Raw genomic sequence first — 144179 nt, 5'->3', positions numbered from 1 at the left:
ATCATGGTCAACAAAAGAGTCTGAAATGCAGTAGTTGGGTGCAATCTCAAAAATGACAGAATGATCGCTGTTCATTTCCAAGGCAAATCATTCAATATCACAGTAATCCAGGTCAATGCCCCAAGCAGTAATGGTGAAGAAGCTGAAGTTGAACGGTTCTATGAAGACCTAAAAGACCTTCTAGAGCTAATGCCCCCAAAAGATGCCCTTTTCATTATGGGGACTGGAATGCAAAAGTAGGAAGTCAAGAGATACCTGGAGTAACAGGCAAATTTGGCCTTGAAGTACAAAACGAAGCAGGTCAAAGGCTAACAGAGTTTTGCCAAGAGAAGGCACTGGTCATAGCAGACACCCTCTTCCAACAACACATGGGAAGACTCTACACATGGACATCACCAGATGATCAATACCGAAATCAGATTGATTATATTCTTTGCAGTCGAAGATGGGGAAGCTGTATACAGTCAGCAAAAACAAGTCCGGGAGCTGATTGTTGCTCAGATCATGAGCTCCTTTTTGCCAAATTCAGGCTTAGATTGAAGGAAGTAGGGAAACCACTAGACCATTCAGGTATGACCTAAAATGAATCACTTAACAATTATACAGTGGAAATGACAAATGGATTCAAAGGACTAGATCTGGTAGACAGAGTGCCTGAAGAACTGTGGACAGAGGTTCGTGATACTGTACGGGAGGCAGGGATCAAGACCATCCCCAAGAAAAAGAAATGCAAAAAGGCAAAATGGTTGTCTGAGGAGGCCTTACAAATAGCTGTGAAAAGAAGAGAAGCTAAAGGCAAAGGAGAAAAGGAAAGATACACCCATTTGAATGCAGAATTCCAAAGAAGAGCAAGGAGAGAAAAGAAAGCCTTCCTCAGCGATCAATGCAAAGAAATAGAGGAAACCAATAGAATGGGAAAGACTAGAGATCTCTTCAAGAATATTAGAGATACCAAGGGAACATTTCATGCAAAGATGGGCACAATTAAGGACAGGAATGGTGTGAACGTAACAGAAGCAGAAGATATTAAGAAGAGATGGCTAGAATACACAGAAGAACTATACAAAAAGTCTCCATGACCCAGATAATCACGATGGTGTGATTACTCACTTACAACCAGACATCCTGGAATGTGAAGTCAAGTGGGTCTTAGGAAGCATCACTACAAACAAAGCTAGTGGAGGTGATGGAATTGCAATTGAGTTGTTTCAAATCCTAAAAGATGATGCTGTGAAAGTGCTGCACTCAATATACCAGCAAATTTGGAAAACTCAGCAGTGGCCACAGTGGACTGGAAAAGGTCAGTTTTCCTCCAATCCCAAAGAAAGGCAGTGCCAAAGAATGTTCAAACTACCATACAATTGCACTCATCTCACATGCTAGTAAAGTAATGCTCAAAATTCTCCAAGCCAGGCTTCAGCAGTACATGAACCAAGAACTTCCAGATGTTCAAGCTGGATTTAGAAAAGGCAGAGGAGCCAGAGATCAAATCACCAACATCTGCTGGATCATCAGAAAAGCAAGAGAGTTCCAGAAAAACATCTATTTCTGCTTTACTGACTACGCCAAAGTCTTTGACTGTGTGGATCACAGCAAACTGTGGAAAATTACTAAAGAGATGGGAATACCAGACCACCTGAACTGCCTCCTGAGATATCTGTATGCAGGTCAAGAAGCAGCAGTTAGAACTGGACATAGAAGACTGGTTCCAAATCAGGAATGGAGTACGTCAAGGATATATATTGTCATTCTGCTTATTTAATTTATATGCAGAGTGGTTGGTTGGTTGGTTTAGTTGCTACGTCGTGTCTGATTCTTGCGGCCCCACAGACCCTCAGGCAAAAATATGGGAGTGAGTTGCCATTTCCTTCTCTAGGAGATCTTCCTGACCCAGGAATTGAACCTGGGTCTCCTGCATTGCAGGCAAATTCTTTACTGACTGAGCTATGAGGGAAGCATCATGTGAAATGCTAGGCTGGATGAAGCACAAGTTGGAATCAAAATCACTAGGAGAAATATCAATAACCTCAGATATGCAGATTATACCATCCTTGTGGCAGAAAGCTAAGAACTAAAGAACCTCTTGATGAAAGTGAAAGAGGAGAGTGAAAAAGTTGGCTTAAAACTCAACATTCAGAAAATTAAGATTATGGCATCTGGTCCCATCACTTCATGGCAAATAGATGGGGAAACAGTGAAAGACTGTTTTCTTGGGCTCCAAAATCACTGCAGATGGGACTGCAGCCATGAAATTAAAAGATGCTTGCTCCTTGAAAGAAAATCTATGACCAACCTAGACAGCATATTAAAAAGCAGAGACATTACTTTGCCAACAAAGGTCCTTCTAATTAAAGCTATGATTTTTCCAGTAGTCATTTATGGATGTGAGAGTTGGGCTATAAAGAAAGCTGAGCGCCAAAGAATTGATGCTTTTGAACTGTGGTGTTGGAGAAGACTCTTGAGAGTCCCTTGGACAGCAAGGAGATCCAACCAGTCCATCCTACAGGAAATCAGTCCTGAATATTCATTGGAAGGACTGATGCTGAAGCTGAAACTCTAATACTTTGGCCACCTGTTGTGATGAACTGACTCATTTGAAAAGGCCCTGATGCTGGGAAAGATTGAAGGTGGGAGGAGAAGGGGACAACAGGATGAGGTGGTTGGATGGCATCACTGACTCAATGGACATGAATTTGGGCAAGCTCCAGGAGTTGGTAATGGACAGGGAAGTCTAGCGTGCTGTAGTCCATGGGTTCATAAAGAGTCCCACACAACTGAGTGACTGAACTGAACTGAATTGAAAATTACTTTAAGAAATTTATATTGTGCTTAATTGCAAATTATTGCTTAATGGCAAGTTACCAAAACTCTTCTCCTAAGGAGAATTAAAAAAAAAAAAAAAAAACACTTGCTTCCAACACTTCATAAAAACCATTGAAAAATGAGTAATTAGTATAATAATAGAAAAGGAAAATTATATTATTTACTTAGGAATTATTGTATACCAGTGATGAATGTTGAATAAAAGAGAATGGTTAAACAAAAATTATATTCAGAACAGTGGCTTTGGGTTAAAGATATTCTAAGGAATTGCCTAGTTACATAAACTAGGCATGTATTTTTTCTTTAAAGATATTTATAATATTAAATTATTACAGATTTCTTATGAGAATTCATTGAGACAAAAATATTTAAAGCTAAAAATGAAAGACAGTTAAAAACATTGTTCATTAAAATACTTTTTACAACAAAATTGGTTAGGTCAGTTTATCTTTTGTGAGGGACACACCCTGAAAAGGCTCTCTGTGAGTCGTGCCCTGTTAAATGCCCTCTCTGTATGGGTGGGCAAACCTGAGACTCGCTTCTGAATAATAGAATATAGCAGAAATGATTAGATGTCACCCTCTCATTATGCAACATTACTTGAGACCTCATCTTAGAAGACTTGAATGAAAAACTTTCCTACGAGCTTTCTAGAGGCAAACGGATGTAATGTGGATGCCCATATATGGTCACGCAGCGGGGAACTGCAGGTGGTGTCTAGAAGGACTTTAGCGGCAGCAAGAAAATTAATTCTACCAATAAGCTGAGGGAGCTTGGATGCATATTTTAAGATTGTCAAAAAATTTCTAAATTTACAGAAGAAACTAAATATCTTGGATATGAACCACTATACCTTAAACTGCTCTTATTTATTTAAAAAAATAATAATAATTTTATTTTGCAGGATAGTGGTGGATATATGACTTTATTTGGACAGATTCTTTTGTACAAAGCATTCTTCCATGAAGATGATAATGTGTCCTGAAACAAACTAAAGTCTTCTTATATAGTCTTGTTATTGGACATGGATTTTATCTTAACTTCTGAAATCTAATATTATTACAGTAGCAGTCTTTTTATTTCTGTATGTCCTGAATAAGGAAGTAATTACTTTTGACATTTCCGCCTTTGCCTTTTCCACTCCTGTGCTTTGAGCACTCATGTGTTAATACTCCCTTTTTCATTGTGATTCATTTTAATCCATTTCTGAAAATTCTCCATTTAAGACATTTACATTAAGTGTGAAATTTTAATTGTTATATTTTATTTTATTTATTTATTTTACTTATGTGAAGATATTCCCTTACCCTGGCCAGTTGAAAACCTGCTCAATCAGTATCGTCTGCAGGGATGGGCAATATAGTTCATGATCACTTCAGTGTAACTTGTTTTCCACTTGCAAGCATCCCAGTCTTCTTGAATCTAAACCACTGTCTTTGTCAAACTGGCAGTTTGGTTTGATGTCTTTTTTGTGTAGAGATGAGTGCTATGTCTGATGCAAAAGAAAAAGGGTGGAATATCTAGTCCCAAGAAACTGTCACACTGGAGAGATACAACAACAAATAAAAAGAAACATTTTAAACACCTACAGCAGCTCTTTTAACCATGCCCATGCTGGAGCTCCTGACTCAACCCAACCTGCTTGCATCTCTTGGTGAATTATTATATAAGAATCTTCCAGTACCTTTGAGGACTCTTAAGGACTGATCTACCCTGCTTCCTAGGGTTTCCCTGGTGGCTCAGTGGTGAAGAACACACTTGCCAATGCAGGAGACACAGGTTCAATCCCTGGGTCAAGAAGGAAATGGCAACCCACTCCGGTGTTTTTGCCTGGAAAATCCCATGGACAGAGAAGCCTGGCAGGCTATAGTCAGTGGGGTCACGAAAGAGTTGCACACGAATTAGAGACTCAACAACAACAGAAAGGAGCTTCTCTGAGAACTTTCATCTCTTTAATTGTACTTCCTCCTTGACCCCAGCTCCCCTTCCATTCTTCTTTCTCAGAGCTTATGTTTTGCTTTCTGGAGCTCCAAACTTCTGGTGAACAAATTGCTGTTTCCCTTTCCTCTGAATATTGCTTCTGCTTCCTTCGCTCTAATGAATCTGTCATGCCTTGGAGACTTTGCTGTGTTTTTGACGTTCTTAAAGGAGGTCTGCTCAGCCTTCTGAGGAAGGGAGATGGTCAGTGCCCTCCCACTTTGTGTATTTACAACCGACTCCAGATCACTCTTTCGCTGTCTTATTAAAGCCCTCATTTTGTAGAGGGTTGTAATAGCTGTAGGAACAGGGCTGCCCTCTACTCCTACGTTGTTACAGTCTGCTGACGCGAAGTAAAGGCCCCTTTTGGCACTGTGATCAGTTTTCCCCTAAACGCCATCCCAGGTAACGTGAAGGAGGGCACAGAGGATCCATTCAGGCCAGCCTCCCAGTTCCTTCCTTTCTCCCTCTGCAGTGACATTTCTAAACTCTCATCTGCCAGTCCCTTCGTAGCTCCATTGTTCTGCCTCTAGAATACAGGCACTAATGTCCCACTCTTGGATTGTTTTACCACCTTTCAGCCTGTTGAAATTGAAGAATCAGTTATTTTGGAATATTAGGAATCCTAATAGTCACCTGATAGCAAATCTTTAATCGTCCCATTTAAAGACAATATTGTTTCCAAGACTGCTTTACTTTAAGAACTAAGTTCCTTGTGAATAGGTTACACATGTCACTATCAGAGGTCCTGCTTAATCCCTCATTGTCACTGAGATGAAACATTGCCTTTTCTCTGCTTTCCTAGAAACTTTTTCTTGTCTCATATCTGAGTTCCTTAATAGTGTGGACTTCTTTTTTGTTCTTCCTGTTTACATGGTACATGTATTTTATTTTATTTATTTTTTTATTATTATTATTTTTTAATTTATTTTTTTATTAGTTGGAGGCTAATTACTTTACAATATTGTAGTGGGTTTTGTCATACATTGACATGAATCAGCCATGGATTTACATGTGTTCCCCATCCCGATCCCCCCTCCCACCTCCCTCTCCGCCCGATCCCTCTGGGTCTTCCCAGTGCACCAGACCCGAGCACTTGTCTCATGCACCCAACCTGGGCTGGTGATCTGTTTCACCCTAGATAATATACATGTTTCGATGCTGCTCTCTTGAAACATCCCACCCTCGCCTTCTCCCACAGAGTCCAAAAGTCTGTTCTATACATCTGTGTCTCTTTTTCTGTTTTGCATATAGGGTTATCGTTACCATCTTTCTAAATTCCATATATATGTGTTAGTATACTGTAATGGTCTTTATCTTTCTGGCTTACTTCACTCTGTATAATGGGCTCCAGTTTCATCCATCTCATTAGAACTGATTCAAATGAATTCTTTTTAATGGCTGAGTAATATTCCACATGGTACATGTATTTTAAAAGTGACAATAGTCTTCATAATTTCAAGAATTATTGAATTTTAGAACTTGTTTAAAGAAAACAGAATCCAGCCTCCTTGAATTACTCATGAGGAAGCTAAGGCCTAGAGAATTTAAGAAACTTATCTAGTATAAGAAGTTAGTTACAAAGCAGGGTCTGTCTCTATTCCAACACTATTCCATCCATCTATGGAATCTGTCTGTATTGTGATCTTCAGGATGGATGGGGAGATGAAGGCCTTAGTGGGATGGTAGGAGTGACAATGAGCACTAGGGAGCAGAGAGGGGAATCATTTAATAAGAAAACAGAATGTGGTTTCTAGATGTAAATATGAGAGAACAGTGTTGATCAAAGTTAGAAGTTTTCTAAAATTATTAGAATTTTAGAAGACAACAGTCTTAGAGGGATTGTTATTTGATCTATCTTGAATGGTTTTTTTCCTTTGATTGCTTAGTTTTTATCTATAGTCATGAAATTTAAAACCTAGAATTTTATTACTATATTATCAATAGTGTTGTTAGAGCTAATATTTATTGAGTCTGTACTGTGGTCCAAAGTATTGTCTGTTATATGCATAATCTCATTAAATTCTTACTACCACCTGTTGAGGAAGGCAATATATTTCCCTTCAGTTTACAGATGAGGAAGCTGAGGAGTGGAGAGATTAAACATTTCCAATTATATACACTGCTGGTAAGCGATAGACCAGGAAGCTGGATTGAAGTAGTCTGACCCCAGAGCCTCTGCTCTGTTCAGTGGGTTGTTGTGGACAGAAGGGCTGGTGCTTGTTGAGAGGGCAGGCCTGGGCATAGAAATTTGGGAGTTATCTGCCCAGAGATAAGCTGTGAGAATATATACGTTCTCTATGGGAATCTGTAAAAAGGGGAGACTTCGTGTTTAGAACTAACCCTTGGAGGCAATTCACAATTAGGAGGAAAGGGAAATATTAAACACATAAATAAGCCAACAAACCAGCAGATACTGGTTGAAGAATGAAAAAGAGTTCCTACCCCCCTGTTGGTATCCCTCAAGCTAACTGCAGAGAGTTTTGAGAAGAACCGAATGATACTCTGCATACGTGGCTATAGAAACATCAAGGCAGAGACTAGGGGAAAAGGCGTTAACCTGATTCATAGTGAAGAAGTTGGGGATGGCTGAGAGAATTTTGACAGTATAGGTGGGAAAAAGTTTCATATATGTGGGGTTGAGCTGTAACAGAGAAAGGTTTGGCAGTGACATGGGTCAAGTGAAAATAAAGACTGGGCGGTCTCTCTTAAGGAAGAGGAGCTACGTGTAAATTGGACAGTAGAGAAGAAAAGGTTGAAGATGTCGGCCAAGAAGGAGATAAGTATGAGAGGAAGGTCTCTTTTCAGTAACAGGAGATAGGTCAAAATAAAAAATGGAGAGAATGGAGAGAACGGTCAATTAGTGTTAGAAGCTGGAAATGTATAAAGGTGGTGAAAAATGTTTCTCTAGGGATTTATACCAAGTAGCCATGATCTCAGGGAATTCTAAGTTGTGGTCATGGCTGAGGGTAAAGACTGAGGAAATGATCTGAAGGAGAGAAGGAAAAACTCTGAAATCCTGTACCAATTTCCCTCTCCTTTCTGGAAGGCAATTTGCCATGTGCATTTTGCTCCTGGATAGACCGTAAGTAAGTTCTTTGAGAGCGAAGTTGGTCTTATTCTTTTATCCTTCATTGCCTAGCAAAATGTTCTGCATATAGTATGCTTTTGTTAAACTGGGCTGAATTTAAATGAACTGAGTGGCTAAAATGATTGCTTAGAGCAGCAAGAGCTCCCTTGAAGTTGGACTGGGTGAATATGCGGTGTGACCAGTTGGTAGGGCTCTGTGTTTAACTGCAGCTGCATGCTGAGTGACGTGAGTGAAAGTCATTTAGTTGCTCAGTGTCTGATGGTTTGCAACCCATCCAGTCCCATGGGCTGGACTATACAGCCCATGAAATTCTCAAGGCCAGAATACTGGAGTGGGTAGCCATTCCCTTCTCCAGGGGATCTTCCCAACCCAGGATCAAACCCAGGTCTGCTACATTGCAGGTGGATTCTTTACCATCTGAGCCACTAGGAAAGCCCTAGGACCCAGGAAAAGATGAGGGAAAGCAAAGCGGGCTAGCAGGTAACACAGAAAGTCTAGGTTGATGGTGGGATTGTGGTGGACCATGCATCCAGGTAGTGTAAGGAGGTTGCCGTTGCTGGGGATGGACTAACAACAGAAACTGTGAGGGATGTTAGTTTGATGGGTCACTTAATGGACATAAGAAATTGTCTATCTTTAACAAAGAAGTTGTCATTATAGAGCATTGACACCATGTTTTAGTTTGTTGTTTGATTTACCAAGTAAAGATTTTTATATACACATGCACGCACATATGTGTATATGTTATAGATATTGCAAGTCAATAGATCAACCTTTTGAATTTTTAATTATTTTGAAGAGATTATAAAGTATGCTATATTGCAACAAGAGATATCTCAGTTCACTTAGTCGATCCTGAAGGAAATCAGTCCTGAATATGCATTGGAAGAACTGATGCCAAAGCTGAAGCTCCAATAATTTGGCTACCTGATGTGAAGAACTGACTCATTGGAAAAGACCCTGATGTTGGGAAAGATTGAAGGCAGGAGGAGAAGGGGACAACAGAGGATGAGATTGTTGGATGGAATCACTGACTCAATGGACATGAGTTTGAGCAAGCTCCGAAAGTTGGTGATGGACAGGGAAGCCTGGCATGCTGCAGTCCATGGGGCTGCAGAGTCGGACACAACTGAGTGACTGAACTGAACTGAAGGCAGTATATGTTTTACTATTCTTAATTTCTGCATGATGGGTTCAGGGAGAATTGAATATACATCCATCCACCCATCCATCCAGATACACTAACAGCTGTTATAAAATAGTGGCAAACATATGTTCAATTCTTACTAAAGTGCGCTTCTAATGCTTAGACATATTATCTGTTCTAAATCTCAGTGAGATAGGTATTATCTTCCATTCCATTTTATAGATAGGAAACTGCACCAAGGCACAGAGAAAAATTTGCCTATGGTTACTCTGCTATTTAGAAGTAATGTGAGGTTCGAACCAAAAAAGACTGACCATAACTGTATTCTTAACTTTATTATAGCTTATCCCCTGGCTGGCCCTTAAATACTGCATTTCAGTGAAATGTAATAGGATAATAAGTTAGTTCTTTGGTTTAGGCATTCTAGATTAGCTTCTCATATTGGAAAGAAATCTAGCATTCGGTATACTGAACATAAATGGTCCAACAATTGAGAGGGATTTGTATACAATTTGATGATATAATCATTGCAGCAAATTTTGGTTCCATTTGGGCATACACACATACCCAAGTGTGTTGTTTCCCTGAAAATTTACAAGAATGGTCCTCTGATATCTCCTCATAAATAATTTAGGACAAAAATTTCTTTTGTGATAGGCAGTTGGAAATCTCCTTTTGAATTTTACCGGGAACCCCATTTCAGCATTTCCAAAACTTATCATCATACCCCACGTGAAGCTCCTTCTCTCAATGAAAAGCATCACCAGCCACCAGTTGCCCAAGCAGAAACCTACCCATCACCCGTACTATCTCCTCTCTCCCAACAATTAACTTCTAAGACACCATAAGTCCATCAACTTCTTGAAAATTTCCCTTGCCTTCAATTTTTTACCTTTCCTTCAGTTTTAGCACATTTTACACAGTGTTGTTCTTTCTAAAATACTTTTTTATCCTGTTCTTGCTCTGTTTAAAATCCTTGATGGGTATCACATTGCTTAGCCTGGGCTGTAAATATCCCATGTTCCATCCTCCTTGTCTTTCCGAATACGTGTTTTTTGGTCATTCTACACTCCACTTCTCTCATCCCCTCTGACATATTATGCTTGTTCATCCAAGTCTTGCCTGTGAAGTTTCCTTGTGTGCGTGTGTGTCCTAAGTCACTTTAGTCTTGTCCGACTCTTTGTGACCCTGTGGACTGTAGTCCACCAGGCTCCTCTGTCCATGGGGTTCTCCGGGCAAGAATACTGGAGTGGGTTGCCATGCCCTCCTCTAGGGTAACTTGCCAACCTAGGGATCGAACCTGTATCTCTTGTGTCTCTTGCATTGGCAGGTGGGTTCTTTACCACTAGTGCCACCTGGGAAGCCCATGAAATTTCCTTAAACTGGGGATCTTTTCCCCACTAACTCCTACTTATCCTTAAAGTCTTGGCTTAGATGTCAGCCATTTCCTCCTGCAAGGCTTTCCTGACTCCCCACTTTATGTTAGAGGGCTCTTCTATGTGTCTTATACACACACACACACACACACACACACACACACACACACAGGGGACGCAGTGCATAAGAAAAGTAAAGGAATAATTGAAAGATTATTATTTTTTTAAAGATTATTTAAAACAATAGAAATTGTGGCACAAGTTGAGAACCAGTTTCTTCTATTTCTCTTACTTCCTCTAAAGCGAACTTTTATCTTCTCTGCGGGAAGCATGTTCTGGGTCTTTCTGATGAGAAATGACACTTCCCTGAATATCTGTTTGGTGTCTCTCCCTCTCCTCCTTTGGGAATGACCATTGTTGTTGGTCTTTCATCCAACAGTTGGGCTCACAGCAGGTTGTATTTCGGTTCTTTTTTGACTTCTGAAAACAGCAGTTGGCTAGAACATACATATTTGATTTATTGTCTCTGTGACATGACATTTAAGCCCCCTCAATGAACCAAATGAAAAACAAAGATGTTAAAAACAAGTATATTAAAATAATTTAGCTATGCTTTGATAAGAATCATTCAAATTCACATTCATTGGCAACTAAAGAGTAAAGCATTGGCACAACTATTTCTATATTGAACAAAAATACCATTTTCCTTCCAAATGATGCTATTTGATGAGGAAATTTTATTTGTATGCCTATATCCATTAATGACTAAGAATATGTCATTAAGTGGCCTCTGAAGATAACTTGTGCCTATATGCTCTCATGAGCTTGTATTTAGAAAAGTATTTGTCCTGCCAATATTTGCTTAATAAACTATGGGAAAGTCTAATTTATCTCTTCTGCTTCTTCCTATGGAATACAGACTGCCCATAACTTTAATCTTCTATTTTGACACAACATTCACTGAACCTAGAGTACTTACACTGTAGTATGTAGGAACCAGGAAATTCATTAGAATCAAGAGGAATAGCTACTGTATCCAAATCGATGAACTGATGCTGATTCTTTAATATCTCCAAAGGGAAACCAAGCTTATAAAGTCTTGCTAACCACCTTGCATTGAACTGTCACCTCCAATGTACCTCTCAGGCACTCGCTTTTTGTTAAAGGGGAAGATGGGAAACAGAAAGTGTATCATTTCATTCACACGGACTTTGTCTGGAAGTGCGGCTGTGATATGATTTCTGTCAGAAACAATCTGCTTGATAGTCCTCTGTCTTTGCTTGGGAACACAGAGTGGCCTGTCTGTTTTCTATCCCTGGGTGCTGGGATATGCTGCCTTGTCAAACAGCATTTGTCTTCACTCACTACCTGCTTGTTGAGTGGGGCTCAGCCTCGCCGCGGTGGCAGAGAAAGCCTTAGGCTGCTCAGCATCTGTCTCCTCATGTAATTAACTGCAGCCCTGGATTGGGAGCAAAACAGAGATTTTGCTCTGTGAAAGAGTAATGTGTCTAGACAGGAGTTTCTAAGCAAGGAAAAGATTTGTTAGTGTTTCTGTTCAAACAAGAGGACGCAATCTTTTTTGCCTCAAAAATATTTTGAAGGCAAAGTGACTGTTTGCTTCTAAAACTTTGGAGAGCTTACCTGAGGTGCCATGGATGCTCTTTCAAAAACCTTCACTTGACAATTGTAGCATCAAAATAAATAATCGTATTGAATTGTGGACCTCTGAATAAAATAAGACTCGTGTGTCAAAAATGATGTAAATACATGAATAAATAAGGAAGATAGGCTTTTTCTCAGAGTAGAATGCCAATTAATAAATGTTGAGTCTTAGTCACTCAGTCATGTCTGACTCTTTGTGACCCCATGGACTATAGCCTGCCAGGCTCCTCTGTCCGTGGGGATTCTCCAGGCAAGAATACTAGGGTGGGTTGCCATTTCCTTCTCCAAAATAAATAATTGTTGAAGGAGTGACTAAGTTAGAAAAGTGACCTTTCACAACAGTCATGTAATAATTGATTGGAACAAGAATCATCAATGGATTCTACTACTAGTGGATGAAAGTTTGAGATTCTACTACTAGTGGATGAAAGTTGGATGAGGATCAAGACATATGTAAATCTCAGATTATTGCCTCACAAATTAACTATATATATTTAGGTAAAGATATATGGCAGCTTTTTGTGTAACTTTTCTGCAACTCTGAAACTATCTCCAAATAAATACCAAAAAATAGTGTTCACCTCTACTCTTTTGATTTATTTCCCAAGTAACTGGGGCACAGCTCAGCCTTGGCTCTTTTTAACATGGTATTAGGAAAAATGCATTATGTTACTCAGAAGCTTCCCTCACCAGCTGCCAACAAAGCTTCATTAATGTAACGTGTTCCATAGTCAAAACCTGCTCTCGTTTGGGAAAAGAGTGACATTCTGAATACTTGCCTCTCACAGAGACCTACTTACAGACTTGCAATCTAAAAGGCTTTCTACATGAAATGTGAATATCTGCACGTGTGGCTCACTGACATATTTTATAGTACCCTTTGACTTTACAGAAAAGGGCCCTGAAATTTAGAAAATAAAGGCCTGCGATTCTTCCTATGTCATTCTTAATAAGTTTGCTTTCAGGAACCAGAAGGCAAAGGATCCTCCTCTTCTAAGACCTCGTTGTGAGGCCATAGTAGCCCTGATAATTTCTTAAATGAGGAAAAGAGACTAAATATTATAATAATGTCTACAAGCAGTACTGAAGACAATTATATGAAACTCTTCCCTGTGTATTTTTGGTATTCGTTTGATACAGAGCACTGTGATGCTTGAATGAATGGATTAATAATTTAACTTAAAAGTTGGAATTAATCAATTGAATGCATGTCTGAAGGAGTAGTTATTACTCTCAACCAACTGATTAGGTGCCCTAACATGCTTCTTCATGCAACAATGTCCTTGGTGTGACCCTTGGAGTTGATGATGGGCTTGACAACTCCTTCACAGCCAGGGCTGACGGTACTTCTTATTTGGAGCCACTGACATTGATGTATTTTTTCTTTCTGGTTGGTGACAAATAGAGGTCAGTTGATTTCCCTCCCAAGGGGCAAGTAAGTAAAATTTCCAGCGTCAGTGCTCTTTGCAACTTCAGCTAGCTCACCAACACTGTGAGATGGTGCAGAGACCATCTGTGCTTCTAACATCTCTGATAATTATTTAATTTATTGATATTTGTATTTTTGGTATACATTTTACCTCGAAAAAATACTTTAAACTTTTATAAATTTTTTTAGAAATGTAAGTTTTCTCCCCTCCACCTTTCTCTTTTCTTTTTGGACATATGACTCCTACTGATATCTTCTATGAAGAGAAAACCTCTTCCAGAAGAAGTCTGTAGGAGTCATATTATCCAAAAATCCTTTCTTCGAGGATTAAGGATTGGATGCTGAAGATCCCCAGTTGACTGGGAATCTTGCTTGTTGGTGGGGCAGGAATTTGAATGAGAGGCTTCAGGTTCTCAGGCTACTGTTACAGTCACCTGTGGCCACTCTTGTAACAATGAAGAATCTGTTCAATTTCTTGGAAATTCTCAGAAAGGCAAAAGCATACTAATTTTTAAGTAGTGTGTCTAATGAAATGAAATTCACAGGTAGTGCTTTAAAACCATTTTGTTTTGAAATAATTTTAGATTTATAGAATAATTATAAAGTTAGTACAGAGTTTGTGTATCCCCTTCACTGAGCTTCCCCTGATGCTAACCACAGTACATTTGTCAAAACTAAGAAGTCAACACTAGTACAATAGTATTAACTAAACTAGGCTTTATTCTGGGCTTCTCAGGTGGCTCAGTGGTAAAAGAATCCACCTGCCAATGCAGAAGACGTAAGAGACACAGGTTTGACCCCTGGGTCAGGAAGACCCCTTGGAGAAGAGAATGGCAACCCACTCTAGTATTCTTCCCTGGAGAATCCTATGGACAGAGCACCCTGTTGGGCTACAGTCCATAGGGTCGCCAAGAGTCGGACATGACTGAAGTGACGGAGCAGACAAGAGGCTTTATTCACGTTTCCCTAGTTTTTCCATGAGTGTCCTTTTTCTATTACTGAATCCAATAGAGGATATCGTATTGCCTGTAGTAGTCATGTAGTGGTCAAACTTAATATAAGTTTCTCAGTGTTTCCTTGTCTTTCATAACCTTGACCTTTTGGATAGTGGTCAAGTATCTTATAGAATGTTCCTCAGTTGGAGCTTGTCTCAAGTTTTCTTTTGATTAAAGTTGCACAGTTGCATGAAAAATATCACAGAAATGATTTGTCCTCTTTATTGGTTTTTTTTATTTTTATTTTTTGGCCACACTGCATGACACATGGAATCTTAGTTCCCCAACCCAGGCTCATGGAAGTGCAGAGTCTTAACCACCGGGACTGCCAGTGAAATCCCTCCTTTTCATTGCTTTATATCAGGGTGTGCATGATATCAGTATTATGTATTACTGGTGACATTAACCTTGATAACTTAGTTAAGGTGGTGTTTGCCATATTTATCAATGGTAATGTTACTGTTTTTCCCTTCTTATACTCTATCAGAGGCAAACAATTCAGTCCACACTCAAAGGGAAAGGGGATTAAGCTCTACATCTTGGAGGGAGGGGGGCTTCCCAGGTAGTGCAGTGGTAAAGACTGTCAATTCAGGAGATGCAGGAGACATGGATTTGACCCCTGGATTGGAAAGATCCCCTGGAGGAGGAAGTGGCAACCTCCTCCAGTATTCTTTGCTGGGGAATCCCATGGACTGAGAAGCCTGGTGGGCTACAGTCCATGGGGTCACAAGAGTCAGACACTATTGAGCACATGCGCACACACACCACTTGGAGGAAGGGTTATTAAAGAATTGGTAGACATAATTAAGACACCATGATAATTAACCAGTTGATGGCAGATACCTTGAGGCTATGCAAATATCAAGTTTCTCCTAAGTTTTGCTCACTAATTTAGTGTTTATCAGTGAACATTGCCTGTTGCAATCATTACCGTAATGCTCTTTCTAATGGGGATCTTTTCTTAATCTCATTTGTCTGTGTTGTGCTATGCTTAGTTGTTCAGTTGTGTCTGATTCTTTGTGACCCTATGGAACTCAGCCCACCAGGCTCCTCTGTTCATGGGTATTCTCCGAGAAGTCAAGAATACTGGAGTGGGTTGCCATGCTCTCCTCCAGGGAATCTTCCCAACCCAGGGATCAAACTCAGGTCTCCCTCATTGCAGGAAGATTCTTTACCATCTGAGCCACCAGGGAAGCCCATGAAAACTGGATTGGGTAGCTTATCCCTTCCCCAGGGGATCTTCCTGACCCAGGGATTGAATTGGGGTCTCCTGCGTTGCAGGCAGATTCTTTACCAGCTGAGCTACCAGGGAAGACCCTCTCATTTGTCTACATTTAATTGGAATTCTTTTATTAGAATGATTAACCCATTCTTCGCCATTTGCTTACTTGTTATTCTACATCTTAATTATATTCATATGGGTCCATTCATATTTATTTTGTTCTTTGGGTAATAGTCCAACACTACCAGTTATTTATTTTTGCTCAAATTGTTCATTTTAACCTTTGTAAGCTCTTTCAGTTTGCCTCCTGTATCCTTTTGATATTTTCTATACATTTTCCCCTTCTTTTAAGCTTTTTCTTTTTTCCTTCTTTCTTTTAAACTTTCTGATAGTACAAGATGCTCCAGGATCATCTTTATGTTTGCTGCTTCAACAGTAGACTCAGTCAATGTTCATTGGAGGAAGCTGTTTAGAAACCATGGTCTGAGTGCTGTGTGTGCTTATTGCTACTGGGTTGTATTTTTTCTAAGCTCTCTCAGCAGAGAGATGAAGAAATACATGTATATATATACTCTCTCTGTAAGCAAAAGGATTTCTATTTATTACTGTATCTTCCATATATATATATACATATATGTATGTACACACACACACACACACACACACACATATATATATATAATATTAGAATAAACATGAGTGCACACAGATCTGTTTGACTCTGATCCAGCACTACAGGATTCATTCTAACATTCCCCATCTTGGTTGTTTGTAAGGTTATTTGAAACTTCTTTCTTTGACAGTGAGAAACCTTGTCCCTATCATGTATATTTCCTCATTTGTTCAACTTTAATATACATGTAAGAGTATCAGAATTTCTAAACTTTAATACTATGTAGAGTGCAGTGTTTGGAGTTCATTCTTTTTTGTCATTAGCCTTCCAATATCTAGACAGACACTTGTTTTTCCCAGTTATTTAGGTAAATTCCTTTCTTCCTCTCCCCTTCTGTGCGGTTGTGTTATATATTTATAATACAGTTAGGTTGATTTACTTTAGTCTGTATTCCATTCCCAATTCCACCCAAAACCTGGTTGGTTTTGTTTTATAGGTTTTGTTTGTTCAGTTTGCAAACATTAAAAGTCATTCTTTCTGGTGTACAGTTTCATGGGATTTGATAAATACGTAGAATCATGTACTCACCACTTGAGTACCATTAAGAAATGTGATTTTTAAAATTTAGTTACTATGGCAAGTTATGTTGACTGGTTTTCAAATGATAAACAGGTCTTGAATTCCTATAGTGAATATCACTGGGCTATGTACTGTTTCTTTTCTTTTTTTTTTAAATTTGCTGGATTTAATGTAATAGTAATTTATTGAGAGTTTTCTGTGCCTCTGTCCATGGAAAGTAATGGTCTATAGTTTCTGTTTTGAATAGATCTTTGTCTGAGTTTGGTATTGGGATTATGCTGGTCTCATAAAATGAGCTGGGAAATGTTCTTTTCTATTTTATGGAAAATATTTTATTGCACTCATGGTTTTGTTTCTTCTTTCAATGTTTGGTAGAATTTGGTATACTTTTGGAAAAATAATTTAATATAATTTCTTGACATGGAATTTCATTTTAATTTTTAATTAAATAAAGCTTGATTAGTAGTCAGAAAAGTTCAACCTACTCTGTATCTGAAAATCAAAATTAACTTTGTTGGTTTAGAATTTGTTACCAAATATGCAGCAAGTTGGTTTGAATTCACTGCAATTTTTGTATTGTACTATGGGATACAAATCAGTACTTATTTTCTTAGAATATAATATGTAAAAACTAATTTTCTTTTTAGTTCTTTATATCAAGACTAAGGTTTAATATTGACAATCAGGAAGTAGTAACTTTCCCTGAAACATTACACATTGTCATACAAAATACCTGCCTTTTGGACATGTGTTTTGCAGCCTTCTTTGTGATTAAAGCTTTTGATCTTTCTTCAGCGTTGTGTCTCAGTACTGTCATGGCTTCTCCATGCATCTTACAGTGTGAGATGAGGCCTGATGAAGGTGCTACTCAGCAAGTCACCGTGGTGTTGGGGGTAAGAGCCAGGCTGTGGGGGCTTCAGCTATTACTGGGTAATACTTCGGAGCAGTTTCTTTCTCAGAGCAGACTGTGGCCTGCTTTGGAGCCTTGTCTTGAACAGCTTGAGTCTGAAAAGTCAGGTTGGTATCCATCTTTGGTAGGCCTGCCTCAGTTGAATCCAGGTTTAAAGGATTCTTTGGAGGTCAGGTCTTCCATTCAGCTGCAGAGATATTACCCTGTTGAGCAGCTGTCTTGGTTTGTCTTCAGTCATTATTTTTTCACTGTAAAGTGTTAGTCGCTCAGTCGTGTCAGACTCTTTGCGACTCCATGGACTATAGCCTGCCAGGTTCCTCGGTCCGTGGGATTCTTCAGGCAAGAATACTGGAGCAGGTTGGCATTTCCTCCTCCAGGGGATCCTCCCAACCCAGGGATCAAACCCGGGTCTCTTGGAATGCAGGTGGATTCTTTATCACTGAGCCACCAGGGAAGCCCATGTTCACCTTTAGCCAGACTGGCACCATTTCAGGACCTTGTTCTCCTGAAAGTAGCATTTAGGGTTATATGTTTAACATATGGATAAATCTTGATTTAAAAAATAGAGCATTTCTTTTTAAATGATTTGGTGTTCCTCATTTTATAGTTAACATATTCAAATAAGATCCTATGAAATAGGCATAATTTTATTTATGTCTTTTGTATGGTAACCTTAAGAGAGAGCATTTTCTCTTACTTTATTTGGCCCTGAATGAGTAGCTCATCTAAAGCTTCCTAATCTGGGCATCCTGACCCAGCAGCCACTGAATTTCCTTCACATCACTTAAGGGGCTTACTGATTTTCACTGCAATGCTGCTCAGTCGCTTAGTCATGTCTGACTCTTTGCAACCCCATGGACTGTAGCCCGCCAGGCTCCTCTGTCCATGGGATTTTCCCAGCAAGAATACTGAAGCAGCTTGTCATTTCCTTCTTGAGGGGATCTTGAGGGGATCCCTCAACCCAGGGATCAAACCCACGTCTTCTGCATCGTAGGCAGATTCTTTTTTTTTTTTATTTTATTTATTTATTTATTTTTTTTTCTTCCATTTATTTTTATTTGTTGGAGGCTAATTACTTTACAACACTGCAGTGGTTTTCGTCATACATTGAAATGAATCAGCCATGGATTTAGATGTATTCCCCATCCCGGTCCCCCCTCCCACCTCCCTCTCCACCCCATCCCTCTGGGTCTTCCCAGTGCACCAGGCTGGAGCACTTGTCTCATGCATCCAACCTGGGCTGGTGATCTGTTTCACCCTAGATATACATGTTTCGATGCTGTTCTCTTGAAACATCCCGCCCTCGCCTTCTCCCACAGAGTCCACAAGTCTGTTCTATACATCTGAGTCTCTTTTTCTTTTTTTGCATATAAGGTTATCGTTACCATCTTTCTAAATTCCATATATATGTGTTAGTATACTGTAATGGTCTTTATCTTTCTGGCTTACTTCGCTCTGTATAATGGGTTCCAGTTTCACCCATCTCATTAGAACTGATTCAAATGAATTCTTTTTGATGGCTGAGTAATATTCCATGGTGTATATGTACCGCAGCTTCCTCTCCATTCATCTGCTGATGGGCATCTAGGTTGCTTCCATGACCTGGCTATTATAAACAGTGCTGCGATGAACATTGGGGTGCACGTGTCTCTTTCAGATCTGGTTTCCTCAGTGTGTATGCCTAGAAGTGGTATTGCTGGGTCATATGGCAGATCTATTTCCAGCTTTTTAAGGAATCTCCACACTGTTTTCCATAGTGGCTGTACTAATTTGCATTCCCACCAACAGTGTAAGAGGGTTCCCTTTTCTCCACACCCTCTCCAGCATTTATTGCTTGTAGACTTTTGGATAGCAGCCATCCTGACTGGTGTATAATGGTACCTCATTGTGGTTTTGATTTGCATTTCTCTGATAATGAGTGATGTTGAGCATCTTTTCATGTGTTTTTTTGCCATCCGTATGTCTTCCTTGGAGAAATGTCTGTTTAGTTCTTTGGCCCATTTTTTGATTGGGTCATTTATTTTTCTGGAGTTGAGCTGGAGGAGTTGCTTGTATATATTTGAGATTAATCCTTTGTCTGTTGCTTCATTTGCTATTATTTTCTCCCAATCTGAGGGCTGTCTTTTCACCTTACTTATAGTATCCTTTGTTGTGCAAAAGCTTTTAAGTTTCATTAGGTCCCATTTGTTTATTTTTGCTTTTGTTTCTAAAATTCTGGGATGTGGGTCATAGAGGATCCTGCTGTGATTTATGTCGGAGAGTGTTTTGCCTATGTTCTCCTCTAGGAGTTTGATAGTTTCTGGTCTTACATTTAGATCTTTAATCCATTTTGAGTTTATTTTTGTGTATGGTGTTAGAAAGTGTTCTAGTTTAATTCTTTTACAGGTGGTTGACCAGTTTTCCCAGCACCACTTGTTAAAGAGGTTGTCTTTTTTCCATTGTATATCCTTGCCTCCTTTGTCGAAGATAAGGTGACCATAGGTTCGTGGATTTATCTCTGGGCTTTCTATTCTGTTCCATTGATCTATATTTCTGTCTTTGTGCCAGTACCATACTGTCTTGATGACTGTGGCTTTGTAGTATAGTCTGAAGTCAGGCAGGTTGATTCCTCCAGTTCCATTCTTCTTTCTCAAGGTTACTTTGGCTATTCGAGGTTTTTTGTATTTCCATACAAACTGTGAAATTATTTGTTCTAGTTCTGTGAAAAATACCGTTGGTGGTTTGATAGGGATTGCATTGAATCTATAGATTGCTTTGGGTAGAATAGCCATTTTGACAATATTGATTCTTCCAATCCATGAACACGGTATATTTCTCCATCTATTTGTGTCCTCTTTGATTTCTTTCATCAGTGTTTTATAGTTTTCTATGTATAGGTCTTTTGTTTCTTTAGGTAGATATACTCCTAAGTATTTTATTCTTTTTGTTGCAATGGTGAATGGTATCATTTCCTTAATTTCTCTTTCTCTTTTCTCATTGTTAGTGTATAAGAATGCAAGAGATTTCTGTGTGTTAATTTTATATCCTGCAACTTTACTGTATTCATTGATTAGCTCTAGTAATTTTCTGGTGGAGTCTTTAGGGTTTTCTATGTAGAGGATCATGTCATCTGCAAACAGAGAGAGTTTCACTTCTTCTTTTCCTGTCTGGATTCCTTTCACTTCTTCTTCTGCCCTGATTGCTGTGGCCAACACTTCCAAAACTATGTTGAATAGTAGTGGTGAGAGTGGGCACCCTTGTCTTGTTCCTGATTTCAGGGGAAATGCTTTCAATTTTTCACCATTGAGGGTGATGCTTGCTGTGGGTTTGTCGTATATAGCTTTTATTATGTTGAGGTATGTTCCTTCTATTCCTGCTTTCTGGAGAGTTTTAATCATAAATGGATGTTGAATTTTGTCAAAGGCTTTTTCTGCATCTATTGAGATAATCATATGGTTTTTATCTTTCAATTTGTTAATGTGGTGTATTACATTGATTGATTTGCGGATATTAAAGAATCCTTGCATTCCTGGGATAAAGCCCACTTGGTCATGGTGTATGATTTTTTTAATATGTTGTTGGATTCTGTTTGCTAGAATTTTGTTAAGGATTTTTGCATCTATGTTCATCAGTGATATTGGCCTGTAGTTCTCTTTTTTGGTGGCATCTTTGTCTGGTTTTGGAATTAGGGTGATGGTGGCCTCATAGAATGAGTTTGGAAGTTTACCTTCTTCTGCAATTTTCTGGAAGAGTTTGAGTAAGATAGGTGTTAGCTCTTGCCTGAATTTTTGGTAGAATTCAGCTGTGAAGCCATCTGGTCCTGGGCTTTTGTTTGCTGGAAGATTTCTGATTACAGTTTCGATTTCCTTGCTTGTGATGGGTTTGTTAAGATCTTCTATTTCTTCCTGATTCAGTTTTGGAAAGTTATACTTCTCTAAGAACTTGTCCATTTCTTCCAAGTTGTCCATTTTATTGGCATAGAGCTGCTGGTAGTAGTCTCTTATGATCCTTTGTATTTCAGTGTTGTCTGTTGTGATCTCTCCATTTTCATTTCTAATTTTGTTAATTTGGTTCTTCTCCCTTTGTTTCTTAATGAGTCTTGCTAATGGTTTGTCAATTTTGTTTATTTTTTCAAAAAACCAGCTTTTAGCTTTGTTGATTTTTGCTATGGTCTCTTTTGTTTCTTTTGCATTTATTTCTGCCCTAATTTTTAAGATTTCTTTCCTTCTACTAACCCTGAGGTTTTTCATTTCTTCCTTCTCTAGTTGCTTTAGGTGTAGAGTTAGGTTATTTATTTGACTTTTTTCTTGTTTCTTGAGGTAGGCCTGTAATGCTATGAATCTTCCCCTTAGCACTGCTTTTACAGTGTCCCATAGGTTTTGGGTTGTTGTGTTTTCATTTTCATTCATTTCTATGCATGTTTTGATTTCTTTTTTGATTTCTTCTATGATTTGTTGGTTATTCAGAAGCATGTTGTTTAGCCTCCATATGTTTAGGCAGATTCTTTACCGTGGAACCACCTGGGAAGCCAAGTGATATAATTCAATCTTTAGGATCAGACATTTGGAATCTTGACCCTTCGCTTGTTGGAAGTGCCCACCAAGCCCGGTGACCTTGCACGGGCCCCCCCGTCTCTGTGTTGCTTACTTACTGCAGCACACTTACTCCCAGACGTCACGCCTCCCTCCTCCTTAACGCAGCCGTCTTGTGCTGAGCCCTCCTGTCTGCCCTGGAGGAGCTGGGCGCCCACTATAGCCAAGCACCTGCTGCTTCAGGCCGGCCTCCTCGTGGTTACCAGGGGTGTCCCTTAGCCCTGCCTCCGCAAGCCCATTTGTCAACTTCCTGGCAGCACCTGTTTTTATGCCAGCAATATTACAGCTTTCTCACATCAGCTTCTCTTCGTAACTCTCACTTAAATGTGGCTGTATTATCCTAGGAAGCTTCCCACCCCAGAATTATTTTGGAATGGCATAATTTCAAGTCTACTGGCCTGGAAAATGTCACAAGAATGGAAAGTTCTCACCCATGTTACTTTCTTGAACATAAGTTTGCTTCACTGCGCTAGTGTGATTAGCGTTAGTGAAACTGTCTATTTGTGGCATGCCTTTACTAAATAACTCTTTAAATCCAATTCCACTGTGTAAATAGTTTAATACAGTTAATAAGAAGAAAATAAACATACAGTTGTATTATAAGAACGTATGTGCTTTCTTATTGGTGGAATCCAGATGCCCTCAGACTTCATTAGCCTGAGATACAGGTAAGGTCACAGCACAAATGGCCACGTTTCCCGGTCGACAGCCCCACCTGCTACCTGGAGCACCTTAGCCCTTCTGGATCTTCTTCCCTACCTTTCCTTGGTTATTCCTGAGCATCTCCACAGTATTTCACGTATATTTCTGGGTAATCCACTTGTCTCTCATTTTCTTTGACGGTAGCTTGTTTCTTGAGGACATACATTTCCCAAAGAAGGATGTTAACGGTGCCACAGGTGTGCCCATGACCACAGGGCTTCACTGCTCCTGCGAGCCCTTCTGGTGAATCTCAACACTACAAATACCTCAAGATGTCAGAAAGTGCCGCGCCCCCTTAGTCTGCACAGTGATGACACTAGGTTATACTGCTTGGAGAGCATATATTTAAATGAAATCTCACAGGACTGAGGATGATTTTATTTTTGTTTTTCTTGAGGTACCTAAGGCATCTTACACTGCATACACATATTCAACCGTATACACAGGTTCTGTTGTAGTTGACACCCCAGTCACTAAGATTCTGAAGCAACATTCACAGTGCCCTGTATTTTTACATCTCTTGAGAAAACATCTCCTCCAGCTCAACGTTTTGTTTTCTTTTTTCCTTAGCAGACTTTGGGGCTGGCTGGAGTAAAGGTACATCATTCTTCAGTTTTATATTTCAAGGGTCCTGGGCTCAGGCTTGCACATACAGTTCCTGAACACAACTCTTCACTCAGCTCTCCAAAGATACAAGTCTTCCTCACCTCTTCTTCCCCCCATTCAAATCAACTTTTAGTAGCCCGAGAGGTTTCTAGCCCATCACTGCATTAGAGCGATCATGAATTGGTTTTATTTTTTGGCATCCCACAATGCTTGTTTAAAAAAATGGCTTCCTAGATAAGAGTATGAGAAATATCTTGCACGTGTGATATTATATGTTGTTTAAATAGGATGTTTTATCCAATGCTCTATGATACACTCTGGAATAGATTTGAGCAGAAATAATAGTAGTGCTGTCTTAGATTCAGAAAGCACAAATGTGCTTGTTTCTGATGTGTAAAGTGCAGAAGAGAGCATAAATCCACTTAAATGAGCTTTATGTACTTATTTTGACAATTTTGATGTGATGTTGGTACATTTCTGTGTGTTAGAGAGTGAGGATAAAGAGGACATCAGATTTTCAGGTTTAGAAAAATTCCCAATGTTGGTGATGGGGTTCTCGGATTGAACTTGGGAGTAAAGAGAGAAGTCTTTGTCAGTTTGGATTGTCTTGGAGTTTTGGGGAATATGAGTACTCTTGATTCTGGAACAGTGTTTCACTCACATTAAATATTCAAAAATACTGCTTTTTCCTTACTACATGCCATAGAATTCCAATAGTCATTTCCTTATTCTTATCTGATCTTTCCAAGCATTTGACATGTTTAACCTCATACTTCCTACTTGTGAAACACGTTCTTCTCTTGGTCTCTCTCCTACCACACTGGACACTCCCTTTCAGTCTCTTCACTGCCTGCTCTTTTTTGCTTTTTGGTCTAACTCTCAATATTGAGGACCCGGCTCTCTCCTTGATCTCTTCTCTTTTATCTCTATACTCCATAGATGATTTCATCTGCTCCCAAGGCTTGAAATGCCACCAGGATTCCAGTGATTCCCCAATCCATAGCTCTAGTCCCAACCTCTGCAGGCTCATAGATCCAATTTCCTTTGGAGGTGGAATCTCAAACTGAACATATCCCTGTTAGAAAGGTTATTTTAGTTTTTCAGACTTGTTCCTATTCTAGTCCTCTCCATCTATCCACGTCCTCACGCTGAACACCTGGACATTGCTTTAGTTTCTTTATCTGTCACCAGCGCTATCCTAATACTTAATCCATCCTCAAGTTCTACAAATGAATCTGTTCTCTGATTTCCATGCCTAGATCTGATTTCCACTACACTCTAGTCCTGGTCACCATCATCTGTTCCATAGCAACTGATTCCTACCTGCTCTTTCTGCTTCCATTTTTGCTCCCCTATTATCCATTTTCCATCAGCATCCAGTCTTTTATTTTTAAATTGAAATTAGATAATGACACTCTCATCCTTAGTAGTCTCTATCATGTTTAGAATAAAATCTCAGCTTCTTACTTTGGCTTGCCAAACCCTACAGGGTCTGCCTCCTGTCCATGACTGCTGTCTGCTCCAGCCTGCTCGCTCTCCTTTTGTTCCTGGAATATAGTAAGCTTTTTTCCATCTAGCCCATGCCATCTCGCTGGTTGTTCTTCTGGCCCCAATTACTCTTCACATGAGCTTCACATGGCTCTTTCTTTCTCATCATTCAAATCTCAGCTTAAATATAGCCTCCTAAGAGAAGGCTTCCCTGCTAACCCCGCATAAATTAGTTACAGAGTCACTCTGTATCATGTTAACATATTTTAATTCTCTGCATAACACGTCCTATTTTCATACCTTCTTTATTTATGTGTTGATTATAAGCTTCATAATATCAGTAAGCTTGTCTGTCCTGTTTATGGTGATATCCCAAGTACCCAGAACAGTTCCTGGCATTGTGGACACATGAGAAATATTTATTCAAATGACCCATTTTCATTTATGATTTTCTCTACACAATCACATATATTGTCTAGAGAAATATATATATATACATTATGTATATATTATGCTTTTCTAAATACAGTAGGAGTTATTTTCAGTAGTCACTTCATAAAGAATGCCTTTCTTTTTGGTAGTATTTTTCAGGACAATGAATGCTGATTATGAGCAGAACTGTTTGTATTCTTGTATATATTAGGAATTTCTTAGATTTGTGTTAGAAATAAGGACCACGACCAAGGTTAAATGTGTGGGCTGTGTAAGACCCTGCAACCTTTCCCAGGAGCTCTGGTTTCCCATTTCACTTCTTTTAGGACTAACTTTATTTCTCCCCTAAGTTTGTGAGTTGTCATCCCTAAAGATTTTCTCCGCCAGTGCCTTGTTGCAGTCTCCCCAGATGTGCTCAGTTGACACATGTGGAAGCAGCTCCCCCATCATTTGGGAGGTGCCAGTTTACTTCTGTGAGAGATGGGCTGGATTTCACATTACACTGTCAACTATTCTGAACTTTAAAAAAAAAAAACAGCTGTGTGGTTGCCAGCTGACCTGCTTTAAACCAAACAGCTGCTGCTTAAAGTCAGGGGGATTTTCTGTTGCTGTCCAGTCACTCAGTCGTGTCTGACTCTTTGCCACCTCATGGACTGCAGCACACCAGGCTTCCCTGTCCTTCATTTCCCAGAACTTGCTCAAACTCATGTCCATCAAGTTGTGATGCCATGCAGCCATCTCGTCCTCTGTTGTCCCCTTCTCTTCCTGCCTTCAGTCTCTCCCAGCATCAGGGTATTTTCTAATGAGTCAGCTCTTTGCATCAGCCAAAGTATTGGAGCTTCAGCTTCAGCATCAGTCCTTCCAATGAATATTTAGGATTGGTTTCCTTTAAGATTGACCGGTTGGATCTTCTTGCAGTCCAAGGGACTCTCAAGAGTCTTCTCCAGCACCACAGTTCAGAGTCAAGGGTAGAGTTTGTAAATCGTTGGGCATTGCAAGTTTCTCTACGCCCACCTTTGTTTGAGAATATGATATGTCCAGGTTATGAACAATGTAAGTTGCTTCCACTCCTGAGGGAACCACAGTGGAAGATGTTCTGTGCTGGCTAGTTTAAGCCAAAGGTCAGACCAGACAGATGTGTGTGTGTGTGTGTGTGTGTGTGTGCAAAAGTTGTACAAATCTAGTTATTCTCCTGTTTCTTAGCAATTGCTCACCAGGCTAAAATTATTTTTTTGTGGGTGAGAAACTCCTATCTTTCCCAGGTTATTTTTGAAGGAAGACAGTGTGAAGGTTAACAGGAATCTTTTCTGTGTGTGAAATTTGGTGTTTAGTGGCAAGTTTTTATTGGTGAGAGAGAGAAGAGGCCCACGACCACAGTTCCATACACACATGGTTACACACACACACACACACTCACACACACACACACACACCCAGAGCTATCTCACATGGGGTGACTGTAACTATGGATTTAGGTATCTTTATTTCTGTCTTTGTGAAATAAACTCTAAAAACCATGGAATAAACTCCATTTATTTTTGCTCTTTTTACCTCCTCACCTGTGTGCTGCACAGTAATTTAGCTCTCCAGGACAGCTTTTAAGATTCTAATCTTGTTCCTGTCCAGCACTTTTCTCACAGCAGTAAGGAAAGGATTGGCATTCCTCCACTATTGTATATAAAGGAGAATCCGTTCTTGGAAATAAGAGCATTGTTTATGTTGAAATTCCCTTAGCTTAGCTGAACCTTCGATTATATCGCCCATTCAGATAACCAGATTTTTACCCCCTGTGGTCTGTTTCCATTCTCTGAGAATTGTCAACAATTTATTTCTGCTCTGGTGATTATTTTTGTGAGTGAGAGAAAAAGAGACCTCTCGGAAGATTTTGATAACTGAGTCATGTATATAAAACTCTAAGCACACTTTCAAAAGATACCATGTGAGAAAATATAGCTTTTGCTAAAAAATAGTAAATTGAACTTAGTTACTGCTGAGGTGGCGTTTGTAAGCCATGACTATTTATATGAATCACACTGTTAACTTGATCCCAGATATCATGGCAAACATCTTTACTTGTAGTTCATAAATCTGGAGGATATTATTATTTGAAAAAAATCCAATATGATTTTTATAATTTTTAGTGGACCCCAAATGCAAACTAAATAATTATATTATTTTAGTAGATGTTTTGAGAAGTAGACTGTATAAATCCAAAAGTGCTATGTCAGTTTTATGCAACATAATACCAACACCATAAACCCCCATCACAAACTAAGATTTGTCATTTAGTTCTGTGAAATTTTGTTTTCCCTACATATTTACTCTGTTTATTGGACACTTTCATCCAGAAGCAATAGAAAGTTGGCAAAGACATGTAATGGTCAGCATATTTTGTTTAACGGGAAACATTTCTGATTATGCATTCAGAAATTGGGAAAATATTGCTTTATATGCTGTCGTTCCCATTGCTGACTATTTACAAAGACCAGAGAATATTCAAGGCAAAGGCAATTTTTTATTGTGTTAAGTTCCATGCTTATGGCATTGTGTACAAAATGCACAAAAAGGCATTTTCTTATCTATTCCTGTTATATTAGAGAAGTTCATGCCCCGCTCTTAGCATTTTCCAACACAGCTGTAGAGTAGTTTAAAGCCTATTTTTTAAATAAGTGATGCTCAATTTGTCTTTGATGATCCGGATGATTCAGGTGAGATGGGAGCACGGTCTGGCCCTTATTTGCATAAAAATTAATCACAGAAAAATGTAAATTGATAAAATTTTGCCTGGCTTTTTCCCCCTATTTGAGAACCCGTGGATGGCTCCCAGAAGCAATCATCTCAGTATGGGGCCGCACTGGATGCTGTACAAATGATCACATTTGTGTTGAATACTCACTCATTTAAATGTCAGCACTGATGGGGCGGTACATCAGTAGAAAAAAATGAAAAATAAATACACAGCAGCTGAAGACTATCAAATCCGTGGGCACTCTTTAGAGATATATGATCTAATGTGAAAAAATTGCAGATTAATTATCCTTTTTGCAAAATGGTAATTGTTTTACTATCACACCAGAAAAAAATCTGCAATTTATTTGGAATCAAACAAAAAACAGTAATGTTAAATACGTCATTACATCGTTCTGTTTATTAGAAGCCTGCAATTAATTCCTAAGGCTCCTCAGGTCTTTAAAGCTGCGTAAAATGAAACAAAAGAATGTTGCTATTAATTTTCAAACAAATGCTTCTCTTTCAAATCAGCCTGATTTGTGCGAAAAAAAGAGGTAATGTTATGAAGTTTGCTGGATATTGTGTATTAACTTCATTTCATTGTGCTGCTGACACTTCGGATAATATCTTCGCAGATCCTATTAAAGTTGCAATGTTAAAATGTGAAGGTTTCTTCCCCCAGTGGCGTGTAACTTCAACTTACCATGGAAGAAGTTGTGGAGTGTATTCTTAACAAAAGATGCTTTAAGAAAAACAACAGAACAACAGACAAAATACTAATAATGGGAGAAATAGAAACTATTTGTGAGATTCCCTCAAATAGAAATTCTTTGGGCCATCTTTAGTCACCATTTACATTCATGAGTTTTCACGCATATGATTTATATGTATATTTGAGATTAAGAATTTATATTTAGCTATTTAAGGAAAACAATAAAACCTTAAAATTTTCTTAAACAAAGCAGGTATACGTGGTGTCATTTTCACTCCAAGAGATGGGTAGAAGGCATTATTATTAATATTTTTTATAGTTTATACTATCCACTTAACTTTGTTTCTGGGTACTTCTTTGGTCTTTTCAGTATACAGTTTACCTGAAGCTTTCTAGCACAGATGGACATTAGGTTCTTTCTTATTATTCTATACCTTTAGCATAGATTCAAATGATTGAAACATTGACTACATCTTTATCACCCAGGGAAGACAAAGTTAAAACATAGCTTTTCTACCTGCTGACCTATAAATCTCCCATTGAATTAATATTACATTAGCCAAAGTCAACTGTGGCAACACACTAAAAATATTTTGAGATGGTTGAATCTGTTATTACTAGAGTTGCTTTGAAGTTAGCCTAGAGAATAGCCTTTAAAATTTAAATTGACCAACACTTAGAGACCATGCCTGTTTTAGAGATTAAATATATCTGTCATATACTAAGAATACCTAATACTATGGGTCACATATCATTTATGTCATTTAATAGTAACATAACATTTAACTTTGGACGTCAGCCTTTGCAGAGTTCTGGCTATGAGTTGGACACTGTTGTGTTCCTTTGCAGATAATGATGTGTTTAATTTCTATAATAACTCTCTGAAATAGGTATCTTGTTATCCCAAGAGTGACATGTCCATGGTCACCCAGCTAGTCAGAGGTGAAGCCGAGATTAATCCAAGCGGTCTGGCATCAGATAGCTTGCTCTCGCAAGCTACTCTGCTCTGCCGACAAATGCCTAGTGAGCACTTCTAGGTACTAGGTCTGCTGCCAGGTGGTCTTGGCAAGAGAAAGTGCTTTCTTTTTGTGACTTTAGAACTTTCTTTTTATAATTGAAGCTGGAATATATTTTGATATCAAAAATGTGTCAAGTGACACATTTAACATTTTTATTTGGTTGAAGAACTTTATCTTAAAAAGTTACATTTTGTGTCATCATTAGACTCAGTCTTTTCGGTTGCTAGAAGCTCATGAGATGTAAACAGTATTTTTCTGAACAACATTGTTACTGTTGAGATGAATCATTAAAAGCACTAAAAGAGATCCTTGTCCAATTTGACAGACTTGGCTTTGTCAGAATCTCTGGGAAACCTGTGCGCCTCCATTCATTTCTCTTTCCCTGGTATAGTTCATTGGTTCATGGTAGGGCATTGTTTCATTCATTTATAGATCTGTACAATTATCCATCCATCCATCCATCCATCCATCCATCCATCCACCTATTAAACACAGCCTCCTCTTAAATTTGCAGGTTTCTGGGCTAAAAACAGCCCTTTTATCCCATGATAAAATAGAGACTCCCTGCCTATGGCCTACTCATCCTCTCTTCACAGCCCCAGCTATATCTAACACTTAAAGGCACACAGAATGAATAGGTAGGCACCCCAACTCTCATGTCCAATGTCTGTTCCACCCTAAGCAGAACAGTCCCTTGGCCACCTTTCAATAATAGGGACTGCACGCCAGCAGGAGGTTTGCAATCAGGCTAGATTTGGGGTGGAGACTGTTCCAGTCCGTAGAAGCAAGTTTGGGTCTATTTGGCTAGAGAACCCCGAGGTCTCAGAGAATTGCCTGGAAGTGTAGTAGGGGGCAGCACATGGACTCCAGGTGGACACCTCCCCTTGCCCACTGAGTGAAGTAGGAGGAGGGCAAACGTGAGGGCCGGGGCAGGGCCGCTTGTTGCCCAGGTCTCCAGTTCGTGCTACATTCTGCAACTGCTTATTCAGTACAGGCTCTGTGCTAGATGCTGTTCTAGGTACTGGGGATGCTTTGTAACAAAGTAGACGAAATCCCCATGAAGTTTACAGTCTAGTAGAAATAGATAACCATTTCTTATACATTGAATTGGATGCTGCTCACAGTATCAACACTGTGACCAACATAGTATTGTTCACATGTGTGTTTATTAAGAGTTTCCTTTGTATAATGCTCTGCATTAAAAGAAAAATATAGAAGGTCGTTTTTCAAAAGGTTCACAGACTATGGGAAGTCCCTATTGCTTCTTGTCTCTCTGCAAAAACTCATTGTTTTCTTTGAAAGAACAGAAAGAGGGCCATCTTGCATCCTGATTTTAACAGTTCAGTCAAACAAATACCTTCTTTATGACAGTACCACTTGAGCTGAATTATTAGAACCATTGCGTAGACTTTCTGAACTGTCAAAGCTGTTTACATCTAAAGGTGTGTTTTCCCACATGGACTGGGTGATTCACTGAGCCATAGGGCTCTGATTTTTCTACAAACCCTTCTTATAACCAGATGGGTAAGTCTTACTGGATCTCATTTCCTTCTTTGAGAAATGATAGGTTAAATGAAGTAGCCCACAAATTCTTCTCGGATCCAGGAAAAGAATCATGTGGTGGCTGCTAGTTTTACTTGGATTGTAGCCTCATCTTTTCAGTCTCTGCTTCCCTGGTCATGTCATCTTCTCTTCTGTAGGGTTGAATTTCTCCCTGCCTCTCTTGTATAATGATGCGTGATTACAAATAGAACCTACTCAGATAATTCAGGATACTCTCCTGTGTCAAGATCCTTAACTTAATCACACCTGCAAAGTCTGTTTTTGCCTTGTATAGTAACATTCACAGGTTCCAGGGAGCAGGACATGGATATCTACTGAGGGTCCATTTTACAGCCTACTACAGGTCATATAGTTCTGACTCTTTGTTTTGCAAACCCTACAATGTTTATTTGAGCATAAAGAAATTAATTGGTAATGATGGAGTTTCAGGACCTAGGTTTGAGAAATAATTTTTAATAGGGGGCTATTCTATTATCTACCAAATTATATTATGCAGATTATCTCTTACTCTACCCACATTTAAGAGGAATCTTGAGAATTACTTATATTTTCTCATTTCAGATTTAAGAATTCAAGAATTTTGGCATCAATTGATGGGGAATTGAGAACCCAGATTCACTAGATAATTTTAAATATAGTCCAGATTAGCTCACCCATTCATTCCTGTATTCAGTAAGTGGACAGAGCATGCCCTAAGGGCCAGGAAGAATCAATGGCTCTGTTCAGTTTTCTGAAATACCTTGTATAAACCCCCATGATTGCCCCATCACCGATGTCACTGTTATTTGTTTCACTGGTCTATTTTCTCGCCAAACTAGGATTCCTCATGGACAGAAAATGTCTCAGTTCCTTGGGTCCCTGGCACCCAGCTGCACAAATGTTGAAAACATGTCAGATGGTGCTTCCCAAGACCAACTTTAGACAAAGGATCCTTATTGCTTGATTACATTTGGGGACTTCCTATGAATATTTATTATTTTCCCAGTGCTTTTAGAACTCATCACTTCTTTTTCTCAGATAACTGCTCTTTTCCTTTGCTTTTGGAGCCTCTGCTGTGTTCTTCTTTCCCTCTCAGTTGCTTGCTCTTTTTTCTCATCTGTATCCTGGGATATTTGTTTGATGCAAAACTAAAATATGGCTCACAGTTGTCAATCTGAGGACCTTAAAATCTGTTTGGGAAAATATTCCTGAAGAGGAAATGGTTACAAAAAGCTACCACTCACTTTCCCATGATTGTCGATATCTTGGGACCCTTTCTGAATAGTGATACAGTGATAACTAAAGTTCACACATAATTCCCTGGGAACCCCCACAGCACCACCTTAGATCAGGCAAGTGAGGTCTGTCTTCTCAATGTCAATATTCCTGAAGAGCTGCCTGTCACTGTCTCTAAGAGCAGTTCTTTTAGAAGTCAAAAAAGGTGACCATTGGGCAAACCAATCTGTATTGATCCACAGTTGATACAGAAGCTTTGTCACATATGAATTGGTGAAATGGCAATGAGAATTAGGCAAGAGATAAGCTATCAATAGTGATGGCAACCCATGAAAAGTTCCTCAGAGGTAAATAGCAGAGAAAGCAGTAAAAAGTTCAGAGGAAACACAGGAGAATGTAAAAGACTGGAGCCATGGAAATGACCAAGACTATATTAGAAAACGTGTAGGCTAGGCTGCTCTGACAGGCACTCCAAAACTTTTAGGCTTATACAGAAGTTCATTTTTCTCTGCATTAAATTGACTGTGCCAGCTACTGCTATCTCCCAGGCAGTGGAATGGAGCAAAGGGGCCAGGGGAGCACTGGTCCAGTTGTTTTAAAGATGAAGTCTGAGTGCTGTGCATCATGTCCATGCGCAGCCCACTTGGCTGCCACACCCGAGTTCAAGGAAACTTTGTCTTTATCTGGTAGCCATGGGTCCCTCTGGAAATCTATTATTGCTAAAGGAAGGGAGAATTGATTTGGAGGATAACTGTTCCTTCTTGATACGAATAAATAAGCAATCAAGAGCCTTAAATGGAGAAGCACTTTGCTTTAAGCAAAAGAGTTGGCTCGACCTGACTGAGACTGGGAAATGAAAAGCTGGAACATGAAGCACTCTCCTCTAACTGGAACTCTGTGTCTTTAAAAATCATATTTATTGGAGCTATCATATAACACCAAATGATTATATTCTTCTTCCATCTCTTGAAATGGCATCTTTCTTCCTCCCTCTCATTATCCCAAACTCTTTATTCTCCATGTATACAAAATTCATGAATGCTTGGCAAGGATTCTTCCTTGACCCTGACACCTTTCTTTCTGTAATGAGAAGCTCATATTATTTTCTTTCCATTAGGTCTACCTGTTATAACTCTTATTGAAAGTGCTATTTTTTTTTCCATTACATATCATATTGTTTTCAAAAACTTTCCCAGGTATGTAATTTTTGCTTCTTCCTAAAATGCTGTAATTTTCCTGAGGGCAGAAGCCCTCTCTTTTGTGTTCCCTGTAGTGCCTAGCATAGTGCAGGGGAGAGAGAGCAGGTGCTCCATAGACAGTTATTACTTAGTTTTATTTGCATGAAAGTTGATATAGTAACTTCAGGTAGTGGATACCCCAAAGATCTCAGGTACCAAAGCGAGTCTGTGAGGCCCAAATAGGTGATAAACAGGTTGAAGAACTCAAAGATCGCATAGGACTCCAGCATAGGCAAGTGTTCTGAAGGAACAATGGGTTTTTTTGTTTGTTTACAAATCATGTACTTGATGGAGATTTTACTGTACCTGCAAAGAAAGCTTTACTTTTACACAACTCTGAAACTCTCTGACTATGGGAGATAATGATAGGTTTTTAGTGCTGAATATAGATTACTTCTATGTATCCAGAATCTAAATAACCAGGAAGCTCAGCCAACTAGAAAAGCAAAACAAAAGAGAGCAGGTCAAAGACTTTATGTTGGGGAAAAAAAACTTGCAAGGAGATGTCAGGTGTGACTTTATATCCATCTGTATATCCCTTTATTTTTCTAAACTAAATATATACATATTCCTGGCAATTACCATTAATGTACTTTAGGTTTCCACTGTGTTTTAACAATTGATATTTTTAAGAACAACTTTGAAATGTGCTAAAAAGCCTAATTGTTAATTTTCAATTGAGATGAATATAATATACAATTATGGAAATTATTATGAAATATGTATTCTTTTCAGGGTAATTTCTGAAACAATTTCTTACTCTTAAAAATTCCCAGCTATGCAAGATGGATGCATTATCATTGAATTCTCCCACTTAGCCTTTATTTACCATTAAAATTCAGTCTCTGTTTTAAATACTTTTCTAGTTATCAAAATAATGTAAAGAGATGGATCAAATGGGGATATATAAAACAGAAGAACAAATTCCATGTGTATTCATTAGTTTCTACAAAATATTCCAGAAACAAAATGAGTAGAATAATGTCTAATATGCAGAAATTACTTGATCTGTGAATATTTTGGCTTGTAAATTAATGTACTATCAGTCTTCAGTGCCTTGTTTCTATTAGTGTAAAGTTATTTAAAATTTAAATCTTAAAAACAATTTGCTTAAACTATTTAGCTTTAATATTCAATGTAAATTGTAAAATAAATATCTACAATATTGATACAGTGGTACTGGTAAAAACCTAAAGACTAATAACTGATGGATTGATTTCAGTTACATATCTAATCTCTGAACCCATATACAATGTTTAAGAAGAGCTTGTGTGCGTGGTTCCTGATTTTGAATGATTTCTTCTCTGTCCATAGGACTAGAATCTTAGCAAGCTTCAAACAGTTAAAATCTATGGCAATGTATTGGGCTAGTATTAAACCCAATCAAAATACAATCAATTCTAGACTTAGTTTTTGAGAGAAGTATCTGTCAACTAAAATTCTGAGAAATAATCCTAGGTTTTTCTTATATCTTTTAGTTTATATGAATCCAGGAAAATATTTTAACTTTGGTCATACTTCTGTCCATGGAGGTAGATACTTGTGAAATATCATAAATAGAATTTTACTTTTAATGAAAAGGCAGTATACTAATAAAGATAGTATGTTGAATAAACAAACTTGCTTGTGAACCTTATTTGGTTACCTTGTAGCATGGTGTACCTGTGTGTGTGTGTGTGTGTGTGTGTGTGTGTATGTGTGACCAAGTAAGTCCTTTCAAAACATGAGATGCTTTGTTTTATATAATGTTTCAATAATAAAAGACAATTGTTTAGGAATACCCTCTTTTATACTGGAGAGAAGAATGAAAAATATTAAATAAGTTCTCAGAAAGGCAAGGAAAAGGCTGCCTGCAAACATTGCACGAATCACTGTCTCCACCTAGTGCTGACTTCCAGGAATTAAGATTCCAGAGTCCTTAATGATGCTGTAAAGTTCTAATTTATGTAATGCACATGTACAGTCATTATAGTGCGGCCAGCTAGTGCCATTACAGTTAAGGATCTGTCAGCTCTTCATTTATAAGACATAATATTAAGAGGCCTATTGCTTTTACATAAAAGCTCATACTGTGCTGGAACTCTGCAGTAGAATGGCCTTTGTTCCATGATAATGTTTATTAACAGTGTAAGCTGAACTTGACCAGCTCTTTTTAAAGGCACCCTGATAGGCGGAAGTTATATAGGCACTGCAATCAAAAGGATGAATCTTTTCACCAACAACCTGTCCTTTGTGTGTTAGTCACTCAGTTGTGTCCGACTCTTTGCGACCCCAAGGACTGTAGCCCACCAGGCTTCTCTGTCCATGGAATTCTCCAGGCAAGATTACTGGAGTGGATTGCCGTTCCCTTCTCCAGAGGATCTTCCTGACCCAGGCATTGGACCCTAGTTTCCTGCACTGCAGGCAGATTCTTTACCACTTGAGCTACAGGGGATAGTAATTGCCCTACATGCATCAGACCAATGGCATCTAAAAACTCAACTGATGCAACAGATCTTGGATTTTCATAGGCTGTATTTCCCACCCTCTGACACTCAAGAAAGTGTAAAATTATTAAAATTATTAAAAGTGAAATTATTAGTCACTCAGTCGTGTTTGACTCTTTGTGACCCCATGGACTATGGCCTGCCAGACTCCTCTGTCCATGGAATTCTCCAGAGAAGAATACTGGAGTGGGCAGTGGGTAAACCATTCCTTTCTCCAGGGGACCTTCCTAATCCAGGGATTAAACCCAGGTCTCCTGCATTGCAGGCAGATTCTTTACCATCTGAGCCACCAGGGAAGCCCTTGGCACTCAAGAGGAGACTAACACTTTTGGCTACTAATGGGAGAAAAGAAAGAGAATATGGTTTCATGAAAGTCAAATGAAGTCAGGTCAAGTCAGAAAAAGTGTCCTGAAAAAGAGGGAAGGATCATGTTGAACACTGCTCTTAGCTCACTTATGTCTTGAGAAATGATCTTGGGCTTTGGTGATGTTAAAATACTGATGGGGCATTTTCACTGGAATTTCAGAGATGAGAATCTGATTGGAATTGGCTTAAGAGGAAAAGGGAGGAGAAGAAGAGATGAGGGACTTCCCTGGTGGTCCCGTGATTAAGACTCCACACTTCCAATGCAGGGGGTGTGGGTTCAGTCCTGGTCAGGGACCTAAGATCCCACGTGCTGTGTGGCACAGACAGGAAATAAAAATAAGAATAAGAAATTTTAAAAGAAGAATAAGAGATGAACATTTTAGGGAATATGCTGTATAAGAGCCAGAGAAGGCAATGGCACCCCACGCCAGTACTCTTGCCTGGAAAATCCCATGGATGGAGGAGCCTGGTAGGCTGTGGTCCATGGGGTCGCTAAGAGTCGGACACGACTGAGCAACTTCACTTTCACTTTTTACTTTCATACATTGAAGAAGGAAATGGCAACCCACTCCAGTGTTCTTGCCTGGAGAATCCCAGGGACGGGGAAGCCTGGGGGGCTGCCCTCTATGGGATCACACGGAGTTGGACACGACTGAAGTGACTTAGCAGCAGCAGCAGCTGTATAAGAGCACAAAGAAATAAGGCAACAACTGGAAGTGTTTTTCTTTTTTTAAAGTGGTTGTTTTTTTTTAAGATATCAAGCTGTCAGACATTATGCGGATGGAATGACCAGAAAGGAAGGAAAATTAATAGTTCAGGGTGGGAACAGAGTCCTAGATGAGAGAAGATAAGGATCTGGACACAAACAGAAGTGTTAGTCTTAGAGTGGACCACACAGCTCTGCTGTAGTTGGAGGTCAGGCCCTTAGGTGGGAAAGAGGAAGCCTTTCCTGCCACCACCACTCCTCGTATCCAGGCCCCCCAAACTCCCAGCAGGCTTACTCAGGAAAGCCAGTTCCTTGGACACAGGTTTGGACACTGCAGACGCTTCTGAGGAGGCGGGGTGAGCTCAGAAAACTTTTAGGCTCAGATGACCTTCACGTGTGCTAGGAAATTATGTGTGATGGGCTGCTCCTTACTGTCCTTCATTAATCAGTGACTTATCATATGAGTAAATGTCCATCATTTCATTTCTAGGCTATTACTTAACTATAGTGATTATTCTCTTGCCATAGTGTTAAATTTTATTGGCTAATATTGAATTAGGAATTTCACATCTTTGATTTTAAGTAAGATTGTTGATTTAGTTCTTAAATTACCAGTGACTGACTTTCTTATGAAGCCTATCTCCCATTCATGGAATGAGAAAGCTGGTTTTCTACATCTTTATGATTTAGAATGTTTCACATAGCATGAAAATGATATGTTCCATCCCCTGTGAAGTTATGTGAGTAAGAACACATTTTCTATTTCAGATCTTTGAAGGTTTTAAAAAAATTGCTTCTTAAGTTTTGCATTTATTAACATATACATTCATAATATACTCCTAATCTTCTTGGTGCTGAATATTTAGCTTGATTTTTCTATGTGCTATGTATATTTTTTAAATCTAAATTTACTTGCATGAGATTTTTCTATTTTAATTTTAATTTTTTAAAAAATTTGTTTAAAATTCTACTCAGTTCAGTCACTCAGTTGTGTCCGATTCTTTGCAACCCCATGGACTGCAGCATGCCAGGCTTACTATTCTATTTTCTAATTATCTATTTATATTTAAATCTTTGCTACTTTCTTTCATCTATTTTCCATTGGATACATTTAAAGTAAATTATTGAGTGAATGCTTTTTTAATTTCTTTTCTCTATTTAGCCCTTAATACATAAGCATTTAACATTATAAATTTATCTTTGAATATAATTCTAAATGTATTCTTCAAGTCTTTGTGATTATTATTTCATTGCTTCTAAATAGGTATTGATTGTGTTATTTTTTTCCTCTATCTGGGATAATATTAATAGTATTTTGGGACAGAGAATGTGTTTTTAAAATTACCTTGTGGTTGAAATTGTAAACTTTAAACTTTCACTTCTATCTAATTTTATTCTGTCATTTGTCACAAAGTATAGCTTGTTCCGTTTTCATTTTAAAACATTATTGAAGTTTGCTTTGTTAGTGTGTGGAAATATTACAAATGTTGCAAGAATTATTGAGAAAGACACATTTCCTGTTAATAGACTAAAATGTCTATAAGTAAGTGGTCATAGTTATATTCACTAGTTTTAGCAGTCAGATACTTTATCCTTATTTGTTATTTAAAATATTTTACCTAGAAGTTCATAATCTGTTGGTGATGTAATGACATCTCCCACACTGATTACATCCATGTTGGTTTCTCTTTGAATGTCTAAAAAGTTTTGTTTGAATTTTTTCTGTTAGTATGTTATTTATGTCATTGTTATCATAAATTGACTATTATTCTACTTTGCCTTTTGCCTCAAATTTCACTGTTGATTATAACATTGCCCATTTTTCCTGATTTTTAAAAATGTATTCTTTCATTTAAAATTACTTTTATTTACGTGTCTTGTTGGGGCTTCCCAAGTGGTGCTAGTGGTCAAGAACCTGCCTGCCAGTGCAGGAGATATGGGAGATGCGCGGTTCAATCCCTGGGTTGGAAAGGGCCCTTGGAGGAGGAAATGGTGACCTGCTTCAGTATTCTTGCCTGGAAAATTCCACGGACAGAGGAGTCTGGCGGGCTGCAGTCCATGGGGCTGCAAAGAGTTGGACATGACTGAGCGACTGAGCACATGTCTCTTGTACACAGTAAATATCAGACTTTTAAAAATTCAGAGTTTTTGCCTACCTAATAAGAAATACTCAATGATTATTTTATAGTGATATTTGATCTTGCTAAATTCTTTGTCTTTTGTTTTAGGTGGGCCATAAAACATAAAGGGACGAGTAAGCCAGGCCAGTGGAAACATTCCAGAGTTGAAAATCCTCTCTGGAATAAGCTTACCTACATGTGGCCAGTCCTTCCCAGTGGTCAACTTAATGAGGTACTGTTTAGCATAAGGACATTGTTGTTGAGACTTATTTTAAGGTCCAGTATGTGATCAGTGTGTGTGAAAACATCCATGCAGTTTTTGATTTATAGTTGCTAGATGCAAGTGATCGATTGATTCTGTCATTCCATCAGTTAATTAGAAAGAAGTATTTAAGTCATCAATAATGGGATGGATATGAAATTTATTTCTTGTAGTCTGTCAAGTTTTGTTTTATACATTTTGAAATTTGGTTCTAGACACACAAGTGTTCAGAAATATTTTATCATCCAGGTGAATTAAAACTTCTGACATGTAGACCCTCTCTAGCTCTAGTAAGCTTTTGAATTATCCAACACTAATAGAAATATCTTTTGTTGTTTTAGTTGCTACTTGCCTTATATATCTTCTTTTTATCCTTTTAGTTTTCATATTTGTACATTCTTCTATTTTAGGATGGCTCTCCAGTTATCAGCATACAGTTAAGTTTAAAAAACAATTTTGACAATCTTTATGTCTAAACTAAGGGTTTTAGTATTTTCTACTTATTGTAATGACATATATTTAGATTAGTTTGTATCTTTTCTCTGTTTCATTTGTCTCCAATGTTACATCTCAGTCCTTCCAACTGGGATTACTTTCCTTTTGCCTAATATATGCTGTTGTTTTAGTCATTGGTATCAAACAGTTTTTACTTAGTTTATTTAAAATATTATTTTTATATTTTCTTTTATGAAGCAAATTTATTTTTCTTTCAAATTATTAATTTTCTTTTCATCTTTATGTAATGTGCTAAAGTTCAAGTGTGGGCCAGCCCATGTTGTGAATTCTCAATGAAGATTTTTTTCTTCCACCCAGAGAAAATGTTTGAGATGGTGTGTTTTACTTACAACCACCTGAGAGTCATTCTCTCTGGTTTGTCTTTTCAATGAAATTTATCCTTTTGTGATTCTTGTTTTCTAAGAGGAGTTCTCCTGTTAGACTTTCCAGGGCTGGGCCCTGAAATTTGTTTCCTGCACCCTTTCTCTCAAGGCCATGGAAGCAGAAATTTGCTGGGTTTGGAAAACTCCCTCATAGTAAAATTCAGTTTTAGCACTCTACCTCTCTGGGTCTCTAGTATGTCTTGCTTTATTGCTAGGTCAGTGATATGTTCTAAAAGATTTTTTTTTAATGTATCACTTTTTTAGTTGTTTTGTCACATTTTCTGGTCTCAATCTAGTTTTTTCTTTGCCTTTAAATCACAATTCCCTGTGCTTCCTCAATGATTGAAACAATGAGTCTCAGAGCTTTAAGGGAAGGACAGATGTAGGCTGAAACCAAGAAGTCATTGCCTAGGGGCCCAAATATGCCCTTATACTTAGATTGTGGTGAAGCAACATCTGGGCTTCCCTGATGGCTCAGAGGTAAAGAATACACCTGCCAGGACAGGAGCTTCAAGGGACACAGGTTCGATCCCTGGGTCAGGAAGATCCCCTGGAAGAGGACATGTCAACCCATCCCAGTATCCTTTCTGGGAAAATCACATGCAGAGAGGAGCCCGGTGGGCTACTGTCCATGGGTCACAAAGAGTCAGACACAACTGAGCACACAGAAGCAACAGTCTAGAAAGTTGAGGGGTTTTTGTTGTTCTGGTTTTGTTTAGGAGATAAAGGAGGAGTTCTTAAAAATACCAGGGGCTGTGGTTTGGGTAGCCTGAGCCAGGGGCTAGATGAATGATGTGTCTAAGATTCAGGGTACAGCGTCGTGAGGGCCATCATGGAGCCAAGGGTGGAGGGATCGCGCAGAGACAAACAAGCCCAGCATAGGCCAAGGGAAAAACTGTGAGTTATGTTAATTGTAGGCTTTTCTTCAGAGGGTCAGAAAGGGCAGAGGCTAAAACCAAGAGAAGCAGAAAGGATAACTTACTTCTCAGCTGGAGGTGGCTAGGTGTCAGCAGGTGGCCCAGTAGCCAACGAGAAGAGGCACAGGTCTTAAAAATCAAGGCCAAGTACCACATATAGACCGTGAAGGGCTTCCCGTAGCTCAGATGGTGAAGCATCTGCCTGCAATGCAGGAGACCTGGGTTTGATCCCTGGGTTGGGAAGATCCCTGAAGTAGGAAATGGCAGCCCTTCCCAATATCCTTGCCTGTAAAATTCCATGGACAGAGGTGCCTGGCAGGCTACAGTCCATGGGGATCTCAAAAAGTCGGACACGACTGAGTGACTAAATTCTCCTCTATAGACCGTGAACCCCTTTTCCCAATGGTACATGGTGTTTTGAACTTTCATCCATACCCAGAGATCACACTGAGGAAAGGGAAAGGAAGGGTATATCCTTGAAAAGAAATAAAGTTTTGATAAGAAGTTTAAATGTTTAATTTGATTAAATATGTATCAAAAAATACAGTGCTAAAAACAAGGCAACCAAAAAAAGGCTTTTCCAGCTTGGCAGAAACAGGGGACACTTCTAATTGGAATATCAAGATTCCCTCCCACCTAAGGGTGATAGGGATGCCTCATAAGGAAGTGTACTTTCTTGGAAAGAGAGAAAAAGGTAATTATGGTAGACTTCACATATACTGTGCTTATATATATTTTTCAATATAGTATACAGGTAGAGTAATTTAGTTAATTAATTAATTGACTTAAATGGTGAATGGTAGTTATATTAGGAAACCTAAGTTAATCATGTTCCTTTTAACACATACCTTTTAAAACAATAACATCGTTACTGTGTGTGTTAAGTTACTTCAGTCTTGTCTGACTCTTTGTGACCCTATTGATGGACTGTAGCCTTCTGTCCATGGGATTCTCCAGGCAAGAATAGTGGAGTGTCCTATTCACCATGTCCTCCTTCAGGTGATCTTCCTGATGCAGGGATCGAACTTGAGTCTCTTATATCTCCTGCATTGGCAGGAGGGTTCCTTACCTCTTTGCCATAGTGCCATCAATAGTCTAAAATTTGACAACTAAATGATCTTGGGAATGAAAATGGATTACCTCACAGTTCTCTAGGCATTTAAACAGGAACAGTAGATTTGGGGTGGAAGAAGTCCCTATAGTCCAACAAAACCCTGACCTTGGCTTGTAAACCAAACAGAAAGGACTAAGGCAACTAAATTAGATAAAATGATAACAAATTGACCATGCATTTCAAAATGACTCAGCCTAAGAGTCCTCTTATTTCTTGAAATGTTTGCAGAAGAGAAAAAAAAATATTTACCAAGCAGGGAACACACTTTGTTCTCAGTCAAATAAAATTCACTCTACTTGACTTCAAGTTTGAATTCATCTAATATGACGGATTTCAACATAATTGACTTTTTAAGCAAAAAGATGATTTTATTCATTTGTAATTAGGCAAGCTTAATTTTTTTTCTTGGAAAGACTACATATAAATAGACTGTAATTAGGAAATGTGACATTCATCTTGTGGGGTTCAGAACACTTTGATCACTGTAAGCGTATATGTTAATTTTATTCCAGATTTAATCTACTGGCTTTATTACTTATCTAACCACTATTTATTGTATATTTAGGCAATGGAGACAGAACAAGAAAAGAGAGACATGATACCTACCTTCATGGAGCTTACAGTTTAAGATGTATGAGGCTGTGTGTCAAAAAGAAAAGAACCAAATATATTCTTCTTTGCCAAATAAATGTATTTGTGGAATACTCCATTAAACAGAGTGGGATGAATGAGATGATAAGGTTTAAACAAATTCAGATGTTTCAGTTGTAGAATTTGGTTACTTTGCATTCATTCATTCATTCATACATTTATTTATTTATTCATGTATTATTCAAATATCCCTGGTGTCTCAGATGATAAAGAATCTGCCTGCAATGCAGGACACTTGGGTTTGATCTCTGGGTCAGGAAGATTCCCTGGAGAAGAGAATGTCAACCCACTCCAATATTCTTGCCTGGAGAATCCCATGGACAGAAAAACCTGGCTGACTCCAGTCCAAGAGTCAGACAGGACTTAACAACTCACACTTTCACTTCCAAATATATTCTTCTTTGCCAAACAGATTTAGTTTAAGATGATATTTGGGTTGTGAAACCACTTTTCATACAGTCTTCCTTTTTTCATGTTGACTAGAGATATTTTATACAGAGGCCAAAAAAAAAAAAAAAAAAAATCCAAGTTAACTCAGTTCTGTATTTCCAGAATGATGTTTCTCTGAAAGGGAAAAAATCTTGCATGTAGTAACATAACACAAGTTGTTCATGCATTTAAAAAATTGACATCTTTCCTCTTTATTAAAATAAAACATTAATTAGAATCATCTGGAACATCTTAGGTGCCCAATACATGATGATGAATGTTTGATGAATGAATAAAAGATTAAAGGTATAAACAAGTGTGCTTATTTTTAAAATATATACAGAAATGACTCTTCCTGTTCACTTATTGTCAATTTTTTTGTCATTCTTTCTGAAGGAATTTGATTGGCCAATAGAAGGACTGCTTCTTCCAAACAGTCCTCCCATGAAGAAACCCATCCATAAGGCACCAGAGCATTATGTCCCTGTGAGACTCAGAGTTTTGCGGAATGGAGACAAGAACAAAGCCAGGGCCCTTATTATAATCAGTCCAGACATCTCACCTGGGCGGAAAGTGCAGTAAGAACAACTTGTTCATATTTCTCATCAAGCATACTTTATGATTTCTACAGATTTTAGTTGTCTTGATTACAAGAGTTTTTTTTCCCCCTCCCTGGGAAAATTCTATTTGTTCTATTAAAAGGTTTCTGTATTGATATCTGAAAGTGTCAACTACCAATTGGCACTTGTCATCTGCCTCTACAAGGATTAAATCATGAGTGACTGCAGTTGCTGACTTTCAACACTCTGTGAAAGGAGTTCAGGGTGGAGAGCAGAAATGAGACACTCTGCGCTCTGGGTAAAACTGGCTGATCAGGTCTGCGGATAGACATCTTCAGAAGACGATTTTATGAGCGTAATCTTGTATCACCTCATATCTAGAAGAGCACTAAAATCGTTCATAATGACATCTGCTCCTCATGACTAGCAATAACCTTCTGCAAAAAAATATGTGCATGATTATAGGTATTCTTCCTTCACCAGAATCCCATCTAGACTGACCTGTCCCCCTACCTGTTTGGAGCAGTTTCTCAGATATCTGAGTTGCGGTCTCCTGGCCTATCATCCTCATTTTGCCCTAAATAGAACTTAGCTCACAACTCTCAGGTTGTGCTTTTTTTTTCAAGTCGACAGAGGTAAAAATAGATGCTGAGATTCATTTAGTGTCTTTTATTTATTTATTTGATTTCCTTTGGCTGTGCTGGGTCTTTGTTGCTGCCGGTGGACTTTCCCTAGCTGCGGAGCGCAGAGGCTGCTCCTCCTTGCGGTGTGCAGGCTTCTCATTGCGGTGGCTCCGCTGTTGGCAGAGCACAGACTCTAGGCATGTGGCCTTCAGTAGTTGCCGCTTTCAGGCTCTAGAGTGCGGGCTCAGTGGTTGAGGCACACAGGCTTAGTTGCTCTATGGCTAGATTCACTTAGTTCCTATATCAGGAACTGAATTTGAGTTGATTCAGGCTGGCCATGGGAGAATATAATGAGTTGCAAATAAATAGCTCTGATGAAAAAAGTTGTCTGATCAGTATCTATTTTGAATTAGCATTGTTATTTGCATTCATTAATGTATTTTGAAATAACTGAGCTCGTTAATTAATTGCTTCTTAAATATAATTTTATAATTTCTTATTTAAGTTTGTATTTAGTTATTGTTTACATTATTTATTTAAGTTATTATTACAGACAATTCTTTAGATTTACACCTTTGGAATATTTAATGAACAAGCATTTGCTAAGTTGCTAAGTCACTTCAGTCGTGTCTGACTCTGTGTGACCCCATAGACGGCAGCCCACCAGGCTCCCCCACCCCTGGGATTGTCCAGGCAAGAGCACTGGAGTGGGTTGCCATTGCCTTCTCCGATGAACAAGCATAGCTTTACATAATCTATATTCTTGCCTTGAAATAGCATTTTAAAAGTGTACCATTCTAGAAAAGCATCAATTTCCACGTTAACTTATGTTACAAGGTCGGTCTAAAATCTTCTGAAATAGCCAGTGTTTCTCCAACATTAGAGAAAAGTCACCTGCTATATTTTCATAATATTTTATGACAAAAGAAATCACAGATCAGTGCAAACTCTGATGTAAAGAATGAGTTAAACACATTGTTTCTAATATTATTAGCAGTGATATTACCTCTTGACCTTTCTTTTGATATGTTTAGAATATTTGAGGCTGCTGATAATAGTTTAATATTACTTTCTTCACATTGATTAAAGATACTTCATACATCGCTGAACAATGAGTAACATTCAGATTGGCTGTCCACTGAACTGCCTGTATAGATGATAAAGTAAAAAATTAATCTTGACTAAAGTAAAGTCAACCCTGAAATTGAAATCTTTGACGCATTCATTTCATAATTAGTTCATTCTACTAAAATGTAAAATGTGAGGGTAATGCTCCTCAAGTATATATGACTTTTTTTAATATGAAAAACTAACAAATAATTTCTGTCCTTTCCTATATTTAACTGTGTCTCAAAATTATATACAGATTTGATCTGACCAATTTATGTTTTTAAATACATGGTTCAATCTGGTGATACAGACATAATTTTAGAGATTTATTACTTTGGACAGCTATTCTAGTAAAGAGTATGTGAAACTCTCTGCTATGTTCATGGAAGAGTGTATCCTGGCTAATCAAATATTCACTTTGTTCTCTACATGAATTACTGGAGTGGGTTGCCATTTCTTTCTCCACTACATGAATTAATTATTCCTAAATGATTAAAATACGCTGGCATACACTTGACATTAAAACTCTACTGAATATCATTTAATTTTCCTTCACTGATTCAGAAAATTCTCTTCAGGATCATCAATAGCATTCCTCTAACTTCTCTCCAAGCTCTATGTAGGTGCTGGTAACAGAAGATTTAATAAGGAGTGTTTTGGCTAACATTACAGGGTGACTGTGTTGCCTGGCTCCAGAGGGCACTGTTCACATATTCTCTGTGAATAGTGTCCCAGAGTTGTGAAGGTGGAAGCCTTGCTGTGCTACTTTTAATATATCCATGCAACATGTCTCTTCTGAAAGAAATAAATGCCAATGACATGTAAGCATACATTACTTGCATTAACCTGAGACTTACTTATAAGAGAGTTGGGCTGTTTACTGTCTTCACCGGCAAAATCGGGTTAGAATGATGAAACATAGGTCCATTTTAACTGAATTCTGCTCTGAAGTGAAATGAAAGTCGCTCGGTCGTGTCTGACTCTTTGCCACCACATGGATTGTACAGTGGATGGAATTCTTCAGGCCGGAATACTGAGTGGGTAGCCATTCCTTTTTCCAGGGTATCTTCCCAACCCAGGGATCAAACCCAGGTCTCCCACAATGCAGGCAGATTCTCTACCAGCTAAGCCACCAGGGAAGCCCAAATTCTGCTCTGGTAGCATGCTATTCTTTAATTGTTTACTAATTCATTTTAGACAGCTTTGAGGGAGCTTTTGTTGTTGGTTCCTCCATCTACAAAGGAAGATCATACAGATACTGAATTGTCATGATCTTAGTAACAAGATCTTCTCCATTAGTTCTTGATAACAGTGTCAAGTTCGTATAAATTAAGAATTGTGATTTCTTATGTCTCAGGTAAACTTCATCTCTCAGAACCTTAAACAAGGAAAACTTTATAATTTTAAAATATAAATGTTTTAGTGAATTGTTAAAGAAAGGCTCAGCATAAGTTATAAACTACATATTATATAATTTCAATGTATAGAGATATTACTTATTAGTAAGTTAGTAATCTCTCAAACTCCTTAATACAGCTTTTAAGACCCTTTATGAGACCATTACAGTATACAAACACATATATATGGAATTTAGAAAGATGGTAACGATAACCCTATATGCAAAACAGAAAAAGAGACTCAGATGTATAGAACAGACTTTTGGACTCTGTGGGAGAAGGCGAGGGTGGGATGTTTCAAGAGAGCAGCATCAAAACATGTATATTATCTAGGGTGAAACAGATCACCAGCCCAGGTTGGGTGCATGAGACAAGTGCTCGGGCCTGGTGCACTGGGAAGACCCAGAGGGATCGGGTGGAGAGGGAGGTGGGAGGGGGGATCGGGATGGGGAATACATGTAAATCCATGGCTAATTCATTTCAATGTATGACAGAAACCACTACAATATTGTAAAGTAATTAGCCTCCAACTAATAAAAATAAATGGAAAAAAAAAGACCCTTTATGACCTGTTTCCATATATTTGTCTAGCTCTTTATCACCACTACCCCCAATTCTCATTCCTAAATCCTCTCAACTTCCAACACCTCTCATTTGCCTTTTTAATAAAGGTATATTGAGAATGAGCTTGGACTTCATTTCTAGTTGTTGACTCTAAACTTGACATCCCATCCCCACCCCTGAGTTACCTGTAGCTTCTCTGAACTCCGTTGCTCTGACTACTATGGGCTTTTCACCAGGGTTGCTTCTGCCATTATCTGTGCTGTGATTATCTGCTTATGTCTTCATCCATGAGAGAGAGAACAGGGCCGGTGTGTTATTCATCCATATATGTGCTGTCTGCTATGGTCATGGAACTGTGTGTCTCAGTTAATCAATTATTAAGCTGTTTTATTCACCATGATTCAAGGCTCACAAATTTAGTGCTAGTTGAATGAGTAAATGAATTCATGGTTAACTACACTTGATTGGACTTTCTTGGTGGCTCAGACAGTAAAGAATCTCCTGAAATGCAGGAGATTTGGGTTTGATCCCTGGGTCAGGAAGATACCCTGGAGAAAGGAATGGCTACCCACTCCAGTATTCTTGCATGGAGAATTCAACTGACAGAAAAGCCTGGTTGGCTATAGTCCATGTGGTACCAAAGAGTTGGACATGACTGAGTGACTAACATAACATTTTATATTTGATTAAATTTCAAATCAATGAATAAATGAATAACTATATTTAAACACCATATCTTTTGTTTAATATAATATGAAGATTCTAAAACTACAGAACACTGTCTTACCTAAAAATTTGAACAATGTGTATTCCAATTCTTTTTCTATGATCATCATTATTGATTCTTCATTAAAAACATTTTAGGTTTGGATTGATACTGAAACAGTATCTGAGTAACATATGAATAAACATATGAATATGAACAGTGTATGACTAAAACATCAAAGGAAAAATGAATGTAATCTTTGCATTTTCTTCAAAGTTGATAAATTCACATCTTGAGTGTTCAACATTATTGTAAAAGGATTCAGATATTGAAATTTTATTTTCACATATAAATTATTCATAGTATAAATGTTTGTGAAGTTTAATATTTAATTGTGATAGTATTTGAAACCCTATTTTTTAAGAAAGGCATATTTTTTAGGGTCAGTTCAGTTCAGTTGCTCAGTCGTGTTTTGACTCTGCAACCCTATGGCCTGCAGCGCATGAGGCCTCCGTGTCCATCACCAACTCCTGGAGCTTGCTCAAACTCACGTGCATCGAGTCAGTGATGCCATCCAACCATCTCATCCTTTGTCATCTCCTTTTCCTCCTGCCTTCAATCTTTCCCAGCATCAGGTCTTTTCTAAAGAATCAGTTCTTCACATCAGGTGGCCAAAGTATTGGAGCTTCAGCTTCAGCATCAGTCCTTCCAATGAATATTCAAGATTGATTTCCTTTAGGATTGGCTGGTTTGGTCTCCTTGCTGTCCAAGGGACTCTCAAGAGTCTTCTCCAACACCACAGTTCAAAAGTTTCAGTTCTTCAGAGCTCAGCTTTCTTTAGGGTCCAGCTGTCATACCCATACCTGACTACTGAAAAGACCACAGCTTTGACTAGACAGACCTTTGTCGGAAAAGTAATGTCTCTGCTTTTTAATATGCTGTCTAGGTTGGTCATAGCTTTTCTTTCGAGGAAAAAGCGTCTTTTAGCTTCAGAACTGCAGTCACCATTCACAGTGATTTTGGTGCCCAAGAAAATAAAGTCTGTCACTGTTTCCATTATTTCCCCATATATTTGCCATGAAGTGATGGGACCGGATGCCATGATCTTAGTTTTTTGAATGTTGAGTTTTTAGCCAGCTTTTTCATTCTCCTCTCTTACTTCATCAAGAGGCTCCTTAGTTCCCCTTCACTTTATGTCATAAGGGTGGTGTCATCTGCATATCTGAGGTTATTAATATTTCTCCAGCAGTCTTGATTCCAGCTTGTGCTTCATCCAGCCCAGCATTTTTCATGCTGTACTCTGCATTATAAGTTAAGTAAGCAGGGTGACAGTATACAGCCTTGATGTTCTGCTTTTCCAATTTTGAACCACTCTGTTTTTCCATGTTCCATGTCTAGTTCTAACTGTTGCTTCTTAACTGTTGGTTTTTTAGGGTAAATCATGATAAATTAAAACTTCATGATTTATTCACATACTATAACAAGCTGAATGATAATTGGCAGTGTATCCTGACATATCAGTCTAATCTTGGATTGTTTTTTCCAGATATGTTGGCCCTGAAAGGAAAGGGAAGGTGAAAAACTTTGTCACTAAATATTCTGATGCAGAAACAAACCAGACTGGATTTCACCAGCTTTTGGAGAGGTAAACAATAGCCTAAATGCAAAGGTGTACTCCATTCAAGTGCCTGGATGATTATAGCACAAAATACATATGTACCTACATCAGAAAACAATTGTTAATGTAATGATTCTGGAGTTTTTTCTGTGAAGTTTATAAGCTATTGTGAGTACATTATAATTAATATCCTCCCCCCCAGAATTCTAGGTCTTGTGATTTTCTCCTAGTTTCTGAACTACCAACTCTATAAATATAAATTTTTCCCATTAAAAATATTTCACAATTTTATAGCACTTTGGTTTGAATTTATTTGTATTGAGGACAGAGTAGTTGTCTATTTAAATCACTTTATAAGTGTTAGTAATCTATATCATGTTTCTGAAGTACATTGTAATTTTTCTTTTGATCAGTATATTTTTACCCACTCACTGAGCATCTCAGTCTGTTTCTTCCCTGTTATTCTATGATGATGCCCTCTCAGGAGGCCATATGCTGTAGTAAAAAGACCCAGAGAGTTTTAGGTTTGAATTTCAGCTTTTGAACTCACCAATTTTTTGACCTTGGGCATTAGGCTCAGTTGCATCATCCATAAAATGGGCTTCTCAGAAAAGGTGTGAGAATTCAGCAAGAGAGTATATATGAAGTGTTTGTAGTGTATGGTCTGTTTTAACAATATGTTGCTGACTTTTATGTGTCAGATGCTTTGCAGGTATCCACACATTTAATCAATATTAATTAATTAATATTAATATTAAAATCAATATTAATTAATAAATATTAATGTACAATATCCCTATAAGAGAAGTACTGCTCTGCCTACCTTTTACAAATGGGGAAAATTAGGCTCAGAGAAGCTAAGTAGCTTCTCCAAGGTTACAGAGCCTATTCATGAGAAGGCTTGAGTTTGAACCCAGTCAATTTGACTCCAAAGTCCACATTTCTTTTTTTTTTTTTTTTCCATTTATTTTTATTAGTTGGAGGCTAATTACTTTACATCATTACAGTAGTTTTTGTTATACATTGAAATGAATTAGCCATGGATTTACATGTATTCCCCATCCCAGTCCCCCCTCCCACCTCCCTCTCCACCTGATCCCTCTGGGTCTTCCCAGTGCACCAGGCCGGAGCACTTGTCTCATGTACCCAACCTGGGCTGGTTATCTGTTTCACCCTAGATAATATACATGTTTCAATGCTGTTCTCTTGAAACATCCCACCCTCGCCTTCTCCCAGAGTCCACATTTCTTATTAGGCACTTAAGAGTCAGTTCCTTTCTTTTCTCTCCATTGATGCTGGCTGGCACGTGAACTAGCTAAAGGAATTCAACACAGAGGAAGCAGCTAATCTCTAGCACAGCCACTCAGACCAATTAAATTCAGCACTATTAAACTAGGGTTTCCAAGAACAGGAGGAAGAAAAATCTGCCAACTTCCTATTCAGTCTCTTCTCCCAGCTATCCTAAAACTGGATACTGCAGTAGTCCAAAATTCTCCCAGGAAAATGTGAGTGGGAGCCGGTTATGATGATGGTAACTCTCCTTAGGTCATGCTTGGATCTGGGGTAAGTGGCAGAACCTTTGGGCAGCATCCAGAGAAAATTAAGGAAATCTTTCAATTGGGATCAATCTTATTACAGTCCCCCCTTCTCCACCCATCCCTCCACCCCGACAACTCCTATGAATGAGAAACCTGGCCCAGGCCTCACCAATCCATCAGCCTCCAGGGTTGTGACAGGAGAAGCAGAGACTGAGTTCCCACTGGCTAATTTCCTTCTAAGACCTCTCAGAAAAATGGAAGCCTAATTACTGACTTAAATGTCTTTATGCCATCTAAGGAAATAAAGTTGAGAAATGTTTTTCATACAGCTGGGTTTTCTTGATGAGCACAAAGTCACTTCTAACTCATTTACCATAGACAGTACATTTTAATAAAAAACAGCATTCTTTCGGACATGCCCCATCATTCTGTTTAGCTCTTCTTCCCTTCCCCACAATTCCACCTCCTTACCTCTGCCGTAAATGACTATATGAACTCCACCTCTCCACCTCAAGCACACCTTCCACTTTTCTGACAGTTCTCTTTCTAAAAAGCAGATCCGACTGCACCATTTCTCTGCCATAATACCCCTAATGGCTTTCTGATACTTATGGGATACAGGTCACGTTCATTAGTCTGGCATCCTAAGTGGTTCCCAATTGTTTCCTATCTTCTTTAGCAGCTTTATCTGGCTCCACCTCCTGTCCACAAACCCAGCTCCAGCCATGTAAAACTTCTCTGCATCCTAACTCTATGTGGTGAACTCCTGTTTATTCATCAAGGTCCACCCCTAAAGGTCACTTCCCTAATTGAATTGAGGCTTCCCTGGAGGAATTCGTTGTTTTTCCTCTGTGTTCTCACAACACTCTGGCCAGGTGCCTGTGACAACTCCGTTAGTTCATGTTACACTTTAGTTACCAACCAGTCTTTCCCCCTGACTAGAGAGGGAGCCCCCCAGGAAACAGGGCAACTGTATCATTCATCTCGATATCCACAAGGCTGGCTCAGTGCTTGTTTGAGGGGGGAAAAAAAATCACTATTGAATGTTTAACCTGGCGAAAAATTCCTATTCGAAAGGGACTTAAAGGGCTGTTAGGAATCACTACTGGTGGAGAGAGATGAGGACCTACTGGGTGATGGATGTAACTTTGGAGAAAGAGTAGAACTTCAACAGCAAAAGCTGAGTAAGGTGTTTTATATGGAAGCAAGAACAAGAGAAAAGACCCACAAATAGGAAAGTGTAGGGGCATGTTGGGGCTTTCCTGGAGGCTCAGATGGTAAAGAATCTGCCTGCAATGTGGGAAGAATCTGCCTGCAATGCATGAGACCTGGGTTCAATTCCTGGATTGGGAACATCCCCTGGAGAAGAGTACGGTTACCCACTCCAGTATTCTAGCCTGGAGAATTCCGTGGGCTGTATAGCTCATGGGGTCGCAAAGAGTCAGACATGACTGAGCGACTTTCATTTCACAGGAGCATGTTGAGGAGTGAAAAGTCAATAATGATATATTTTTTTTTTAATTGCTTGTCGATCATGCTTGGCACTGTGCTATTAAGCACATTTCATAATCAACCCTTAATCGTCACAACAACCTTGACAGGTAAGAAATTTAGGCTTAGAGAGTTTAAATAATTTTTCCAAGTCCTACACCTGAAGAGGGGGAATGAAATTCAAAAGGCATCTGATAGATTCCAGGACTGAGCTCTCAACTGTCCCACAGTCCTGTAGAACTAGTTATAGTTAATGACCCACCTTGATTTCTTTGATTTACTCTCTTCTCTGCTGGAAACTTTCCACATGCAAGGTCAATTTTTGTGTCTATATTACAGGTGCACTGAAATTTTAAATTTACCTTCTGCAGCTCGGAGATTATTCAATGAGAAAGGGAAGGAAATCTTCACGCTAAAAGAACTTCAAAGAGATGAACTGGTAAAAACATGACCATGAAACTAGGAATATTAATATACTGGTACCATTAAAAGAAAAATATTTTTATATGACTTCAAGCACCATCTTTTCCTGTTTTTTTTTCTCACTATTATCTTAATTCAGCAACCATCAGGAAGTAATACAAATAGCTTATTGTTGCCTGCTTTCTATGTGTCAGGCATGATTTTCAGGGCTGTATATGACAGAACTCATTTAATGCTCATCACAACCACCTTATAAATAAATGAAGGCATAAACTGGAGAGAACCAAATTATTACCCACTTGTGATTTCTGCCCTGCTCTTTTAAGGAGGTAAATTCTATATTGTTTTTGAGGTTTTCAAAATGTGGTTATTTAACAATTTCTTCCTAAATGATAATTTCACCTTTTCAAAAAAAAAAAAAATCATATCTAGCTTCTCATACACTATTTGAGTGCTTGGGTTTACCAGGTGGCTTACTGGTAAAGACTATGCATGCCATTGCAGGAGACAAGGGTTTGATCCCTGGGTCTGGAAGATTACCTGGAGAAGGAAATGACAACCCACTCCAGTATTCTTACCTGGAGAATCCCATGGATGGAGGAGCCTGGTGGGCTACAGTCCATGTGGTCACAAAAGAGTCAGACACATCTTAGTGATGAAATGTTTCATCAACAACAATTTGAGTGATTAGAGAATGCTAAGAAGTGGAAGGACTTTAGTTGCCCGGCCTTTTCTCCCACTTACAGAATTTGAAGTATCAGTTCGAAAAGAAAACCCACTTTGATAGATGCCTGGAATTCTTTGAACAGAGAACCAAGCTTGTACCAAATTGTTAGAACTTGACTCAGCTCTGAATGTCAAGACCCCTTGAAAGAAGTACCCCTTGAAATTCAAAGTACCATTGACTAATATTAGAGGCAGCATGGCAGAGCAGAGAGCCTCTGTTCTTGGAGCTTGCTAGATTGTGTTTTGAATCCTAACTCTATCCCTGCCAAGTGTCTTGTTTGTTTCCTTCTAATATTTTTGTTTTTGCTGCTGTGCTTATTCACTGTGTTATTTTGGAAAGAATTTAAGGTTGATGCAATAAAGCATACAATGCAAAAAGATAAATCTAATTTAAAGATAAGTCATTGAGGCCACCAGGGCAGAGGGAGCAGGAGTGAAAGGAGAATGGGATGGAGTCAGGAGTGATTGTTAAAAGATCCTGCACATTTGCTAGAAATGAATCTGCCCAGCTGTTCGGAGCCACCGACATGGAGATTGAAACATGAACAGTCACATAATTGAGTATGTCTGTGAGAGAAGAACCTTGTTGATCAGAAAGAAGATATTTTTCAGGAAACTTCCCCTGGGTCAACATAGAAAGTATGTGTGATTAGTGAGTGACCCCCAAAAGGCAGCATTGATTTTCTTTTTTTTTTTTTAACCAAGTCTTTCTCAATATATTACTCTGTTTTTTCTCACTTCAAACAAATATGTATTTATTTAAAGACATTTAGAAGGTACACATAAGCAAAAAGGAAAAGTATCATCTGTCATCTCAGCATCTAGAAATGTCCATTAACAGCTCAATACATATACTACAAGTTCATTCATACCAGTGGTTGTTGGAATTTTCTGTGAACTGACACTTCCTAATATTCACAGGCCACATGGAATCTATTGAAATATCAACTCTGCCACTGTAGCACAAAAGCAGTCACAGATATGCAAGTGAGTGGGCATAGCTGTGTTCCAATAAAACTTTATTTACAAGAGCAGGCTGTGAGCAAGATTTGGACCTCAGCCCTCCCTGTAGCTCAGATGGCAAAGAATCTGCCTGTAATGCTGGAGACCCAGCTTCGATCCCTGGGTCAGGAAGATTCCCTGGAGAAGGCAAAGGCAACCCACTCCAGTGTTCTTGCCTGGAGAATGCCATGAACAGTCCATGGAGTTGCAAAGAGTCGGACACAACTGAGCAACTTTCATTCATTCATTCATTCATTCCCAGGTGGTGCGAGTGGTAAAGAACCAGCCTGCCAATGCAGAAGACGTAAGAAACATGGCTTTGATCCCTGGCTTAGGAAGATCCCTTGGAGAAGGAAATGGCAAACCACTCCAGTATTCTTGCCTGGAGAATCCCATGGGTAGAGGAGCCTGGCAGTCCACGGGGTCGCAAAGAGTCGGACAAGACTGAAGTGACTTAGCCTGACATAGTTTACAAACCCCTGATTTATACCCATACGGAGAAGGCAGTGGCACCCCACTCCAGTACTCTTGCCTGGAAAATCCCATGGACGGAGGAGCCTGGTAGGCTGCAGTCCATGGGGTCGCTAAGTCGGACACGACTGAGCGACTTCACTTTCACTTTTCACTTTCTTGCATTGGAGAAGGAAATGACAACCCACTCCAGTGTTCTTGCCTGGAGAATCCCAGGGACGGGGGAGCCTGGTGGGCTGCCATCTATGGGGTCACACAGAGTCAGACACGACTGAAGCGACTTAGCATCCTTCCCCACATCCCTCCCTTCCTTCTTTCCTTTATCTCCTTTATTTTTTCTACAACTTCTTATTAGTATTTTGAATTAATTAAAGATTCATAGAGATTTGTAGTAAGTTGCAAAGATATATGGAGAAGTACTTCTTTCAGTACAAAACCATAGAGATCCATCAACTTTGTTGTGTTTATCAATAGATTGTGCCTTTTTATCAGTGAGCATTATTCCTTTTTTCATTGAGTATGGTGCCATAGTTTGTTTCACCACACACTTATTGTAGGATGTTTTGATTGTTTACAGTCTGGGGTATAATAATGCTGCTGTGAGCAATTGTATGAGATTATAGACTTATTTCTTTGGTAGGTGTACGTTTCATGTGGTGAACACTGGATCAATCCTGACCTGTCCACTGCTCAGCAAAAGAAGCAAATCTTCCTAAGGAACTTAGCATCAGATATTTCTAAAATTCAAATCTTCTGCAGTATGCATAAGATAGAGGGTAAGCATCGGAATTATTTACCTTCTCTGTCTCTACACACACACACAAACACACACACACACACACAAATATATATACACACAGACCAAAAAGAAAAAAAACCTTAATGATATGGCTTTTTAAAAAGAAATTTGCTTGTTTAAACAGGTCAAATTTCATCCCTGCATCTTACTATTTTGTGTTAGACTAATTTTTTATTTAACAGAGTTGCAATTTTAATTCACACTGTACTTTGAATGCGCAAAGAAAACATACTTTTATTTTGTCTTTAACAAATTGGACCTTCTTTGTGAACCCCAGGTATACCCCAAACAAGGAAAACTTTAAATGTACTGTCAGGTTTACATTTGTCCCATCCATTTAATTAAATAGGCCCTTTAGCAAAGGCTTTCAGTTTTCCCAGTCTCCAGACTCTCACTTTAGTTCTTCTCTAGCATGGAAGGAAGGAACTTGGGGGTGCAGATCCTCTTGCTTTCTGGGCCCTGCTGGCTGAAGTCCATGGCTGAGTGACAGTGTCCCATTCTTCTGGCCCAGACAGTGCTTTGGGTGGGGTAGTGCTTCCTACCTGCCTCCACCTCGCCTGTGCTCTCTGCAGCCTGGTTGTGTCTGGGTAGCCATCTCTGCAAACCTTGCTACAAAACCTCTTGACCCCTGGCTGGCAGCCACTTCTGCAAAGCTACCCCGCGTGGCTGTCAGTAATCCTGGGTCATGGCTGCACCTCTCAGAAGCCAGATCCAACTTCACGTAGACTGAAGGGGTGAGGACAGCTCCAGAGGTAACTCATCACTGTGTCCCGAACAATGAGCGGTGTCCTCAGCGTTTCCTCATCTAGCTAAGACACCTGTGGGAGGGAAGCATGACACCTGATGCTGGTTTTCCACCTTTGTCTGTATTCTGCCACAGATTCCCTCAGGCCCAGAAATGGTAGGGCTCCTCCAGCTCAACGCTGAGATGAAAACTTTGATGAGTTAAATGGGAGCTAAAGGCATTTAGAAAAAAAAAAAAATCCTAAGTCATGACAGTGTCATCCTGCATGGCCATAGTCTTGTGCTTGAATGTCCAAACTGTAATTGTACTTATGCTTTCCTCTTGTAATGTTGCTCATTTCCTCATGGTCTTCCGTCTTCCCTGAAGGATACCCCAGGACCAGGACAAAGATGCTATACATAGAAAGGGAAAAGAGAAAATTCATTAATATAATTTAAAATAGTATCTTATTGCATATATTGAACACTGTATATTAAGCTTTTCATGTGTCTCTTAAGGCATTGGGAACTTTCACTGAAGTGTCTGGGATCCCAGAGAATGACCTAAAGGCATATATCTAGATAATGTAACCCATTTGAATAGTTAGAATTTACAATAGCCAGCTTATTTTTGGAAAGACCTACTTTTAGCACTTTTGACTGAAAATATTTTGAGAGAAAAGAATCTACAAAAATTAAATTAAGTGAAATTCAATTTATTAGTTTAAAGAGCAGCTATCAATTACACTTAGAATGTATTCTCTTAGACACAACAGCTGGAAAGTTTCTGCATTTTTGTTTTAGCACATGTTTTCAAAATCCTCATGCTCTGAGATCATAACTATTATGTCCTTTCAATTTGTGCATTTCTGTTCAGCTCTTGTTTTAGAAGTCCAAAGTGACATTGTGTCTGGAGCCAAGCTTGCTGTGAGGAAACCAATTTTTGGAAAAGAAGAGCAAATTATAGAACCAGAGGAAAAGCAAATGCAAAAAAATGCTTTAACATTAGAAAATGCTTCCAGTGAAATTCTGTGAGTAATCAGTGTGGCCAGAAAAGCTACCTGTTCCTATTTGAACTTAGCTCATTAGCTCAGTAACAGCTCAGAGCCCATGCAGGGAACCCACGTCAAGTTTGTGAAACTAATGGCATTTAAAGAGCTAGTATTTAATTAGTTTCCTGGTAAAAGGATAGAGCTGGGGCTTCAGTGTTCAACCATCACAATGATCTACTTTCAATAATTCTGTTATGATGCTACAATTTTTTAAATTTATTTTTTTATTGAGGGATAATTACTTTACAGAATTTTGTTGTTTTCTGTCAAACCTCAACATGAATCAGCCATGGGTATACATATATCCCCTCCCTTTTGAACCTCCCTCCCATCTCCCTCTCCATCCCACCCCTCTAGGTTGATACAGAGCCCCTGTTTGAGTTTCTTAGCCATACAGCAAATTCCCTTTAGCTGTCTATTTTACAAGTTTCCATGTTACTCTTTCCATACATCTCACCCTCTCCTCCCCTCTCCCCATGTCCACAAGTCTATTCTCTCTGTCTGTTTCTCTATGTCTGAAATTCTTCAGTACCATTTTTCTAGATTCCTTATATATGCATTAGAATACAGTATTTATCTTTCTCTTTCTGGCTTACTTCATAGGTTCTAGGTTCATCCACCACCTCATTAGAACTGACTCAAAGGTGTTCCTTTTTATGGCTGAGTAATATTCCATTGTGTATATGTACCACAACTTCTTTATCCATTCATCTGTTGATGGACATCTAGGTTGCTTCCATGTTCTAGCTATTGTAAATAGTGCTGCAGTGAACAATTGGGATACATGTGTCCTTTTCAGTTTTGGTTTCCTCAGGGTATATGCCTAGGAGTGGGATTGCTGGGTCATATGGTAGTTTTATTCCTAGTATTTTAAGGAATCTCCATGCCATCTTCCATAGTGGCTGTATCACTTTTCATTCCCACCAACAGTGCAAGAACATTCCCCTTTCTCCACACCCTCTCCAGCATTTATTGTTTGCAGACTTTTTGATGATGGCCATTCTGACTGGTGTGAGGTGATATCTCATTGTAGTTTTGATTTGCATTTCTCTAGTAATGAGTAATGTTGAGCATCTTTTCATGTGTTTGTTAGCCATCTGTATGTGTTCTTTGGAGAAATGTCTGTTTAGGTCTTTCCCCACTTTTTGATTGGTTTGTTTGTTTTTCTGGCATTGAGTTGTATGAGCTGCTTGTATATTTTGGAAATTAATCCTTTGTCAGTTGTTTCATTTGCTATTATTTTCTCCCATTCTGAGAGTTGTCTTTTCACCTTGCTTTTGGTTTTCTCTGCTGTGCAAATCTTTTTAGTTTAATCAGGTCCCACTTGTTACTTTTGTTTTTATTTCCATTACTCTAGGAGGTGGGTCATAGAGGATCTTGCTTTGATTTATGTCATCGAGTGTTATGTATATGTTTTTCTCTAAGAATTTTATAGTTTCAGGTTTTACATTTAGGTCTTTAATCCATTTTGAGCTTATCTTTGTGTATAGTGTTAGGAAGTGTTCCAATTTCATTCTTTTACATGTAGCTGTCCAGTTTTCCCACACGATTTATTGAAGAGGCTGTCTTTGCCCCATTGTGTATTCTTGCCTCCTTTGTCAAATATAAGATACCCAAAGGATGCATGGGTTTATTTCTGGGCTTTCTATCTTGTTCCATTGGTCTATGTTTCTGTTTTTGTGCCAGTACCATACTGTCTTGATGACTGCAGCTCTGTAGTATAATCTGAAGTCAGAAAGGTTGATTCCTCCAGCCCCATTCTTCTTTTTCAAGACTGCTTTGGCAATTTGGGATCTTTTGTGTTTCCATATGAATTGTGATTTTTTTTTCTAGTTCTGTGAAAAATGCCATTGGTAATTTGATAGGGCTCACATTGAATCTGTAGATTGTGTTTGATAGTATAGTCATTTTCACAATATTGATTCTTCCTACCCAGGAACATGGAATATCTCTCCATCTATTTATGTCATCTTTGATTTCTATCATCAATGGCTTATAATTTTCTGTGTATAGTTCTTTTGTCTCCTTAGGTAAGTTTATTCCTAGATATTTAATTCTTTTTGTTCAATGGTGAATGGGATTGATTCCTTAATTTCTCTTTCTGATTTTTCATTGCTAGTATATAGAAATGCAGGTGATTTCTGTGTTTGATATTGTATCCTGAAACTTTGCTAAATTCACTGATTAGCTCTAGTAATTTTCTGATATTATCTTTAGGGTTTTCTATGTACAGTATCATGTCATCTGCAAACAGTGAGAGCTTTACTTCTTCTTTTCCAATCTGGATTCCTTCCATGTCTTTTTCTTCTCAGATTGCTGTAACTAGGACTTCCAGACCTATGTTGAATAATAGTGGGGAAAGTGGGCACCCTTGTTTTGTTCCTGATCTTAGGTGTAGTGCTTTTAGTTTTTCACCATTGAGAATAATGTTTGCTGTAGGCATATCATGTATGGCATTTACTATGTTGAGGTAGATTCCTTCTATGCCCATTTTTTGAAGAGTTTTAATAATTAAGGGGTGCTGAAATTATGAACAACCCAATCACAAGCACTGAAATTAAAGCTGTGATCAAATATCTCCCAAAAAACAAAAGCCCAGGACCAGATGGCTTCAGAGGAGAATTCTGTCAAACATTTAGAGAAGAGATAATGCCTATCCTTCTAAAACTCTTTCAAAAAATTGCAGAGGAAGGAACACTTCCAAACTCATTTTATTAGGCCACCATCACCCTGATACTAAAACCAGATAAAGACAACACAGAAAATGAAAACTATAGGCAATATCACTGATGAACATAGATGCAAAAATCCTCAACAAAATTTTAGCTAACAGAGTTTAGCAACATATCAAAAAGCTCATACACCATGATCAAGTTGGGTTTATTCCAGGGATGCAAGGATTCTTCAGTATACACAAATCAATCAATGTGATATACCACATTAATAAATTGAAAGATAAAAACATTAGATCATATGATAATCTCAATAGATGCAGAAAAAGTCTTTGACATTACTATTTTTTTAAAAAGACTAGAATCTTAGAACTGGTTACATTTATTTGAGGAATTCATCATGTTTTGCTTCCATCAGCATGGACTTTAAGAACAATCATGTTTCTTCCTTATTGGAGATTCCAGCTGAATGTTTGAGAATGTAAGTTACCATCCTGGATTGCTGGAATAGCTTTCTGGTTGGTTTCTATCTCCATAATCTCCTCCTTCCAATTCACCTTGAAGTTTCATCTCTGGACAATCATCTTTCTAAAGCACAATCCTTTTTATACAGTTCTTCAATGGCTACCTACTGCAGACAGAAAACATTGTGTAGTCTGCAATTCCAAGCCCTCCTGGCCCTCATCCAGGCCCGTGTTAACCCTCATTTGTGCCCACATGCCCATCTCCTCTCCATACTTCTTCTGTCTGCCATGTGAACTCCAAGCTCCAGCTCAGCAAGCTGCAAGCTGTCAGCTGAACATTGCCTACTCCACTGACGCGCTGCTGTAGGCCTGACCACATACTCGTTTCTCTCCAACTGAGGCACCTTGACTTGCCCCATCCTCATTGGTGGGAGGATTCTTTATCGTTGAAATCAATCATGACAATGTGCTAGCAATGTACTTACCCTCTCCCTCACCAACAACTACCAACTTGGGAATTCCTTGAGGGGAGAAACTGTCACATGTGTTCTGTGAAAACCAGGGAAACTGACTTTTGTCATCATTTACTGAATAAATGAAGGAATCATTGAATGAGTTTCCAAATTATGAAACCAGAAATTACCATTGTAGTAATCGAAAATTAATTTATACATCATTGTTACCCACTGTTTTAAGAGATTGTTTCTGTCCCCATGTATAAGAATATTAACTTTTATGTTAGTAATCAAATTTCCTCATTTTTGTGGGTAATTCATCTGGTCCTACATCCTGACACTAAAAAGGCCCCAGAGAGGAAAACCGTTCACAGAGAGAGTGATTTGACTTACATGATATCTTGCTCAGTTGTTAGGGAATGGGCCACAAACTTTCCTAACGTCCCCTCTTGTTGTCCTTCTAAAGAATGTGTCATTTAGCCTCTGAGTTATTATACTGTATTTTGGAAAACTAAACAGAAAATAAGAAAAGAGAAATGATATCTTTGAGAGCAAAGATTCTTGTCCTGATTCATAGATTTCATCAAGGCCTGGAATCCTTGATCTAAAAATGGTTGAGTCCATTCGACAACATAATGCAGAAGCATGGTAACTATACCTAGTAATATCGCACTGTGTATTTGAAAGTCATTAAGAGAGCAGATCTTAAAGTTATTATAAGAAAAACAATTTGTAACTATCTGCAGGGATGGATGTTAACTACATGTATTTGTGATCATTTCACAATATATACAATTATCAAATTATGTTGTACACCTGAAACTAATATAGTATTACATGTTATACCTCAGGTTAAAAAAAAATGATGTAGGAATGTCTTGTACATTCTAGGCAGGATCTTTTAATCCAGTCGCTTCTTGAATACTCCTAATTGACAGGGAGATCACTGTTTCACAAGGCAGCCCGTTTTAATGTTGAAATAGTGATTTAGAATGTCTGTCTTCTATGAGTTCACCTGTTTAAAGTATTTGGAACTCATTGTCATTAATCTTCTGGGTTGTATCTTTTCCAGGCTAACTTTCACTTGTTCTTTGAACCATTTCTGATCACTCAAACCCCTATCATCTTATATTAAGTAAAAACAAAATTTCTCTAGACTTTCTTACATATGTTTGTATGGAGATTTTCACATATTTAAAAAGAGGAGAAATAATTTAAGGAGGGACATCTGTAAAGCAAGAGGCTAGAATGCAAATCTGGAAGGAACTCTTTTGATAGTTGGGTTCAGTGAAAAGATTTCTGATGAGAAGGATAAGAAACAAAGGAAAAGAAATTCTGAGGGCATTAACCTCTGTGTTGATGCTTTGTGGAAGAAAAGACCTTCAGAGCCTGGAGTTTAAAGGGAACGTTCTCATTTCTTCAGTGCCTTGTATCCAAGCCCTGGTCATTTCTTAAGCCTTAATGTACTAACTTTCCCTTCACTAATTATATGCCTGTCACACCAGTTTCCTTCTGTTCCTCAATGAGCCATGTATGTTCTTGCTTTGGAGCCTTTCCACTTGTTCTGGAGTGTTCTCCCTTCAGGTCCTGATGTGATTGGCTCCTTCCCATTGTCCCAGTCCCAACTCTAACATCATTTCTCAGAGGTGCCTTCTCTGACTCCATTGCTAAAGTAGGTCCTACCTGACCCTGCCCAATTTCTATCACAATTTCCTGTTTTATTCCACCTGTAACATTTATATTGCTTGTTTATTCATTTATTTGTCTATTATCTCTCTTCTTCCCACTAGAATGTAAGCTCCATGAATCCTGAGAACAGTTTTGTTCATCACTGTATCCCCAATACTTAGACCTTTGTCCCTATAATGTAGTAGATGCTCAAGGAATATTAGTTAAAGGAATCTGTGACTAACTAAATACTGACTAGGTGTATGAATGAATGAATTCAGTCAGTTCAGTTTAGTCACTCAGTCATGTCCAACTCTTTGTGACGCCATGGACTGCAGCACACCAGGCTTCCCTGTTCATCACCAACTCCTGGAGCTTTTTCAAACTCATGTCCATCGAGTCAGTGATGCCATCCAACCATCTCATCCTTTATCATCCCCTTCTCCTGCCTTCAATCTTTCCCAGAGTCAAGGTTTCTCAAGTGAATCAGTTCTTCACATCAGGTGGCCAGAGTATTGGAGCTTCAGCTTCAGCAGCAGTCCTTCCAATGAATATTCAGGACCAATTTCCTTTACGACTGACTGGTTCTATCTCCTTGCAATCCAGGGGACTCTCAAGAGTCTTCTCCAACACCACAGTTCAAAAGTATCAATTCTTTGGCACTCAGCTTTCTTAATGGTCCAACTCTCACATCCATACATGACTACTGGAAAAACCATAGCTTTGACTACACAGACCTTTGTTGGCAAAGTAATGTCTCTGCTTTTAAATATGCTAAGTTGGTCATAGCTTTTCTTTCAAGGAGCAAGCGTCTTTTCATTTCATAACTGCAGTCACCATCTGCAGTGATTTTGGAGCCCAAGAAAATAAAGTCTGTCCCTGTTTCTACTGTTTCCCCATCTATTTGCCATGAAGTGATGGTATCAGATGCCATGATCTTAGTTTTCTGAATGTTGAGTTTTAAGCCAACTTTTTCCACTCTCCTCTTTCACTTTCATCAAGAGGCTCTTTAGTTCTTCACTTTCTGCCATAAGGGTGGTGTCATCTGCATATCTGAGGTTATTGATATTTCTCCCAACAATCTTGATTCCAGCTTGTGCTTCATCCAGCCCGGCATTTCACATGATGTACTCTGCATATAAGTTAAATAAGCACGGTGACAATGTACAGACTTGGCGTACTCCTTTCCCTATTTGGAACCAGTCTGTTGTTCCACGTCCAGTTCTAACTAGTGTACATAAATGAATCAATGAAGCAAGATGTTTGTTTAGGTATCTGTTTTAATGGCTGTTCTAAAATTGACTGTACTGTACTTCAGTTGCTTGGAAGCTGAAGAGAATACAGACTGCCTAAGTTAGAAGATAAAACATCTCAACGTGGAGGAAAAATCTTATTTACACCTTGCTGACTGTGTTAAAACTGACTTTATTTTTGTTGTTGGTCTCTTTTCATCAGAGATGAAGTTGGTGGGAAAGCTGCATTTTCTATTTTCAACACAAGATGGCACTGTTTCTCTTTAACTGTTAATGAGACTTTTTTTTACTTGAGAAGCTGTTCCTGCTAAAGTTCTGAATGAGGCAGTTACCCACCAATTCCATATCCACATGTAATACTTTTGCTTCATTTGAAAAGTGTATGGTCTGCTCTGCTAAAGCAGGACTTGTCCCTGGAGACTTGAGTACTTTGACACTGCTTGCAGTTACATCAAATTACCACAAGCACCCTGGCGACCACAACTTCCCCCAGAGAACTTTATTTACACTTACGCACATTTAGAGTACTGAAGTATGCTAGCTGCTTTGCCCGTATATGTATCCTGCCTTCAGCAGAGCAGTTCTCGTATTGTATCATGATCCCATGCAAGCACTGTACTCTAAACTGTGCCTGGGAACTTGATATACTCACATCTGCATGGTGGTTATGTGTCTGTTCACGATTTCATCTTAATAAGAAGCCAGGAGGGCCACTCAGTTATTCAGACTATGACTACTTAAGCGTTTTTGTATATTATTCTCTATCAAAACCTGGCATGTTTGTGCTAGTGCTATTTGAGTCTCTCTAGATTTTTCTACTGAGAGGAAAAGTTAATTAAGACTCCTTAACTTTGCCTAATGAGTAAATTTTATGAAACCTAGTAATCTAGGCTGTCTGTTTCAGACAGAATTATGCCAGATTTATGGAGTAGGCAAGAGTCTCATTACACGTTTGTTATGAATTTCCAAAATTATTGAGCAGTCCTAATCTTATTTTTGAAATAGAATACATATGGCCCCATTTTTTTCCTGAGTAAATATAACAAAGATGAATGCTGTTTATTATGTGATTGAGAAATTTTATTGGTAGCTTTGTATTAAAATTCTAAATTGTGTATTAGTAGGATGTGACTTTGCAATGTTAGGCACCATTATGGAAATGTGATTTCCAGACCCACTAACACCCTTTAGGATACAATCAGACTGCACCTCAGAGAACATCCTGTGAGTACAAATCAGAATTCTCAGACCTCTGCTTCTCAACCTTGATAGGGATTCACATGCAAGAGCCCATCTCAGAATGAAGGCTTGTCACACACTTCTCAGGTATGCCTGGCAGGGATCTTCTCATAACTTTGATGAGGATGACAATCTTCCAAAGAAAATGGAAGGAGAGCTCTTTGAAAATATGGAACCAGAGAAGAAATACAGGTAAAAAATTGTAAGGGATTCCTGTTAAATATTTCTACCTGGTCTTAGGTTCACACACTTTATTCCTAACGATTTCTATTACTGTGAGTCGCTGCCTATATCAGCACACACGTTTCTGTGCTTCTTGTGATTTTGACTGAAGCATTTACAGGTACTGGTGGGAAGCACTTCTCGCTTTAGCTGTGTGGTGTAATTTCTTGTTCACTTTTGTGTTTTCTTTTAAAAGGTAAGCCCATCCGCCTTTGCCTCCTGAGAACTTAGGACAGAGCCTGTATTTTAGTGGAATGAATATGTGAATGAACTTATGAATAAGCATGTAAAATGCCCCAATGTCTTTAAGAAATTAGTAAAATGCAATTTCTTGCCTTTTAATTTTATTTTTTTCTCTGGTCAGTGTCCAGTGAAATGACAGAAATCTATAGTACTTTTCATTATTCCATTATGTATTTACTTAACATTATAGCAATTTACATAAATTAAACAGTTTCGGTACTTCAACACTTAACATTGGTCCATGTACAAAGTAGGGACTTAATAGACATTTATAAATTAAGTGCTAATGCATTGTTATGTTTGATAGATTTATTAAGTCTGTTTAATGCCTTAAGAGATATTTAAGTAAGACATTCTTTTAACTTATTAGCGTATCATCATTTTGGCTTATGATAGTCTATGAGCTGTTAGGGAAGATGACAAAAGCTTGGAGAATAGGATTGTATTTGCCATGGGTTCTGTAGATCGTGGATAGAAATGGTCATCATTTGTACAGAACTCCTCTGTTTTTCTGTTTTGATTTCTATTTGTGCTGTTCTGCCTCCTACTTCTTTTTCTCTTTAAATGATCTAAAATGATTTTTTTTTCTTTGCTGATGAATTTCTCATATTCTCTTGGATAAACATATTTCTATTACAAAATAAACTCAGAATTCTACTTTTTACATCAGCTTGACAATGCAAAGCAAATGGCTTCGCTGCTCTCCTGATGATAATGCTTCCCCATTACAAGTGAATTTGGTTCACGGCAGGTCTCTCGCCAACAGAATTTGCAATCTCCAGCACATCAGAGCACAGGATATTTTTCTGCTGCTAATGGGGTTTTCTTTATCTCAGCCATTCTCCAAAACAGAGTAAATTGCAGAAACTTTGCCACCAGCAGTTTGAATACAGAGATGGGCAAATTATAAGCTATGCTGCTCCTCGGCTAGTCTTGGGGGTGCGAGGCCCCAACCTGCGCTCAGGTGTGGAGGTGGTTTTGGTGGAGAAAAAAGCAGATGATAGTCATCAGCGCTGGATGCACAAGGAAGACAGCAGGTAAACCCATCATATTTGGGCGTTAATATATCAAGAGGTGAATGGGAGCCAAAGAGATCCAACATGGTCCCCACAGAGCAGGCAGAGGCATATTTGAGGACTTTGGATTTTCTTTTTAATGTAGCAAGTGATTTTTGTCTTAACCTACTCAAGGAAGAAAAAGTGCAATCAAATGAAAGTGCTCAGTAGTCTACACGCAACCCATCCACTCTCGATACAGATAAGGAACGTGAATTCTGACCTATTGGGTTCATAGTTTTAATGAGCCAAGTTCAAGAGAAAACTAGGTGCTCATCTAATTGATTTTTATGATTTGAAAACATCATAAAATCAAGAATTCTAAAAAGTCCTATTTAAAAAATTGTGCGGCACTTTTCGTTAATAGAGTTTCCTGTACCTCCTCACATGCATTCTTTCCCTCCCATCCACCTCCTCCATCAGGTAACTGACCGATGTGGCTTCTACTCACACAGTGAAATTGAATTGAATTCTTGCCCTAATCAAATATATCAACCAAGTGCCATGACTGGCCCTTGTATGGATCTAGCTTGAAGCTTACCACTGTCGGAAAGGTTATTTCCTAGACAGTCAGAAGAAATTTAAAATGGTCTGGGTAGCACGTGATATTAAAGAAGGCTTTAATTTTATAGAATGTCATAATAGTTTAGTGGTTATGTTTTTTAAAAAAAAGTCATGATCATTTGGATGTACATTGTAGTATTTATAGATAAAACTGAAAACTCAGATTCGTTTTAGAATATTCTAGCAAAGCAAAACTTTTAAAAGTGGTGAGGGGTCAGTGGATGAAACAGGAATAGCAGAATGTTGATAACTGCTGAATCTGTGGTGGTTTCTTATACAGTTCTCTCTGGTTTTGTGCATACTTGAGCATTTCTTTAACAAGAGAGAGAACAACTCCTTGGTTTTTAGATGATTTGCTTCCAAGTCTATCATTCGTGTTATATCGTGGGGCTCCAGGGCCCTCTTCAGTCTCTTGAAATACTACATACAGAAAATGTGTTTGTATATCTGTGGAATACTTTTTCTTTTCCCTGGGAAACAGCTGTGATTTTTGTTGGATTCTGAAGGGTGTCTGATGCAGAAGGCTTAGGGGACCGCTGCTTCTAGAGAGACTGTATATGCTTCAGCAGGCGGCAGCAGAGGGGCCAGCATGGACAGGAAAGGAACTAGCCTTCCTCTCCTCCCTGGTCTGAGATTCAGAGCCGCCGGCAGGGAACACATGCAGCCTTGTTTTAGAGACCGCTGAAAAGCCAACATGTAGACAGACCTGGTGAGTGTGTTCTTTCGCCCCATTCATCCTAGCTAAGCTGTCTTTGTGACGGGGAAGCTAGGAAGCAGGCTTTTGTCCCTGTGAATAGTTTTCTGTATGGGACCAGAATTCATTCATTTAGCTGCAAGGGATTATCAAGGGCAGTGTTTTAGGTGCTGGCGCTTTCAGCAAAGAACTAAACAGATAAAAATTCCTGCCCAGGAAGCTAGTGCTACCCATCTCTACTTTTCTGGAATTTAGAGTTGCACCTTACTGCCTTGGCTTTCTGTATTGTAGTAGTTATCCTAGTTGAGCCTAAGAATTGGAATTTGAGCATGGCGGAAGGACTGGAGTTGTCAGGCATAGGGGATGAGAAAAGTGACCCCAAGGAGACAGCCACATTTGATGTTTCATTCAGAAACATTTGGTCATCGAAAGAGAGAACAAGTTCTGAGTCCTGCTCAGTCTTGTTCAGTGTCTGTACTGGTTTTGGTTTCCATTCTGAGTGCTGTGGGGAAATCAGGAAGAGGGGAAGGACAGGCTGTTTAAGTAAAAACAAGGAGAAGCTTGCTTATAACTCTATGCACTCCATCACTGCTTTGGAAAATCTAACCACATGTAACACAAAAGAAGATGGTGCCTTCCAATTTCCTTCCACTTTCCAGAACACTCTGCAACATTGTCATATTGAGGCCTCCCCATGTCAAACTGTAGAAGAGAGGAACAGTTGGAGGGAGATGGTGGTATTGATTGATCCCTGGTTGGAAACTGCAGAGTCTAGAGAGAAGTGGAGCTGTGATGGGGAGCGGCAGTGGGACAGGTTTGCTCATGAACACGTGGGTCACCATCTAAGCACGTGGGCAGGAGAGGTTTTGCAGAAGTCTTGCTGATTAGGTATGGGCATTATTCAGAGGAATAAATGTCCCTTGGCAAAAATGTGTCTGTATAGTGACAGTAATTCTGAGCTTTCTTCTACATTTTTGCCTTGTCATTTTGCTTTTTCTTTTTTTTCATGTAGTTAGTTATTGAAACCCATCTGTTCTGATAAGCTGGTGAGGCCTGGAGAACCCTGGGTTACACTACATAGCAAAACCTATAAAAAGTCCCATTTATGTGAACCATAGTCTTTTGATCACCCATATTTTTCCCAGGCAGTAAATTAGCACTTATTGAGGCAACTGCCTAATCAGAATTTGTACCAGTAGAGCATTGGCCTAGTAGTTTTCTGCCAGCATGATACCAAGTGCTATCACTGTGCCTAGAATTTTCTACCTTTCATTCAGTCCTTTGGGTCTTGAATTACTTTTTCATTGTGGCCTATTTAAAATAGAAAACAACTAGGAAATCTGATGTCTTAAGCAATTATCAGCAAAACCTCTTAAGGGAAATTATGACTGTGAGAACAAGGCCTAGCTGGAAGAGCAAATGGTCCAGGAGAGTCAGCAAGAAATGAGCAAAGGGGCGCCGACGGGAGGGAAGACATTGCCAGAGACACATTTGCTTGGTTTCCAGCCACACAGAAAAAATGGTCCAGGTCAACTTTAGAGATAATCTGGTATCTCTCTTCCATTTTCAACCCTGGCACAATCTGAATTAATCATGTGGTCTCTAAAGGGAAATATGAAAAAACACTCAGGGATGAAAATCCTCCTCAGCAAGTTTCAAAATTATAAAAAGGAATTTTTAGAATTCGGAGCCGAAAGAAGTGACTAGTCAGTCACTTGTTCTAAAGCTCGGGGAAGCTCAAGGGCTGAGTTGGCTTGCGCACACTTGTGCTGTGATTAGTAGAAGAGACTGTACCTCGTGCTGGATGATGCTGGGATGCAAAGTTCTCACACTGCTGTTTGGCACATAGTGGGCTTCATGTAGACATCCGTAAGCTCAGAGTTCCTGCAGAATGTAAGAACCCTGCTGTAGGCAAGTGACAGTTGATTGTCCAAAAAAAAAAAGAGAGAGAAATCAGCACTGACATGGCTGAGCATGGCCCTGAAGCACCCAAGAAGTGGCTACATCTGTTCTTGGCAGCAAAAACAGAGAAAGCTAGGTAACTCATCTAGGCACCACCTCAGTAATTAGTTGCAGGAAATATAGAATCATTCATTCATTTGACTACTACTGAATGCCAATAAAAATGCAAGATGCAAACTATGCCACATGCCGAGGCTACAGAGATGAACAATATTGAACAGCAGCACTCGCACCATGCACAGACTTGGTAAATGCTAAAAAGGTATTTGATAAAATCGAATACCCACTTTGGATTTAAAATGACACTTCATGAACAATAGAAGGAAGAAACACATTGTATGATTAATAGTGATAGTCTTGTAGGAATATAAATGATAATTCAAATTCTGTTCTTTTTTTTTAAGGTTTGGGATATTTCCTATCTCATCTGTTTTACTTATTAAAAAATATTTTCATTGGAATGTAATTGCTTTGCAAAGTTGTGCTGGTTTTTGCTGTACAAAAATGTGAGTCGGTCATGTGCTTTACAGTGAGAATGTTTTGTTTTATGCTCAGAGATTTAAATTAGATATCTAGCACCTTTTAGGTCTTGAAAGTAAAAATACTGTATTTTTACAACAGATCTCCTCCACCCCCCTTTCTCCCCCTTTCTTCCACTTCCACATCATTAAATTTTACACTCAGGACTAGCTATACTCTCCACAGCAGGAATGCCACTGCTGGTCTGTAACGCAACTATGTTGACAGACATAAAGAGCAGGCTTTTGCTATGCAGACAATATTCTTGAATGTTTGGTTTATTTTTGCTTTTAAGTGACATAAGGGAAAGAATTGGGGGAGTGGTTAGCTCTGTAATTTTGTCTGTTTTTTCAGTCAAGGAGGCTTTATTTTTAACTCCAATATAGCTTAAAAATATTCAACATAAATCTTGGACTTTCAGGAAATACTCATGTAGAAAAGAAGAATTTGAGGGAAAGCTATAAAAAAATCACAGCCATCAATAATAGTAGCTCATATTAAGTTCCACGAGCCAGACAATATTCAATGCATTCTTTATGCCTTAACCCACTATATTCCCGAGATGAGAGCCCTGTGAGGTATGCTGCGTTATCCTATTTTATAGATGAGGAAACTGAGACACAGTGTTGTTGAGCAAATCTTGAGGTATATTCAAGATTTAAATTCAGGCATTGTGGCTCCAGAATCCATGTTCTTAATCTCTCTGCCACATTACCTCTTCAACAGCAGAACAGGTGAGGAGAGTGTCTGGGTACAGTCTAGAGAGAGAAAATACACAGTCATTTAAACAGGATTCTTCAACAGAAAGAATTATTAAACTGTGATAAATGGCTATCAGATTTTTTTAAAATCCCTCTATATGGGACTCTGGGGATGAGAGAGTGAGGACAAGCTTGGAATTGGGTCCCTCCCAAGCCTGGAGTTCAGAACTCACTTAGAAAAGCATGGGAACTGTACACTGGATGGCAGAGAAATGGGCCAGTTTGCCTGGTCAGCTCTGGTCTGTGGTTGCTGGGTGAGCAGGAAGCAACCCTCTGAAACATACATGGGGGTACAGCTGTCGCTGGACACATGGAAATGCAGAGGATATGGGGCTGCTGGTGCAGCAGAAGGCCTTGAGCACGAGGTGTCCATGTTGAGAGGGCCGCAAGCAGATGAGCACCAGGCCAGGGCTGTGAGGGTTTAAGGGACCGTGTCAAACGGGCACCTGGTTTGGCAGAGCATCCCTGGATATCCCCACTCCCAAACACTGACCTCAGGCAGCAGCCAGAAAGAACAGGAGAGTCCCTTCCTCCTTCCATATTCTTCCAGCACTCTCCACCAAGAAAGCTTAATTTCGTGCTCATGGTGGGGAGAAATGCCTAGAAGATTTCACATCCATTATCACAGAGGATCTATGGAGCTAAGAAGCAGTGCCCAGATAAGTAGCACAGGGGGCGCTCTAAGTTGGTAATGCTGCTTTGTGATGTGCCTAATCCTGTTTTCCCAAGAACTTTTCACCTGGTGAGTAACCCAGATCTCGTGCTGGCAGTGTCTATGACCAAGGCTAGAGATGAAGTCTGTGGCTACCCGGTTATTGCTCAGGTAAGATATACAGAGGCTAAGAAAGTAAGTACAGCCCTTTATTTAGTTAACTTTAAGGAAAGCTCCATGGCTTCCTTGTTGGGAGAAAGATAGGTCGTAGAAACCTATCTTGAATGCCATTGTTAAAATATTCACAATAATCTGCCTAGATTTCAAATTGAACATGTTCATGTAGCCCTTAATTTAGTTTAATCCAACAGATGGTGACTGTGGGCTTGCTGAATGCCAGGAGCTATTCGAGTGATTTAAATAAAATCCAATGACAAGCATGAGAAATTATCCCAAAAGCATTCATAGTGTCTCAGAAGTGGGTGCAGTCAGGCGAATGGCTGTTGTGTGTGTGTGTTCAGTCGTGTCCAACTTTTTGTGACTCCGTACATTGTAGCCTGCCAGGCTCCTGTGTCCATGGAATTTTCCAGGAAAGAATACGGGAGTGGGTTGCCATTTCCTACTCCATGGGATCTTCCCCACCCAGAGACTGAACCTGCATTTCTTGCGACCCCTGCATTGGCAAGTGGATTCTTTACCACTGTGCAACCTGGGAAGCCTGTTAGATGCACATATTTTAAGTTCAATGATTTGGAAACATAAGCCAGTTCCCTCTCACCAGGCAACTGGCAGTAAAGACCATGGTCAGAGAAGTCTTCCTGGAGGATGTGAGCTCATCAGTGTTAATTCTACTAAGAGATCCACTTGAAATACACTTTCAACATTTTGCAAATATTTAGAGCAGCCAAGCAATTTTTGGAGTCCAGAGAAGGCTGGCTTCATTTGAATTTTGGGTAAAGACCTATGGAGTTGATTTTTTCTCCCATGTTTGTCTGTCATCCTTATTTACCAAAGACACTCCTAGATGGGTATGTAAATTTTCCTTGGTAGGCAGGCTTCCCAGGTGGTATTAATGATAAAAAATCTGCCTGCCAATGTAGGAGACATGGGAGAGGCAGGTTCAATCCCTGGGTTGGGAAGATCCCCTGGAGGAGGAAATGGCAACCCACTCCAGTATTCTTGCCTGGATAGTTCCATGGGCAGAAGAACCTGGTGGGCTACAGTCCATGGGGTTGCAAAGAATCACACACGACTGATATTCAGGAGGAGAGAAAGTTTAGGAGTGTCTCTTCTCTGCATTTACTTTCTGTGTCCTCCACAGTATTCGCCATGTTTTTGTTGAACAGACTATATTGTCTCCAAATAGAATTTGTTTTATGCCATTTTTTTTAATAGCAATGAGGCAACTTGTTTTGCAGGCCTTGAATCCAAAATTGAGATACAGCAATCTGAACAAATGTGTGTGTGTTAGTCATTCAGTCATGTCTGGCTCTTTGCGACCCCACAAACTGTTGCCTGCCAGGCTTCTCTGTCCATGGAATTCTGCAGGCAAGAATACTGAAGTGGATTGCCATTCCCTTCTCCAGAGGATCTTTCCAACCCAGGGATTGAGCCCTGGTCTCCTGCATCACAGGTAGATTCGGTCTCTGGGTTGGGAAGATCCCCTGGAGAAGGGGATCTTCTACCCACTCCAGTATTCCGGCCTGGAGAATTCCATGGACTGTATAGTCCATGGGGTCGCAGAGAGTCAAACACGGCTGAGCAACTTTCACTTTCACATTGTTAATAATAAGGACTTCCCTGTAGCTCAAGTGGTAAAGAATCTGAACAAATACGAAAGGTTAATTAAATCTTCTATCGTGATGATAGGGCTTCAGGAATCTGCCTGAAAGTGGTAAAGAATCTGCCTGTGAATGCAGGAGATGCAAGAGACATGGGTTCGATCCCTGGGTCAGGAAGATCCCCTAAAGGAGGAAATGGCAACCCACTCCAGTATTCTTGCTTGGAATATTCCATGGGCAGAGGAGCCTGGCGGGTTATAGTCTATGGGGGTCTAAAATTTTATTCTGTGAGATACTGTGTATATAACATTGCCTTTTCTCCTGGTAGGTGCCTCTTTGGCATGAATGACAGTGAGGTAAACCTCCTGCAGATGAAATTTAGTACCTTAATCAGTTTCATAAAATTATAGATATGGAGGTTTTCCCCTAAGGTTCCCATTTTTATAAGAAGTGAACTTGATCTCAAGGTAATTTGTATTACCTTTCAAGAGTTTTTTCTTTACTTGCTGTTTCATTTTTATTTCTTGAAGCAGTTTGTAAGAATATATCAATGTTCATGTAAAATAATAAAAATGAGGCCTGTTAGGTTAATGTTACTCAACCCTCTCCCTGTTCCTTGAAATATAGTCTTTGTTTTGCATACCTCTGAGGGATGCTCTATTGTCTGACCTATTAAATCAATTCTTAAGACTCATTTATTTTCCTCTTCACTATCAATCTCTCTTTGGTAGAGTAAGTATTATTTATTATGAAGTTCCTTGAAGTGTCATTATATGTTTGGTTAGAACTAATCTACTGGTTTAAATTCCCTAAAATTGAAACTACTCATTTTTTAACTTATGCTCAAACCAAGTTTTATAATTAGGATAAGTATGCTGTTTCTAATACATAAAATAGAGTGTGTGTGCCTGCTCAGTCTCATCAGTCATGTCCTACTCATTGCAACCCTGTGGACTGTAGCCCACCAGGCTTCTCTGTCAGGCACGAATACTGGAGTGGGCTTCTAGTCCCTTCTGCAGGGGATCTTCCTGACCCAAGGATTGAACCTTTGTCTCATGCCTCTCCCACACTTCAGGTGGGTTCTTTACCCACTGAGCCACCTGAAAATATAGTGTACTCATATATTTTAAAAAACCTTCTTGGTAGCCAGTGAAATGTAAATTAAAATATCGACGAGGTACTATTTTTCATTTATTAAATTTTCAGTGCTTTGGCAAGAGTGTGAAGAGACCATTTCATATAATATTGATGGAAGTGTAAGCTAGAATAACCTTCCTAGAAAATATTTTGATATGATAAAGCTTTATATTATACACCATAATTTTTTAATGATCCTGTTCCTTTATTAGCAATTCTACTTCAAGAATTTGTTCTCAAAATGTTATGGATTTACATAAAGATTTATTTTATGATTGTTGGTTGCTCTTTTGTTTATAGTAAAGAAAATTTGAGAAACAATCTACATGTTTAACTGCTAAATACTGGTAAAGTAAACTACCCTAAGATCAAATAATATATATACTTTAAAAAAAAAACTACTGCAGTTATCAAATTTTGTGTATTTTCTGATTCCATGTTTTTTATAAATCAAAGAGTGCAAGTGTATATGAAATATAATCATTAAATATCGAGTAGTTATCACTACATAGTAGAGTTTTGAGTAATTATCTGTATTTTCTGAATTTATGCAATGAAAACTAGGACTGCTATATGCAAATCATAAATTCTTCTATTTGACTCCGTATTTTTCTCTCACCTTTTTTTTTCAGAAATACAAACCACATAACAATGGGGCTTCTAATCAAAAGTGGAATTACATGAAAAGTATGAAAGCTTTTATGGCCTTTCATAGCACTGCACTGGATAAAGAGATCACAGCTGCAAACTATGCTGGTGTTTGTACATCTTCTGTGATTAGAGAAGAAAACGTTGATCAACCAGTAAGTGGTTCCTTCCTACAAAAAAGAGGAGGGAGGGATGGGTTAGTTTAATAAAGCAAGAAACTTTCCCCAGAAAACCTTAAGTTCAAACAAATTAAACACTGACTTGTGAATGAAATCGGACTCTGTGATTCTGGTCAAGAAAGAAGGAAGGAATATCGATGTTACCCTCGACTTATATTGTTTCACTGACTGCCTTCACTGTCATATCTTTGGTTCACCATCACTCACTAGAACATGCATGAAGGTCAGGATAATCACTCCACTTCACTCCACAGGTGTGCCTGCCACACTCACTACCACTCCACTCCAGAAAGTATATTAAAATGCCAAAAACGGGGAGAAGGGATGATTAGGGAGCTTGGGATGACAGGCCCACAGTGCTATATTTAAAATGGAGAGCCAAAGCGGGCCTGTTGTGTAGCACAGGGAGCTCTGCTCACTGTTATGTGGCAGCCTGGCTGGGAGGGGTTTGGGAGAGAAAGGATACATCTGTATGCGTGGCTGAGTCTCTTTGCCCTCCTCCTGAAACTATCACAACATTGCTAATCGGCTACACTCCAATACAAAACAAAAAGTTTTAAAAATGCCAATCATTGTAAGTGGCTTTATATTATATTATACAAAGCATAGGGCTAAGCATGGTGTACTCTTAAGTTTTCAATAATTTCTAAAGTTTTGTACTTTAATTTTTATTATTAAGGAATTACTTGTACCATGTTTTATAGACATCTGAGATAGTCGTCAGTCAAGGCACCTTGCTATTGTTGCTAACCATTGGCCTGCAGAATATTGAAATCTCATAATACATATTACAGGACTTTCCAAGGCCCTCTTTACTCCGCTCCTCAAAAGTCTAAACTTGTCTACTGCTTCTTCATGCATCATTCTCCGGCTGTCCTGAATGAGACATGTTAAATGTATCATTCCATTTGGCATGTCTCTGGTTTCCACTAAGCTAACCCCCTCTGACCTTTTCTCCTTTGTCTGTGATCTCATAGCTCTTAGCTAATATGCAGCCAAAGAGTGTTCAAGTCATGTTAAAAAAAAAATCGAGTCAACTTGAAAAGGTTCCAAAGATGAGACAGTGTAAGCATCAGTATGACTGAATGCATTGGGTTGACATACATTAGATATGTTCATATTTATAATAAACAACAGCAACAGCTCAGTTGGTCACAATTAGATGATGCTAAGAAATGAACCCGTTACTTTGAAAACCAGTAAATAAAGAATCAAGCTTTTTTTTTTTTCTTCCTTTATGAACCGTACCTCAGGATAGTTGACAAGGAGAATCTTCACTTCATAGAAATATCGCAGCTAATAAATGAATAAAGTATGAGGAAATCAGGATATCATTATGTTTTGAACTTTAATACATTAATGGATCTAGACAGTGACCATCATTAGCTACTAACACTACAAAAAGCGTTGTAACAGTTGCCCCTTGATAGAAATGCACTGTACCACTTACGAATTGTTCTTGCCTCCCAAAATCTAATTGGAGAAAATATGCAATGGATAATTACAATAAAAGAAAAAAGAGAAAGAGAATGAGGGTCATAAGGGTTCAAAGAAACTTAGGTATTTAAACTAATCATAATATATTGACCTTACTTTGCTTGTTTCAAATAAATTGTAAGAAAGTGAAAAAATCATAGAAATTTGAATATTACCTGAACATATAATTGTATTATGGTTTTATTATTAATTTTAGGTATATTATAGCTGTGATAGAGTTCTTATTTGTTAGATAAGGATAAAACCTTCCAATTTTCAACGTTTCTTCTAAAAGATGATAATTTTCCTTTCCTACTAGTTAAGTAATAACCTGTCTGATAGAATTAATGTGGTTAATTTAAAAAGTACAGTAATGTATCAATTCTGGGATTCTAAAAAAAAAAAATGTTTATCTCTCTTAGGTCTGGGGAAACCTCCCCTCTGCCCAAAGGCTCCAAATCAGTAGTTAGTTCTTAACCTTTTCAGAGATACAGACCTCATTGAAAGTCTTATGAAAATTATGGATGTTCTTTTCCACAAAATGCACATGTGTAAACAAACGCTTTTTGTATGAGAATTCAGGGAATTCATAGACTCCCCCTTGAATTGCAGTTTAGATTTAGAATAAGAACTTGCTCTCTAGACCATGTTTGCTTGGCCAGTTTAGAAAAAGAAAACTAACGTGAAGTAACTTCTATATACTATAAAGCTACTGTATATTACATACTGATGCAACTTTATTTTTACATAGATGATATCATTTAAATAATAAATAACATAAATAATAAATATAAATAATATCAATCAGTATCAGTTCAGTCGCTCAGTCGTATCCGACTCTTTGAGACCCCATGAACTACAGCACTCCAGGCCTCCCTGTCCATCACCAACTGCCGGAGTCTACCCAAACCCATGTCCATTGAATCAGTGATGCCATCCAACCATCTCATCCTCTGTCAGCCCCTTCTTCTCCTACCCTCAATCCTTCCCAGCATCAGGGTCTTTTCAACTGAGTCAGCTCTTCTCATCAGGTGGCCAAAGTACTGGAGTTTCAGCTTCAATATCAGTCTTTCCAATTAACACCTAGGACTGATCTCCTTTAGGATGGACTGGTTGGATCTCCTTGCAGTCCAAGGGACTCTCAAGAGTCTTCTCCAACACCACAGTTCAAAAGCATCAATTCTTCTGCGCTCTGCTTTCTTTACAGTCCAACTCTCACATCCATACATAACCACTGGAAAAGCCATAGCCTTGGCTAGATGGATCTTTGTTGACAAAGTAATGTCTCTGTTTTTTAATATACTGTCTAGGTTGGTCATAATTTTCCTTCCAAGGAGTAAGCATCTTTTAATTCCATGGCTGCAGTCACCATCTGCAGTGATCTTGGAGCCAAAAAAAAATAAATAAATAAAGTCAGCCACTGTTTCCCCATCTATTTCCCATGAAGTGATGGGACCAGATGCCATGATCTTAGTTTTCTGAATGTTGAGTTTTAAGCTAACTTTTTCACTCTTCTCTTTCACTTTCATCAAGAAGCTCTTTAGTTCTTCACTTTCTGCCATAAGGGTGGTGTCATCTGCATATCTGAGGTTATTGATATTTCTCCCAGCGATCTTGATTCCAGCTTGTGCTTCTTCCAGCCCAGTGTTTCTCATGATGTACTCTGCATAGAAGTTAAATAAGCAGGGTGACAATATACAGCCTTGACGTACTCCTTTTCCTATTTGGAACTAGTCTGTTGTTCCATGTCCAGTTTAAACTGTTGCTTCCTGACCTGCATACAAATTTCTCAAGAGGCAGGTCAGGTGGTCTGGTATTCCCATCTCCTTCAGAATTTTCCATAGTTTATTGTGATCCACAAAGTCAAAGGCTTTGGCATAATCAACAAAGCAGAAATAGATGTTTTTTTGGAACTCTCTTGCTTTTTTGATGATCCAGTGGATGTTGGCCATAATATCAATAAATTAGTTAAATAAAGATTGATAAACTGAATCATTTATTCACAGTAGCTATTATATATATATAGTCAGGGTCATTATTGACCAAACAAGCCCCATGTTGTATATCATGTTTGTATAAGGTCAAATGAACAGGTTAAATTAGTCATTTCAATAAATCAAGGAGATTTTATAGAGGAAAAATGTCAGGCAAACCAGTTGCTTGGTATTCTGTGCATACAGCCAGCTGTTGACTTGCTCAACTTTTAAATTCCATTTGCATCCTGTAGATAAGCCTAACCTTGGGAACTATCCCCACATATTTCATTTTTCCTTTCCAGCAGTAGTTTAAAGCCTGTATTAAGCTTGAATGAATTAACCAAAAATTCAGTTTACATTGTGTATATGCACCATTGCCAAAGTAAAATAATTTGGGGAACATAAAAATAGTTAGCAGCCCCACAGTCATGGGAATTGATGTCTTAATGATTGAAAATACATTTTCTGGATGCTTTCAATGGCCTTCTTTAGTGTAATAAGGAATATCATTGGCACACAATTTATCATGAAGTTCATGTTTTTCTGTACAAATTATTCTGTATGAGTATTCATCCATCTGAGAGGAAATATGTTAATTTTCTGCCCCCAAGTAAATTGTAGGAAAATGGAAATCAGATGTGCATATAGAGAAATTCATAGTGGAACTTAAGAACTGTATCTTCAAAAGTATCACTTAAATGTTGGCTTTGAATTAAGGTAATGTTCAGTATTTAAATGGAGTAGATAAAGAAATATGACAAATGCAAAAAAGCCAAAAACTTGGAATTAGAAGTCACAGTTTTATGTTTCAGCTCTGCCACATACTACTTGGGTTCCCTTGAATTAAAAACTTCCCTCTCTGAGCTTCTGTTTTCTCGTCTGTAAATTGAGAATGATGCTATTAACTCTGGCTGTACTTAACTTTTAGCCTTGTGACGTGCTTAGTCACTTAGTCATGTCCAACTCTTTGCAACCCCATGGATTGTAGCCCAGTTCCTCTGTCCATGGGGATTCTCCAGGCAAGAACACTGGAGTGGGTTGCCATGCCCTCCTCCAGGGGATCTTCCCAACCCAGGGACTGAACACAGGTCTCCTGCACTGCACGCAGATTCTTTTACAATTTGAGCCACCGGAGAAGTCCTAGCCTTGTGAGGAACAAAGCAAATTAGAGAGTGCACTTTAAAATATTCATACATATTTAAAGTAGAGAGACTAATTCAATAACTTTTCATGTACCTATCATCCAAATTCAACTATTAGCAAAGTTTTGCAATGTTTACAAATCCTAGACATGATATCATTTCACCTCATACTTGAGCCTGCACCTATAAAAATTTGAACACTTTCTTACGATTATAATCATTATGCCATTGTCACACCTAACAAAATCAAGGATAACTTTTTTTACCTCCAGGGCTTCCCTGGTGGTAAAGAATCCACCTTCAGTGTGGGAGACTTGGGTTAGATCCCTGGATTGGGAAGATCCCCTGGAGAAGGGAAAGGCTACCCACTCCAGTATTCTGGCCTGGAGAATTCCATGGAGAGAGGAGCCTGGCAGGCTACAGTCCATGGGGTTGCAAAGAGTCGGACATGACTAAGCGACTTTCACTTTCACTTTTAAAAAGTTTTTTGACCTCTTAATGCCCTGTTAATAATGAAATTTCCCAGTTTCTCCTAAACATTCTTCTTATGGTTAGTTGGAGTCAGGATTCAAACAGAATCCCTATGTGCTACTGGTTGCAGAATCCATCCTATGGAAGACCTTCTCTTATTTGGATTTGTCTGTTCACTTCCCGTGGCATCCTTTAACCTGTTCCTCTGGCTCCCATAGCTCCTATAAAAGAGATTTAACACTGCAGTTTAATTATATTTATGTTCAGCTCTTTTTTGGCCATGAATCTTCATAGGTTTTACTGCGTGTTTCATATTTATTACTTATGCACGCACATGGTGTGGATTTTCCATTTTTAATGGTAATGGTTATCCATGGGTTCAGGTGATTACAACCTAATCTCACATCAAAAAACAATTCCCAGTGACTTTTCATTTAGTGTTGCCTTTCTGTGATCATTGCCTAAATCAATAATTTCATTAGAAGTTTCAAAAGGGTCAATTTTGTTTAATTCTATTACTTTCCCCAACATGTATTAGCTGAATTTTTCATGTAAGGAAGAACTTTACCTCTTCAGCTAGGTATTTGACTGCCTAGAATTGTGGTTTATAAAGGATGGTAGGATAAATATTTGTTCTATATAACTTACCTATTAGAATAGGATAGCAAATCACCTAAAATGTTAGTGGCTTAACTACCTTATACTCTGAGTCAACAATTTGGACTGGGTTTGACTGGGCAGTTCTGCTGGTCTTTGTGCATTGTCACTAATTTGACTGTAGTTATTTGGTCGTATACCAGTAGTTTGGTGGTTCTAGGGTGTCTGAATGGTCAAATTACATGACTAGTGTTTGACAGGCTGTCAGCTGGGGGCCTTGGTTCTCCTCAATGCTTCTTTTGTTCCCCAACCAGGAATTGAACCTGGGTACTCGACAGTGAGAGGGCAGTGTCCTAACCACTGGACTGCCAGGGAATTCCCTCTTCAAGACTTCCTAAGTAAGCTAGCTAAAGTGAGCTCGCATTATGGTCTCAGGCTTCCAAATGCAGCCAAGAGAAAACAAGCTCCAGTGTGCAAGCGCTTCTTATGCATCTGCCTGCATAACATTTGCTAATGCTACATTACCCAAAGCAAGTCATGTGAACTTGCCCAGATTCAAGGAAAAGCGGAAAGGAGAAAGAAACTGTTTCTTGATTGGAGGAGCAGCAAAATGACATTTCAAAAGGACATACAAACAAGAATAGGATGGTTATATTATGGCCATCTTTGCAAATAATCTTCCGCACTTTCTAAAGGCTGATTTCAGAGTTGTAAATTGGTACATTTTCTTCCAATAGACTCCAATAAGTAGTGGTTTTGTTTTTATTTGTTTGTTGCCTTTTTTTTTTTACTTATATTTTTAACATCATTATGAACTCATGGGATTTTACACATTCAAACATGTTTGAAGTTTTTCAGTTATCATTTTATTTGCCCCACTTTGAGCCAGTGGAATGTCTATAATGGTGGCTCCTGTGTCTTTTTCGACATAATATCTTTACTTTGAGATGGCTTCTTTTTTTCTGGGTACCACAAGAAATCCTTGCTTGTCTAGTATACAGTAAGTCCCCTACATATGAGTGAGTTCTGTTACAAGAGTGCATTCATAAGCCCGATTTGTTCATAAGTCCAACAAAGTTAGCCTAGGTACCCAGCTAACACAATCAGCTATATAGTATTATACTGTAACAGATTTATAATACTTTTTACACAAATAACACATGAAAAACAAACACAAAAAATAAAGGAAACATTTTTAACCTTGCAGCTCAGTACCTTGAAAAGTACAGCAGTACGGTACAGCAGCTGGCATACGTTCACACCTTTGAAAGTTTGCAACTTGAAGGTCCACACGTAGAGGACTGCTGTATATCCTGTCCTACATGTGGAATGGGGGCCATTCCTCTAAGAAACTCTGATTCTGAATACAAGTTATACTCATCGATGTTGAACTGTCAACGCCTCCAGGCTTTTTCAATCAACAGTGTTTGGAAATAATGTGGTTTTTAAAGATATAATAATTAGGGAGTGAAATAATGTGCTCGTGTTGTGATTTCAAATTTAGCATTTGGGGATTATAACAGTGCTTTGTTTTTATGGCAAAGTATTCTACAAAATGCTATCATAATTTAGATGCATCCAAATCAAAGCATCTTTATCCTTTTCCAGGGATACTATTATCTCTTACCCAGTGGAAAGAAGAAAACGATGCTCTGTGTGGCATGTGGACGATCCGTGAGAGCAGAGAAGGGACTGAAACAGTTGCCTCCGGGGCTCCCATTCCTCTGTGCCTCGGCCTCCAAAACCCAGAAGCCCTTCTCACGTGGGCCTTTCAAGGTCATTGATGTGGCCAAGGTGTGTAATGATCTGAGCTCTGCTAATACATGTGTGGCATGAGTCTGGAAACTTTGATGCATTCATTATTTGCCTTGCACTCAAGTTCATCTCCACTCATCCAATTCATCTTTTACTGATGCACCTTTACCATTCCACCTGCATTGATTTCCTTTTCCCCGTTGTAACTTAAAATACATTGTCTGTTAATAGTTCGATACACACTTTGAAGTTAATTGGGCACTTCTGAGGCTTTAATCATCTACTGACACCTTGCACTACTCTCTGTGTTGCTTTTAGATGGGAAAGTAACTGCAAATCTTTACTTAGTGGAGGAGCTTTTTGCCTCCACGCATGGGGTAAACTCCTTTTATACTATTATGGAACATTTCAGGGCTCATCTGATGTGTTGTTATTAATGGCTCTTCAGGTTGGAGGCCTGAATTCACGCATTCATGTCTAATGCTAATTGTATCATGGAGAGAAAAGTCTTTACTGCTTTTCTGGTTTCTTAATTTAAAGCGGTACAATTCAGTTGGGAGATTGGGATTGATATATACACACTACCATGTATAAAATAGATAAGTGGTGAAAACCTACTGTATAGCACGGGACTCTATTCGGTGCTCTATGGCAACCAAAACAGGAAGGAAATACAAAACAGAGGGAGCATATGTATACGTGTGGCTGATTCACTTTGTTGTATCGCAGAAAGTAATACCACGCTGTAAACTAACAAGTAAAATTCTTTACAAAAACCTCAAAGGCAAAGCCTTAGAACATGATACTAAAAGCAACAATTTGGCATTAATAAACATTTTTTAAAAAGAATTTTAAAAAAAGCATGTTTCCCTTGTCAAGACCTATCCCTATGAAGTACTTATGAATGTGAGTTCTTTTCTAGTTCTTTTCTTTCTTCTTCATTCTGGAACCTTGTTTAAAATCTCTGTTTTCACAGTATTTTCAAAACCTCACTAGTTTACAACATTATACAGTCCTTAATCAAAATGATTCCTGTAGTAGCTTTTTAATGTGTATTTCATTCTGGTCTCCATATCAGTTTTGCATGTATGCTTTCTTCTCTTTCAATGCCATCAATCTTGTTTTTTTTTTTTTTCTTTTTAGCTAATTAAAATAAAAGGATATATCAAAAAAGATTTTTAAATGACACCTTTTAAAAAATCCTTTCTTTCAAGTTTAGAAGCAAGAAGAGCTAAAGAGAAACGTACACACACCTATATAAAAAGGAGCAATTCTTAATGGGTAGGAACCTTCCACCTGGTCTGCTCTTGAGGCTGGCCCAACTTGTTCCCAGATCGCTGTCCTCTCTGCCCTCAACCTGACACACAGTGATAATAGACACCAACTGAAACCTCAGTAACTCTGAAGGAGAAGGGGAGTCAGTCCTCCGGGAAAGCCTGCAGGCATTTGGCTTTGCTGAGGCGATAATGGGGTGGTGTAAAGGAGGTAGAGGGGTGAGCTGATTGAAAAGCATCCCCAGTGTTACACCATCTCAGACACAGCTTTTCCCTCAGGCCAGCTTCTTGACTAAGGATGAATAGGGAAAGGTGAAGTGTGGTGTTCACCACCCTCATTGCCACGTGGTTAAGGCTACGCTCATTCTCCTCCCCATACGTCAATATCTGCCACCCTAGGATGACATCATCCTAAAGGTAAAGATTCAGAGAACACCTTTAGTCCTACTGTCCATTGCTTCCACCCCAGGCTCTCTCTGGCCCTGGCATCATTCTTCTCCACCTCATGTCCAGGGGAAGGCAAAGTAGAAAACAGGAGAAGGCCAGAAACACAAGCCAGAGTCCCAAAGTCACATAGAGACTCAGTGACAGGGCTGGGAGGAGAACCAAGGAGTCTGGACCTCATGTCCTTCCCACTACAGCATCAAATACCTACAGCATATGAAGTGAGCTTTTCAAAATTTAAATGCTACACACGTACAAACACATATTAAATTAAAAGCCTGAAGTATAACAAAATAAAACTAAAAAGGAACAAAGTTTGAGTCAATCTATGTTGTTTTTCTTTAAAAAAAAATCAGACTGATTTATCTTCTCGTGAGGCTGAAAACACTTTGAGTTATTATGAAGAGCATCTATTATCTTTACGGATGAAGACCTGCACGCAAGTTGTATCTCATTGTGGCATGGCAGTTACAAACCAGAAGGCAGTGAAAATAATTGCATACAAAAATGGAGATGGATATCGAAATGGGAAGTTAATTGTGGCTGGAACATTCCCCATGGTAAGTGGCTATCACTTAAATGTTTCTCACATCCTTAGAGGCAATGATGATGGTGATTCTTCTGACAAGAAAAAAGAAGCAGCGGGATTGAGTCACAAATATCCCAGGCCAGTTTTACCCATTTAAGCTGATGAGATCAAGATCTCTTTTCTTAAAGATGTTCTTTTTGATTGTATTTCTTTGGATATAGACTTAGAAAAATGAGAAAACAGAATTTTCAGATTGGCTCCAGAGCAAAGAAGGGTAAAAAAAAAAGCAAGGGGAAGGCAAAGCTACCAGAATTTCTTCACTCTTGTGACAGACAGAAAGCCTTTTCTTCCTTCCTTCCCTTTCCCGCTTCAAGTTGTACGTCATCGGAATATTCTGAGATCCCACCTCATCTATCATTGGGAGAAGCTGAGCACTTGCTTGGTGACAGGGCTATTTTCAGATTGGAGGAGCAGGAGTTGTGCTAGGGAATATGTGGCTTCTGTCTTAGAGGCTGTTCCCCGCGGTCCTGGGGAGGAAGGAGCATTCCTGGGGTCCAAACCCACGTTTGTCCTTCAGTTGCTTGGTAATGGTCTTATGTCTGTAGGTTCTGGCCAATATCTTTACCAATGCATTTTATATGCAATGTTAAATATGATGTGGAGTTATCCTGTAGACTCCTTTGCAAGTATTCACACACACATACATACACACACACACAATTATCCGCTCACCCCTTTGATTGAGTCTGAAGAGATTTTTTTAAATTAAAATATTGTTGGTCAATGGTCTAGGACAAAAGTTAGCAGCTTCAAAATCCACCCTGGGACCCTGGCTTTTGTGGTCTTAGGCAAAAATGTTAACCTTTCAGCCGAATTTCCCATCTGCCAAATGGAAGTAATAGTGTGTCAGTTCTTGGTTTGAAAGTCAAGGACTCATTTATTTTAAAGCAGCTCATCTGAAGTGTTGGAATAATTTTATTCACTATAAAGCAACATGGTTGAAAGTCAATTTCTAGGTTAACATTTCTTAGGAAATAAATACTTCTGATGATAAAATGTATTAACAGACATCAGCTGCTGCGTTCAATTTTTGAAGCTAAGAATTTTCACAGCTGGACTGGACTAATTTTTGAGATTACATAGGACAATCTAATATCAAAAATCATCTCTAATCAAAGATCAAGTTGGTAGTTACTGCTTTCTGTTTTCTCAAATTAAAGAATTTTCTCAGAATTCTAAAATAACACACTCTGCTTGATTATCCCCAGTTCTACCACTATTTCCTCTCAGTTCCTTATAGTCTGTGTTTTTAGCTGCTTACAGAATGTACAGAACAACTTGGTCTGGCCAGAGCAGCCTCCAAAATATACACCAAAGATGGAACCACAATAAGTTCCTTGCACAATTTGGTTTTATGGGCTCTGGATGAATCTTTTATTCAGAGAGATTCTGAGGAACCAAAGGAAGAGACAGACCCTGTTGGAACCGAAGAGACACATGTTAAAAGTATGAAAGGTTGGTTACATGCTATAGGATTTAGCTGATTCTACTTATGTTTGGTCATATGAAAGTTACATGTACTTCTTTCATTCAGCCACTCCTTTGAGAATTAAAAAAATCACAGGAAGCTACTCTTCTATGAAATTCTCATATCATTTTTACCTTGCAGAATACTAAGAAAAAAAATTTTAATGCAAATTTGGTTTCAGAACCAAGACAATAAACAAATTGCCTGGTGTTTATAAAATATGTTTGACAGTTTGGCTACTTTGTGCAACATGAGCAGGTTCTGTTTTTCTTTTATTAATTTTATAATTTTTAAAAAATTTATTTTTAATTGGAGGATAATTGCTTTACAGTGTCATATTGGTTTCTGCTATACAACAACGTGAATCTGCCATAAGTGGTTCAGTTCTTAAATTCAGAATCAAAACCAGCTGGACACCACTTAAGAAAGTTGGATTAGATCAGAGCAAATCTCTTCCCACGATTAGAAGAGAAAGTGCCCTCTCTCACCTGCTGTCCTCTGACTCCTCTCGCCTGCCCCTGCCCATCTCCACTGCTCCTATAAACTCCCAGAAGCACCAGCAAATGTACCCCTCTTGCCGCTCCTCGAACATTGTGTTATACTTATCTGTTTACGTCTCTGTGCGTCTCGTTAGACTGTGTACAACTTGAAGGCAGGGCCTGTGTCCCCAACAATAATTGCCAAATGAAAAAGAGTCTTGCTAGCAGTGATTCAGCAGTTATCATCCATTGTAGTATTGAGAGGCGTGGCTTCAAGGTTAAGAATGTGGGTTTGGGACCTGGACTGTCAAGGTTCAGCTCCTACCTGTCACTTGCTAGCTGAATGATCGTAGGTACTCTGTCCCTCAGTCCTCTCATTTGTAAAATGAGAACACTAATAGCCATGTGAATATATATATGTATATACTCATTCAGTGCTCATAAATATGAATGTATATTCCTAAGAGTATGTATGAATATGAATACATATACATAGGAATATATATCACTTAGATCAATGCTTGGTTGATGCTCTGCCAATTTAATGATGTGAGTTATCATTATTGTGTGTGGGATGAAGTAGGAAAACCCACTCTCCCTCCTGTGTGTTTCTTCTTTATTCTCATACTACCATCACATTCATAGCGCTTCTGACATCAGACATGGGGAATGTTTTCCCCTCACCAACCAACTGTGAAACACTAGAGCATGTCCTACAGTTTAACTCAATTCTGACACTACCTTCCTGGAGACAAGGTCAGATCCCACAGGTTAAGGGTGCAGTCTCACAACACTGCTCCCTGCTCACGCGTTTCATGTGTCCAGACCTGTGCTTCTGACTGATTGACAATAAGTTGGAAGTTCCCATGACACCCTCCTCGGGCTCACTTAATTTGCTAGAGCAGCTCACAGAATTCAAGAAAACTGTTTACTTACTGTTTGCCCATTTATTATAAAAGGATATGATAAAGGATACAGATAAAAAATTCAGATGAAAGAGAGGCATAGGGTAAGAAAGATTCCATGTTCTCTCTGACACTCTGCTTGCCAAGCTCCTCCATGTGCTCACCAAACCAGAAGTTCTCTGAACCCTATACTTTGGGGATTTTCATGGAGACTTCAGAGAGGGACTAGAAGTGGAACTAATGATGAATCATTAGGCATGTAGGCATGCAATCATGTAGGCATGATTCATCATTAACTCCATTTCCCGTCCCTGTTTGAAGAACAGGGAATAGGGTTGAAAATTCCAAGTTTCCAAGCATGGCTTGGACTTTCTGGTGACCAGCCCCCATCTGGAGTCCACCAGGAATCATCTTATTAGAAGCAAAGACACTGCTAGCCCCCAGGAAACTCCAAAGACGTTTGGAGCTCTGTGTCAGTAATTAGAACAAAAGCTGACGCTAGTGCTCTTTACCACTTAGGAAACTGCAAGAATTTGGGGAATTCAGTGCCAGGAACTGGGGGCAGAGACCAGTATTTTTTTCTAATAATATTCTAATGATATTATTTGTTTTGTTTTCTAATGCATTTTAAAGAAATAATTGTGTGAACATTTATTGCCTAGCTGATCACTAAAGCATATAGTTCTGCCTTTATTTGGCACATAGAACATCTGATCTCCAGATTCTGGAAGATTTACAATTTCAAACATTCTTCTTTTAAATTCTTATTTAAAACCTGTTTGGAAGTAATGTGATTTCGAACAGGTCTACTGAAAGGGTATGGCCATCCCTTCCCCTCATATTCTAAACGTTATCCTTGAATCATGCAGGTGCATTAGATTAGCTGGCCATCCCTTTTACTGAATCATAACTTGGAGTTATGCCATCAGTTTGCATTGAGGAAGTTAAAAGAAACAGACATCAATCAAAGACTCAGTATCAAGCTTACTATTAACATAAAGGTGACGGTTAAGGACACTGGCTCTGGAGGTAGATGGCCTGGATTCTAATTCTGATTCTGCCCCCACCTGGCTATGTGATGAAGGCTCAGTTATTGTGCAGAAGAGAAATGAACCTACCTCAGAGTATCGTTTGTTTTTTTTTTTTTTTTTTAGGAACATTTTATTTATTTTTTTTTCCATTTATTTTTATTAGTTGGAGGCTAATTACTTTACAACATTGCAGTGGTTTTTGTCATACATTGAAATGAATTAGCCATGGACTTACATGTATTCCCCATTCCAGTCCCCCCTCCCACCTCCCTCTCCACCCGATCCCTCTGGGTCTTCCCAATGCACCAGGCCTGAGCACGTGTCTCATGCATCCAGCCTGGGCTGGTGATCTGTTTCACCCTAGATAATATACATGTTTCGATGCTGTTCTCTTGAAACATCCCACCCTCGCCTTCTCCCACAGAGTCCACAAGTCTGTTCTATACATCAGGGTCTCTTTTTCTGTTTTGCATATAGGGTTATTGTTACCATTTTTCTAAATTCCATATATATGTGTTAGTATACTGTAGTGGTCTTTATCTTTCTGGCTTACTTCGCTCTGTATAATGGACTCCAGTTTCATCCATCTCATTAGAACTGATTCAAATGAATTCTTTTTAATGGCTGAGTAATATTCCATGGTGTATATGTACCACAGTTTCCTCATCCATTCATCTGCTGATGGGCATCTAGGTTGCTTCCATGTCCTGGCTATTATAAACAGTGCTGCAATGAACATTGGGGTGCACGTGTCTCTTTCAGATCTGGTTTCCTCGGTGTGTATGCCCAGAAGTGGGATTGCTGGGTCATATGGCAGTTCTATTTCCAGCTTTTTAAGAAATCTCCACACTGTTCTCCATAGTGGCTGTACTAGTTGGCATTCCCACCAACAGTGTAAGAGGGTTCCCTTTTCTCCACACCCTCTCCAGCATTTATTGCTTGTAGACTTTTGGATAGCAGCCATCCTGACTGGCATGTAATGGTACCTCATTGTGGTTTTGATTTGCATTTCTCTGATAATGAGTGATGTTGAGCATCTTTTCATGTGTTTTTGTGCCATCTGTATGTCTTCCTTGGAGAAATGTCTGTTTAGTTCTTTGGCCCTTTTATTGATTGGGTCATTTATTTTTCTGGAGTTGAGCTGGAGGAGTTGCTTGTATATTTTTGAGATTAATCCTTTGTCTGTTGCTTCGTTTGCTATTATTTTCTCCCAATCTGAGGGCTGTCTTCTCTCCTTGCTTATAGTTTCCTTTGTTGTGCAAAAGCTTTTCAGTTTCATTAGGTCCCATTTGTTTATTTTTGCTTTTGTTTCTAAAATTCTGGGATGTGGGTCATAGAGGATCCTGCTGTGATTTATGTCGGAGAGTGTTTTGCCTATGTTCTCCTCTAGGAGTTTGATAGTTTCTGGTCTTACATTTAGATCTTTAATCCATTTTGAGTTTATTTTTGTGTATGGTGTTAGAAAGTGTTCTAGTTTCATTCTTTTACAGGTGGTTGACCAGTTTTCCCAGCACCACTTGTTAAAGAGGTTGTCTTTTTTCCCATTGTATATCCTTGCCTCCTTTGTCGAAGATAAGGTGACCATAGGTTCGTGGATTTATCTCTGGGCTTTCTATTCTGTTCCATTGATCTATATTTCTGTCTTTGTGCCAGTACCATACTGTCTTGATGACTGTGGCTTTGTAGTAGAGTCTGAAGTCAGGCAGGTTGATTCCTCCAGTTCCATTCTTCTTTCTCAAGGTTACTTTGGCTATTCGAGGTTTTTTGTATTTCCATACAAATTGTGAAATTATTTGTTCTAGTTCTGTGGAAAATACCATTGGTAGTTTGATAGGGATTGCATTGAATCTATAGATTGCTTTGGGTAGTATAGCCATTTTGACAATATTGATTCTTCCAATCCATGAACACGGTATATTTTTCCATCTGTTTGTGTCCTCTTTGATTTCTTTCATCAGTGTTTTATAGTTTTCTATGTATAGGTCTTTTGTTTCTTTAGGTAGATATACTCCTAAGTATTTTATTCTTTTTGTTGCAATGGTGAATGGTATTGTTTCCTTAATTTCTCTTTCTGTTTTTTCGTTGTTAGTGTATAGGAATGCAAGAGATTTCTGTGTGTTAACTTTATATCCTGCAACTTTACTGTATTCGTTGATTAGCTCTAGTAATTTTCTGGTGGAGTCTTTAGGGTTTTCTATGTAGAGGATCATGTCATCTGCAAACAGAGAGAGTTTCACTTCTTCTTTTCCTATCTGGATTCCTTTTACTTCTTTCCTGCCCTGATTGCTGTGGCCAACACTTCCAAAACTATGTTGAATAGTAGTGGTGAGAGTGGGCACCCTTGTCTTGTTCCTGATTTCAGGGGAAATGCTTTCAATTTTTCACCATTGAGGGGGATGCTTGCTGTGGGTTTTTCATATATAGCTTTTATTATGTTGAGGTATGTTCCTTCTATTCCTGCTTTCTGGAGAGTTTTAATCATAAATGGATGTTGAATTTTGTCAAAGGCTTTTTCTGCATCTATTGAGATAATCATATGGTTTTTATCTTTCAATTTGTTAATGTGGTGTATTACATTGATTGACTTGCAGATATTAAAGAATCCTTGCATTCCTGGGATAAAGCCCACTTGGTCATGGTGTATGATTTTTTTAATATGTTGTTGGATTCTGTTTGCTAGAATTTTGTTAAGGATTTTTGCATCTATGTTCATCAGTGATATTGGCCTGTAGTTTTCTTTTTTAGTGGCATCTTTGTCTGATTTTGGAATTAGGGTGATGGTGGCCTCATAGAATGAGTTTGGAAGTTTACCTTTTTCTGCAATTTTCTGGAAGAGTTTGAGTAAGACAGGTGTTAGCTCTTCTCTAAATTTTTGGTAGAATTCAGCTGTGAAGCCATCTGGTCCTGGGCTTTTGTTTGCTGGAAGATTTCTGATTACAGTTTCGATTTCCTTGCTTGTGATGGGTTTGTTAAGATCTTCTATTTCTTCCTGGTTCAGTTTTGAAAAGTTATACTTCTCTAAGAACTTGTCCATTTCTTCTAAGTTGTCCATTTTATTGGCATAGAGCTGCTGGTAGTAGTCTCTTATGATCCTTTGTATTTCAGTGTTGTCTGTTGTGATCTCTCCATTTTCGTTTCTCATTTTGTTAATTTGGTTCTTCTCCCTTTGTTTCTTAATGAGTCTTGCTAATGGTTTGTCAATTTTGTTTATTTTTTCAAAAAACCAGCTTTTAGCTTTGTTGATTTTTGCTATGGTCTCCTTAGTTTCTTTTGCATTTATTTCTGCCCTAATTTTTAATATTTCTTTCCTTCTACTAACCCTGGGGTTCTTCATTTCTTCCTTCTCTAGTTGCTTTAGGTATAGAGTTAGGTTATTTATTTGACTTTTTTCTTGTTTCTTGAGGTAGGCCTGTAATACTATGAATCTTCCCCTTAGCACTGCTTTTACAGTGTCCCATAGGTTTTGGGTTGTTGTGTTTTCATTTTCATTCATTTCTATGCATATTTTGATTTCTTTTTTGATTTCTTCTATGATTTGTTGGTTATTCAGAAGCGTGTTGTTTAGCCTCCATATGTTTGAATTTTTAATAATTTTTTTCCTGTAATTGAGATCTAATCTTACTGCACTGTGGTCAGAAAAGATGACTGGAATGATTTCAATCTTTTTAAATTTACCAAGACTAGATTTATGGCCCAGGATGTGATCTATTCTGGAGAAGGTTCCGTGTGCACTTGAGAAAAAGGTGAAGTTGATTGTTTTGGGGTGAAATGTCCTATAGATGTCAATTAGGTCTAGCTGGTCCATTGTGTCCTTTAAAGTTTGTGTTTCCTTGTTTATTTTCTGTTTAGTGGATCTATCCATAGTTGTGAGTGGGGTATTAAAGTCTCCTACTATTATTGTGTTACTATTAATTTCCTCTTTCATACTTGTTAGCGTTTGCCTTACATATTGTGGTGCTCCTATGTTGGGTGCATATATATTTATAATTGTTATATCTTCTTCTTGGATTGATCCTTTGATCATTATGTAGTGTCCATCTTTGTCTCTTTTCACAGCCTTTATTTGAAAGTCTATTTTATCTGATATGAGTATTGCGACTTCTGCTTTCTTTTGGTCTCCGTTTGCGTGGAATATTTTTTTCCAGTCCTTCACTTTTAGTCTGTATGTGTCCCTTGCTTTGAGGTGGGTCTCTTGTAGACAGCATATATAGGGGTCTTGCTTTTGTATCCATTCAGCCAGCCTTTGTCTTTTGGTTGGGGCATTCAACCCATTTACATTTAAGGTAATTATTGATAGGTATGGTCCCGTTGCCATTTATTTTGTTGTTTGGGGTTCACGTTTATACCACCTTTCTGTGTTTCCTGTCTAGAGAAGATCCTTTAGTATTTGTTGAAGAGCTGGTTTGGTGGTGCTGAATTCTCTCAGCTTTTGCTTGTCTGTAAAGCTTTTGAGTTCTCCTTCATATCTGAATGAGATCCTTGCTGGGTAGAGTAATCTAGGTTGTAGGTTATTCTCTTCATTACTTTAAGTATGTCCTGCCATTCCCTTCTGGCCTGAAGGGTTTCTATTGATAGATCAGCTGTTATCCTTATGGGAATCCCTTTGTGTGTTATTTGTTGTTTCTCCCTTGCTGGTTTTAATATTTGTTCTTTGTGTTTGATCTTTGTTAATTTGATTAATATGTGTCTTGGGGTGTTTCGCCTTGGGTTTATCCTGTTTGGGACTCTCTGGGTTTCTTGAACTTGGGTGGCTATTTCCTTCCCCATTTTAGGGAAGTTTTTAGCTATTATCTCCTCGAGTAACTTCTCATGGCCTTTCTTTTTGTCTTCTTCTTCTGGGACTCCTATGATTCGAATGTTGGGGCGTTTCACATTGTCCCAGAGGTTGTCCTCATTTCTTTTGATTCTTTTTTCTTTTTTCCTCTCTGCTTCATTTATTTCCACCATTTTATCTTCTAACTCACTTATCCTATCTTCTGTCTCTGTTATTCTACTCATGGTTCCCTCCAGAGTGTTTTTGATCTCATTTATTTCATTATTAATTTTTAACTGACTTTTTTTTTTTATTTCTTCTAGGTCCTTGTTAAACATTTCTTGCATCTTCTCAATCTTTGTCTCCAGGCAATTTATTTGTAACTCCATTTTGTTTTCAAGATTTTGGATCATTTTTATTATCATTATTCTAAATTCTTTTTCAGGTAGATTCCCTATCTCCTCCTCTTTTGTTTGACTTGGTGGGCTTTTTTCATGTTCCTTTACCTGTTGGGTATTTCTCTGCCTTTTCATCATGTTTAGATTGCTGTGTCTGGAGTGGGCTTTCTGTATTCTTGTGGTCTGTGGTTCCTTTTTATTGTGGAGGTTTCACCCAGTGGGTGGGGTTGGACGATTGGTTTGTCAAGGTTTCCTGGTTAGGGAAGCTTGTGTCAGCGTTCTGGTGCATGGAATTGGATTTCTTCTCTCTGGAGTGCAATGGAGTGTCCAGTAATGAGTTTTGTGATGGGTCTATGTGTTAGGTGTGACTTTGGACAGCCTGTATGTTGACACTCAGGTCTATGTTCCTGCGTTGCTAAAGAATTTGTGTGGTATGTCTTGTACTGGAGCTTATTGGCTCTTGGGTGGTGGTTGGTTTTGGTGTAGGTATGGAGGCTTTTGGATGGTCTCTTATTCCTTAATTTTCCGTGTAGTCAGGAGTTTTCTGGTTTTCTCAGGTTTGGGGCTTAAGTCTCCTGCCTCTGGATTTCAGTTTTATTCTTCCAATAGTCTCAAGACTTCTCCAACTATATAGCACTGATAATAAAACTTCTAGGTTAATGGTGAAAAGATTCTCCACCGTGAGAGACAACCAGAGAGGTTCACAGAATTACATGAAGAATAGGAGAGGGAGGAAGGAGATAGAGGTGAGCAGGAGGAGAAAAAGGGGACTCAAGAGGAGAGAGACAGATCTACGCAGTTATCTGTTCCCAAAGTGTTCTCTGTAGCCCAGCCACCCACAAAGATTCACAGAATTGGATTGGGAAGAGAAGGGGAAAGGAGGAAATAGAGGTGTTCTGAGGTAGAAAACAGAGTCAAAAGTGGGAGAGTAATCACTACACTCCTGAATAGAAATGGGAACTGAATATTGGATTCTTAAATGTCCAAAATCTATATCACATACTGAAAAACAAAGATTAAAAATCTAGTGTAGAGGTTAGACTCTTTGAAATACAATATTTAAAAACAAAAACAAAAACACAAAAAAATTAGAAATGTGTATGAAGTTTGGTGTAAAAATAGGGTTTCTCTCTCTTTTTTTTTTGGCAAGGTTATAGTGAAATGAAAATGAAAATTAAGGAATAATATAGGAGTATTAGAGGACTTTAAAAGGAAATAGGAGAGAAAAACAAGAAAAAAAAAGAAAAAAAATTTTTTTTCCCCTAATTAAAAAAATTGTAAAAATATATGAAAATGAAAGTTGAGGAGTAATGGGGGAGTAATAGGGAATTTTAAAAGAAAATAAAAGAGAAAAAATAAAAAATTTTAAAAAAAGGAAAGAAAAAAAATTTTTTTTAAATTAAAAAAATATATATACATATATATCTAGGAATTTCTCTGGAGTTGTTGTGGTCAGTGTAGGTTCAGTTCAATTTCAGATAGCTCCTCTTTCCAGCTTACACTTCTCGATATCTGTAGGCCCCTTCTGGTGTAGTCGGTGTTACCTTCAGGGATTTTAATCTGTTGCACCGGTCCTTTCTGAAGCGGTTCCCTTTGTTTATTTGGCTTCTGTTTGCCATCTCTTCGGTGTCTAATTTCCGCCCTGACACAGGCGGGCGGAGGTGATCTCTTATTTAGGTTCTCTAGTTCAGTTCAGTCCTGCTACGCAGAAGGGGAGGCGCTACAGACAGACACGGCTCTGTGTGGATAGCACTCACCGGCCACACTGAGTTTGCCCCGCTCACGGGTGTCTGTGCTTTCCCCGTCTACACTGCTCAGGCTCCCGGCTGCTGTATATGGAGCGGGCCCTGCGTTGAGTGCGGTTCCAGTTTTCGGGTACCCCACAAAAGCGCGGATTCGGTTGCGCCTGCGTTTTGTGCCTTCCCTGGCCTGAGCTGTTCAGGTAGCCAGAGGCTTGGGCGTATTCTCCCCGGATGCGGTGCGCCTTGTCCCTCCGCGGCGAGCGGCCCAGGCAGCCAGAGGCTTGGGCGCCCTCTCTCCCCGGGTACGGCGCACTTTTCCCCTCTGCGGCCCCAGCGCGCGCCGCCAGTTGGGTCTCAGGAAGTCTTTAGGTAGGAACCGGGGGCCTGTTTGCAGTGTGGGAGGGGGTGGCTTCTCAGGGGCTGAGTTTGCCCTTTTCCCCCTCCCCCCGCCTCCTACCTCCAGCGGGGACGGGCCGGCTCTTCTCTGGAGATTCTCAGTACCGTTTTGAGAACTGCATGAGATAATGTAGGTGGAGGTCTTAGTGGAATGCCCAGTACATAGTGGATTCTCAGCTTGCATTAATTTACATAGTAGGATACTATTAGCTGAATCACGAAAACCCCTTTATGAAGATCCTGAAGTGTTTCTTTCAGATGTCAGGACCTGGAAAAGTGTATCTTGAGGAATTCATCTCTCTCCATCAGCCATTCATATCTTGAAATGGTGTTCTCCTCTTTGCTTTAGCCACAAGGATGCTCAGAGCCCAAATAGTGCTTTATCTCAAGCAAAGAAAAACAATGTGATATTCATGTCTAGTATCATGATGATGATAATAAAAATATTATCTAGAATTTTTGGATGCTTGCACAATTAAATAGACTAAATAATATTTTCTAAGCACTTCCCTTTTTTAAAAGGGAACAGCAGCAGAATGAGATAGGTGCTATTAATCATTTAATTGATGAGTTCTCTGAAGCCCCTTATCTCTGGTTTCAGTCAGTTCCTATACTCCTTTCTGCCTTTCCTTGCTTTTTTATCTTTACTTTTCCCTATTTCAGAGTAGATATTTGGGTAAGCCATCTCTTATTTTTTTCATCACTAGATACAGTGTAAGAAAGGAATGAAAATGTGTATCTATGATAAAATTAGTTTATTTAGTTGCATTGAAGTTTCTGATCAAAATTTATGTATTTGTATATGATTTTGGTGTTAACCTGCTTAAATCAAGTCATTAATGAAGAATGAAATATTTTGAAAAAACAAATGATTCAGCAAGCAAATTTATTCATTATTCATTGAACAATGGTAAATGTGTCATTTGTTTCCCAGGAAACCCAAGAGTGAAAGTGAAAACCAAATCATCTGAACAGTCTGTGACATCCGATAGTTTGGATGATATAGATACGTCTCTGCTCACCCTCATCCTCAGAAATCCCATTGCCGTCTGGGTATCTTGTGGTGAACCATTTCTGTCTCCAAATGGTCAGTGTTTTGTTGTTGCTTTCTTTCAAACAAGTACATGAAGGGAGAGAGAAATCTTTTGTCACCATAAGAAAAAGGATTAAATGTGTACAATGTCAACCTAATAACATCACTTTTATGCAAAGAACAGGCGGTTCATCAATTAACATGTACACAAGGATAGCTGTACTCTTATATTTGCACAATTGCCTATTTTTTTCTTACTGGAATGGAGTATTCTGCATAGAAAATGTCTAATTTAGTTGATAAAGAGATTCTTGGTCTATAAGACTGAGAGTAATGGTATACATTAGAAAATAACAAATGAGTTTAATTCACACTGAAGACGACCTGTCTGCACATTTTCATTTTTAAGAATTGCACCCTTTAGGCAGTAGGTGGATGTTTAAAAAATGAATGGTTCCAAGCCAGGCTTTCATCACCTCCAAATAGTTTGTGGAAGTAGAAAATGAAATATGGCTATTGCATATGGTAAATCTATATAATAAAACAGCACTGTTCTTCTTTTCCCCCGTGCTTTCCATAAAAAAAAAATGCCTTAAGCCCTGTCATCTTTCAAATGAGGTTTCTTTTAATGACCCTTACCTTTTAATTACTTATTTCTAATTGAATCTATTTCTTGAAGCAGAAACTTCTTTTTATAAATCATTGGCTTTCATGATAAATTACTGTTGATAAAAAGAATGCAAAATAAAACATCATGTATTTTTATTGTTCTAGCTTTGAAGAAAGCAGAAAAAATAGAAAAACAGAACTGGCTTAAAAAGGACAAAATTTTGGCTGATCTAGATGTCATGAAACACAAAATGAGACAGTTAAAAGGTCAGTAAGAACTAAATCAAGTATCACCATGTTTTAAGTGTAGTCTCAATTTTCTGGTAGTTTTTTTTTTTCTAGCATTAGATACCAGCTGTTTAACTGAATATTTTATGTTACAAAAATCCCTTGAGCGAGTCTAAAACTTAATAATATATCTTTTCAGTACTGATTTTTATACTTGTAAATTTTATATTAATATGAATATCACATGATTTACATAGATGCATTTTTAAAATTTGGAGGATGTGTGGATCCTGTAACCAGCTTATTGATTTTGAAACAATTCCTGAACTGACATTTTGTGGACTTTGGAATTAGTCATTGACAAAGCATTCTGTTATTTCTTGAGTATTTCTTGGGAAGAAGTTTTGTTAAATAATCTGAATAAGGACTGAATCTAAGTTCTTCAAAATTAGTGTTTTTATCTCAGAAGGGCTCTCTCTTGTTATGCAGCATAAGATATGTTATTCAGAGACAGTGATAAATTGACAATAATTGTCTTCTTCTTCTATTCTTTTTGTCACAGAATCTTAAGTTTCCGATCTTATATTGTTCCCAGTACTTGAAACACTAAATCATTCTTTGAGGATGAAAGTGTATTATGGACTTAGTCTGAGAAGGAATCCCTTTCAGGCTCTGTAATTGCCATAGCAGGATTTCAGCTCCTGAGTATTTGTACTGTCTGGTGCCAGAAACATATGAACCTCAGTTCAATAAATAAGACAATTAGTTCTAAGTGCTCTAGACAGCACTCTGAGTTGAAATGGCTGTTTTTCAGTTTTTACCAAAAGAATAATTGCATCTAATTGAGAAGCATCTATTTCTATTGCTAACCTCTACTGCTCTAACTTCTAGATATCTTCATTTGAATGTACCATGGACATGTCTAAAACTAAAGTTTTCATATCCCCATGTGATGACCATGTTGTTGTTGTTGTTGTTTAGGCACTAAGTTGTGGCCAACTCTTTTGTGACCCCATGACTATAGCCTGCCAGCCTCCTCTGTCCATGGGATTTTCCAGGCAAGAATACTTGAGTGGCTTGCCTTTTCCTTCTCCCGGGGATCTTCCTGACCCAGGGATTGAACCTGAATCTCCTGCATTGGCAGGTGGATTATTTACCACTGAGCCACCTGGGAAGTTATCATATCACTGTTTTATTTCATATCGTATTATATATCACACCGATGCCTCCTTTATTTCTTCTGTATACATTGCCACAATCCACTCAGGTGTTCCAGCTCAAGGACCTGGGAGTCATCCTTGGCACTTCCCTCTCTTACTATCTTTAAGCAAATATCCTTAAGTCTTATTATTTTGAATATGTTATTTTCAAATGAATTCTAATGGCCTTAATTCCTACTATCATTATCCAAGTTCGAGCTATTGTTGCCTATTCCTTGGGTTACTGGACTAGCTTTTTAACTGGTCTCCCTGCCTCCCATCTTGATAGTAGTATCCATTCTATGCATAAAGGTGACATTCTGGACCTGGAGTGATAATGCAGAAAGGCAAAGGAGTTACAATACGCCAGGCATAAAACCTTTTAAAGTTCTCGTTATCTTTATGGCAAAAGTGAAAGTCCTTAATATTGTCCTTCATGATCTGGTTCTCTGGAAGTTTCTTCCTCCCCTTATTCATTCCACTCCACCCATGTGGAGTTTTTTTTTTTTTTGGTCCCCCAGACTTATATGCTTTCTTAACTCTGAACTTTTGACACAATTTAGTTTCCTTTTGACACAGTTTAGTTCTCTCTCCTGCTCTTTTGGATTGCTTCTCATTATTTACTTCTCAGCTTACTTTTCTAACATTCTAGGTCAGGAATAGTATGGTTTATCATACCCTGAACTTCCCTACTGATAGCCCTTATCATTTTATTATATACTGGATCATATGACTGTTTCTCCTATGTTACGTTATAAATTTTTCTATACCCTTCTTATTTGTCCTCTGAGTAATTGTAGAATTATTTAATTAAAGGATAACCGGAATTTCAACCACTTACCTCAATGAGTTTTCTAAGGTCTGTTTTAATTTTTATCAAATTAAATCATTTGAAAGTAATGTTAAAAATAGTACGTGGCAGAGCTGCTTTTATTGAATTCTGATTTTATATTATGTCTTTAACTTTTATTATAATTCAGTATTAAAAAGACATTTTAAAATTCAGTTGGCATCATCTACAATATCACTGTTGAAAAACAGTCTATTTGGTCAGATGGTGTCCATTATGGGGGAATCCCTTAATGTAGTTTCTCTTAGATAAATCTTGTCTGTTACATTTTCTGCTATTAAATGTAAATTCAGAATAGGCCTTATTAAAATACCTATTCAGAGGATGGTCTTTTCTATTAATAATTGTTGGGATTATGAGAATAAATAAGAACAAGTTTAAACTCAGTTAACTGCAGTCCCTGTTGGATTGTGAGCTTCTTGAGTATTGGATGAAAGAGGAGGTTTGGAAGATATGAATAGTGATGAAATTGATTATATCTTACTATTGTAGCCATTGGTAAATGCACCAAATGTTCATTGAGCATATACTGTACTAAGCTGATTTTACATCTCATTTGTAAGCATGATCTTTGCTAATATTAATCAAATACTAGTAATAACTTTGTATGATTTTTATGATTAAGTTATAGATGTCAAATATTTATACATGCTTAGCGCAGAATAAATATTCACTGAATATTGAAACAGGGGTTCCTGAGAAGGCTGTCTGTTTTCCCACATAGAGTCTTAGAAACTGATAAACAAAATTGAGGGATGGCAGATCAGGCCAAAGTATCACCTTTGTTACATATAAAGGCAATGCTGGGACATTTTATTTAGTGTGAGAGCTAATGGAACTGCTAACTGAAATCCCAAATGAGGTGGGCTAATCCTTTTAGGCATGTATGGTGCTGAATCAGAATGGGCTCCTGATAAAGAAGAGGCCCGAGGAGTGCTGTTCAGGTGAGATTTATAGTCAGAAAGAAGAGCAAAGTACTCATGTGCTCTAATAGTTAGGTGTTATGATTTCTCCCACTCCAGTATTCTTGCCTGGAGAATCCCATGGACAGAGGAGTCTGGTGGACTATGGTCCATGGGGTCACAAAGAGTCAGATGTGACTGAAGTGACTTAGCACACAGCACACACACATGATTACCCCCTCCCCAATCTCGTGTAAATAAAACAGAAAATATGGAAAATATAATAAGAAAATAAAAACAATTTATCCAGTGCATTTTTTTGGTTTCTATTTGATATTCTTACCTACATAAATAATATAGTTTGCTATGAAAATCTTTCCCCAAACCTACACCTTTTGTGATGACATTATGTCCTTTTAAAACATTATAAATCTCCAAAACATGCTGGCTAATGGCACTGGCAAGTGCTTTCATTTTCTTAGATCGTTAGAAACAAGTTGACAAATACCAAATAATGCATAATGTTTTTTGCTCTTCCTTATGTTCAAATCCTTGCTTTCAACAGTGTAAATGATAAGCTATCAGAGAACTGCCTTTAGTTAAGCAAAATTTTAGTGTTCAAAATGCATTACAAATAAAATATTTATTGAGATATTATCCATAAGAATTTATGTGTCCTAAATTAATGCTACCTGCACATTATGCATAGAGTCAGCTAAAAGCTATATTTAACATAAATTTGTGTTATGTATTTTTCTGGTGCCACTATGTTCTTCTCCAAAGTATGCTGGCTAAAGGCATTGTCACTACAATTCATTGGCTGTTGATTCAATTATGTTTTTTCCACATCCATAAATTGCATATGAATGATAATAAGGTATGTAGAGTTCTGATTTCCCTGAAAAGTCATTGCTGCCACCTATTTTTATTACTGGATCTATTTCCACAAACAAGCTATAAAAGCACCAACGCTTCATCCTCTACGAATACTGAGTTATTTTCAGAGGGCTGTGTTCATAGTCAGGGTATGAAAACCTGCGCGTTAAGAGTCCCCTGGCAACAAAATTAGGACTCAGCTTCATTTCAGTATTTCTATTATTTTAACCATCTAAGTGTTACTTTCTCAAAGAAGCCTTCTCTGACACAGCAGACTACGTCAGAAAGGCCTGTTACATGATTTTTAACAAACCCTGTACTTCGGGGGTGCAACACACTTAACAATCAATTATTGGTGTAATCATTTCCTTGACATTTGCCTTCCTTTCCAAAGTGTAAGCCTTTTAGGCAAGGGCTTGGTCTCCTACATGTTTGTATTGGCACCATCTAGCACAATGCCTGACTCATAGCTGGTGTTCAACATCAATTTCTAGAAGGGATATACAAGAGAAAACATGATTTGTACTTTAAGAAGTTGGGAGATCAACTTCTCTGAGTATGAGACTCATTGCTGAGAATATCTTCAACCCAGAAAAAGAAAACAATTTAATAAGTGTGACCTTTAAACCTCTTTTATGATGATTTAAAGTCATCTAGCTGAAAGAATACATAAATTCAAATCACCAGACTTATTAACTTATGCCTGTGATTCTTTAGAATACAGTATTCCAATAAATATTTTCTCTTTTACAGCTTCTTAAGAGCGCAAAGGACACAGCAGAGGTGTCAGAAACTAATCGTGCTCGCGGGGTATTATTAGATAGGAAAAAACAAGGCCTCCTGTCTCTTGGGTTAATATTATTTTAGAAATACTTAATCCCCAGGCTGCTAAGCTAATTGTGGGGGAAAGGCTTATTATTAGTGAAGAGAACAAAACATATGTTCCATGACTGGAAGAGATGATGGGCTATATAGGTCATGGATTCTATTTGACTAAATTACCACTGAACCATATCGTGGATGAGAGGCTGGGGCCAGTGTGGAAGTCAGCATGTTATCTTTCTATTCTATCTGTACAGTGAGTATGCATATCCTGGCTATTTAAAGCCTCCAGCTCCCATATGAAGAGCCATTGTTAGATCTTATTTCCTTAGGCATCTTCGCTTTTATGATATATTTAGTATTTTAGCCTCTGCTCCCAAGTGGAATGATTTATGCATAGAAAGCCAAACCAATTTATTTGAAATCTGAACGCCTATCATTAGAAACAACATTTCTAGTGACTTCTTTCCCCAGGGCGGCGGGTAGCAGCGCGTCAGTCAGCCACCGTGGTTCCCAGCAAAAGCCCTGTGCAGCTGGTGGTAGTGGAAGGAGGCTGTGCTGAGCAGACTCAAGAGGAAATTAAACTCATGGACCTCATAAGACATACAGAGGTACGCTCTTTAGGACTCCAGACATTAAAGGCTCAGCCTCTTTTATAAGCTTTTAAAACCACAGTATTGAATTTTTTACATTATGCTATTAATTTATTCTCAGCATCTGGTCAGTTATGACCACATAAGCATATGCCAAGTATTGAGTTGGCATTTGGAGAATAGTTATCTAAGAGACAGCCAGCTCCTAGGAAAGTCTGTTTTGTTTGAATGGAGACCAGAAATTATGACCTTAGCAAAGAAGAGAAAAAGGCCCAGTGGATATGTACAAAGGTAATTATAATAAGTGTAGTCAAGTTGAGCCTTATGGCTCCATTGCTCATCACTCCTAAGGGTATGTCTCAATCTGTAAAAAGAGGAAGGAGCAAAATACTAATTGCAATGGAGACATTCGGAAGTGAAGAATTCAAAAAAGCAGTTTCAGTCCAATTGATTAATCAGTCAGGATTGCCAGAAATAAAAAAAGTCAAGACAAGAAAGGTCAGCTGTTGAGAGAGGGTTGGGGATAGAGACTTGGGAAAACTTTTTGCTTTGTGAAGTTTTTCATCAAAATGATGTGTTCTTATTTAATAGGGTTTCTCAAATCATGAAATGTGTTCAATCTAAATCTTAGGCGTGTGCCGAAGTCAAGGTTACTAGAAAAAAAAGAAATTGACATTGCTAGAAATATGACTTCTTGCCAAGCTAGGAAGGATAAATCACTGACCAGGGAATGAATGCAAAGCATTGAACTAGGACATGCTTGAAGTAGGATGAAAAGCTGCCTGGCAGGGATCTGGCAGAGTATAAGGGTGGCTGCTGTATTTTAAAAGACAGAGAGTAAAGATTTAAACAACAGTCATGCACATTCCCTTAAGCATTTCTTGGTTAAAGGAAATGATGTTGTGATTCTAATAAAAAACTCATTTGTTAGATGCAGAGAAATCACTCAGTAGGAGAAACACCATGCACAAATCCAAAAACACATCTCTATTCATTTCTCCAAATTATAAATGAAAGTTAAGTACTTTGCCAAAATAAGTGCCTTATTGTTAGTACTCTAATGGCTATTATTGCCTATAGTGATTCACTGAAGCAAGGGGAATCACAGAAGAGTCAGTGATAGGAGATGGTAATGTATTTCCTAAAGTTTTTTCAACATAACGTACAATGGTGAGATATTTCTGTCTTTCATTATATCCTTCACACACACACACACACACACACACACACACACTAAACAGACAGTTCTCTAACCATGACATTCTCTGGACTTTTCTTAACAGGCACACCTTTCTGAAGTCCAAGAACTGCAATCCAAGAGAAATTCTTTCATTGCACCTAAATGTACAGCATTCAAGCAGAGCAACCTGTATAAACAGCCCAATGCAAAACGAGTATGGATTTACCTAAATGGAGGCAGACCTGAAGATGGCACTTATGTCTGGGGCAAAACTATTTCGGAGGTAAATTTAGTGTGAAAGGAGAATGTTTCATAAAGCTAGGTTCAAATGCCAACTCTGACATTTCTAGATTGTTAGATCAGGCAAATTATTTTACCTCTCTAAACCTCATTTTCTCATCTGTAAAATGGGAGAGTAATACTTTCCTCACAGGGTTGAGATGATGATTAAATGAATATATGTGTGTGAAAATCTGGAGTACAACTCTGCATGACATAATGTGTGCACCAGAATATGATACTTGGCTGGCAGAGAACAATAACAGTTAAACCCACTGCAGTCAAAGAGTAAAATCTAAACTTGAGAATAATAGTTTTCCTGTTCCATTTTAAGCCTAGTTCACAAAAGCATGATTATCCTCTAGATATGTTCTCTGTGGGGAAAACCACAGTATTCACTAGAGGAAACCTCTCATATTCTTGATGCCCAGAGTCCGAGAATTATGGCTGACTTTCCACTTTCCAAAATTAAAAGACTGACTAAGGAAAAGATGAGTAGCAGTTCATTTATTGTTTGCAATATCAGAATATAATTCCAAAATTTGATATTTTGTCTTCATCTTTAAATAAAAACTTTAGGTACCCAGGAAATGGATTTTGGTAGAATTTCAAAAATTCTTATTTGTTGCAGTGATATCTTATAATACATTGTAAAAATGTTCTTATTATTTTTTGAAATGTTTTTGTAACTTTTTCTGGGACAAGAGGAAGTCACGTAAGGATGAGATGTTGGTGGAGGATGGAGGAAAAGGCAAGACAGTGCAGCAGATGAGTCTGGAGGAGTTCGTGGAGGCTGATGGGGGCACCTAGAGTGTCAGGGGCACTGCAGAAGAGCTGTGCCCCTCATGGTTGATGATTTCAGAGTGTGATGGAGACCACCCTTCTTTGACAAGGACTTTGAATGAGAACTGTGAAAGCAATTACATCTCAGAAGTTGACAACAGGTTTGCTGTGCTTGAGAAAAGGAAAAATGCAGACAATACATTCAGAACTAGGAATATAAGCAAAGGGACTTTATATACATGAAAAAAAAGAAAGGGATTTTTAAAAAATGAATGAGAGCTTATTCAGGAGAGACTATCCTAGAACAATTTCTATAAAAAAGCTGAAACATTTCTTCAAAAATCACAGTTTATTAAATTGTACCTAACCATTGCAACAAGAACTCATATGTCAGTGAGGGAATATGAAATGATTAATAAATAAAGAGTAGAGCAGGGGCAATAAGATTAAAGATGGACTTTAAAACTCAGGAGAGCAAAAACTTACAATAATTTTTACAAAAATTACATATACCTAGTGAAGGAATGACTTTTGGATTTATGTGACTCTCAGGTAGCATATAAAAGGCACTCCACACATATTATTCCATGATAATATAATTTTTTATGAACTTTGTACATAAAGGGCACTGTGCTAGATGCTGTAAATTATTACTCTAATTTATGTGTGTGAAAAGAGTTTGAAAAGTTTATAGTGTAGTATAATTGACAGGTTAACCTCAATAGTAGTGGTAGCAATAGGAAACATAAAATAGCACATGATCTTTGTTCTCATTACATTCATATTTACAACTGGCAAAGCATTTGAAAATACATCAAGCTTTACTTAGGTTTATAAAGAAATGGGCACTCTCATGTTAATAGGAGCACAACTTTTTGCAGAACCATGTGGCTATACAAATCATAAGAAAATGCACTTCTATTATAAAATCTTATCCCAAGGATATTTTCATGAATTTATGCAAAGGTTATTTGATAATAATATTTATCATAGGTTATTTATAGCATAGAAAGATTAGAAATAAACACAAATAGGGATTTGGTTAAATGAATTATAGACTGTAGAATGGGATGTTATAAATAAAATCAACTTTAGAAAGAATAATGACAATAAAGATGTTCAAGATATACTAAATGAAAGAAGCATAATATAAAGCATATAGAGTTGAATTCTATATACATGTATGTACACACATTAAAGAAAAAGACTGGATGGATTTTATTTTTGGAAGTGTTTATTGGATGGTCTTATTACTGGTGATCTAATAGAGACAGTATTTCTTTATTATGTGTTTTTCTATGTGTTCCATATTTTGTTATGCTGAACACAGATTGTAAGAAAAATGCATTTGCTAAGGGAGCTGACACTCCTTTTAGACAAGTACTAACAGCATGTGATGAAGGTCAGATCAGTAGTACACGCAGGAAGTTCAATAGTAGTTCAGAGGAAGGAGCATTGTGCCCACCTGGGGTGAAGGAGAAAGCTCCACAGTGGACTCAATCAGGACCTCTGATGGAATTTGATAAATGGGGAAAAGTCAACATTCAGAAAAGGTATTAATAAGGATGAGGAGCAGCACACGCAGAGGTATGGGTGTTAGATTCATAAACCAAATAAGTATTAATAAATGGTACTTGAACTAAGAAATAAGGAGAGATACAGACAACTGGAGAGATTGTTTAAAAGCATGTATGGTTGACACCATATACTCTGTATAGTCTACGTCGGCTGCCATAACAAAAAACCACAAACTGGGTGGCCTAGACAACAGAAATATATTTCTCACACTTCTGGAAGCTGGAAATTCCAAGATCAAGGTACCAACAGGGTTGGTTTCTGATATGGACTCTCTGTGTGGCAGATGGCTGACTTCTCACCACTGTGTGCTCACACAACCTTTCCTCTGTGCTTATGTGGAGAGAGAGAGAGCACTCTAATGTCTCTTAACCTATTGAGTCTTGGGTAGGACACAATTCAGTCCATTACACTACCCCAGACTAAAGCACATGAGCCACTAGTTGTCTCTGAATAAGGTAATGGTATAGTAAAGCCAATGTTTGGAGGAGATTAATGTGGCCTAATTAATGAAACTAAGCCATGCCGTGTGGGGCCACCCAAGACAGACGGGTCATGGTGGAGAGGTCTGATAGAGTGTGGTCCACTGGAGAAGGGAATGGCAAACCACTTCAGTATTCTTGCCTTGAGAACCCCATGAACAGTATGAAAAGGCAAAATGATAGGACACTGAAAGATGAACTCCCCAGGTCGGTAGGTGCCCAATATGCTACTGGAGAGCAGTGGAGAAATAACTTCAGAAAGAATGAAGGGATGGAGCCAAAACAAAAACAATACCCAGTTGTGGATGTGGCTGGTGACAGAAGCAAGGTCCAATGCTATAAAGAGCAATATTGCATAGGAACCTGGAATGTTAGGTCCGAGAATCAAGGAAAATTGGAAGTGGTCAAACAGGAGATGGCAAGAGTGAACATAGACATTCTAGGAATCCGCAAACTAAAATGGACTGGAATGGGTGAACTTAACTCAGATGACCATTATATCTACTACTGTGGGCAAGAATCCCTTAGAAGAAATGGAGTAGTAGAAAAGTAGTAGTAGAAGAAATGTTGTTTCAGACTCAATAAAAGAGTCTGAAATGCAGTACTTGGATGTAATCTCAAAAATGACAGAATGATCTCTCTTCGTTTCCAAGGCAAACCATTCAATATCACGGTAATCTAAGCCTATGCCCCAACCAGTAACGCTGAAGAAGCTGAAGTTGAATGGTTCTATGAAGACCTACAAGACCTTTTAGAACTAACACCCAAAAAAGATGTCCTTTTCATCATAGGGGACTGGAATGTGAAAGTAGGAAGTCAGGAAACACCTGAAGTAACAGGCAAATTTGGCCTTGGAGTACAGAATGAAGCAGGGCAAAGGCTAATAGAGTTTTGCCAAGAGAACTCACTGGTCATAGCAAACACCCTCTTCCAACAACACAAGAGAAGACTCTACACATGGACATCACCAGATGGTCAACACCGAAATCAGATTGATTATATTCTTTGCAGCCAAGGATGGAGAAGCTCTGTACAGTCAGCAAAAACAAGACCAGAAGCTGACTGTGGCTCAGATCATGATTATTGCAAAATTCAGACTTAAATTGAAGAAAGTAAGGAAAACCACTAGACCATTCAGGTATGACTAAATCAAATCCCTTATGATTACACAGTGGAAGTGAGAAATAGATTTAAGGGACTAGATCTGATAGAGTGCCTGATGAACTATGGACGAAGGTTCGTGACACTGTACAGGAGACCCGGATTAAGACCATCCCCATGGAAAAGAAATGCAAAAAAGCAAAATGGCTGTCTGAGGAGGCCTTATAAATAGCTGTGAAAACAAGAGAAGTTAAAAGCAAAGGAGAAAAGGAAAGATATTCCCATCTGAATGCAGAGTTCCAAAGAATAGCAAGGAGAGATAAAAAAGCCTTCCTCAGCAATCAATGCAAAGAAATAGAGGCAAACAACAGAATCAGAAAGACTAGAGATCTCTTCAAGAAAATTAGAGATACCAAGGGAACATTTCATGCAAAGATGGGCTCGATAAAGGACAGAAATGGTATGGACCTAACAGAAGCAGAAGATATTAAGAAGAGGTGGCAAGAATACCCAGAACTGTACAAAAAAGATCTTCATGACCCAGATAATCACAATGGTGTGATCACTCACCGAGAAACAGACATCCTGGAATGTGAAGTCAAGTGGGCCTTAGGAAGCATCACTATGAGCAAAGCTAGTGGAGGTTATGGAATTCCAGTTGAGCTATTTCAAATCCTGAAAGATGATGCTGTGAAAGTGCTGCACTCAATATGCCAGCAAATTTGGAAGATTCAGCAGTGGCCACAGGACTGGAAAAGGTCAGTTTTCATTCTAATCCCAAAGAAAGGTAATGCCAAAGAATGCTCGAACTACTACACAATTGTACTCATCTCACATGCTAGTAAAGTAATGCTCAAAATTCTCCAAGCCAGGTTTTAGCAATATGTGAACTGTGAACTTTCAGATGTTCAAGCTGGTTTTAGAAAAGGCAGAGGAACCAGAGATCACATTGCTAACATCTGCTGGATCATGGAAAAAGCAAGAGAGTTCCAGAAAAACATCCATTTCTGCTTTATTGAATATGCCAAAGCCTTTGACTGTGTGAATCACAATAAGGTGTGGAAAATTCTTAAAGAGATGGGAATACCAGACCATCTGACCTGTCTCTTGAGAAACCTGTGTGCAGGTCAGGAAGCAATGGTTAGAACTGGGCATGGAACAACAGACTGGTTCCAAATAGGAAAAGGAGTACGTCAAGGCTGTATATTGTCACCCTGCTTATTTAACTTCTATGCAGAGTACATCATGAGAAACGCTGGGCTGGAGGAAGTACAAGCTGGAATCAAGATTGCCGGGAGAAATATCAATAACCTCATATATGCAGGCGACACCACCTTTATGGCAGAAAGTGAAGAGGAACTAAAAAGCCTCTTGATGAAAATGAAGGAAAAGAGTGAAAAAGTTGGCTTAAAGCTCAACATTCATAAAACGAAGATCATGGCATCTGGTCCCATCACTTCATGGGAAATAGATGGGGAAACAGTGGAAGCAGTGTCAGACTTTATTTTTGGGGGCTCCAAAATCACTGCAGATGGTGACTGCAGCCATGAAATTGAAAGATGCTTACTCCTTGGAAGGAAAGTTATGACCAACCTAGATAGCATATTTAAAAGCAGAGACATTACTTTGTCAACAAAGGTCTGTCTAGTCAAAGCTGTGGTTCCTCCAGTGGTCATGTATGGATGTGAGAGTTGAATGGTGAAGAAAGCTGAGTGCCAAAGAATTGATGCTTTTGAACTATGGTGTTGGAGAAGACTCTTGAGAGTCCTTTGGCCTGCAAGAGTCCACCCTAAAGGAGATCGGTCCTGGGTGTTCATTGGCAGGACTGATGTTGAAGCTGAAATTCCAATATTTTGGCCACCTGATGCGAAGAGTTGACTCATTGGAAAAGACCCTGATGCTGGGAAGGATTGCGGGCAGGAAAAGAAGGAAAAGAAGGGGACAACAGAGGATGAGATGGCTGGATGGCATCACCGACTCAATGAACATGGGTTTGGGTAGACTACGGGAGTTGGTGATGGACAGGGAGTTCTGGCGTGCTGCAATTCATAGGGTAGCAAAGAGTCGGACATGACTGAGCAACTGAACTGAACTGAATGTAGCCTCGGTGTATAGAAGGATACTTAGGCAATGTCTAGAAAGCCTGCTTCATATTACTTCTTCTTTTCTTTTATTAAAAAATGCTCTTTCTAATCTCTTTCCTTTCCTTTTCCATTCTGTTTTTGTTTTTAGGGATCTGTTTGAGATTCTTCATGATCAATTAGAAATGTTTCTTTTCAGGCTATCAGCCTGTAAAGAATACTCCAGGAAAATGCACTGTGGATGTGAAACTACTGGAAAAGTAGGGTTCAGATTTTACTGGGTGGATCTGGCTAACAATGCCAATTCCAGAGAAGCTCAGATTTTCAGTGGCTGGTACTTTTACCTGAAGAATGCGGAACAGAATGCTTTTCAGAGTGCTTCCCTCTACTTTCTACAATGAAACCCCCAGATGGTGTTTGAATCCCACTAATGCAGGTTTTACCTCAACTTCTTTCACTGCTGCTGCTATTCTGGATGATTTAACCACATTCTTCCTACCCAGTCTTTGAACGTGGCTGGAGCATCTCTTGTCTCCAACTGATGTAGGGTCATCTGTCATCAGTGCACCCCCGCCCCTGCCCCCAGGGTTAGTGGTTCTTTCTTCAGGGTCATCCTATTTCTCTGATTTATGACTGTCCAAGCCCCTCCTTCTATGGTCCTGTAGCATCTGTCTTCTCCCATCCCTGCAATATCTTTCCAATTCCACAGAATTTCAAAACCAATGTGGTGTCTCACAGCCAAGCATAGTTCTGAATGCATGAGTGGAAGCTGAATGAATGAGAAACAGATTTTTTTTTTTTTTTTTTTGTAGAGGGAAGTACCTCATGTCCTCAGGGAATATGAAATAGTTCTGTGGTGCCCATGTGCACCACCCTGAGAGTACTGGGTCTATGAAAACTCACAATATAGGTGAAGAATTACGTAAAGAACATTGTTCTTTTATTATGAGCTTTTGTTATTGCAGAATTTAAACGTGTAATTTATATTACCCACTTTAAAGGAAGAACTTGAGTATATTTACATATATTTGAAAAGCTGAGAATTAAGAACATCATTAAAGGTCAAAAGTTAACTGGACATTTTAGAACGTAATTGTACTGAAATGTCTTTTTTTCTCCCAAATTTATTTTTTTTTAAGATTTTTATAAACTCATTAACTGAGTCTAATGAAAATAGATCTTTGTGAAAATCAAGTGAAACAGCTATAGATTTAACTCCTACTTGTATTTAGTATATGTTTCTATTAGGTAACATTCATTCACTTGATTATAATGGGCTTCCTAGGTGGCGCTAGTGGTAAAGAACCTGCCTGCCGGTGCAGGAGACATGAGATGCAGGTTCGATCCCTGGGTCAGGAAGATCCTCTGTAGGAGGGCATGGCAACCCACTCTAGTATTCTTGCCTGGAGCATCCCATGAACAGAGGAGCCTGATGGGCTACAGCTCATAGGGTCGCAAACAGTAGGACATGACAGGCAATTTAGCATGAATTTAGCAATTTAGCATGAAGGCATGCACTTAATTATAAACAGGAAACACAATTTCTATAGACTAGTGACATTTTAGTGGTAAAGCAGGGGAAAATTAAAGAAAAAAAAATACACGGGCTTCCTTGGTGGCTCAGAGGTTAAAGCGTCTGCCTGCAATGCGGGAGACCTGGGTTTGATCCCTGGGTCGGGAAAATCCCCTGGAGAAGGAAATGGCAACCCACTCCAGTATTCTTGCCTGGAGAATCCCATGGACAGAGGAGCCTGGTGGGCTATAGTCCATGGGGTCGCACAGAGTCGGACACGACTGAGCGACTTCACTTCAGGGGAAAGTATAAGAGTTATCCTTATGTAGGATTTTTTTCAGGGCCTTCCTGAGTGGCACAGGCAGTAAAAAAATCTGCCTGCAATACAGGAGACCCGGGTTTGATCCCTGGTTTGGGAAAATCCCTTGGAAAAGGAAATGGCAGCCCACTCCAGTATTCTTGCCTGGAGGATTCCATGGACAGAGGAGCCTCATGGGCTGCAGTCTGTTACAAAGAGTTGGACACGAGTGAAGTGACTTAGCTGCAATGTCAGTTTTTTCAAGCTGCAGGAATTTCTTCCAGAGACCTATCTACGTGTTTCTAGGACAGCGCCCCACTTCTCCCAGTCCAGGTAGAAACTCAGTTCTCTACTCTTTGGGGGGGTGGGGTGGGGGTGGGGATAGGAAATACATAATAATAGCTGCTAGGACTGAAATGTGATTCCCCCCTCCCCCCACTTATGCTAAAATCCTAACCTCCGATGTGATTGTATTTGGAGACAGGGCCTTGAAGAGGTAATTAATGTTAAGTGACCTTAAGGGTGAAGCCTTAACCTGAAATAATGTGTGGGTTTATAAGAAGAGAAAAAGAGAGATTTCTCTCTCTTCTCCCATCATATGAGAACACTACAAGAAGGCAACTGTCTATAAGCCAGGAGGAGCTCTCACCAGAAACCGTATCAAACCACAGCTTGGTCTTGACTTAACAGCCTCCAGAATTGGTGGTATTCGTTTTGGCATCCTAAGCAGAAGAAGGCGGCTATTACTATGGAAAATTTAGAAAAACTGCAAAACTGCATGAAACCACATGAATCTGTTTCATACTCTGAAATTTTGGATTGTTAGAATAATAGATTATTGTTCTAATTGTAGAACAGCATACAGTCATTTTTGCATTAAATTTAGAAAAAGAAAAAGCACCAAGAAGGAAATGAAAATTCTGACTCCCACAAATAACCACAATTATTATAATTTTAGTAGGTCTAGTCTCATGGTTTCTATATATTTATACATTTTTTGCCATTGTCATCATGTTAGATGATACATGTGATTATTCACCGAACAAGCTCTTGTGACTTTTTGACTGCATAATTTAATATTCTTTAACAAGCATTATTTTCGGTGGCATCATCACCTTCTATCAAATGGTTGGATTATTACTTACTCATCCACTTCTCTATTGTTTGCCATTTAGATTGTTTCTAATTTTGCTATCATAAAACATAATCCAAATAACATATCTACACATAAATCCTTTCAAAATTTCTGATTATCTCTGCCAAATAAGTTCTTAGAAGAATTTCTAGGTCAAATTATGTAGATGTGTTGGAGAATTTTAACAGCTATCACCAGATTGTTTTCTAGGAATATTTCAGCAACTGATGCTCCCACAAGTTTGAATGAGAGTTCCTACTAACATGCTGTTTACATGAGTAATCAACAATGCTAATTGCAGTCACTTAGAAATATGTATTTGCAAGTTGACAGGAGAGAATGTTATATCCGTGTTTCAATTTATGTGTCTTTATTACTGGTAACAGTGATTTTTATTTGTTTTGCTCATTTATTAGTAGTCTGTGAATATTTTTCACGCTAATATAAATTTTCTTTTTCTATGGCAATAAGCCTACTATGCATAACTTTGTCAGATTTTTTATGACAAATTTCCAATTTGCCATGATGTCTGAGAGACTTTTTAATGTGTAGAAACTTATGTATGTTTTAAGTTTGTTCTTAATTTTTCAAGTTCCAATAGTATTTTACTATCTTTATATCATATAAGACTTCCCTGGTGGCTCAGATGGTAAAGAAAGTCTCCTGCAGTGTAGGAGACCTGGGTTTGATCCCTGGGTCAGGAAAATTCCCTGTAGAAGGGAATGGCTACCCACTCTAGTATCTTGCCTGGAGAATCCCATGGATAGAGGAGCCTGGTGGGCTACAGTTCGTGGTGTTGCAAAGAGTCGGACATGACTGAGTGACTTTCACTGTTTCCTGTCATTTAAAGATTCATCTGATTTTTTCTTAAGATTTTTATAATTGTCTCATTGCCTCTTACTTTTTAAACTGGGTAAAACTTTTTTCTGGTGTAAAATTTGAGTGAAGCTATCTTCTCTGCTTTATTATTATTTTTTTCATTTATTTTTATTAGTTGGAGGCTAATTACTTTACAATATAGTAGTGGTTTTTGCCATACATTGACATGAATCAGCCATGGATTTACATGTGTTCCGCATCCTTAACCCCCCTCCCACTTCCCTCCCCATCCCATCCCTCTGGGTCTTCCCAGTGCACCAGCCCCGAGCACTTGTCTCATGCATCCAACCTGGGCTGGCGATCTGTTTCACGCTTGATAATATACATGTTTCAATGCTATTCTCTCAGATCATCCCACCCTCGCCTTCTCTCAGAGTCCAAAAGTCTGTTCTATACATCTGTGTCTCTTTTTCTGTCTTGCATATAGGGTTATCGTTACCATCTTTCTAAATTCCATATATATGCATTATACTGTATTGGTGTTTATCTTTCTGGCTTACTTCACTCTGTATAATGGGCTCCACTATTTCAGCCCTACTTACGGAATAATCGTTTTTGTTCTTCCCACTGAGTTGGAATATAAACTTTATAGTTATATATACTGAATTCTTATTAGTATCTTCTTTCAAGCTATCTGATACTTGTAGAAATACTATAGCTTTAATATATTTTAATATCTGACAGGAGTTTCCTATTGTTTTTCTTTTCACTTTTTACTTAATTATCTTTGCCTGTCCATATTTTTAGAAACTTCATTTATTTATTCATTTGTTTTGGCTGTACTGGGTCTTCGTCTATTGCTGCCCAGGCTTTTCTCTGGTTGAGGCAAGTAGGGGCTGCTCTTTAGTTAAGGTGCGTGGCCTTCTCATTGAGGTGGCTTTTGTTGCAGAGCGTGGGCTCTAGTGCCTGTGGGCTTCAGTAGTTTCAGCCTGTGGGCTCAGTCGTTAGTTTCCTGGGCTCTAGAGCACAGGCTCAATACATGGGCTTAGTTGCTCCATATAATGTAGAACCTTCCCGGATTAGGGATCGAATCCACTTCTCCTGCATTGGCAGGCAGATTGAGCCACCAAGGAAGCCCTGTTGATTTTTATAGTTGAATTTTGGAATTGCACTTCAGCACCTTAAAATCGTCCTATAGAAGTTTTGACTATAGCTGTGTTAGGCTATTAATTACTTTCATAAGAATCGACTCTGGGAGATAATGAAGGATAAGGAAGTATGGTATGCTGCAGTCCAAGTAGTTTCAAGGAGGTGGGCATGACTGAATGACTGAACAACAACAAAAATAATAGTAAAAATAAATATCCTTCAGTTCAGTTCAGTTCAGTCACTCAGTCGTGTCCGACTTTTTGCAACCCCATGGACTGCAGCATTCCAGGCTTCCCTGTCCAACAACTCCCGGAGTTTACTCAAACTTATGTCCATTGAGCCGGTGATGCCATGAAACCATCTCATCCTCTGTCACCCTTCTTCTCCCACCTTCAGTATTTCCCAGAATCAGGGTCTTTTCCAGTGAGTCAGTTCTTTGAATCAGGTAGCCAAAGCATTGGAGTTTCAGCTTCAGCATTAGTCCTTCCAGTAAATATTCAGGACTGATTTCCTTTAGGATTGACTGGTTGGATCTCCTTGCAGTCCAAGGGACTCTCAAGAGTCTTCTCCAACACCACAGTTCAAAAGCATCAATTCTTCAGTGCTCAGCTTTCTTTACAGTACGACTCTCACATCCATACATGACCACTGGAAAAACCATAGCCTTGACTAGATGGACCTTTGTTGGCAAAGTAATGTCTCTGCTTTTTAATGTGCTGTCTAGGTTGGTCATAGCTTTTCTTTCAAGGAGCAAGCATCTTTTAATTTCATGGCTGCAGTCACCATCTGCAGTGATTTTGGAGCCCAAAAACATAAAGTCTCTAACTGTTTCTGTTGTTTCCCCATCTGTTTGCCATGAAGTGATGGGACCAGATACCATGATCTTAGTTTTCTGAATATTGAGTTTTAAGGCAACTTTTTCACTCTCCTCTTTCACTTTCATCAAGAGGCTCTTTAGTACTTCACTTCTGCCATAAGGGTGGTGTCATCTGCATATCTGAGGTTTTTTATATTTCTCCCAGCAATCTTGATTCCAGCTTGTACTTCATCCAGCCTGGCATTTTGCATGATGTACTCTGCATATAAGTTAAATTAGCAGGGTGACAATATACAGCCTTGACATACTCTTTTCCCAATTTTGAACCAGTCTGTTGTTCCATGTCCAGTTCTAACTGTTGCTTCTTGACATGCATACAGATTTCTGAAGAGGCAGATCAGGTGGTCTGATATTCCATCTCTGTAAGAATTTTCCACAGTTTGTTGTGATCCACACAGTCAAAGGCTTTGGCATAGTCAATGAAGCAGAAGTAGATGTTTTTCTGGAACTCTCGCTTTTTCAATGATCCATTGGATGTTGGCAATTTGGTCTCTGGTTCCTCTGCTTTTTCTAAATCCAGCTTGAACACGTGGAAGTTCATGCTTCAGGTACTGTTGAAGCCTGGCTTGGAGAATTTTGAGCATTACTTTGCTAGTGTGTGAGATGAGTGCAATTGTGTGGTAGTTTGAACATTCTTTGTCATTGCCTTTCTTTGGGATTGGAATGAAAATTGACCTTTTCCAGTCCTGTGACCACTGCTGAGTTTTCCAAATTTGCTGGTATATTGAGTGCAGCACTTTCACAGCATCATCTTTCAAGATTTGAAATAGCTCAACTGGAATTCCATTTCCTTCACTAGCTTTGTTCATAGTGATGCTTCCTAAGGCCCACTTGACTTCATATTCCAGGATGTCTGTTTCTAGGTGAGTGATCACACCATAGTGATTATGTCAGTCTTGAAGATCTTTTTTGTATAGTTCTTCTGTGTGTATTCTTGCCACCTCTTCTTAATATCTTTTGCTTCTGATGGATCCATACAGTTTCTGTCCTTTATTGTGCCCATCTTTTCCTGAAATGTTCCCTTGGTATCTCTGGTTTTCTTGAAGAGATCTCTAGTCTTTCCCATTGTATTGTTTTCCTCTATTTCTTTGCAATGATCACTGAGGAAGGCCTTCTTATCTCTCCTTGCTATTCTTTGGAACTCTGCATTCAAATGGGTGTATTTTGGCATTCAGAAAAGGTATATCTTTCCTCCTCTCCTTTGCCTTGAGCTTCTCTTCTTTTCACAGCTATTTGTAAGGCCTTCTCAGACAACCATTTCGCCTTTTTGTATTTCTTTTTCTTGGGGATGGTCTTGATCCCTTCCTCTTGTACAATATCATGAACCTCTGTCCATAGTTCTTCAGGCACTCTATCAGATCTAATCCCTTGAATCAATTTGTCACTTCCAGTGTATAATTGTAAGTGATTTGATTTAGGTCATACCCGAATGGTCTGGTGGTTTTCCCTACTTTCTTCGATTTCAGTCTCATTTTGGCAATAAGGAGTTCATGATCTGAGCCACAGTCAGCTCCCAGTCTCGTTTTTGCTGACTGTGTAGAGCTTCTCCATCTTTGACTGCAAAGAATACAATCAGTTGATTTTGGTATTTACCATCTGGTGATGTCCATGTGTAGTCTTCTCTTGTGTTGTTGGAAGAGGGTGTTTGCTATGACCAGTGCGTTCTCTTGGCAAAACTCTGTTAGCCTTTCATCTGCTTCATTTTGTACCACAAGGCCAGATTTGCCTGTTACTCCATGTGTCTCTTGACTTCCTAATTTTGCATTCCAGTCCCCTATAATGAAAAGGACATCTTTTTGGGGTGGTACTTCTAGATGGTCTTAAATATTCTTAACAATGGAAAAAAGAAGAAACAGGATCTTTTCCCTCCATAAATAGCTGGAAAGTTGGAATGCTTTTTTTTTTTTCCTTTCCCATGTTCCTTTTTAGTGATGTTTTACATTTTTACTTTCCGTATAAAGACTTATTTTAAAATTTTAAACTTATTTATTTTCTAACCATTTTTTATAACAGCTGTATCATGTTCTAGTGATCTTATTGCTTAATATTAGTCACTTTATACTATGACTTTTCCGTGGTGAAGGAATTTCATTCATTTTTTTAATAATCTGAAATGTATCTGAGTGATGGTTTCTGAGATTTTATACACATAAGAATATCTTTTGTTTCCTGTAACCAAAGTAATAATTTAGCTGGATACTGAATTCTTACACTGAAACCTTTTCTCCTAAAAGGTTCATAGATTCTCCTCCATTTTCTTTAGTAATCATTGTTGCAGAAAACAGGTCTAAACAAAACTGAATTTTCCTCTTTGTCTGAAATTCATACTTTTAACCCAGTTAAAGTTAAATGTTAGTCATTTTTTCATTAACTTTGCCTTATCTTGGGTTAACCTATTTGATATGAAGACATGTTTGAAAGAAGAGGATTTTCTTCTGGTTCTTTTTTTTTTTTTTGAGAATTCTTTAAGTTTAATATATTCTGAATTCTTCTCCACTAATACCTATATTGTATAGGTTTAATATCTGATGTCCTGATGTGACAAATGTTTAACTTTTCTCTCCTAAATTTTGTCTTACCCTTCCTCTATATACTAGGAGATTTTCTCAACTTAGTCCTCTCTAATACAATTTGATTTTCTACAATATTCAGTCTCCTTTTTTCTGCTTTTAAGACAGTTTAATTCTACTACTGAATCTTTCATTTCATTGCCTCTCATTTGGCTCTCTATTCATATCAATTTAAAACTCTGTTTCTTCTCCTACCAGCTGTGTGACCTTAGTTATGATATTTAACCTCTCTGTTCTCCATTTTTCTCACCAATAAAAAAAGGATAATAATTATTCCCACAGAATAAAATTAGATTATCCTTAGAAACTTTTAGATAAGTTTCTAGCCCATAGAAATGTGCCAGTAAATTTAAACTGCTACTATTATTATGATCATCACCATCACCATCATTATCTCTGTCTGTATCTCAGCAATGTTCCTTTCCTTTAAGCTGTTGTCATCTCACTTCTGTGTGTGTGTGTGTGTCTGTGGAAGTCATATTTTATTAAAATTTTGGGAAGCACAATACAGACACTCTAAAATGTATTTGTGCTGTAAATCTTTTTAAAAAATCTCTTCACCTTGTGTACAGATACTGTTTATGTGGTAGAATATTTTCACAATCCACTTACTGCTGAGGTTCATTTTTCTATTTATATCTCCTTGTACAAGGAGAGCTCTCTTGACTGGAGACATGAGTTCTCTTTTGTTCCCCTAAATTTTGACTTGGGAGCTGTAGGATCCTCCTGTAGATCCTGAATCAGAGTCACATTGCTGCTAACTGGCTGTTATTCAGCAAAGGGTGTAGGACCGCATTTAAGTCTGTTCTCCCACCGCTCCTGTCTGACTGCCCCCTCTGCATATGGGAATGTATTCCAGGATAATTTGTTGCTGCTCAATTCAGTGCATCCATCCCTTGCTCAAAATACCGGGTGAAAAATTCAGTCCCTGAATTGCATTATCTCATCACTCTCTTGTCTTCCTTTGTATTTCTGAACCATTTTCCAGATGAAAGATGCCATAAGTTGCCCAGTTCTACAACTCAATTGCTGTGAGTTGTAGCCCCTAATTTGATATATGAAAAGAAGTATTAGGTGACTGGGGCTCATGCAAACCTGGCTCTTTCATTTTGGGAGAGTTGCTGTCCGGCCTGGATGATAGGTAAAAGTCATACAAGCAAGTGTGTGGAAATGTCTTACTTTCTTCCTGCTTGCTTATATATTCTGTTTTAAAGTCTATTCACACTAATGAAACCACCCTTAGGGGTCTGACAACAGGTCGAGTGATCTTCTGTAAAACTGTTGACATTTTGCGTCTGTACATGTGTTTTTTTTCACTGTTTCAAGGAAAATTGAAAGAAACTGAATTAGGCTCTAACAGATAGCTTTTTAATTTACTAATTTAAAAAAAACCTTTGATGATAATAGAATCATGGAATCCAAGAGGTATTAGACCAAAACTCAGATTTTATAGTTGAAGAGACTCTTTTGTAGGCACATTGCCTGACTTGTCTGAGGTCAGACAGAGGCCAGAACCAGGTCAGTGCTTTTGTCCTTCTAGCACCTTGCTCATTGGGGAAAAATAAATTGAGCTATTCTGACAAATATAGATTCTTCAAATCAAGATCTTTCACACAGCCATTTCTTAAACAGCAAGGAGTCTCTTCTATGTGGAAAAATAGAGAACAGTGTAACTTATATGCAGAGTACATCATGAGAAACGCTGGGCTGGATGAAGCACAAGCTGGAATCAAGATTGCTGGGAGAAATATCAATAATCTTAGATATGCAGATGACACCACCCTTATGGCAGAAAGTGAAGAAGAACTAAAGAGCCTCTTGATGAAAGTGAAAGAGGAGAGTGAAAAAGTTGGCTTAAAACTCAACATTCAGAAAATTAAGATCATTGCATCCAGTCCCATCACTTCATGGCAAATAGAAACAATGGAAACAGTGGCAGAATTTATTTTTGGGGGCTCCAACATCACTGGAGATGGTGACTGTGACCATGAAATTAAATGATGCTTACTCCTTGGAAGGAAAGTTACGACCAACCTAGACAGCACGTTAAAAGAGACGTTACTTTGTCAAGAAAGGTCTGTCTAGTCAAGGGTATGGTTTTTCCAGTGGTCATGTATGGATGTGAGAGTTGGACTATTAAGTTGAACACTGAAGAACTGATGCTTTTGAACTCTGGTGTTGGAGAAGACCTTCGAGAGTCCCTTGGACTGCAAGGAGATCCAACCAGTCCATCCTAAAGGAGATCAGCCCTGGGTGTTCATTGGAAGGACTGATGTTGAAGCTGAAACTCCAATACTTTGGCCACCTGATGCAAAGAACTGACTGATTTGAAAAGACCCTGATTCTGGGAAGGATTGAAGGTGGGAGGAGAAGGGCATGACAGAGGGCGAGATAGTTGGATGGCATCACCGACTCGACGGACATGAGTTTGAGTAAGTTCCGGGAGTTGGTGATGGACAGGGAGGCCTAGCGTGCTGCGGTTCATGGGGTCACAAAGAGTCAGACACGACTGAGCGACTGAACTTAACTGAAGAGAATAACAAGGACAAATCCACTGACAAGCACTGAAGTTCCTCACTGTCTAACTGCATTAGGGAACATTTGTAAACCCTTCTCTTCTCCTTCAATACCTCTTTCTTTTCTTTTTAAATTTTTATCAGAGTATGGTTGATTTACAATGTGGTGTTAGTTTCAGGTACACAGCAAAGTGAATCAGGACATATACATATATTCACTCTTTCTGTTTTTAAGATTCTTTTCCCATATAGGTCATTACAGAGTATCGAGTAGAGTTCCCTTTGCTATAGCGCGTACCTCTTTCTAGCCATTATAAATAAAATGAACACCTATATCATGATGATAGTTCTCTTCAAGGAGTTGATTCTTTTAATACTTAAACATATTGTGACATCCCACACCCACCCAGCACGTGTCTCTTTGTGTTTCAGCTGCTGAATGCCTGCTCCTCTCGTCTCAAGCTGGCCCACCTGGCCAGGGCACTGTACACCCCCAGTGGAGAGCCAGTTCACTCGTGGGATGACATAGAGCGAGACATGGTCATCTGTGTGTCTACAGGGCGAAGCTTCAGACCTCAACAAGGTATGAGCGACGATTTCTTTTCCATCATGTTTTTGAAGAATTAAAGCATTGTTTCTTCAAAGAGCTTTTTTTTTTTTTTTACTGAATTTTATATCCCATCATGATGATTTTTAATGACTATCCTACTCCACACTTTTGTATGCCATATTACTAAAGTTAAATTCCATATTTATTTGCTGGAAGCTCACTGTTGACACTGTTTGATCTAAAGCATTCAACGAAAGTTCTGTTAGTCTTGAGTTTTACCCAAGGGGCTTTAGTTGTAGAAATTCTAAAAGGCCTCCTTTGAAGGTATTCATTTTTTAGCATTAACCCTGAGGAAAGTGAGGCATCCTTGATTTCCTACTTTGCAAGTTATTTAAAACTTAATGTTTTTTTTAAAAAACAAATATACACTTTACAGATTTATTTTGTTTACTAATAAGTAAATATATGCTTGTTTATTATCTTGTCTGTCTTTCAACAACTTTTTTTGGATAAATGTTAGAAATGGAAGAGAACATAACATTTGGTATTAAACCAACTCTTGTTTTTCATCCTACTTATCCTGAGGAATTTAAAACCCCTTTCTGGGGTAAGTCTACATTAACAAAGACAGAATTTTCAGGATATCCTGAAAAACATTGATAACATTTTTAAAGAAATCAGAAGATTCAGGGGACATCCATAACAGTCCAATGGTTAAGACTCTGTGCTTCCACTGCAGGGGGCACAGGTTCAATCCTTGGTCCAGGGAACTAGGATCTCACATGCCACGTGATATGCAAAAAAAAATTAGAAATGAATTACCTGGTATTTTAAAAATAACTAATGTTAGGTTATCTCTTTTAAGAGTCAGCATAAAATTTTTATTACTATGTCTTATATAAGGTATAGAAACCAAAAAAATTTTAAAACAGTTGTAATCCTATCTTTATACTTAGCCTACAAGGGGCAAAAATATGGGAATAAAAACTAAAATGCAGGAAGACAAGGATTTATTGGGATGCCTAACACTATTCTGAGATTCCCCCAGCACCACCTATATCAAAGAAGGGCATTAACCTTTATATTCTTTGTACTTGTCCCCATCATTCACCATTACCCCTCACCCCAGTTCTTGGTGACCCTCACTATGTAATTATTTAGAAGAATTACTTAGAATGAACCAGTGATGTCATCCTTAACAGAAGTACTAATTGATAGCTTTCTGTATTCCATAACCAATAAAAGAAATGTAAGTCAGAGTTCCTTCCCTGAAAGAGTTTTGATCTAGTTAAGTATATGAACACACTTGAAGTAATTGAATAGTAAGGAAACAAGTGGTGTGGTAGAAGGTAACTTCCCAGTCCTTTCGTTATTTATGCTTAATCTTTTGTACTCTTGGGATGGCCTTCTGTTTCCTGGACCTCGCCCTCCTGGCCCCACTGTATTCATTGGGCCTTTCAGATAAGTAACAGGCAACCTAGCCAGAGAGGTATCCAAAACACAGAGAGAAATGTAGGCTACCTTCCCAGAAGCAAGCTTGTTACCCATAAAAACTGAAAAAAGAAAAGAGAAAACTGAAAATGCAAACATTACTTTTCCTACCATTTTCTTCCTTGTTAGCTCTGTAGACCTTTGACAAGGCTATATAGACATTCATTTTTGCGTCTTCAATTCTTTAACCACATCGATTACTATGATGTGAAAGAGCTGTTTCTTCCCCTCTTAAAATGGGTCCTCATATTCCTTTAATGGTCAAAGTGTTAGTGGTTTCCCCCAATTATCTAAGATCTTTTCAGTGGGTGATATATGTTCTAGAAAATCTAATTGATAGTGGAAAGTCTAACTTAGTTGCTATTAGAAAGTTATTTTATTATATGAACTGCTATTGTATTGTTTTTCTTGAAATAATTAAATGAGAAATAATCATTTGATAGAAATCTAAACACTCAGAATGCTTTAGAAAAGAGAGAGAAATGCTACTAGCATATATATACATTCATATATATACTCTTGTGAAGGCACATTTAATGAATCATTCTGTTCATAATTTTTCTGTGACCTACTGACTTAAGTATGTAGTAGAAAAAAAGGCAGCTTGGGACTTTCAAAACTAAACACCTAATGAGAATTTATTTTATGTACTATAACATAAAAACATTCAGCATGTGAAAGCCAACAAAGAATCACATTTGGTCTTTGAAAAAATGGATTTGTTTTGGCAAAACAAATCAGACACTGTTAGAATGGTGTCTTTCACACAAACCCCTAACAAAATTAAAAGAGTGCTTTATGCCATTTGTCTTCAACTCTGAACACGGTTCTCAATGCTGTGTTTACCATCTTTTCAGTGGGTTCAATTTTTAGACTACTTCTAGGTTAGCTTCCAATTCAGGCTTTATAAAAAGCTTGGAAGGAAGCCCTCTCTAGCAACTGCCGTTCTGTAGAAATCCAAAGAATGTTAACACATATCTGATGTGATAAGCAAGTCAAGTGTGTAATGAGCGTGGGAGTCGAGGGTTTCTGAAGGATCTTCGAGTTTTTCATCATCCTGAACTTTTAATTATTTGCTATAAATACATTGACTTGTCTCTCAAAATAATTTTTTTCACAGAGTTAAAGCGACTAGTGGAGATCAGAGCAAATTATGCCCGAATCTGCAGGCAGCAGGGCCCTCAAGCCACAGACATCGTGCTGTCACCATCTGCAAAGCTGCGTTCCCTGGTACCGTCACTCACTGAATTCCTGGCGGAGCCACCCTAGGTGGTGCTGTGTTTCACTGGGGTAGGTGTGTGGACGTACTTATGTGTTTGCTGGGATGTGATATGATGATTAGTCATCATTCTTAATTTTATGCCATCTCCTTTAAACATTATACCCTCTCCATTTTACTCAGTGGCATTTAATGCCTCAAATCTGTTCTTAGAAAGACAACAGAACTCGACAAGGCAATGACAGTAAACCATCTTAGATGTATTTTCTCCTAGGAAAGGGAAAATATTAGTTATTATTGAAAAATAATTTTGTGGGATCAAATAGCATATATTATTCTATATATACTTTTTTATTCTTATATATAATTTGATAATAAAATAGACTGACAATTGTAGTATGTGTATATATATTTACATATGTGTTTAAATTTAGTAGGATCAAGAGTAGTATATGTACCATTTATATAGAAGTAATTTTATATTATTCATTTTATGTTGGGCTTCCCTGGTGGCTCAGGGGTAGAGGAACTGCCTCTCAGTGCAGGAGACATGAGTTCGATTCCTGGGTCTGGAAGATTCCCTGGAGAAGGAAATGGCAACACATTCTAATATTCCTCCCTGAGAAATCCCATGGACAGAGGAGCCTGGTAGGCTACACTCCATGGGGTCACAAAGAATCAGACATGACGTAGTGACTAAACAACAACAACAACAATTTTTTTATTCTTATATATAATTTGATAATAAAATAGACTGATAATTGTAGTGTGTGTATATATATATAGTTATATTTAGTAGGGTCAAGTAGTATATGTACTATATATAAAAATAATTTTATATATTTATCATATGTATATAAATTATATGTATATAGTATATTATAGATATAATTTGATAATAACAAAGACTCTTTGACTACCTAATGCTAAATTTGAGTCAAACTGACATTTTTCTGGCTCAGCCACTTTATTTTTCAAGGTTCCATGTTAAAATCCTACGTTTACTAGATGAAAATGAAATGGCTGGTGTGGCCACCAAACCCCACATGAATCGCTTTTTCCTCCTCCCACTTCCCCTCAGTTTGGCCTGAGGTAACAGGATTCCTCATGAGCACAGCTAGATGTTGTTCACAGAGTGAAGCTAGATCATTTCTGACGTAAACTCAGTAACCAAAAGCCATAGACTGTGTCCTGAGTACCAAAACTTAGGGAAAGGGTATTATGCACCACTTGAAGGAAAAAATCATGTGAGGATTTTTCTTAAGGGGTCAAGGGATATCCTTAGCAATCATATGTAGCAATACTACAGGAAGAGAACTTGCCTTTTAATTTCTTTCTGCTATGAAGAAAGAATTATTTTTTAAGAAAAATATCAGTGACACATCAGTTTGATTTCTGGTTCTGGTAAAAGAATTTTCCAGAGAAATGCTCTTCTTTCTTCCTCTGAAAGCCTTTGGCATCTCCATCTGAGTATAAATCGCAGCCTGACTAAAAGTGTACAGAATGGCTCAGCTGGGCTCACTCCTCAATCCACCACTGTAATGTGGTGCAGGAAGGCCGTAGATCATCTCTACTGAAAGGGGCTCTTGGTAATCGCTGCAAAAGGCCTAGCATTTACTCCCAGTCTGCAAATCAGTCAGGTTGCGTGAATAAATTCTTGCTGCCTCTGACACTACTAAAAGCAGAGCACATTGAGGCAAAATTTCAAGTTGCATACACAACAATTTGCCCTTTTGCAGACCTCTTCTCTATGTGTTGTGCAGTGTTAGAGATGTGAAGGCATTCCAGGACACCTTTGTGATACATATGAAAGAAAGATTGCATGTGCCCCCACTTCGCTTTTCCTTTTGTTGAACGAGAAGGGTTAAGGCACATGCTCCTGGTCACAAAGTGGGCCAGTAGGATTCTTACCTGCTGGGCCTCTTCTTATAAAAGCTGGATTACAATCCCCAGAGACATAGAACTAGTTTTACTTTTTTCCAGATTCCTTGAAAAGAAGGGCATTTCTCTAGGTGAAAAAGTACCTATCATTTTGCTGCTGAGGAAAAGTTGATTTGCTATGAAAATGGCGTGATTTCACCATGGATCAAATGTGCAGATTCTTGTGAAGTCTTCACTGTTGTGTGTGAACATGTCTGAAGCGAAAATTGGTAATATCACACAACACTGTATCAGTGTACCAGGAGACGTAAGGCAAAACTCTTAACTGAACTTTTCTATTACTCGTAAATGTGATTTTAGATGTAATATAACAGTCATCAACACATCACATTTTACCAGCAAGGCAGTGACACGTACTTTGTTGACGACGGCTTGCACAGGGTATCTTGGCAGTTCGTAACCATTTTTAACTTCAGAGTAAGAACAGCCCTGCTCTTTACCATTGACCTTCTTCTATGATCGCCTGGATCATGTGGACTGACACTACTAAAAGCACATTGAGGCAAAATTTCAAGTTGCATACACAAAAATTTGCTCTTTTGCCCTTCTATGATCGCCATCCATGTGGACTGGATCGCAGTTACTCCACCTTCAGCAAGGACTATAGGATAAGAGTATTTTAATTCTATTCAACCCTCCGAAGGTTTTAATAAACCCAGGAATTTCCTTTGGGGACATGCTTATCAAATTTGAATCAGCCTTGTATATATAAGTCACATTTCAATATTTTTCTATCAACTGGAAATCATTTATTATTAAATACTAAAGCAACCATCCTCAAGTCTGTGGTGTTCTCCCGAAATTTATTTCCTGCTGGTTTGCAAACACCCTTAAGTTGATCCAGATGTTAATCAACCATGTACCCGCGTTTGTGATTGTCCTTGGGAGAAAGAATTTTCTGGATGTTTCTGTCCCACCTCTAGCCTTTGTTACTTGATTAAGTGTTGGGTTGAAGTTGCATATTTTTAAGCAAACTAACTGAAAACAACATGTCTGAAATCTTGACAAACATTTTGAGATTTTGGCACCATTTATAAATAAGTGTTCTATCTGTGTACTTATGGTAGGTTTATAAAACAGGACACGTTAGCAGTGATTCAAAATCCAGATGCAGTTTTGTGGTGTGATAACCCTGAATTTCCATTTTGTTCTTGATTGTTCCTAATAACTGAATATTTTTTTGTATGGATCAAGAAAACAAAGCAACAAATAAGCAAACCACAGCAAAAAGGTAAAAATACATCTGTTCTCTTTTGCAAGAGAATCACTTAGACATTGTGGCCAGTGACAGCAGCATTTGTGAGCTAACCTTTATTAATAGCCACGTGTGCTGGTGAGTGCTATTGACACTTACAGTTCACCCAAACAGCAGGGTTTTTTCTGACATCATTTAGAAGCGAGTGATCAAACCACGTAAGTCCATGTTATTCTAGATCTTGACAAAATCAGATGCAAATGTCCTCAGTTAAATGGAATTTGGACCCAGTGGTGATCCTCAGTTGCTTTTATTAAATCAGTGGCTCTAGTTCCCTCCTGCCTCTGAGCAGATCTCAGCGCTTCCTCAAGCGAGGTTTAGCAGAAAGAAAGAGCAGCAGTTTTGTTCTCAAAATGCAATAAGCGAGAATTCTAAGTAAAAGGCGTGGTTTGGGGCTGCATGGCCAAAAGCACATGCAAAGCAGGATGAACAAAGACCACCCAGGTGAGTGCTGATGAGAGTAAAGTAATGGTGGACATTCAGTGGTTGCCTGCTGCCAGCTAGAGTCTTTCCTAGTTCTGTGAGTCTGTGATCGGAAACACTATCAATAGGCTGTCTCCCTGTGCCATGTGTGCAAATAGAAATATATGAGGAGAGAGGAAGTGCTTATGCCCAGGGTGCAACTGGGTTGGGGGAGGGAGGAAGAAAGGAGACAGGAAATTATATTTATATGGCAAGTACAGTGGTGATTCTGAATTGGATGTGCTATCATTCATTGTCTGCTGTGTTCTTGTGCTGGTTTAGGGGTAGATAGATGGTTCAGTCAACCACTGAATTCGATTAGGTCCTGACTTAGTAGTCCAAGGCTTCCCTGGTGTCTCAGACAGTAAAGAATCTGCCTGCAATGCAGGATGCCTGGGTTAGACCCCTGGGTTGGGAAGATCCCTGGGAGAAGGGAATAACTACTCACTCCAGTATTCTTGCCTGGAGAATTCCATGGACAGAGGAGCCTGGTGGGCTATAGTCCATGGGGTCACAACGAGTTGGACATGATGAGCAATGAACACTGTCTCTAGCAGCCCTAGAAGTTTTGAACTTGGGGTCTTAACCTCAGCAGAGATTGTCCAAGAATGTCAGCTCTGGGCAGACCCTAGCTAGAACAGTTGAGGGGTCAATGTCTAGATGCCACCACCCGCAGCTCTCCTTAAATTACCCTGCAGACTCTGCCAGAAAGCAATGGAGGAGAGGTGGGAGCCTTACAGAACCGCTAGGATTAGTGCCCCCAAAGCATAAGATTTGATTCTCTGTTTTCATCTCCACCACTCTTTCTCTGCTTCCTTCCAGTTCTTGTCTGTCCTTGCCTTTCGGTCTTCTCTCCTCAATCTCCCTTAATTTTTCTCTTCTGTGTGTGTCTTAGTCACTCAGTCGTGTTCAATTTTTTGCAATCCATGAATTGTAGCCTGCCAGGCTCCTCTGTCCATGGAATTCTCTGGGCAAAATACTGGAATGGGTTGTCATTTCCTACTCCAGGGGATCTTCCCAACCCAGGGATAGAACTGGGTCTCCTGCATTGCAGGCAGATTCTTTACCATCTGAGCCACCAGGGAAGCCCCTTTTCTCTTCTAAGGGCCTGTAAATCCTATCTTTCATTTTAACAACAACTCTCCCTGGAGCAATTTGTGGATCAGCAAGGGATGCTTCCTTAATATGATTCTCAGAGTTTCCTGTGCATGTGTCGCCTGGGGAGCTTGATAAAATACAGAGTCCCAGGCTCAATGGCGGAGATTTTTCTTTCGTACCCCTGAAATGGGGCAAGGAGTCTGCAGGTGGCAAGCCCCAGTCATGGAGGGTGGTAGCTGACCACACGTGTGGAAACTCGTCCAGGGTTCTGTGCTTGTCAGCTGGGCATGGCTCATGCACTAAACAGCAATTCTGAGAACACTGTGGCCCCTTTTACCTTGGTGTTCAGGGGCTTTGAAGGCAAAGAAGCAGTTACTGCCTGTGTGGGGGTTTGAGTCTAAATGCTGTCACGTTTACTCCTCACTGTTTCCTTAAGAAAGAATGGAGTTGGAAACTAACCACCCAGAGATGGTAACCAGGATGCAGTCACTGGAGGAAACACAGGGAGTTTGAGGTGCTGAAGCTCCCCATGTTAAATAAGCTGTCTTCAGTGCTGATAACATCTTGCTATTTTAAAGGTCACAGAAATAATGTCAGGGCTATGGTACGTGAATCGAGGAGCAGAGTAATTTTGAAGGTGGGGAAATAGCCAGCTTCCTGGGGTTTTCCTATGCATTTTTGTATGTACAGACTGAGAGAGCTGTGGAACAGAGACAGGGATCTTATTTACCAAAGTAACCCTTTCTCCCAGCAGGTAAAGAACTACCTGCAATGCAGGAGATGCAGGAGACATGGGTTCGATCCCCAGGTGGGGAAGATCCCCTGGAGAAGGGAATGCCAACCCACTCCAGTATTTTTTCCTAGAAAATCCCATAGACACAGGAGCCTGGTGGATTACAGTCCATAGGGTTGCAAAGAGTCCCGACATAACTAAGCAACTAAGCACATACAACCCTTTCTCCAGTGAAGGAGCTGCTTACTATGGGGCAGGCTGAGCCTCTCTGTTCTGTGTTTTCTCTAGGTTTAGTTAATACAGAAGCTTGAGCCACCCGCATCCCTGGCAGGCTCATCTAATAGTATGCAATTCCATGGGATATTATTTCAGTTCAATAACAAGGGCTCTCAGAAAAATTAATTTTTAGAGTAGTTCTCTTGTCCCATAAATGAAATCCATATAGGTTGGGCAATACTTTCCTTAAAAGACAAGAAGCTGTAAAGAAAATAAGCTTTTCAAAGACCTAACTCATGTGTTTCTACCTCCAGATACTGTTCTGGGTACTGGGCATGTAAAGGTGAATGAAGTAGGTGGGTGACTACTCGAATAGTGAATAGGCTGGGATGTTGGGGTGACAAGCATGAGTTGAGGTGGGAGGGGTGGGCACCAGCCAGATTGTGGAGGGCCTTGTAGGTCATGCTAAGGAGTCTGGGTTTTTCTGTTTTAAGTGCAGTGGTTAAAGGGAACTATTAATAACATGAAAGCTGCACTAGACATTGTATGTTAAATTAAGCTTGCTCAGGTTACACTTTAGGGACACACTCAGTTTACCTCCGGAGGTGGAGGTTCGTTAGGAGGATTAACAAAGAGAGGGGAAAGCATAGGAGAGCCCAGCATAAGGCTCCCTGGTGGTCTCTGTTCCAGATACACAGCCTGACTCTGTCCAGATGGACACCTGGTAGTCTACCATTCCTCTCCCTCACTTCTCCTTTCCTCTGAACTTTTTTTAAAGTCAGTGAAATTTTATTAAGTCAATGGAATGTATTTACTTGGGATTTTATGTGTTACAATAGCTAAAGTCGTCCTAAAGAGTGTATCTAACAGAGCAATATTTTCTTTTCCAATAATGGATTCAAAGAATTTTAACTACATCTTCAGAATGAGAGCAGTTCTACTACTACAGGCTAAGTGATATCTGTCCTTCTTGATCCATGAATTTCCTTCTTCTCCATGAGCTCTCCTGCTCTAGGCTAAGATGCTCACTTGTCTTCTCTCAGGGCTTCTGCTGCCTCATGGCTCTGTTTCCTGCCTTCCTTTTGTGTTTCTTTTGGCTCTAGGGCCACTCTACCCTCTGAATTACTTTCTTTGTGTCTCCTGATGGAAGACTGAATGGTTGGAGGCCAGCCAGTAGCTGCCTTTTACTCATTCCGTTAGATTAGGATGTCAGGGATCCCATGATACAAAGCACAGCTTGCTTGTGTAGGCACTGGTGGTGTGGGCTGGTCCTTCCTCAGGAAGCTGTGGACCTGGCTGGCATTTGCAGTATAAACCCATAATTCTGTTCTTGTTATGACTCTTTTCTCCCTTCACCAATGAGGGATGAAATTAGCATGGTATCAGCTAGGCTGACTCTATTCCTCTTCAGCCAATAAGAAGCTTGTCTAAGGGTGTAGCCTCACCTTTGACTTTGATGGTATAACAGTGGCGGTCTTTGCTATACAAGCAACATGACCTTGAAGGTGAAATCTGTGACTTTGCTTACAAGATCAGGATGAACTCTTAAGTTATACTTTTGAATACAAGCAAGTCTGTCTGAGGAAGTGGACTTTGCAGAGACATCCTGGCAAAACTTAAGACACTCTGTCATCTAGGGAATTTTCCCAGATCAATTCAGAAAGTTAAACACCTTTTTTTTTGATCAAACTTTTCCTTGCCTCTTGTTTAATGCAGTCGTTTTGATAGGCTGGATTCCATTGTGGATTTTGATTTTTGTTATCATATCTCCTTCTCTGTCCATGCTGCAAGGTCAGCCTGGCTAACAACTTTCTCAATGCTGGAATGTGAGTTCTACTCACTGGACTTGACTGTCATCAGCTGTATTTGAGTTGTCAATCCTTGTTACATTCCAGGACACCCAAGGAGTGGTATTCCCTGTTAGATATTGCCCAGTTCCCATGAAAAAGTTGATATGGGCCACCATGATGTATTGAACTAAAGCTATGTGTTTAAGAGGCGTCTAAGGGAGGCTTTCTCAGCAGCAGTGGGGCAGCGCACACAAGACAGTGTGAGCAGCCCCGTCCTCTGTCTCATTCCCGACGTGACAACAGATGTCAGTTTTCATTTCAGCGACTTGCAGCTGCTATTATGAGAAAAACGGGATGCGTCTGTGGGATTTTTAAGTGCTTCAACGTTGTTTACTTACACTTAAGCCACTGCCGTTGCTTCCATGGACAATTCTGGTGGTTTTCCTAACTAGTCGTGGTGCAACCCCAGCCTCACTCCTCTCCAATTCTTTATCCAAGTAGTAGCCAGAATGATCTTTCTGGAAGGAAAACCACATCATGTTACTGTCTTGCTTAAAAACTTCCAGTGGCCCTGGACTGTCATCTAAATGTAGAATACACTCCTTCCATGCCCTTGGGAAGACTATGCTCCCCTCACCCTGCAGTCTGTTTTGTTGCTCCTTTGTTCACAGAGATTTGTACTCCACTCATCCTAAAAGTGCCCTTGGTTCCCTCAGATCCTGTGTTACCTATATACATATTTGCCTCCTACAGCTTTCTGGGGAAAAGTCCCTGACCCCTTCCTACACCCAGTTCTGTTGGGAACTGCCTTCCATGTGCTCCCCCTTTGCTTACGTCAGCTATAGCACTTATCACTGTTGACATAGCCTTTCTTCCACTGATCGGTAAACTCCTTGAATGAAAGTCTAGCTTGTTCACATCTGTATTTCCAGTGCCTGAATATTCCATATCATATTGTTGTAGCCACGCGTTCCGGGAAACAAACTCACTCAGAAGGACAGTGCAGATAGTGGAGTGCAGTTTATTACACCAGCGGGTCCAAGGCAGAGTCTCCTCTTAGCCAAGGACCCTGACCAGTTTTTGTGAAAACCTTATATACTCTAAGTGTACGTGCCCAAACCCACCTCCCAAATTCCCTGAAACTAGTCTGAACAAAGGAAAAGAAAAAAACAGTCAAAAAGTTTGATTCATATACTTTAAGCTTAGGTAGTTAATTAACAGTGGACAATTATCAATAGGCCTGTGGTCATACCCCAATAAGTGAAAATGAAAGTGAAGTCGCTCAGTCGTGTCCGACTCTTAGTGAGCCCATGGACTGTAGCCTACCAGGCTCCTCCGTCCATGGGATTTTCCAGGCAAGAATACAGGAGTGGGTTGCCATTTCCTTCTCCAGGGGTCTTCCCCACCCAGGGATTGAAACCGGGTCTCCCGCATTGTAGGCAGATGCTTTACTGTCTGAGCCAGCAGGGAAGTCCATACTCCAATAAGCATAATAGAATTTATGATTCTATTAGGTTACACAGATAATTAAGGTATTCTTTTAGGTGACAGAGAGTCTAGGTATGAGGTCTGGGGCTCTTCCATCCAGGGCCTCTGGTTTTCCAGTTGGTATGTCATTTCCATAGATACTGGGAATATACAAAGTCCACGGTCCGGCCCAAGATGGAGTCCTGCTTTCAAGATGGAGCCTGTTCTGTCCGTTTCCTCCTTCAATATAGCAGGCATTAAGGGATGTTTGTTAAATGGATGTAAGGGTTAAGATAACCTTAAAAAAGTACCTTAAAAAAACCTTAACCTTAAAAAAAGTATCTGCTTTTTAGTAGAAGCACTGAATCAGAGTTTGATTTGCTTGTAGAACTTTCTTCTCCTCACATTGTTATGGACTGAATATTTGTGTATGTAAATTTGTATATTGAAACCCTATTCTCCAATGTGATGGTATGAGGAGGTGGGATCTTCAGGAGGTAAATAAAAATAGGTGAGATCGTAAGGATGAAGCCCTTATGCATAGAGTTAGTGCCTTTATGGGTCATGAGAGAGCTTCCTTCTTTGCTCTGCTGTCTGCCTTGTGAGGATACAATGAGAAGTCAGCACAAAGACAGCTCTCACCGTAACATGACCACACTGGCACTCTGATCTCTGACTTCCAGGGTCCAGATCTGTGAGAAATAATTTTCTGTTGTTTATGAGCCTATGGAACTTTGTTATAGGGCTTCCCTGGTGCCTCAGCCAGTAAAAATACTGCCTGCAATACAGGATACCTGGGTTCAATCCTTGGGTTGGGAAGATCCCCTGGAGAAGGAAATAGAAACCCACTCCAGTATTTTTGTCTGGGAAATCCGATGGACAGAGGAACCCCGTGGGCTACAGTCCACAGGGTTGTAAGAGTTGGGTATGACTTAGCGACTAATCACTACCACCACCACTTTGTTATGGCAATCTGAGAAAAGACACACATCACACCCACCTACAGAATGTATCACATAGCTTTCTTATAAAATGAGTCTTGTACTTGATGAGACAGTATTGGCTGATTATATCTCTTTTTTTAATGAGAGAAACCAAAGAAACATTGATCAAGTTCCCTTCTTTGCCAACTGAAACTTTCAAAACACGCCTAAGGCCCGCTACAGTGGAAAACACTCTTCTCCCATCATTGCCTAGATGGACCCTTAACTGCTTGCCTGACTCGGCTGCAGGCAGTCCAGCTTGGGAGAGAAGACATGTCACCCCCTTGCACAAGTGTGATGATTTGTGGCTGAGAAGGGAGAGCCTGCTCTCTGAACCACATGCCCCCTGGTGCAGGCAGGCTAAGGAAAGATGAATGGCATTATAAGACAGACATCTGAATGTTTCGTATTAAATTAGTCCCACAGTGCACCCAGAATTCTCATTCCATAAATCACAAGGTAAAGTAAACCCACTCCCAGGTTAGGCTGTTGTGACTTTGGCCTATGGTGTCACAGATAATCTGCGAATAGTTAAACATTTGTCTGAAATAGTAATAATTTTCAGCATACTTACTCAGTGGCAGAGAGGTGACCCAGATTGATCTCTGTTGCTGGAAACAGCATGTAAATGGGAGTCAGCCAATTCCGGAGATTTTCCAAACAAGAGTCACTACTCCCCCGCCCCTCAGCCTACTCTGCCACTGCTGAGGTGAGCTCCTCCAGGAGCTGTTAGGTGCTCAGGGCTAAGATGAGCAAGCTTCACCCCCCACCAGAGAGCAGATTGACTGCCCCTTTTTTGAATGAATGGCAGTCCCAGCTCCGTTTTGAAGTCCACTTTCACCTTGGCTTGGTCCAAGCATCATAGAGCTAGGAAGGGCCTCAATTCCACGAAAGCCACATTGCTCCTCAGGCAAAGGTTTTTTCTGAGGACATTTTACATATCTTTGGATCTATTCTGCTTCTTCCATTTCTGGGCTGACTCTGTGAGGAGGGGAAACCATAGAATGGAAGGAACATAAACTGTTGTTCATAAGACCATTCAACTTGATGCCAGCTGGGCCCATTGGAGCTGCTGCTTCCTTTTCCGTAAAATAAGGAAAGTCGACTCTTCCATCTCTAAAGTCCCACTCAATTTAAAAGTTTGATTCTGATTCAGTCGCTAGATGAGATTGGGCAACAGTGATGTGACAGACATTATTCCAGCTGACCAAGGGAGCCTATCTCTCTGCTTGGTAGTCTTTATACAGGTGTTTACTAAGACCTGCATCCAGATTCTCTTCACCCACAGAATTCCAACCCAGATTCCACCAGAGTGACAGAGGGAGGCCACAACACAACTTAGGGATGGCTAATTGATGCTCGGAGGGATTGGGGGCAGGAGGAGACGGGGACGACAGAGGATGAGATGGCTGGATGGCATCACCGACTCGATGGGCATGAGTTTGAGTAAACTCATGAGTTTGTGATAGACAGGGAGGCCTGGCGTGCTGTGATTCATGGGGTCGCAAAGAGTCGGACACGACTGAGTGACTGAACTGAACTGAACTGAAGGTGGTTCCTTCCGGGAAAAGATCGTGGTGTGAAGACCTGAGTAGAGTCTTGCCTCCTGCACTGTTGGGCAAGCCTGTTGGCATAAGCATCAGATAAGATCGATGATAAACATGGATGGAGAAGGTCACTAACGCTGTCACAGTGTATGCTCGTGGCCAGGCACCCTGTTGGACTTCCATGCTGTTGTTGCTTTCGTTCGATACTCATGACCAGCCTTGGAAATAGGTGTTTTTTTCCTGCTTCTACTTTTACATTTTAAGAATGGGGAAGCTGAGCTCCTGAAAAGGTGAAATAACTTGCCAAAGCCATCAGCTGGCCAGGGGAAGAGCTGATATGTGTACCCGGATCTGTCTAATCACATAGCCTGTAGAAATTTCAGGTATGGTTATTGGCAGTTCTAAAACTGGGTTTGATGACTTCATTGGATGCCTTTAAAGAATAATTTTATGGTTCAGTCACTGCCTGCTTAGAAGATTTTCCTGATGACAGCTGAGCTAGGCATAATGAGCTGCATTTGGACGCCAAACCTGAGGGAATGGGGGCACTGCCTTGCTCACTGGCTTACGGGGACATGATAAGCCCACTAGGGTATCTCACTTCTCTGCCCCAGTGACTGTGGTCATCTGTGTATTAGATGCTAGGGCTAGTACCATAGGCTGATGGCTTAAACAACAGAAATTTCTTTTCCCACAGTTCTGGGGTCAGAATTCTGACTTCCAGGTCTCAGGAGGACTGGCTCCTCTGAAAGGTGTGAGGGAAGGATGTGTCCCCTGCCTCTGCTCTGGCCTCTGGTGATTTGCAGACTGTCTGGTGTTGCTTGGCTTGTAGAATCATCATCCCAACCTCTGCCTCATCTTCACGTGACATTGTGTCCTGTGTCCAAAAGTCCCCACTCATATTGAATTAGGGGGCCTCATCTTCTTTAATTACATCTGCAACGACCCTATTTTCCAAATAAGAGCACATCCTGAGATGCTGGGTTTAGGACTTTGACATGTGGATTTTTGGTGGGGAGGCACAATTCAACCCATAACAATCAGTAATGCAAGTCTGAACCCTCACTCACACAAGCACTTCATCTGAGCACAAGTGCTCTACCATTAAAGATTGCAACATTCTCTCTTGATGGCATGTCTCTCTCCCTTTTATGTCTTTCTTGTTTCTTACTAACACTGAAGTCTGATATTAATGGAAAAACCATTAAAAAAAAAACTATTATCCTATGAGGTAAAGTGAATGCACTCAACTGTGAAAGGAAGACTTATCGATCAATTTCAGTTAAACCTTGCTTGTCTGACACTTTGCAGCTAAGGAATGTGTTTTTATTGCCTGGCCAGATAGTTCAGATTTCCGGTCAGTCTTAGTAAAGACCCCTTTTATAACAATGATAAAATTTTATCACAGAGCTATGAAAACAAAATTAGATTTCATAACTCACATCAGGCCTTGAAGGCGATGCCTCTATAAATTTTACAAACCTTATCAAGTTTTAATGCACCCTATTCTGATAAATATTTTTAAAGTAGCAACTTCTATTGAACTTCATATATACGTGCATTTGTACATAAATAAGTGTATATATGTGTGTATGTGTATAATATATTTATCTCCTCTCTCTCTCTGTCTTTCTTTCTCTCTCTCCCCTTTACAGGAAAGAAAACTTTCTCCACTTACTTGGAAACACAAAACTGTGATAGAAAGTTCAATTATTTAGATTGCTGAAGACTTCAAATTTAGGAAAATCCAAAAGAAATCTGTGTAGCTTACTTAAAATTTTAGTGCTAGAATTTATCCTTCAGAATAACTGTATTTTTCATGGGCAGACACTGATTAATTATCCATAGATTCACAATAAGACATATTATAATTAATGGGCAGTGTTAGCCACAGGGATTTTGTATTCTAGTGAAAACCTGTATACACTCTGTAAATTTTCCTTTCTATAGCATGGACTGTTGGGGGAAGAGATGCCTATATACTGAGCACATGTTTTTTCTCTCCAAGTAGATGGTAATTGCCTAGAGAGCAGAGAACCTTATTTTTACTTGCTCGGGACAGGGCTCAGTGACAATGCCCAGCAGTCCCACTACCAGACAAACGTGACGGGAAGACAAGGTTCAGCCAACTTCCACCCTTGTGCTAAACCACAAACCAAAATTACAGCAGTACAAGGGAATAGAGGGTCTGCTTTATAGAATTTTATTTCAGTCAGCTGTTCAGGAACTATAGTCCTCAGAGTCAAATTAAATCGAGTTATAGTTAGTCTTTCCTGTTTTTCAGAGGCAAGAAACACTTCAAAATTGGGCAAATGAAATAAATTTCGTGGTGTAAACTAGGCATCACATATTCTTAAAATGTGTCTTTGATGATTATACATTTTAGTCTCAAGTGCCGAGTTAGAAGAACATCCAAAAACTATGTGAAATGACTTATGGATGTATTGACAACATTCAAAACCTCAATAGACTGTTGTAAAGGAGTCAGACTGTTTTGGTTCATGTACTCCTTTGAGCATCTTTGGAAAAGCCATAAACTTACAAAATGACATACAAAAAATAATTTCCTCATACCGTTTCATGGCGTTCACAGACCCACCAGAAAAACATTAGTGAACTTCCAAACAAGGAACTGATAGAAGATATTTCTGATTTCCATAATCTTTAAGGTTTGCAGGGGGATATAGGATCAACACCACTCAGTGGAACATTTCAAAACATCAGCAGAAGCAGATTCTAACTTTCGCTGTGGTAATGTTACCTTGCTATATTCAAAGATGATAAACCATGACAATTTCTTATCATCTTGGACTGTGGTTTTTGCATCTACGAATCTTAAGTGGGAAATGATAAGGAAAGATAAACTTCTTCAAACAGTGTTGTTCATTTTGGGCATTCCTTGGAGAAAGCACTTATTACCTGCAAGGAAAAAGCTAATTAAGTCGACATTTCTTACAATCACAAAGCCATTTTTACTTGCTACTCTCTTAGACAGGAGGGAATACATGCTGTTTCCCTTTTGTCTGTGGGAGAATGCCAGGGAACGCTGACAGCCCTGGAGGTTGGGAGCCGAAACTCAGCAGGTGAGTGGCTGCAGTTGTTCAGAACCTGCCCGGAGGTCACTGCTGCTCAGCTGAGGCCAAACACGGTACCCTGAGAACCCCCGTTGGTGCTCTTACCTCTTCCAGAAAATAGTGACACTGTCAAATGTTTAGATGCTTGGGTTATTTAATTCCAAGTCATGTTATGACTCTGCTTCACTTAATTTAGTCAGTGTGTGCTGTACCGTCAGAAACAATGTTAAAATGCTATTTAACCCCCGTTTAAGGCTTTGTTTAGAAACTTCCTTAAAACAGTTAAATCTTTATAAGAAAACATGTTGGATTATGATTTAATTTCACTGTCCTTGGCTGGAGTTCGCCGATTAGAAGAGGACAATGGACCTGAAACTAAAGACGCCCTGCACGGTGCCCTGTCTGCTGTCCGCTGGGTTCCCAGAGCCCCACATGGAGTCTGCAACACAGTAGGTGCTCATTAAATCTTTGTTAAGTTTCAAATGAGGAGCTGAGTTTCAACTCCGACTGTGCTTCTGACTACCCACGGGACATATCTATTTTCTCATCTGTGAAATGAGAATAATATTTCCTTCTACCCTCCAAAAGCTGTTTCTTGCATCAGATGAGATAAAGTATGGAAAATCATTTTTCCGTTTTGATCTGAAGAAAGGAGTAATCTTCAAAATTAGGCATACAGTCTCATGCAGATATAAAAGAAGTAAGCACCATTGTATTCTTGTAGGAGAAAGAGCTCAGAGACTAATAATTCAAAATAAGATAATTTTAAAAATATTTGTCATTTATTTATTTGGCTGCAGTGGGTCTTTGTTGCATCACATGGGATCTTTAGCTGGGGCTTGTGGGGTATAGTTCCCTGATAAGGGATTGAACCTGGGCCCCCTGCACTGGAAGCACAGAGTCTTAACCACTGGACCAGGGAAACCTCAAGATAATTTTTATTTTATAGAATTTTAATGCTGAAATGAAGGAGGGGACACCTCCATTACCAGAAGTAAAGGAGCACCACACTCCAGGATTTATGGCATCAAAATTATGGGCTTGCTTTCATTCATGTATGCAACCTAAGACATCTCAGACTTGCCCTGTGGCCAGTGGGGGAAGGGTTATATGACACTCAAGTAAGTTGGGAGAAGGTACCTTCTGATCCTTAATAGGGGAGAGGATTATGTAGTTTCAATTATGTAGTTGAAAGTTAGCAAAAATTATTTTAAAGGGGTGTACTGATAACATATATTTAGAGGATTCTGGTTTACTCAGTATTTGAGCAGCAAGGAATACCCTATACTCAGAGGAAATTTGCATTGCTTATTCATGTAACGATAATGAAATTTCTGTGATATTCTAGCACTGCTCTGGGGGCTATGTCAAATGAGACACTCTTAGTTCTCGTGGACCTTACTGGCCTAGTGAAGGCACATAGCTGATTTAAAAAGGAAGCAAATTAAGAGGTAAGGAAACAACCGGTGATAAATGCTATGAAGAAATGAACATTGGATAAATGGATAGAAAGTGACTGGACAAGTTGATATTCAAATGCACATGACTGACAAAAACGATTTGTTCAGTGGATTGGGGAGTGGCATTATGAAAATATCATTTTCAGAGAAAAATAGCTAATTTACTACTGTGAAAGCCTCCTTTTTTACAGTTCTGGGAAGAGCACAGTGGACCTGGAGGTAGAAAATAAGGAATTACCTCTGCTGTTCTCATCAAGCTGTGTGACCTTGGGAAACTCACCTATCCTATCTGTATCTTGACTACAAACTGGCAAATGTTATCTGATTCAACAGAAGACTCTAAACATTTAGGTATGCTGGCTTCCAAAAGAGGTGAAGCCTAACCAATCAATGTTGAGATGTCTTCAGAAATGTTGTTGAGTTTCTGTTTCTTTCTTTTGGTGGCTCAAGAAAACATTGTGGTCACTGTTGCCACCTCCACCATCACCACCAGGCTGTCAGAAGGGGACGTGTCATCCCATAGGTGGAAGTGCGGATGCTAGAGGCAGTGAGTATCAGCTGCGAAGCTACCCACTATGTATAAGGCACTACGCTAGTTCTTTACATTCATTAACCTGTTCAGTCCTCATGAGTATTATCAGCTCCGTTTTGCAGATCTGGAAACTGAGGTCTTGAAGAAGGAGCAAAATAAAGCCTGATGCTGAAAGCTTGGGCCCTAAACCCCCACACTGACCACCACTCCCTTTATCCATTCGAGAAGTATTAATTTTTTTAATTAATTAATTTGAGCACCTACTATGTGCTAAGAACTTCTTTGATCAAGTTCAGTTTGGCATTAAAAGGATAATCCTCCTCTGGGTTGAGAAAAAAGAAAGTGTACAGAGGAAGAAGAAAAAAAGAGGGTGACTATACTCCTTTCTTTGATTAAACTCAGGAGAAACAACATTTTTTTTTTTTTGCTACCACTCTCTGAGCTTCTGGAATCTCTCTGTCTGCTCTCTGTTTGAACTTGGGAAAATATAAAACTTACATTTTCTCTGTTCCCGGAGCTTTCAAAATCCCAAAGCATTTGGTTTAGATTAAATCCGTTGACCGAGGCATTCTAATTCGGCTTTAACACAGATGATCCCATCACCTGTCGCCTTATCTAACCTAACTGCTTATTACAGTAACAGAGTACACTTGTCTGCAGTCCGGGGCAGGGCCAGGGGGAGGAGGTCACGCAGGTTTAGCTGCCACATGTACACAGCAGGATGGTGTCCCTTCAGAATCTAGAGGAGTGAATTCATAAAATCCAATCAGGAGCACGTGTGTGCATTTATATAAGCTTTTTTTTTTTTTTCCGCCTGAATCTAAATTATAGAGATTTTAATAGCTCCAGTAATTAGACAAGTATGAAGTCTACCCCATTATGTTCCTGTGTAATATCACACTCCCCAGGGCCCACCTTCCTTGCTTGCTGGGCTCCCTGCCTGGGCCCCCTGCCCCCTATTTTCTACCATAGGGAAGCAGTTTTCTTTTCAAAGA

The 144179-nt window shown here is 39.0% G+C and overlaps 1 protein-coding gene across 2 annotated transcripts; it reads left to right on the top strand.

The window, feature by feature from the left end:
- Nucleotides 1-39890: 39890 nt before the first annotated feature.
- On the top strand, nucleotides 39891-140922 carry LOC110125208 (doublecortin domain-containing protein 1). 2 transcript variants are annotated; one of them, XM_070472986.1, is made up of 20 exons: nucleotides 39891-40010; nucleotides 44426-44607; nucleotides 50536-50634; nucleotides 53976-54075; nucleotides 56899-57034; nucleotides 58658-58811; nucleotides 66617-66775; nucleotides 67885-68085; nucleotides 73333-73426; nucleotides 76806-76976; nucleotides 84271-84456; nucleotides 86492-86695; nucleotides 87978-88179; nucleotides 98831-98983; nucleotides 99704-99805; nucleotides 104890-105026; nucleotides 106292-106471; nucleotides 123799-123949; nucleotides 126528-126697; nucleotides 139774-140922. In XM_070472986.1, exons 1-19 carry the CDS (start codon nucleotides 39975-39977, stop codon nucleotides 126674-126676), a joined length of 2796 nt encoding a protein of 931 aa, XP_070329087.1. In that variant the 5' UTR covers nucleotides 39891-39974; the 3' UTR covers nucleotides 126677-126697; nucleotides 139774-140922. The 2 variants fall into 2 exon arrangements, with proteins under 2 accessions (XP_070329087.1, XP_070329086.1); XM_070472985.1 differs by lacking the exon at nucleotides 39891-40010 and having other exon boundaries at nucleotides 44202-44607.
- Nucleotides 140923-144179: the final 3257 nt, after the last annotated feature.

The sequence above is a fragment of the Odocoileus virginianus genome, chromosome 10 (genome assembly GCF_023699985.2).
Source record: "Odocoileus virginianus isolate 20LAN1187 ecotype Illinois chromosome 10, Ovbor_1.2, whole genome shotgun sequence".
Lineage (NCBI taxonomy): Eukaryota > Metazoa > Chordata > Mammalia > Artiodactyla > Cervidae > Odocoileus > Odocoileus virginianus.
The sequence above is the reverse complement of the archived record's forward strand: the minus strand, read 5'-3'. Positions and strand labels throughout refer to the sequence as shown.

Excerpts from the sequence above, each read along its gene's own strand:
- LOC110125208 (XM_070472985.1), top strand. The coding sequence starts at position 44,375 with ATGACTCTTCCTGTTCACTTATTGTCAATTTTTTTGTCATTCTTTCTG. Across the intron at positions 68,086-73,332 it reads ATGCACAAGGAAGACAGCAG|AACTTTTCACCTGGTGAGTA; the intron begins GTAAACCCATCA and ends TGTTTTCCCAAG. Across the intron at positions 84,457-86,491 it reads AGGTCATTGATGTGGCCAAG|ACTGATTTATCTTCTCGTGA; the intron begins GTGTGTAATGAT and ends AAAAAAAATCAG.